Source organism: Desmodus rotundus, chromosome 7, assembly GCF_022682495.2.
Source record: "Desmodus rotundus isolate HL8 chromosome 7, HLdesRot8A.1, whole genome shotgun sequence".
Lineage (NCBI taxonomy): Eukaryota > Metazoa > Chordata > Mammalia > Chiroptera > Phyllostomidae > Desmodus > Desmodus rotundus.
In genome coordinates, this window is record NC_071393.1 from 48,851,440 (window position 1) to 48,995,618 (window position 144,179).

The 144,179-nt window shown below is 38.5% G+C and overlaps 1 protein-coding gene, 1 non-coding gene and 1 pseudogene across 2 annotated transcripts; 2 read left to right on the top strand and 1 right to left on the bottom strand.

The window, feature by feature from the left end:
* Positions 1-4,278: 4,278 nt before the first annotated feature.
* SEC23A (SEC23 homolog A, COPII coat complex component) lies at positions 4,279-66,188 on the top strand. Its single transcript, XM_024551294.3, has 20 exons — positions 4,279-4,437; positions 9,273-9,513; positions 12,970-13,027; positions 13,244-13,330; positions 14,218-14,454; positions 17,348-17,427; positions 18,221-18,365; positions 20,357-20,515; positions 20,984-21,099; positions 26,775-26,898; positions 28,601-28,681; positions 29,664-29,753; positions 31,055-31,161; positions 41,469-41,622; positions 50,560-50,637; positions 52,744-52,905; positions 55,175-55,261; positions 57,093-57,248; positions 60,419-60,484; positions 64,810-66,188. The coding sequence occupies exons 2-20, from the start codon at positions 9,293-9,295 to the stop codon at positions 64,897-64,899; spliced, it is 2,298 nt and encodes a 765-aa protein (XP_024407062.1). The 5' UTR covers positions 4,279-4,437; positions 9,273-9,292; the 3' UTR covers positions 64,900-66,188.
* LOC112296614 (U6 spliceosomal RNA) lies at positions 30,142-30,248 on the bottom strand. Its single transcript, XR_002973941.1, has one exon. It is a non-coding gene; the product is annotated as a U6 spliceosomal RNA (small nuclear RNA).
* Positions 66,189-67,304: 1,116 nt separating the features above from the next.
* Positions 67,305-69,024, top strand: LOC112296560 (elongation factor 1-alpha 1 pseudogene; annotated as a pseudogene).
* Positions 69,025-144,179: the final 75,155 nt, after the last annotated feature.

Below are 144,179 nucleotides of genomic sequence, written 5' to 3' on the forward strand. Positions count from 1 at the left end.
ATGCAAGAGAAGATTGCTTTTGGAGATTCTCCCTTCTCCAATTCCTAGTTTGGCTGTCCTTTCTCAGGAGCTCAAGAAATTTTCCATTCCTCTCCACTCCTCCTCAGATCAAAACCTCTTAACTTTCAGTATACCAGAAAAAATAGTCTTCGCTATTTACCATCTGGGTCCAAAGGGCCCTTCTAACTTTTAATATTTTTATGTTATTTTGTGAGTAATTTATATAAATTAGAGTAAAGGGATATTCAATAAAGCTGTTAAAAAGAGTAAAGGAATAATGAAAACAACTTTATTGGAAATTTTAATAAGTAAACGAACATGGCAAACCCCTACTTTTATTACATATTTTCTTGGTTTAGAAGATATATCCCAAATGGGCAGTGCCTTCTAAATGCAGCTAGACCTGCTCAGTGTCTGTGTGTTGTGTGAGTCTGGAGCGTACCCATCTTGTAAACAGTAATCGCAGATTTCAAATACATCACTACTATATCCTAGTTATTGTTTCTTTTAGTTTTTCTTGCAACTGCATCATCAAAACACAAGACTTTTTAAGAATTTTTTGAAACATTTAAAGACAAAATATGTTGAAGAGAGGATAGCCATCCTCTATGCTCCCTAACTGCAAAATACTTGTATTTTTAGTTTTATAAATGACCAATTCAAATAATTTTTAATTTCTAGATTATCTATTTCGTTCCTATTGTCTTTGTATACACAATTACCACTAGTATTTGTCCACTTAAGAATCAGATCAACTAAAACGATCCATATAAACATCATAAAGGATGAAAGAATACTGTAATATGCACATTAGCAAAATGAGATTGGTCGAGATTCTTATTGCAAAATATTGTGTAATGAAGTTATTCTCTTTGAATGAATGACTGGATGAGAATACTGAATTTTCTTCTTGTCACTAGAAATATATCATTAACTCATTGATTCCTGAGTTTGAGAAGTTCATCTAAGAGATGGTCATCTAAAGATTCATAGTTTAAGATTTTGCTATCATTATTGGGGTCTAGAGTGATGTTCTTTGTCTCTGCATTCATCTTCTGAATTCTGAAGTCTTAGCTATACTTCCTGAAAGCTAACAGGACAGTACAAAGATCTTGAAAGATGCTATAGTACTTCGAGCACTGCGAAAAGAAAACAAGTATAATGCAATAGAGATGATTTATTTCACTATTTTACCATCTTAGGTAACTCTACCATTCTTCCATTTTCTTATTCTTTTTAAAGCATAGTTTGGAATGATTTTAGTGAGTAATGATGAAGTAATGCTATGGGTAATGAAGTAGCAGAATGTTTCAAGTTTTAGGAAAAATAAGGTCACTAATATTTCATGATGTATCTTAGATTTACAAGAGTTCAATGGACCCATGTGGTAATGACAAATAGAATAAACTGTATCCTATTTTTTTTAAAAGATTTTATTTATTTGTTTTTAAAGAGAGGGGAAGGGAGGGAGAAAGAGAGGGAGAGAAGCATTGTTGTGAGAGAGAAACATTGGTTGGTTGCCTCTCTTATGTGCCCCACTTGGGACTGAACCCACAACCTGGGCATGTGTCCTGACCAGGAATCAAACCAGTGACTTTTGCCTTGAAGAACAACAACCAACCAACTGAGCCACACTGGTCAGGGCTGTATTTTTTTTAAAAGATAAATTTTATCTTTGTTCTTGGAAAACATCTAAGAATGAATGTCATGAAATATCATTTGTAAGAAACAGAAGTCCTTAAAAAAAAAAAAAAAAACTCCAGAAAACTAAAGTTGGGTCCTGTAGATCCTAATTACTAAGGTTTAAACTTTTAAACTCATTTACCTTAAAGCACAGAGAGACATATAAATGATTTTTTTTACCCATCTTAATGTCTATTTCATCAAAATAGGAAACAAAAACCTATGTTCAGCTGAAAACAAAGACATTATGACTTCTTAGACTTTACTGAGCTGGGTGGTAAAGATGCCCTTCTGGAGACCACGAAATGAATAAAATTACCAAAGGTGCTATACTTTATTCCTTACTGAATTCCAGGATCCTCGAGGATCCTCTCATTTTTACCTGTTTACTGTATTCCTTCTTGGATCCTGTTTTGTTTTGTGAATCTCCTTATTCCACCTTTATACCATTGTCCACAGCTATCTACTTGCTGTGCTTTTGGTCAAGAATTCTCATTAAGGTAGAGCCCACTTTATTTGCAGCCCTTCACTGAATTTTGGCTTTTGATTCTTATTTCCTCTTCAGGATTGTATTAAAATTTGATATGCAAACTTATTCTCAATCTTATATGTACATTATAGAAAGAAAAATGGTGCATATCTTATTTCTCATGAATATAAATTTTGAAGAACAAGAATTTGATCTTGTCTCCTATTTTGTAAAATGCTTATAGGGCTAAACTTTGCAGGATTTTACGTATTGTCATATAGGGAACTAATTCCCTGAGCAACCCCTCACTGAAGGATTGGGTTGGTCTGAAACTGCCAAGCTTGAATGTATTTCCAAAATGATTCTATCTGTCTCGTTTTGCTCAGCTCTTTTCTTGGAAAGAGAAGCAGAAAATGTGCCATGATTAATCAGCCAAAGATTGTAGAGTGTGTGTGGTGAGCCCAGGGCAGTGGTGTAAAAGCAGTACAGAGGGAACAAGGTAAACTAACTAGGAATGTCTAAATAGTACATCATTTCTTCCAGGCCTGGGAAATTGGCTGGTTTTGCCTACATCATATCACCAGCATCACAACTGTGCCTGGCACACAGTAGATGTTCAGAAAATATTTGTTGCACAACATAAAAGTGTTACCAGTGATGTGGGCTCTCGGTTCTTGAGTTCGGCAAAGAAAGAATTCAGAGCGAAGAACTGTAGCACAAGAGGAAGTTTATTTAGAATGCAAAGCAAAATACACTCAAAGAGATTTGAGCAGGTTGCTCAAAGAACTGCCTTGGCCTTTTAGAAAAAGTCACAGAGGAAGAAAGTTATAGAGGCGAAAGAAGATACCGTGGAGACAGGTTCAGAGGGTTAGCTCTGCACGGGCTGCTGAATCCTGCTGCTCCCCTGGTTGCAAGTCTTGTGGTGACCCTTAAAACTTAGGAGAAAGAAAGCAAAGATACATACCTGAAGAAAGGCATCTGTGTGTGTGTGTGTGTGTGTGTGTGTGAGCAAGTGCGAGTGAGCTTGAGTATGCACAAGCGCATTGGGTCCTTTGTCTTAAGCGTTTTTGTTTTCTAAAGGCAGGAATTTTAGGGGAGGTCTCAGGGGAGAGCCTAACAGACTATTCATCATCTTTCCAGGTGTGTCCTTTTATATGTCGATTTATCAAAATGAACGACAGGGTCAGGGTCAGAGTCTCTACTGATTGATCAGCACTAGGGTGACGGGGGTCATTGGTCATTGGTCATTGCATCTGATCCTCATACCAGCCGTGGCCATAGCTTCGACTTTTCTGGACCTGGAGCTGAAGCACAAATGAGGCCTAAATATAAGTCTAGATTGACCAAAATTTTCTCTCTGTGGTCAATGAACCCAAGGCTATTATTCCAACTATTATTTAGTGCTGATAAGACCCTCAGGTCCAGAGGGCTGAAGGCTTAAGGGAGTGGTCCTGAAAGGGAGAAGGAGGCCAGTTTGAATGAGCTGTCTCAGTTTCCCCATTTCACGTGCCAAGGGATTTTCCTGGCTTCTTACTGCCCTGCTCAAAACAACAACTTGTCACTTTGTTTTTTTAAGGGGAAATGTCTGTGGTCTAGGAATCGACCAGGACCCTAGTGGGCAGGATGTCCTAGACGAGGATGTCTCCGTTTCTCTTTCAGGAGCTGAGGAGTCTGAGTGGTTGGCAAGGGAAGAAGTTCCCACCCTTCCTGCGGCTCCTAAGGAGTCAGATCCCCTGTGGCTCCTGGGAGAGGGGAAAGGCGTTCCTCCGCGCAGCCGGGTCCGTCGGGTCCGCGCTCCACCGACTGGCCTCGGTTTCGGAGAGTCTGGGTCACCCTGCCCCACCGGCTCCGTCCTCGCCCCTTCTCCGACTCTCTCCTTCCGGTCCCCTGCCCCACGTCCGCTCAGCCCGGGTCCCGCACCTTTCCCTGGAGCTCCCTGGCACCTGCGGCTGGGTCCCCAGCCCTGCCTCTCCCTGTTCGGTCCCTTTCCAGTCGCTCGCTCCCGGTCGATTCCAACCCGCCCGCCACCACGCCCTCAGTTTTCCGGCCGGTCGCCCCGCCCCTCGGCTCCGTCCGCGCCCCCGCCCCCGGCCCCTCCCTTTGACGTGGCAGAAGCGGCACCAGCCATGTTGGCCCAGCCGTGTTCTGCGCAGAGGCCGGGGGCGGGGCGGCGCGGGTCCTGATTGCACTGCCGCGGCTCCAGCGCTGCTTCTGCTCGGCGGAGAGATCTAAATTTGCAAGGCTGGGGCTGCAGCTGCCGTGGATCTTACTGGGAAGGCACTGTGGTAAGGGACTACCTCGGAGCTGCCTCCTCCCGGTTCCTCCGGGGACCGCCGGCGCTCCGCGGGACGCGGGGGAGGGGCGGCTGTGCGGCTCCAGGGCTGGCTGGCGGTCCGGGGTCTCGGGGGTGGTGCCTGCTCTGCCTCTTGGTGCCCCGGGGCAGGGGGGCACGCTTGGCCCGGCGGGGCAGCCTTGAGACCTGAACCTGTCACCCTCTCGCCCATCACCCTCTTCATTCTTCCTGGGCCTGGAGCCCCCTCACCCAGTTTCCCTGGCTCAGGTGTTGGGAGTAGAGTGAGGAATGGCAGCTAGAGCATCTGGCCCAGCACCCCACCTCTGCCTCCGGGGTGATGTGCCTTCCTCACCCCAAGCCATTACTGCTTTTGGGGACTTGGACTTCTTGTTTCATTCTTTGCCACATCTGAACTGCCCTAGACTTTGAACCGAGGTGACTCGTCACCCGTAGTTTGGCCTTGGGAGTTGAAAGGGTAGAGCCTGCGCCTTGGGCCTTGATTACAGAGGTCACTTTTCAGATCGGACCAATCTTAACTGGCCCTAGGGTTTTCCGTTTTTGGTGGGAAAGGAAAAGCCATAGGAAACTTACGTGCAGCCACTGGCGTGTGTTTATTGAATTAACGTTTCCACGTGAACTTCCTTACTCTCCACCCCTCAAAGCCAAATTAACTCGGTTAAAAAAGGTTTTATATTTAAATACAGATATAAATATACATACATGTTAGGTTTCTTTCTCGTTCTTCCCACCAGACTTTTAATTGATGTAGAATTTTAAAGTTACAAAGGGCCTTGTAGTTTTCTAGCCCAAACCCCTCATCTTACCGATTAAGGATCCGAGAGGTTCAGCTGCTTGTCTGATACAAAGCTGGTCATTGGAAGTAGTTGAGGACACTTCATTGAGGAACTTGCAACCGAAAAGTAGGAGGTACATTTTATTTTCTGTTAAATACATCTGATTGGAGGAAATACATCTGATTTAGGATATTTTTCACTTGGTTATCTATAAAAGGGCTAAAATGGGAATATCGAAAAATTGTATCATAAGTAGTCTTTTAGAGTACTGTGAGCATGTGTTTGCTGCGCTGGGTTAAAGTCGTATACTATACCCTGTTTCTTTCCTTTTAGTTGTACCATGAGAAATTTAAAGTAACTCCCACTGATACTAAGTTGTGCTGAAAAATGAGACATTTGTTTAGAGTGGTCTTTTGTGTTTTGTACTACTTAAAAATGTATAGTGACTGATATGGTAAGTCCGCATGCTATTATAGTGCCTGAGTCATTCATTTGGGTTTATGGTTTTATGCAAACATAATATTAGGGGAGAGTGTGCTATCAAATAACGCGATTTTGTAAAAAGCTGGTTTGTAGAAAGGACTTCAGTGCAGATATGCCATTGTTGGATATGGGACCAACCGTGGCAAATTTTGCACTAGAATTAGTGATTTTAAGATTGAGCAGTTGCATGACTATATAATTGAACTAGTTAAGATGAAACAGATGGGATGTTTTTCAAAATACTTCTGGAAAATGCGAATGTAAGAAACAAAATAGATGTGATTTAATGAGCAAATACGATTTTAAAGCAGAAGATAAGGGAGCAAGAGGGGGGAAATTATGCTCAAATATCACTGAGGTGATATTTAGTGTGTCTTAAGAAAAAGTAAGGAGCAGAATTACAATCCAGTTTTGTTACCTGTTGTAGAAACTTAAGCCTGGCCATTGCCTGTGTGTCAATGTCTTCATGTTAAGTCTCCTAGGGCCTTTCTCTGCTAGGATCCCCAATTGAATTAAGCCCTGATGTCCTAAGGCAATGGTTATCAGGACTCCTTTACTCTCAAACATAATTGAGGATTCCCCCCCACCCTGCCAAACTGACCTGGTTTACTAGAAGACAGGTGTATTTTCTTTTCTTTCTTTCTTTTTCTTTCTTTTAAAAAAGATATTATTTATTTCTTAGAGGGGAAGGGAGGGAGAAAAAGTGGGAAAGCAACATCGAAGTGCGAGAGAAACACGCAATGGTTGCCTCTTGTACACCTGCAATGGGGACCTGGCCTGCAACCCAGGCGTGTGCTCTGACTGGGAATCGAACCTTTTGGTTGGCAGGCCAGTGCTCAGTCCTCTGAGCCACACTGGCCAGAGTGGACAGGTGTATTTTCATATCTACTGCTGCGTTCAATCTGTTGTGATACGTTGTTTTGGATGAATGGTGTGAAGGAAATCTGGGTTGTAGATATGTAGCTGGAAAAGGGAGAGATCTTTTCATAGTTTTTTCAGATAATTTGAAATTACAAATTATCTGAAAATCTTTACAGATAAATTACAAATTCTTTATGGATACTACACCAAAAATGAATAGTTTTAAGAAAGAAATCGAGGGTTAGTTACAGTTTGGAATCTGAAACCTTAGAAGTGAACTTTTTGTACTCTGCTGCATTAAAACCCATAGATCTGTCGAATGGATCATTTATTAATGTATGATTTTGTAACATCTTGAATTGATCATTTTGTTACTGGCCCTGGGATTCTTGGGTTTCTCAAGATAGAAATCAAGAGGAAATTTCCAGACAGATTTTGTTAAGTTTGTGCTTGAGCACAGGGAGGCAGCACAGAGGAAAGGAAGGTCCTCTTGAACTGGCTCAGAGGAGGGCTCTGCTTGGCTGCTTTGTAAGTGGGGGGAAAAGAGGGCTTGAGTGAAAAGAGGGGCTTGTGAAGGTTCCAGAGAGGAAATTTCTATGTCAGGTTACTTGGCAACTTTCTCCCCAAATGTGAAACAGGGCAAAATGGTGGTGGTTGCTCATTACCGTCACCCCAGGAAGGTTGTGTAGCTGCCAGAACTTACCAAGTGCATGTGTGGAACAGTGATTTAGACATTTTTTAGCTACTTGGTCTTGATTTGGTTACTTGGCCACCTGCTTTTTTTTCTATTGCTGGGGCCCAAGTCTTCTTACTGTATCAACTTAGAGATACTGCTTCATTGAATGATGTTTATCTTCCAGATGTTGACATGTTTTGTTATGCAGTGTTTTCAAAAACTCACATTGATATCACCACTGATACCAATAGAAAATCTTTACCTGTTAGGAACTTGTGAAGGTCACGGTAGTGGATACAAGTTTTCAAAAATTTTACTATTTGTTTGAAAGCTCATTTTGTCACAGGCAACAAACAATATCAGTTGTTCTCCAGGTGACAGGCTCCCTTCATCCATTTTGAGAAAATGTATGACAAATACGTAAGTACTAGTAATGTATCATTCTTTGAGAATTGAGAAAAATAGTAACTCAAAACATTTTTTCTTTTTGGTAGTTCAAATGAACAACCCTGATTGGTCTGGTATATTTTAATGCTTTTTTGGTGCTGCATTTTAGATGCATCTTAGATTATAGATTTAATTAATGAACAGGAAACTTCATTTTTGTAGAAATAATGGGAGGAATTACATAGTCCTGGGATTTATATTCGCATCTGTAGCATGGAAGCTGTTGCTAAACACTGGATTTCTCTCCCAGAGGAGGTTTGTTTCTCCTGCTGTTGCCTGTTTAGAATTGAGGTTGGCATCTTATAACTTCCCCTCTGACTATCTCAGGCCTTGTTTCACTATTATGTTTCAACAGCCACTTCTTTCTTGAGAGCTCATACCATCTTTCTCAAAACTGTCCCATATATTTTCCTTCAAGATAATCTTTTCTAAATGAATGTAGTTATCTTAGAATTTCTTTTTATTCTCTGTCAGCCTTTGGAAAATTCATGGTTGTTCTTGGTTAGCATAAGATTACCTACTTGCTTCTCAGATTCTGATAGGAGGAAATAGTGTTTAATTTTTATTTTATTATTAATTGAGGTATAATTGGCATCTTCTTTTTAAAGTTTTTATTTATTTATTTTTATACAGAGGGGAACGGAGGGAGAAAGATAGGGAGAGAAACTTCAGTATGTGAGGGGAATATCAATCGGTTGCCTTCCACATGTCCCCAACCAGGGACCCAGGCTGCAACCTAGGCATGTGCCCCGATCAGGAACTGAACCAGCAACCTTTGATTTGCAGGATGACACCCAACCCACGGAGCCACTTCAGTCAGGGCAGCATCTTATTTCTTTTGAGGAAGAGGAAGCTCTTAGCTACTTAAGATACTTAGAAAGTGAAGCTTTATAAAGCTTCACTTTCTATAATTTGTATTATCAAAATTTTTTTGTAAATTTTTCTAAAGTTAAAATTATTTTATATAATATGCTTTTATCAAATTACACTTTTTCTTATTCTCACTTATATTTGAGGATCAGGTCCTCATCCTATAGTTGTTCTTAGCAACTTCAGCATGTATGTTGGCTTTTTGGGCACCTTATCTTCATAATTCTTCAGTTCTTAATGTCTTTTATTTCTTCCACAAATCTTTCGGCCAGCCACATAGCACTTGAAACTCTCTATCTTTAATTTTTACAGCTTCTTTTCATTACTAACCACTGTTGCAGTTTGAGAGCATGAAATAGAATTGTTGCCTAGATAGGAAAGCTGGCATCCTTGGTAAGCTGTCATACAGTAACAAGATGGACATGTTGCTTGATACTTGCTCCTAATGAGAGTGGCATTCCCCTCCCCTGGTAGTATACTTACTACCTCTTCTTGGTTCCAGTGGGCTTTAGGTTTAGTAGATCGTTTATTATTTTGTCATAAGTGGGGTTATTGTTGCTTGCTAATTTTTTTCCAAGATAAATATTTTCATTTGGTCTTGAATTCTAATGAAGTAATATTGCTGAAAGTGGGAAACACATATTTATTTTGAATTGTCTTAGGAGAACTTGAAAATATCTTTTATTTTTTTTGCAGAATAAGAATCAAGCTCCACAATGACAACCTATTTGGAATTCATACAACAAAATGAAGAGCGAGATGGAGTCCGATTTAGTTGGAATGTTTGGCCATCAAGTCGACTAGAAGCTACAAGAATGGTCGTTCCAGTAGCAGCTCTATTTACACCACTGAAGGAGAGACCTGATTTGCCACCTATTCAATATGAACCTGTTTTGTGTAGTAGGACCACTTGCCGAGCAGTTTTGAATCCTTTATGGTAATTAAAATATATGGAAAAAACTAAGGAGGCATGATTTTAAACTGTAGTTTCTTTCTTGCTTATTTTTATTAAAAAGTCTTTCTTTTTGTTTACAGTTATTTTTTCTAATTAGGATAGACAAGTTTAAAGAGCTGTAAGATTTTAGGAGTAGTGAGATAATAAGAGACCAAATGTAAAATTGTCCTTATAAAAACCATTAGGTACTATCAGTATTCTCTAGATATTGGTGCTGACTGTATATCAGCCTAACTTGTGTCCAATTAGAAAGGTCATAATTGAGTAACATGGTGTTTGAAAATGTTATGATTTCTTGTTGCATAAGCAGAATCTCAGGAATCTTTTATTCTTCTTTCTACTCCTTCTTTCCCAACCCAACCCACCAGCAAATCTGGTTGAGTCTATCTCCAGAACATTGCTGATTCTGTTTCTTATACTCATCTCTGCTAATACACTCTACTTCAAGATATACTATCTTTTTCCTGGTAAATTTCATTATCTTCCTAACTGGCCTGTATGTTTTTGTTCTTGCCTTTCATCAGTCTATTCTCCACCCAGAAGCTAGAGTTTTACAAATGGATATTAGATTATTAAAATCCTCCAATAGTTTCTTATCATAGTTGTAATAAGAAATACAAACCCCTTAGGAAGTCCTCTAAAGCCCTTACATGATCTAGCCTCTATATATTTCTTCATTTTTTGTTTTGTTTTGTTTTGTTTTGTTTTAATATATTTATTGATTATGCTATTACAGTTGTCCCATTTCCCCCCCCACTCCACTCCATCCTGCCCACCCCCCTCCCTCCCACATTCCCCCCCTATAGTTCATGTCCATAGGTCATACTTATAAGTTCTTTGGCTTCTACATTTCCTACACTATTTTTACCCTCCCCCTGTCTATTTTCCACCTATCATCTATGCTACTTATTCTCTGTACCTTTCCCCCTCTCTCCCCCTCCCACTCCCTTAATGACAACCCTCATGTTCTAGTTGTTTGCCTAGTTTGCTCTCGTTTTTGTTTTATGTGTGGCCGTTAATAACTGTGAGTTTGCTGTCATTTTTACTGTTCCAATTTTTGATCTTCTTTTTCTTAGGTAACTCCCTTTAACATTTCATATAATAAGGGCTTGGTGATGATGAGCTTCTTTAACTTGACCTTATCTGAGAAGCACTTTATCTTCCCTTCCATTCTAAGTGATAGGTTTGCTGGATACAGTAATCTTGGATGTAGGTCCTTGCGTTTAATCTTGGGTAATGTAATTATGATGTGCCTTGGTGTGTTCCTCCTTGGGTCCAGCTTCTTTGGGACTCTCTGAGCTTCCTGGACTTCCCGGAAGTCTATTTCCTTTGCCAGATTAGGGAAGTTCTCCTTCATTATTTGTTCAAATAAGTTTTCAATTTTTTGTTCTTCCTCTTCTCCTTCTGGCACCCCTATAATTCGGATGTGGGAACGTTTCAAGGCATCCGGGAGGTTCCTAAGCCTCTCCTCATTTTTCCAAGTTCTTGTTTCTTCATTCTTTTCTGTTTGGATGTTTGTTTCTTCTTTCTGGTCCACACCATTGATTTGAGTCCCAGTTTCCTTCGCATCACTATTGGTTCCCTGTACATTTTCCTTTGTTTCTCTTAGCATAGGCTTCATTTTTTCATCTGTTTTTCGAATAGATTCAACCAAGTCTGTGAGCATATTGATAACCAGTGCTTTGAACTGTGCATCCGATAGGTTGGCTATCTCTTCCTCGCTTAGTTGTATTTTTTCTGGAGCTTTGAAGTGTTCTGTCATTTGGGCCATTTTTTTTTTTTGGTCTTGGCGCGTCTGTTACTTTAAGGGGCGGAGCCTTAGGTGTTCACCAGGGCGGGGTAACGCTGGTCGCTGAGCTGTGACGCTGTATGTGGGGGAGGGGCCGAGTGGGAGCAATGGTGCCCGCCTCACTCTCCTCCGGATTTCAATCCTTCACTCCGCTACCCACAATCAAACTGGGCCACTCTGGTGCTGGTTCCCGAGTAAGTGGGCCTGTGCACACTCTAGGCCCCTGTGGGTCTCTCCAACAACCTCTTCTGTGATGCTTGGAGTCTCTCCTGCTGCTGCCCCAACCCCCAGGGGCGCTTTCAATCAGAGGTTTGAGGCTTTATTTCCCGGAGCTGGAGCCCTGGGTTGCACGGTCTGCTTCTCTGCCCGCCGTTCGTCCGGTTTATCTGTGGGCGAATGTGGTGCCGCAAGGTGCTATCCGCCACTCTGCCTGCCCCACTCTCCGCCACTCTGAGTCCGGCCCTCTCGGTTTATCTGCGCAGATGTGGGGCCGCAGGGTCTGCTAGTGCTCGGACTGCCTGCGCCATCTGTCCCACACTCCTCCAGTCTCAGTCCCGCCACAGCCACGCGAGTCCTCTCCACCCCGGTGCCCGTCTCCGCCCCTCCTACCAGTCTGGATGAATGGCTATTTTCTATTTTCTTGGTGTTGGTCCCCCTTGCTGTTCGATTCTCTGTCAGTTCTGGTTGTGCAAGGAGGCGCAGTGTGTCTACCTACGCCGCCATCTTGGTTCTCTATTTCTTCATTTTTTAAATTTATTGATTTGAAGGGGGGAGGGAGACATTGATTTGTTGTCCCATTTATTTATGCATTCATTGGTTGCTTCTTGTGCATTCCTTGATGGTAGATTGAACTTGTAACTTTGGCATATTGGGATGACGCTCTAACCAACTGAGCTCCCTGGCCAGGTAGCCTCTATGTATTTCTGCCTTCATCTTGTATCATCAGTTTTCCTAATTCTCATCTGCTTTATACTTTACCCTCTTTCTGATTTTTGAATATACCACAATTATTTCTACCTTGGAACTTGTGCAGTAGCTATGTATTCTATCTGGCTTGCTCTGCCCCCAATTTTTCTGTGACTCGTTCTGTTTCATTTAGGTCATATTTCAACTGTTTAAGAAAGCCTTTCTTTAAAGTAGCCCTCCCAAACACAATCTCACATCTTGCTTTGCTTTTGTTAATCTTTATTATCACTATCTAAAAGTATCTTCTGTGTTTATGAAACTACTTTGTCTGTTGTCTTTCTCTTTTAGAATATAAGCTCAGTGAGACCAAGGACCTTTGCTGGCCTGTTGACTATTACCAGCACCTAGAATAATAGCTGGTACACATTAAGCACTCAATAATATATTTTTGAATTGAATAAATGTTTTCTAGACCTGAGTAGACATCATTAAGTCATTAGAGAAATAAATAGGATTATCTTAATTTTATTGACATTTGCTATATATTAAAAGTTAAAGTATACTTATTTAAGTGAAATATATATTAACAGATATTGGCAACATTTAAAAATACTTGGCTTTTAAAGATCACTTTTGCCATCTGTTTGAATGCATGTGTAATTTAGAAAGGAATTAATTTTATTGAGACTAGCATCCTTGTAAAATTGAACTGAAACATGATTTATTGTATCTTTTCTTAACAGTCAGGTGGATTATCGAGCAAAACTCTGGGCTTGCAACTTTTGTTATCAAAGGAATCAGGTAAGAAATCTCCCATTGCAGATGTTAATGCTGGAAATACTGGTCTAAATATGCATATTTAAAAAGAAAGATGAAATCATTTTCATGATTGATATTTTCAAATATTGATATTTTCATTATTAAATGATCAGGAAATAATTGATTTTCAGTTTAAAATTTCATTACTCTTTCTAGCAAATAATTTGTTAAGTTTTTAAAATTTGTTTTCTTTTGTAGTTTCCACCTACTTATGCTGGTATATCTGAACTGAATCAGCCTGCTGAACTTTTACCTCAGTTTTCTAGCATTGAATATGTAGTTCTGGTAAGAACATAAGAGTAAATCTTTAAGGAAGTTTTAAATATCCAGTAATTTATACCAAAGTAGTTGTTAAATTGAGATGACTTAGAAGGCATCATTCTTAATTTTCACATTGAATTGGTGGAGTGTTTCGAAGGTAAGAACTCTTAAGGTCATTTTAAACAAGGTAATATATCTGTTTTAGTTATTTGCTGGGCGGCCAGGATGTTGGATGGGATGGTGTGATTTACTACACTGAGTAGATGAATAAACAGTGAAGTATCACTGTTGCTTTATAGTTGGAAGGTCAGTTTACAAATACTTAGTCAGTATGGTGCTGGAGCCTGATGTTATAGACCCAAGTCTAGTTAATGAAATTATTCTTGCATTGGTCCTTCATAAGAAAATCATTTTTCTTCTCTTTCTGAACAGCTTTACAAAGTTGTTTCTATATTTAAGAGTGAAAATAATATCCTTGAAGAATGTTGTAAAGAAAGCAGAATATGGTTCACTTGAGCCAGTCATTAACTTGTTCAACACGGCTAATTTCTACTTCTCTTACAATCTAGTTCAGGCTAGACAATTTTATAAAATCACTACAAAAGTGTTTTTAAGCTTTCTAGTTACTATTTTTTTATTTCAAAAGAAATTAAGTACTTGTTATAAGAAATTAAATCTTACTCAGTTAAATAAAGTTGTGGGTGAATGTCTCCTCTATATAACTATAAATAATTTTTTTTAACTTAATTTTTTACTTGATGATATGTCTTAGTTGTCTCTCCATGCATATATAACCTGTTTCATTTCTGAAATGGCTTATTAGGATTCCATTGTATGAATATATTATTGATTACCCTTGTATATTGTTCTGAAGTCTTTTTTTTCTTCTAATGGCAACATTTTTTTAACAGCGTGGTCCCCAGATGCCTTTGATATTCCTCTATGTGGTTGATACTTGCATGGAAGATGAAGATTTACAAGCCTTGAAAGAATCTATGCAGATGTCATTAAGTCTTTTACCGCCTACAGCTTTGGTTGGACTTATTACTTTTGGGAGAATGGTGCAGGTTCATGAACTTGGATGTGAGGGCATTTCAAAAAGCTATGTCTTCAGAGGAACAAAAGATCTGTCTGCCAAACAACTGCAGGTAAACAACCTATCTGTGAGCATCCCTCTGTATATGTCAAGAGAAGCTTCTGGATATAAATTTCTAGAAAGTAGTTTTATTGTAATTGACTAATATAATTGTTTTATTTCATTTGCCTTAAATTTTTATCGTGTAGATTGAAGATCTTTTGCTTTTAACGGTATCTTTAACATTTAGAGTGAAACTAAGGATTTTACCGGAGACTTGAAGGTCTTTTAGAAGAGTCGTGCTGAAGACTGAGAGGAAGCAACCACAGAATAATTAGTTTTTGTTTCCTGACATCTCACTTAGGAACTAAACACTTTTAATATGTTTGGCAAACGGAGATATTTTAAGGCTTAAGAGGTTTTGATATAAGAACTGTGGGTATATATTTTTTTCATATATCAGCACAACATTTTTATCTTTGGGGCAAATTGAAGCCTTATGTATAGCATAATAGGGTCATCTGGGGAGATTTAAAAAATTGTTTTTTCTCCCCATAGATTTTCATAGACCACGAGGGAGTGAGTGAGTATGTGCTTGAATCAGAGGTGGCTGGAAGGGTAGGATTGCTCATGCAAGTATTCAAAAACTTTCTAAGAGCTTCTGATACAACTCCCAGTGAGAACAGTGGTTACCCGAGAAGATGATAGATAAGCCTGGAGACAGTACACGGAAATGAAATCAGACTTTGGAAGTATCCAGGTAGCCCAAAATGAAAAAGAAAAAGACTTTGAGGATTACTCTTACTTGGAGCTTGGCATACTGGGGTAGTGGTGCTACATTAATGAAGGTAGCAAATACTGGGGGAATTCAGTTCACAGGTTTGGATGGTGAGGGTAATGACAGGTGAATACGATAGTGAATGAATAGTGAGTATGATTTGAGGAAATGGAGAAAATTAGAGTGTGTTCTTCCCTGAGGTTTGTTATTGAAGGTAAGGAAGGTGAAAGTGTGGAGGTTTGAGAGAGAACTGAGTGAAAGAGGTTTCATTTAGGAGGGACACTGAGTGTGTTATACACAGAAGGGAAAGAGACCGAAGAAGGTGAGTGAAAGCAAGAGTGAGATGAGGAGAGCGAGGTTACAGAAGACATGGTAGGGACTCCTTCAGGATTGCAGGAAGCAGAGTACCTTCCATGAGACGAGAGAGAAAGTGGGCAAGTTACCTCTCTGCCTGAAGTTTTTCAACTGTAAAAGGGAGATAAGAATAATATTTACCTTACAGGGTGGTTATGAGAATTAAATAGGTTGTGCATTTATGTTTGCTATTTTTTAAAAGAAGATTATTTATTTATTTATTTTTAGAGGGAGGGAAGAGGGAGAGAAACATCAATATGTGAGAGAAACATCAGTGTGTGAGCGAAACACAGATTGGTTGCCTCTTGCATTCCCCTAACTGGGAAACTGTTGCATCATCCCACAACCCAGGCATGTGCCCCGACTGACCAGGAATCAAACTGAGGCCCCTTTGGTTTGCGGGATGATGCCAACCCACTGAGCCACACGAGTCAGGGCTATTGTTATTTTTAAATTGTTGATTTGTTTAAAGTGGCTTAATGTTAGCTGTGATTATAGAGCACAGTTTACTTAAACTATATAATATGTCTATAATACATAAAGCATCTGCCTTTTTTGCAACAGGCAATGAATGCCTTCAGACTAAAGCTTTTTTTCCCTCCACTAAAATGTTTTTATCTTCTGTCTCTTAACTCTCTGGTTGAAAAGAGTCTGGTCTTTTCTCCCCATAGAGTCCTGGGTTCAAATGTTAAACTCTTCCAAGTTGTGTGATCTTGGATTGATTTTTTTGCTTGTTTTCTCATCCTGTATGGAAAGGGATAAACAATAGCTACTTAGAAGGGTTATTATTAGTACTAAATGAAATAAATTGAGAACACTCAGTATAATGCAAACTGTTTTAGGAATTTTTAGCAAAACCTAGATTAAAATCTTGCTTTGTCATTTACTAGTAGTGGAAACTTAGGCAAGTTACTTACTTAGCCTCTCAGTGTTACTTTTCATTTGTAAAGCAGGGACTAAGGAATCTATTTCGTTATTGTTTTGTGAGGAAAGAGTATATGTAAAGAGTTTAGCACATCAGTCTTCAGTAAAAAGTTGCTGTTCCTGTTAGGAGTATAGGAAACATTGCAGGATTAGTTTAATAATCTTTTTCTTTGCAGATCTGTAGACGTTCTGATTTTCTGTCATATACTTTCACTCTCTTACTTCATGATGAGCATTTCTAGATTCAAGAAAACTTTAGTGAAATAACGTTATTTTCATATGTTTAGAGAGGAATTGTGTATACTTCTAAAGTTCAAAGCAAAACCAGCAGTTAGGTTATGTATTAAGTCAGAAAATTAACAAGTACAGATACACAGAGTATGAGTACCTTATAACCCCTTTATACAATGCCATGTACTTCTATATAACACTTATTAAACTTGCAATTTTACACTCAGTGATTTGATTTGATTTAACTCCTGTCTCACCAGATTTTAATTTTTTATATATTTTCTCTATATAGAAAATTTTCATTTTCTGTATATTTTTTCATCATTAGATGCCTGGTACATAACAGGGATGAATGAGTACAAATTGAGAAATATAGTCATTCAAGCTACACAGTAACTTAATTTGACTATTAATTATAGAAATAAAATATTTCTGAGCTATAGCCCTCCTCTTGCTCACATAGCACCTTGTACTTTGCTCTATTTGATGATTATTTTACTGTGCTGTTTTTGGTTACCTGATAGACTCTCCAGCTAGACCTTTTGCTTTCTGAGGAAAGCGACTTGGTTCTTTATTTTAGTGTTCCTGATACCTAGCACAGCACCTTGCACATGGTGAATAGTTGATACATCTTTGTAGGAGTAATGAAATGAATATCACAGAAATAATCTCTTTACAGGAAATGCTGGGGCTCTCTAAAGTACCCGTTACTCAAGCAACACGTGGTCCTCAGGTACAGCAGCCACCTCCTTCCAATAGGTAATAATTAAATATGGCAAATAAGAGTTTGCCAATTCATGTAGCCGTGTTAAGCGTCTTATGCCATTAACTTGGATATAGACATTCAGTGATACTATTGTATATTGTTAAATATTTTTAGGAATATAAATAGATTACATTAGTACACTTTTTAAAGAGTTGAGACAGAATCACATCATTTAAACAGTTGATTTCTCATCATTATAATTTAAGGAATTACTAGTTTTACTTTATTTCTCATTTTCTGTTTTTTAGTTCAGAAAAACTTAATTTTTGTGATCGAGGGCAAGCTAGCAAAAATAGGGCCTCAAAAGCTTTTCATTTTGCCTTCTTAGCCTTAGAGATAGCTTTTCCCCCTAAATCTCAAATCAGAGGGGGTATTACTAAAATTAAGCTGATGTATCTTTTCATAATTATTTCAATAACCTTAAAACTTAGTAGGTTGGTAAATGGAAGGTGCAGTCCTGGAGTAATGCTTGGTTTGACCGTTTCATTTATAGCAGTTGTAATTGAAGTGTGGTTCCTGGCCCAGTAGTGTCAGCATCACCTGGGACCTGTTTGGAATGCAGATTCCTGGGGCTAGCCCCAGACCTTCCGAAACAACACTCCAGAACCAGCAATCTGTGTTAAAACAAGCCCTTCCAGAACCAATTCTGACATATACAGTAGTTGTGAGAACCTCTGGTCTGCTGTGTATTGAAATTACTTTTCTCTGTTTTTAAGTAAGTGGATAGTTTGTTTCTTAAACCCTCACCCACACATAAATGGCTTTTTATTTAATTTTGTTTTGCAGATTTTTACAGCCAGTACAGAAAATAGACATGAATCTCACAGATCTTCTGGGGGAACTGCAGCGAGACCCTTGGCCTGTACCACAGGGAAAGAGACCACTGCGTTCCTCTGGGGTGGCACTTTCCATAGCTGTGGGACTACTTGAGGTAGCGATAATAGCTTCACTTGGGAATGGAAATGTGTTTGTGTGTGTGTGGGATGGTATGTGCAAGATAATGTTGAGTGAAAAAAATGAGGTCATAGGAGAGCAAGTGTATGATTTTATTTATTTAAAGTTTGATCTGCAGTATGTCCTTTTCTGTAGAGAGAGGCTTTTGGAAGGACGTCACTGAAACGTTAGCAGTGGTAGAGTAAGGGCAGTTTTACTTGTAAGTAGAATTTGAAAATCTTACACTATACCCATCTTAGCATTATAATTTGGAAAGTGTTATTTTGAAATGTTTTTTAAAAATCTGAAATGCTTTCAAATTTGCAGAAAAGTTGCAAAGAACTTTTCCCCTGAATTATTTGAGATTAAGTTGCTGATGTAATACTCCTGACCCCTTGGTTGTATTTCCTCTAAGCTTATTATATTCTCCTATATAATCACAATGTAACTATTAATATCAGAATATTAACACTGATATGTTACTACATGTAATTCTCAGACCTCACACCTCATTCAAGTTTTCTGATTATTCCAATAATTTCTTTTACTAAAGGAATTTAGCTCAGAGGTATGCATTTAGTGGTTATGTCTGTTTAGTGTCCTTCAGTCTGGAACAGTTCCTTAGCTTTTCTGTGACTTGCATGACTTTCACACTTCGGAGGATTCAGGCCAGTTATTCTGTAGAATGTCTCTCAACTTAGGTTTGTCTTGATGTACGCTCACAATTAGATTCAGGTCCCGCGTGTATCTCAGAAGTAATGCTTTGTTCTCGTTGCATCCTGTCAGGTGGCACGTGATGTTTATTTGTCCCATCACTGGTGATAATCATTTAATCACTCATTAAGATCATATCTCCTAGGTTTCTGCACTGTCAAATTATTCCTATTTCCCCTCTAAACATTAGATGGAGGATCTTTGAAACCATGCAAATATTCCCTTACTCATCAAACTTTCTATCTATCTATCTATCTATCTATCTATCTATCTATCTATCTATCTATGTCAATATGGACTCATGGGTTTCCTATTTTATTCAGTGAGTTGTAATCTGTTACTATTGTTGTTCTTCTCACTTTCTACTTCGACAACATAGTTACGAACATATGGAAAAGTTATGAGAAAGGTTTAAAGATTAATTGAACTTTACCCAGATTCCTCAAATGCTAATATTTTATTATATTTAATTTCTCATTCTCTCTTGATATTTATATAAATCTTTCTTTCTCTACATATCTATTTATATTGCACACACACAAATTTTAGGAAAACCATATGAAAGTCAGTTATAAACATGAGGCCCCTTCCAAATACTTCAGTGTGTATTTTCTAAATACAGAAACAGTTTTTTGCATAACTACAGTTCAGTTAAGAAAATCAGGAAATTAACATTGACATAATACAATTTTCTAGTCTGTAAATTTTATTTAGATTTTACCAGTTAACCCAATAATACCCTTTATAGCAAAAAAAATCCTGGGTCATGCATTACTTTCAGTTGTTATGTCTCTTTAGTGTCCTTAATCTATAATAGTGGCTTAGTTTTTCCTGTGTTTCAGCATAGAGTAGTTATTTGGTAGAACAAGTCTCAATTTGGGTTTACCTGACCTTTCCTCATGGGTAGATTTATGTTATACACTTTGCAGGAATATTGCAGAATTGATCTGTGATCTGCTTTGAGCAATACATCAGGAAGCTCATGATGTTGATTTGTTCTATTACTGCTGATACTAACTTTGATCAGCTGGTTGAGTTATGTTCTGACAGGATTTATTTTAAAATTAGGAAGGCACTATTATTTAGAAGAGGATTTTAAAAGACAGGTATTCAAACATATTGTTTTTAGATTCTATTTTAAACATTCGATTATTTTATCTTTGAAAACGTACGATAACCTGTTTCTTAGAAGGGGTATATCACAGTTGATTATCAGAAATGCACGTCCATATGTTTTTCTTTAAACTCTTCTGACGAGTTCCTCTCATCTGATAGTGTATTTTTCCCAACACTGGTGCCCGCATCATGGTGTTCATTGGCGGGCCAGCCACTCAGGGGCCGGGAATGGTGGTTGGCGATGAGTTGAAGACACCTATAAGATCATGGCATGACATTGAAAAAGACAATGCCAAATACGTTAAAAAGGGAACTAAGGTAATTTTGTTTTTTAAGTACTTTTGTCTTATTAGAAAAATTCATTTGATAAAAGAGGAAGAATACAAATATTTTATGATAAATCTGATACTGTGAAGTCTGATGTATCTGCTGTTCAGATTTGGAGAAATACTATCTTTCTTGATATCTTATGTTATAATTTTTCTGGTTTTAAGTGTTTAAAAACTTAATAGTATGCACCAATAGGTGTCTCTAAAGATTATTCCTGAGAGAAAACCATTCTTATTTAGGAAGAATGGCTTTTCATAATGTGAAAATAGCCAGCTTACAGAAGTTACTGTATTATTTTATTAGACATTATAGAAAATTAAATTATAACAAATCACTTTTAGATTATGGATTATTCTTTTAATGTTTCTTAGATAATTTTAATCTATTAATGGGAAAAAAGAATTATAGGATGATTAGTTTGTACAGTAATTTTATTGATTAAAAAATCTTTTGTAGCATTTTGAAGCGTTGGCTAATCGAGCTGCTACGACTGGTCATGTTATTGATATTTACGCATGTGCATTGGATCAGACAGGTCTCCTGGAGATGAAATGCTGTCCCAACCTTACTGGGTACGTATTTAAATTTTTATAATTTTTGCAGTTATAAACTAATAATGGCAGTTTACGAATATGAGCCAGTAATGAGAGTTTAGGGGGAGAAAAAGCTGGTCATCATCTTCCTACTTCATGGCAACAACTGTCGACAGTTTTTGATATTTCTTTCATGTTAATTTTTAAAAAAATATATAGTTGTAAAGGCACAGTTCTGTTTGAAAAGCTCATCTTGGTATCCTAAAGTCATTGTATTATTTTATCAACTTTTTTAGGATATGATTCACATAACATTTACCCATTTAAATATACAATGTAATGTGTTTTTTTTTTTTTTTTTTTACTATATTCACAGGTAGAGCAACCATTGCCATAATTTAATTTTATAATATTTACATTACTCTTGAGAGAAGCTCTGTGCCCATTAGCAGTTACTCCCCATTCTTCCTTCCTTCCTTTCCTCCGTCCCCCTCCCCTTTCAGCCTAGACAACCACTAATTTACTTTCTCTGTGGATTTGCCTACAGATCTTATTGGGAAACCATGTCATTTTTCACCATTGAGTATGCTGTTAGCTATGGGTTTTGTAAATGACTGTATCAGGTTGAAGACTTTTCCATCTATACCTAGTTTGTTGAATTTTTTTTTTTTCATGAAAGGATGTTAGATTTTGTTAAATACATTTTCTACATCTATTGAGATGGTCACCTGATTTTTGTTCTTTATTCTATTAATATGGTGTATTACAGTGATTTTCCTTTTTTGTATATTAAACCAACCTGGCATTCCTAGGGTAAATCTAACTTATGAATAATTGTTTTTATATATTGCCAGATTTGATTTGCTAGTATTTTGTTGTGGATTTTGCATCTGTTTTCATAAGGGATCTTGATCTGCAGTTTCTTTTCTTATGATGATATCTTTGTTTTGATATTAGGGTAATACTGGCCTTAATAGAATGAGTTGGGAAGTGTTTCTCTTTCATTGGCAGGTAGTTTTTACGTAGTTTTAGAATAATTTAATTAGGCTTTAAAAAACCCAGGTATGTCAACTCATTTCTTAGGTTTATTCATTTGAAACATTCATCTAGTAAATATTGATGAAATCCTACTGTGTGTCAAACTGTTTAAAGTACTGGAGATACAGCAGTGAGTACAGACATGAAAATCTGCACTCAGGGAGCTTATCTTCTATTGCAGGGCTGTTCCGTGTAATGTTTACTGGACATGTCCTCTCCATTGTCTCAGTGAAATGTGGCAAATGTGACCGAGGAATTGCGTTTTTAATTTGAGTTAATTTACACTGTAATTTAATTAGTCACATGTGGGATGCACACAGTTCTAGTGAAAGGAGAAGAGATTAGTAAAACAGACAGTATGTCAAGTGGTAATCAACGTTAGGGAGGGTAGTAAGTCAGGAAATGAGGATAGGGGTTTGCAGTTCTAAAAAGGGTGAGAAGGAATGACCTCATAAAGGGGTCAGTTTAGCACAGACTTAAGAAGTAGAGTGAGCCATGTGCATATATGAAGGAAGAGTGTTCCAAGCAGAGGAAATAGCAAGTGCAAAGTTGAGAACATACCTAGGGTGTTTGAGAGATAGCAAGGAGGCCAAAGGGTGAGTGAGAGGGACAGATTGTGAGGGTCTTGACTGTGGTTAGGGCTTTGGACTTTACTTTGAGTGAGATGGGAAGTCCTTGGAGAGTTTTCAGCAGAGAATGATGCAATCTGACATTGTTTTGAAAGGATCATCTGACTTCAGCTGTATTGTTGAGCATTGTTTCATTATAACATCAGTGAGGAAACTGATTTCTGCCTGGAGCCATTCTCTGTGTGGAGTTTGCACATCCTCCTTATGCCTGGGTGGGTTTCTCCAGGAACTCTGGTGTCCTCCCATATCCCAGAGAGGTGCAGTGAGGTGAATTGGCATGTCTAAAATGTGCCAGTCTGAGTGAGCGTGGGTGTGAGTGTACTCTGCAGTAGGAGGGCATCCTGTCTGGGGTGGGTGCCTGTCTGAGTGAGCGTGGGTGTGAGTGTACTCTGCAGTAGGAGGGCATCCTGTCTGGGGTGGGTGCCTGTCTGAGTGAGTGTGGGTGTGTGTGAGTGTACTCCGCAGTGGGAGGGCGTCCTGTCCCGGGTGGGTGCCTGTCTGAGTGAGTGTGGGTGTGTGTGAGTGTACTCCGCAGTGGGAGGGCATCCTGTCCCGGGTGGGTGCCTGCCTTGAACCTGAGCTGCTGGGATAAGCTCCAGTTGCTCTTGACCCTGAACTAGGATAAACAGGGTGGTAAAGAATTATCTGTCTTGTTTTTACTGATCTTCCTTAAATGTATGTATAGCTCATGTTTATTTCAGTGTTTAATATTAGAAGTGTTTTGGGTCTTTATTTAGAAGTTTGGTAATTTTGGGGACCAGAAATGTGCCATAGGAACTTAACTTGTGTTCATATCAATTAGCCTGTGATTAAAATTGGTCTTGTTATATGTCATTTTGCTTCAAGTTGCAGTTTCCAAGAACCTATTGATGTTAAATGAGGACTTACTGTGTTGGGATACACGAATACCAAATGATTGGATATTGGATATATTTAGAAGATAGAGGATTTGATGATTGTATTTGGGGTTTGAGAAAACTAAGGAGCTTCCTGGAAGGGTTGAGTTGCCCTTATTGAAAGGGGTAAGACTGTGGAAGGAAGAGTATTTGGGAAAGAGTTTGGTAGTTCATTTCTGAACATGTTGGGTTTAAGGTGCCAGTAGACACCCATGAGAAGATACTGGGTAGGCAGTTCGATATTACATGCATCATAGAAAGCAGGAGATAGGTTTGGGCTGGATGTATAAGTATGGGAGTTGTCAGAATATTGGTGGTTTTTTTAAAGCAATAAAAGTGGTTGCGATTGTAAGGTTATGGGATAGAATACTGTGACAATCACTGGTAACCTTCCTAAGGGCAGTGAAAGTTGACCTAGAGTGAATTACAAAAGGAACAGGCAAAGGCGATTGGAAGCAGCTGATACAGATGAGAACTTTCCAAACTCACATGTGCAAATAGTTGGTTATCTTGTTAAAATACAAATTCTGGGTTACTCTGCATAAGACAGGACTTGAAATACTGTTTTTTGAAACAGATCCTTGGTGATGCTAATGCTGACTAAGGGCCACAAGGAGTGGTAAGGGTACAGAGAGGTTTGCTGTAAAAGGAACATAAAGGGGAGGTATAAGTTGTCATTCATCTAGGATGCATTATCGGTTTTAGTGATAACACAGATCATCATAGATGACATGTAGGTAAAAGTAGAAAACATGAAAGAAATCTACATACAAACTCCATACAAGCTGTTAGAATTAATGTGTCAAATTGTCAAGACTTCTAGGTCAAGGTCAGTGTACAGAATTCAACTATATTTTTATATACCAATAATAAACAAAATAAAATTTATAAAGATGCAATCTATAATGGCATCAGAGATGACATAAAATCAAGACTTAACATTATCAAAATAAAATTACTGTTAATTGTAGCACATCAGTTTTATTCTTTTGCCTGTTTTAATTTTTGATTATATTGTTTAAAACTACTTAAAATGTTTTTAAAATATGAGTAAGTACATGTGAATATTTGTATGTATATGTGTTTTTGAGTGTTTATATACCTTTTTATATAAGTAGAAAATTTTACATACCTTCCCCCACTTTGCATTTTTCACTTGTATCCTGGAAATTTCTCTGGAGAAGTGTATGACTCCATTGTGTGAATGTGCCATATTTTATTCAACTAGTCTCTTGACAGATAGATATCTGGATCGTTTCTAGTATTCTGTTATTACAAAAAGTTCTTCAGTGAATAGCCTTATGCATATATTTTGCTTTTTATTTTTGTCATGCCAGAGTATTTGTGGGATCAATTCCTAATAGTGGGATAGCTGGATTAAAGAGAAGATACATGTGTAATTTTGTTAGATATTGTCAAATTCTCCTGCATGGGGTTGTACCGTTTTGTATTCCCATCAGCAATATATGAGAGTGCCTGTGTTTCCGCAACATTTCCAACAGAGTATGTTGTCAAACTGTGATTTTTTTTCTGATTAGAGAGGAAATAGTATCTCATAATAGTTTTTTATTTTCGGTTTAACTGTAAGAATCTGTTTATTTAATTAATTGATTTATTTTTGTTAAGTTCATTGGGGTGACATTGGTTAATAAGATCATATAGGTTTGGAGCATTCGTTCCTTTGATACTGGATCTGTATATCGCACTGTGTACCCGCCACCTAAAGTCAGACCATCTTCTATCACTGTATATTAGGCTCCTGTCCATCCTCCACCCGTCCTACTCCCTTTCCTCTGGCAACCTCCACATTGTTGTCTGTGTCTGTGACTTTCAGTTTTATATCCCACGCATGCGTGAAATCATATGGTTCGTAGCTTCTTCTGTCTGAGGTATTTCACTTAGCATAAAATTCTCAAGGTCCATCCATGTCACAAATGGCAGTACTTTGTCTTTTCTAATTGCTGACAACAAAACAAAGAGGCAGCTGAGTGAATGGAGATGATATTTGCAAACAACAGCTCCAACAAAGGTTTAATATCTAAAATATATAAAGAACTCATAAAATTCAACACCAAACAAACAATCCAATTGAAAAATGGGCTGAGGACCTGAACAGACACCTCTCCTGAGAAGACATACAAACGGTGAACACATACATGGGAGGATGTTCAGCTTCTCTAGCAGTTAGGGAAATGCAAATCCAAACTACAATGACATACCACCTCACACCTGTTAGAATGACTATTATCAAAAAGATGAGTGATAACAAGTGTTGCAGAGGTTGTGGAGAAAAGGGAACCCTTGTTCACTGATGGTGGGAATGTAGACTGGTACCAGTCACTATTGAAAACAGTCTGGTGGTTCCTCAAAAAATTAAGAATAGAGTTACCATAGGACACAGCAACCCCTTGGGTATCTGCCCGAAAAACTCGAAAACAGGTATTCACAAAGATATATATGCACCCCTATGTTCATTGCGGCAGTGTTCACCGTGGCTGAGACACAGTGACAACAAAATTGTCCTTTGATAGAGGATTAGATAAAAAGGATATGGTATATAGACACAATCAGAACAGTTTTTGACAATTAATTTTTTAAAACAAATTATAATAGGTATATGCTTACTGAAAAAGAATTACACAGTACATTAGCGCATAAAGTGAAAATGGTCCCTCAGTGTCCCTCTGCTCTCAGTCACTGGGTATAACCCTAACTGATATGACACACACAGAGACAATCTATGCATGTGTACATACACACATACACATTTTTAAGAATGAGAATGCGTGCCGTGAGTTGTCAGGTATCTTCACTGGTGGGGAGAACAGGGTGGGTTGAGTGGGCAAAACACATTTGCACATTTTGAAGTTTATAATGTGTGGATGTGTTACCTCTTTAAAAAAGAATTTTTTTAAATTACTGAGGACAAATGTAAATGTTAGGGGTACTCAGGTACCTTCAGAATTTAGATTATTTGTGCATTGAGGACATTCTCAAATATTTGAATTTAAAAATTAATGGTAATGTAGCACATTTTAGGAAATATCTTTAAAATTTGTTAGTAGTGCTGAGAGGTAATTTACTTTTCTGGTGTTAACACGTGAACTCATTATTTGTGTCACATACACTGTTTTTGGTTCTTTCCATGCAGAGGGTACATGGTAATGGGCGACTCTTTCAACACTTCCTTATTCAAGCAGACTTTTCAAAGAGTCTTTACCAAAGACATGCATGGACAGTTTAAAATGGGGTTTGGTGGTACATTAGAAATAAAGGTAAGAAACAAAATTGATGTGTGATATGTTATCAAAAGGAATTTGCAGGCTTGATCATAATTTTAAATTACATTAATCAAATTTAACATATGCTTTAAAAATAGTGATTATATTGCATTGAATCCAGAGTTAGAGATTTTGTTCATTAGAAAAATGTCATTATTAAGTGGACAGTGAAATATTACTTGAGCGTTTCTGTAAAATTGTTAGAAAAGAAGATATATAGGTAAAATTTGCTTTAACTTTGTGATTTTCTTTATATAGAGTTTAACTTTTTTCTGTGCTTGATCTCTTTTTAGTGCTGAATTTCCTTACGCTAGTGCTGGGTTTTTTTAAAGTGCAGTAATTGGTATCTAACTTAGGAGAAACCTGTGCTATTCTACTTGTATAGTCAATAATTATTTTATGGCTGGTAGTTTGTTGATAATATTTTGTCATTCATTTCAAATTTGAATTTTAAAAACCCAAAGGCTTAGTGTTAGTTACAATTGCATTGCAAGCACATTGATTTTGAATTTTCATTAAATATTTCTTATTAATCTTGTTATTTTTTGAAAGCTTGCTAAATCTCCCCCATATTAAGCTAAAAAATTATAGAGATTGCAAGGGATATCTAAAGAACAAGTCTTCTTATAAAGAAACTTAGTTTTGATAGAGAGACAAGGCTAATGCAATAGAATGAAATAATAGTAGATTATGAAAGTGCTGTAAAAGTTTAGGGACAAAAAATGAATGTATCTGGGACACAATTTATCCTAAAAAAAGATGATTTTATTATGATTACACTGGTTTTTGAAAGATGGCAGAGTTTAAGTGAGTTGAGTAGAATGCATTTTAGTCAGCCCAGCGTGAAGAGAGGCACAGAGGTGAGAATCAGCCCAGTATGTTTGGGGAAACTGCCCACCCAGTGAGAGTGAGTGGTTTGTATTGGAATGTAAGGGAAGTAGTTTAGTTCTCTGTGTTGGTTGTACGTTGGGTAGAATTTGTCTGACAGTTGCATTCAGCCTTTGTCAGGAAAAAGAATCTCAAACAAGAAACTTGAATTAGTCTTTCTAATTTTTTAAAAGATATTTAAGTGATAGTTTAAGTTTTGATGTCAGTGGAGACTGGAAAATAACCAGTCTTGGTGATGGGTTTTCTATGGTAGTGAAAACAGAAGATGGTGTCAAAAATTTTGGGTTAGGAGATAGAAATTTTGGGTATGGTAAGATACTGAGTTGAGGGTGAGTTACCAAATGGAGACCTCCTTCTGGGCAGCTGGGAGTAGAGGATTAAAGTTAGGTCAAGGCTAGATTTTAAATTTGGGGGTTAACATGGAAGTACTCACTGATTGATTATTTAAAAAAATATTTTTATTTATTGATTTTAGAGAGAGAGGAAGGAAGGGAGGGGGAGAAAGAGCAAGAATGAGAGAGAGAGAGAGAGCGAGAGAGAGCGAGAGAGCGGGCAAGAGATGCATTCATTGGTTGATTCTTGTGTGTGTCCTGACTGGGGATTGAACCTGCAACCTTGGCATAGCAGGACGATGCTCTGACCAACTGTACTGCCCTGCCAGGGCCACTAATTATTTTAATGTTAGTATTTTTTTTATTGACTTTTTAGTTTTAAATGTGGAAGAATATCTTTATTCTTACATACTTATGGTTTAATGTGTGAGCTTATCTTTGAGCATATCAAAATGTATTATGTTCTTATTTTGCAGACCTCAAGGGAAATAAAGATTTCAGGAGCTATTGGACCCTGTGTGTCTCTCAATTCTAAAGGACCCTGTGTGTCTGAAAATGTAAGTCACCTTTATTCTAAAAAGATAATATAGTTTAATTCTCATGACAGAGACCTGGGTTCAGCCTATAACATTCCTTTTAAAATTATTGTCTGGACTGAGTGTTTCCGTAGAATGTGGCTCAGCCTCCATTGGCATACCGCTGTTTGTGGCTGCTCTTTCTGAATACCCCTTCCCCTGTCCACCCCTAAATTAGAACTTCTGTACTGTCACTAGTCTTCTGTTTTTTATGTCTGAGTTACTCCTTGCCAGTGTACCTAAACAATAACAACAACAAATAAACTATGATTTGGAAATTTAGAGACTTCTGAAAATCAAAATTAATCCTGAAATTATTTTGTTGGTAGAATTTACAACAAAGTATCCAAATTAGACAGACTTGTTTTAATTCCTTTCTTCTTATTCCATCTATTGGCGGTATACTACACTTAAAATGGTAGGATTATGTTCTCTTGCTATAGAGCGGACGATGGGACCAATAACACAAAGTGGTTAATCATCTTAAAGTGACTGGGTTAAGAATTCATTTTAAGCAGTTTGCATGGTAGTTTTATATCTTAGAAATTTTCTTCAGTGTGAGACTGCCTAAATTATGTAACGCTGATCCAGAGAACCTGTATTCATATGTGCATATATTGTGTGTTAAGTCAATATCTCTGTACACATATCGAATAGTTGGATAGGATAATGTTGTAATTATTTCATTAAATGGTATATACTTTAAAGTCTACAATATGAAGAACTTGTTTCAATACTTATGCAGTTTACTTAGCAAAAATTTGAATCATTTTATAATTTCATTGTGTAAAAATTACTTTTCATGATATATTTTATGATTTAAAAAATTTTAAGTTTTAATATTCAATATATTTCTTAGAAAACCTCATAGTGGAGGTTTTCTTCTCTCCTTACACCTTGGTATATGTTATAGTACTAAATTATATCGTCTAGTTTTCAAACATACTGTGTTTTATTTTTACAGGAGATAGGAACGGGTGGCACTTGTCAATGGAAGATATGTGGACTTAGTCCCACTACAACCTTAGCTATATATTTTGAGGTTGTCAATCAGGTATGACTTTTTATATTTGAACATTGAAATGTGTGTTTGAACAAGTACTTAATTCAGACCATGAATATCTTGTATTTTCTCTTCCAGTAGTAAATATGACCCAAAGCTTAGTCTGTTTTGGAGTTTTTGTTTGTTATTTTCTATTTTTCAAAGCTAAAAACTTCTTGGTGAGAGGACATACTGTATTAGGAAGAAATGTCAGAGAAACCTACACATGCCCAGCTTAGTCTCAGGGTTTTTTTGAGTATAAAATTGAAGCATAAGGAAAATCCTAAATTTTGTTCCAGCTATGCATTTTTGTAATTTGGTATCTAGCTCCTGACTGTCACAAGGTATGTATAGGTAGTGATATAAATATCTGACAAGAGAGTTTTTTTTCTTTTGTTTAAAAAATATGGAACACTTCACAAATTTGCATGTCATCCTTGCAGATGGGCCATGCTAATGTTCTTTGTATCGTTCCAATTTTAGTATATGTGCTGCCGAATTGAGCACAAGAAAGCTTAATATGTCAAAATCCATAGAAAAAAATTGGAAGGTAAAGATTCCAATATTTGGAAAGATTTTTTTTCACTATAGGAGGAAATGATCACATTAATGATTTAATGTATAAATTACTGACTTACATACTAGTAGTTATTAAGCATAAAGTGAACTATAGACTGTTAATAATCAGTCTTCCTAAGACAGGTGCAGAAATTTTTTTTCTATCACTTAAAATTAGTGAAAAAGGTAATAGCTCTTAATTGACCAAAACAAACAAAACCAAAGGAAGAATACTGTCAAAAGGCACGAAGAAAGTTTTCCTGTTGACTACTTGCTACTTTTTTCTGAGGATCATTACTATAATCATTATCTCTTCTCATTAATAGTTTTCTGTTGGTCATCTGTTCATTATGTGATTATGTTCATAGAAGTTCTGTTTTCATTTTATATAGGACAGTAAGACTTAGCTTCTCTTTCCAATTACTATTAGGCAAAATTGCCTCATACTTTTCCTTATCTATTAATTTCTTTACACTTCTCCCTTCGTTTTATTTCACATCCTTCTGAATTATATACTACATGAAATTGATTTCCTAGTTGGACTCACTCCTCTTCTTATCCTATATCATTTATACCCTTTCCCAAATCCATTTTTTTTAATGTGGCATATTACAGTTGTTCTGTCTGTACTGTAAAAAACGTCATTCTAATTGACATTAGAATGCATTTTATTAGTGCTAGGATAGGCAGTCAATGACTGTATGACAAGAACATAATAGATTTTGCTTAGTTTTTACTCTTTTACTTCTACACAGCATAATGCTCCAATTCCTCAAGGAGGGCGTGGTGCAATTCAATTTGTGACTCAGTATCAGCATTCAAGTGGGCAGAGACGCATCCGAGTGACCACCATTGCAAGGAAGTAAGTTGTATTTGTTAGAGATTTAACTTACGTATCAAAACTATTCTGGGACTTGTGGCCAAGATGGAGGCGTAGCTAGACACACTGTGCCTCCTCGCACAACCAAAAGAAGGACAACAACAATTTAAAAACAAAAAACAACTGGAACTGACAGAAAATCGAACTGTATGGAAGTCCGACAACCAAGCAGATAAAGAAGAAACATTCATCCAGACCCATAGGAGAGGCAGAGACGGGCAGCAGGGCAGAGAGGACTCACAGCAAGGTGGTGGCTGGTGACCCAGAGCTCCAGTATGGGGGAAATAAAGCCTCAAACCACTGATTGAAAACACCTGTGGGGGTTGAGGCGTCAGCGGGAGAAACTCCCAGACTCACAGGAGAGTTCATTGGAGAGACCTGCAGGATCCTAGAACATACACAAACCCACCCACCTGGGAATCAGTACCAGAAGGGCCCAATTTGATTGTGGGTGGTGGGGGGAGTGACTGAAATCCGGCAGAGAGAGGAGCAAGCGCCATTGTTCCCCCACATACAGCACCACAATGCAGTGATGGGGGTTACCCCACCCTGGTGAACACCTAAGGCTCCTCCTCTTTACGTAACAGGCACACTAAGACACAAAAAATGGCCCAAATGGAAGAACAGATCAAAACTCCAGAAAAAACACAACTAATCAATGAAGAGATAGCCAACCTATCAGATGCACAGTTCAAAACACTGATAATCAGGATGCTCACAGAACTGGTTGAATTTGGTCGCAAATTAGATGAAAAAATGAAGGCTATGCTAAGTGAAACAAAGAAAGATGTACAGAGACCAATAGTGTTGGGAAGGAAACTGGAACTCAACAGTGTGGACCAGAAGGAAGAAAGAAACATCCAACCAGAAAAGAATGAAGAAACAAGAATTCAAAAAAATGAGGAGAGGCTTAGGAACCTCCAGGATATCTTGAAACATTCCAACATCTGAATTATTGGGGTACCAGAAGCAGAAGGGGAAGAGCAAAACATCGAATACTTATTTGAACAAATACTGAAGGAGAACTTGCCCAATCTCGCAAAGGAAATAGACTTTCCAGGAAGTCCAGGAAGCTCAGAGAGTTCCAAAGAAGCTGGACCCAAGGAGGAACACACCAAAGCACATCATAATTACATTAGCCAAGATTAAATAGAAGGAGAGAATCCTAGAAGCAGCAAGAGAAAAGGACACAGTTACCTACAAAGGGGTTCCCATAAGACTGTCAGCTGATTTCTCCAAAGAGACCTTACAGGCAAGAAGGGGCTGGAAAGAAGTATTCCAAGTCATGAAAGGCAACGACCTACATCCAAGATTGCTCTATCCAGCAAAGCTTTCATTTAGAATGGAAGGGCAGATAAAGTGCTTCTCAGAAAAGGTCAAGTTAAAGGAGTTCATCATCACCAAGCCCTTATTATATGACATGTTAAAGGGACTTAACTAAGAAAAAGAAGATAAAAAATATGAACAGTAAAAATGACAGCAAACTGACAGTTATTAACAAACACACCTAAAACCAAAACAAAAGCAAACTAAGCAAACAACTAGAACAGAAACAGAACCACAGAAATGGAGATCACATGGAGGGTTGTCAAGAGGGGAGTGGGAGGGGGAGAGGGGGGGAAAGGTACAGAGAATAAGTAGCATAGATGATAGGTGGAAAATAGACAGGGAGAGGGTAAGAATAGTGCAGGAAATGTAGAAGCCAAAGAACTTATAAGTATGACCCATGGACATGAACTATAGGGGGGGAAAGTGGGAGGGAGGGGGTGTGCAGGATGGAGTGGAGTGAAGGGGGGGAAATGGGACAACTGTAATAGCATAATCAATAAAATATATTTAAAACAAAGAAACAAAAAAATCTGGATTGTGCTCCTAAACTGGGTTCCTATTTGAATGACTAGAAAAATGCACATTTATGACTAATAGCGTTTTACTTCTTTCTAGCCAAGCTTAGTTGCTAAAATATTCATTATTAAGAACTGTAAAACAATTAAAAAATCTACTCCTAAGACACATTCTACAAAGTATTCTTTTATTTGCCTTATGCCCTGAAAGGAGAAAAGCTAACATTATCCCCTAATAGGCCATAATAATATATATGATGCATTATATAGATATGTAATAACAGCACAATAATTAATTGCATTACTTTTCAATTAAGGTTCTTAGCTACTTTTATCATTATATATTTTTTCAAGTGTTAAGTCATTTAATTCATTTATAAAACCTTTTTTTAGTATCTGCTTATAGATTGAGTACTTTGGGAGAGGTTGTGGAATGTAAAAGTCTTGAACATACTTGGTCTGCTGTATGATGATGTGGGACAGACCAGTCTTCAAAATATCTGCCGTGAAGGGCCAGTCCCCTCCCACCCCCACTCAATCCTTTGGAGACTACTACTTTTATTAAACAATACAGCGTATTAATAGAAAAATTAAAAAGCAATTCAAAATACAAGTGCCTGTTTTTTTATTAAATTCATCCGACATACAATTATTTTGTTAAATCACTCAAAAGTTTATAAACATTTACTCTTAGTTTCATTTCTTATTTCATTGTGAACTGTCAACTGGGTTCAAATGCCACACTTTGACTAGGACTGGTCAAGACTATGAAAGGGAAAGTGTCTTAACAGTTAATATTATAGGGTAGAGTTTTTGTGTATCATGGTTATGTCCTACCTTTGTTGAGATATTTACTGTTTCCAAAAGAGCATAATTAAGTACAGACTGAGATAATTCATAGTTGTCAGTTATTTGGAAAATATTAAAAAATTATTTGTTTATTTGAAACAAATTAAAAATAGAGGGAGAAGGATTTTGAAGATTTTAAAAATATTACTGTCTGCATTCCCTTGGGATCACTTCTTACAGCTTTGAATGATGTGAAAGTTGTCCGCCTTTGCAAGAAGTCTCTAAGTACTGCAGACTGACGTAGAGTCAAGTACTTTAGAACTGGGGTCGGCTGACGTATACAGAATGCTGCCAGTGAGACAGTAAACACTGTTGGTGGGTCTACCCAGGATCAGTTTGATGGGTTGGATTTATAGAAAATGTTAATTTAATAAATTACTGCTATTTTATACATAATATTAAATCAATCACTTAGAATAAAATTTTCACTTATCAACTTGTAATTTGTTTTAGTTGGTATATTAACATGGAGAAAAAAGAATACATAATGATTTTATTTATTTTTTATTTTTATTTTTTAAAAATAAAAAAAGATTTTATTTATTTATTTTCAGAGAAAGGTGAAGGGAAGGAGTAAGAGAGGCAGAGAAACATCAATGGGTTGCCTCTTGCATGTCCCCAATGGGGACCTGTCCCATAAGCTATGCACGTGACCTGACTGACCTTTTGGTTCCCAGGCTGGTTCTCAATCCACTGAGCCATACCAGCTGGGGTTACATAAAGATTTTAATTATGTAATTTTTATCAGTAGAAATTGAATTAAAGACCAATGAGGCTAAATAATGTTACTAAACAAGGAATGGGTTAACAGTGAGATCAAGGAAGAAATCAAAAGATATCTTGAAACAAATGAAAATGACAGCACAGCAAATGCCAAATCTGTGGGACATAGCAAAAGCAGTCCTAAGAGGGAAGTTTATAGCGTTATAGGCCTATCTCAAGAAATAAAAAACTTAAATATACAATCTAACCTTACACTTAACGGAACTTGAAAAAGAAAAACAAAGCCCAGAGTGAGCAGAAAAGAGGAAATAATAAAAATCAGAGCAGAAAAAAAGGAAATAGAATCTAAAAAAGCATTACAAAAGATCAATGAAACCAAGAACGGCTTCTTTGAAAAGATAAACAAGATTGACAAACCTTTAACCAGACTTAGTAAGAAAAAACAAGAGAGGACTGAAAGAAATAAAATCAGAAATGAAAGAAAAGTAACAACTGACACCAAAAATAAAGGATTGTAAGCTGATATTACAAACAACTATATGTACAAACTGGACAATCTGGATGAAATAGATAAATTGCTAGAAAACCGCACTCTTCCAAAACTGAATCAGGAAGAATCAGATAATCTGATAAGACAGATAACAACTACTGAAATTGAAGCAGCAATCAAAAAACCCGCTTCATAGGTGAATTTTACCAAAGATTTAAAGAAGAACTATAAAGGGACTAAATGGTAATGAAAAAAATTACAATAGAGATTAAATTAAAAGATAAAACAGCCTAGAGATGTGAAAAAAATATAAAGAAAAACTAACTCCTATCCTTCTCAAACTATTCCAAATATTCAAGAAGAGTGAAGACTCCAAACTCTCTTTACAAGGCCAGTATTGTCCTAATCTCAAAACCAGGTAAAGACACAGCAAAGAAAATTACAGGCCATATCTCTGGTGAACATACATGTTAAAATATCAGAAAGATTTTGGCGATTTAGATCCAGCGATATATTAAAAGATCATACACCACGATTAAGTGGGTTTCATCCCAGGGATGCAAGGATGGTACAATATTCTTAAATCAATAAACATAACACACCATGTAAAAATTGTAGGACAAAAGTCACAAGGTCATATCAATTGATGCTGAAAAAGCATTTGATAAAATCTAGCACCCAGTTATGATAAAACACACACAGCAAAGTGGGAATAGAGGGAGTATTCCTCAACATATTAAAGGCCATATATGAGAAACCTACAGCCAACATCACACTCAACAGGCAAAAACTAAAAGCTTTCCCTTTAAGATGAAACAAGACAAGGGTATCTGCTTTCACTTCTCTTATTCAACATAATACTGGAAGTTCCAGCCATAGTGATCAGAAAAGGAAAAGAAGTAAAAGGCATCCAAATTGGAAAGGAGGAAGTAAACTGTCATTATTGCAGACAACGTGATAGTGTGCTTTGATAGCAGGGGTGTCAAATCTTTTGCGGTTGCCTTCAAAGGGCCAAAAGTAATTTTAGGACTGTATAAATGTAACAACTCCTTAATTAGGGGCAAGGAGCTTGGTGCTGCCACTGTGTAGAAACAAAGTGCTGGGCCAGATAAGACAAGGTGGAGGGCTGGATTTGGCCCGTGGGCCTTGTGTTTGCCACCTGTGCCCTGTAGTCTCCACCAAAAAATTACTCAACCTAATAAGTGAATTTGACAAAACAGTGGGATACAAAGTCGATATTCAGAAATCAAAGGCATTTTTCTACACCAACAATGAAATAGCAGGAACAGAAATCAGGAAAAAAATCCCATTACTATAGCAAGAAGAAAAATAAAGTACCTAGGAATAAATTTAACCAAGGAAGTAAAAGATCTGTACTCAGAAAAGTACATAACACTGAAGAAAGAAATTGAGGAAGATACAAATAAACAGAAGCTTATACCTTGTTCATGCATTGGAATAATTAACATCATTAAAATCTCCATGTTACCCAAAGCAATCTACAGATTCAGTGCAATTCCTATTAAAACACCAATGGCATATTTCACAAAACTAGAACAAATACTTCAAAAATTTATATCGAACCAAAAAAGATCCCAAATAGCCTTAGCAATCTTGAGAAAGAACAGAGTAGGAGGGCTGACAATACCTGATACCAAACTATACTACAAGACCATTATAATCAAAATGTCTGGTACTGGCATAAGAACAGACATAGATCAATGGAACAGAATAGAGAGCCCAGAAATAAACCTATATCTCTGTGGTAAATTAATATTTGACAAAGGGGTCATAAACATACAATAGAGTAAAAATAGCCTCTTCAATAAATGACATTGGAATAACTGGACTGGTACATGCAAAAAGAAAAACAAAAACAACCCCCCCCAAAAAAAACCTCAACTACCAACTTACACCATACACCAGAATGAACTCAAAATGGATAAAAGACTTAAATATACATTGTGACACCATAAAAGTCCTAGAGGAAAACATAAGCAGTAAGATTTCAGATATCCCACACAGCAGTATTTTTGCTGATATATCTCATAGGGCAAGGGAAATAAAGGAAAAAAAATAAACAAATGGGACTACATAAAATTAAAAACTTTCTGCATGGCGAAAGAAAGCAAAAAGGGAACTGACTGTATGGTAGAACATATTTTCCAATGATAATTATATCAGACAAGGGTTTGATCTCCAAAATACATAAAGAGCTCATACAACTCCACACCAGGAAGACAGACAATCCAATTAAACAATGGGCAAAGGACCTGAATAGACACCTCTCCAAGGAGGACAGACAGATGGCCCATAGATATGTGAAAAGATGCTCAACATCACTAGAGATGCAAATTAAAACCACAATGACATATCACCACACAACTGTCAGAATGGCCATCATTAATAAATCAACAAATAAGTGCTGGCGAGGATGTGGAGAAAAGGGAACCCTAGCGCATTATTGGTGGGAATGTAGACTGGTACAGCCACTGTGGGAAACAGTATGGAATTTCCTCAAAAAAAACCAAAACAAAACCCAAAACTAAAAATGGAACTGCCTTTTGACCCCGCAGTTCTACTGCTGGGAATATTTGCTAGAATCCTGGATCACCAAGTCAAAAGAACTTATTCACCCCTGTATCATAGCAGTGCAATTTACAATAGCCAAGTGCTAGAAACAGCTTAAGTGCCCATCAGTAAATGAGGGGGTCAAAAGACTCTCTTACGTTTACACAGTGAAATTCTATGCAGCAGCAAAAAAAAAAGAAGGAATTCCTACCTTTTGCAACACAATGGGTGGACCTGGAGACTATTATGCTAAATTAAATAAGCCAGTCTGTGAAAGAGAAATACGATACGATCTCAACTATAAGAGGAATCTAATGAACAAAATCAACTAATGAGTGAAACAGAACCAGAGGCATGGAAATGTGGAATAGACTGACGGCGGACAGAAGGGAGGTGGGAGGGGCATTATGGTGAAAGAATGGGAAGGGACTAGTCAAAGAACATGTATGAATGACACATGGAGATGAACAACGGTATGGTGATTGACTGGGAGTGGGGACTGGGCTGGGCGGAGGAGGACAAAGGGGGAATAATTGGGACAATTGTAATAGAATAACAAAAATGAAAAAAAAAAGAAATTCAAGTAGTAATCAGAAAACATTCATAAAAGCCCTGAGCTGGATGGCTTCATAAGTGAATTTTACCTAACATTCAAAGAAGAACTAACATCCATCCTTCTCACACTATTCCAAAAAAGTCAAGAGGAGAGAAAACTCTCTAGCTCATTTTACCTGGCCAGCATTTTCCTAATCCTGAAAACAAAGACACCGAAGGAAAGGACAGTATCCTTGATGAACATAGATGCTAAAATTCTTCAGAAGGTAGTAGCAAATTGGAGCCAGCAATACATTGAAAAGGTCATACATACACCATTAGCAAGTGGAATTTACTCTGGTGATGCAAGTTTGGTAGAATATCCAAATAATAAATGTAAAACACTACATAAATAAAATGAAGGATAAAAACCGCTCGATTATATTAATAGATACAGAAAGAGCACTTGATAAAATCTAGCACCCATTTATGATAAAAGCTCTCAGCAAAGTGGGAAGATAGGGAACATATCTCAATGTAATAAAGGCCATAGATGACAAATCCACAGTCAACATCCTACTCAACAGGCAGAAACTTCAAGTGTTTCTCTTAGGATTAAGAACAAAACAGGAATATCCACTTTCACCTTTTCTTACTCAACATAGTACTGGAAGTCCTAGCTACAGCAGTCACACAAGAAGAAGAAATCAAAGGCATCCACATTGGAAAGGAAGAGGTAAAACTCATTATTTGCAGACCACACAATGCTGTATCCCTAAAGATTCCACCAAAAAAACTACTAGAACTGATAAATGAATATAGTAAAGTAGCAGGAAACAAAATAAACATCCAGAAATCAGTTGAATTTTTATACACCAACAATGAACTATCAAAAAGGGAAACTTTAAAAACAACTTCATTCACAATTTCTTGAAAAAGAATAAAATGCCTTGGAGTAAATTTAATTAAGAATGTAAAAAATCTGTTTTTGGAAAATTATAAGACATCGAAGAAAGAAATTGAAGAAGATAGTGTAAGTGGAAGCATCTTCATGGATATGGAGAATTAACATCATTAAAATCTCCATACTGCGTAAAGTAATTACTATAGAGTCAGTGCATTTCCTTTCAAGATACCAGCGGTGTATTTCACAGAACTAGAACAAATATTCCAAAAATTTATATGGAACCAAAAATTCCTTGAATAACCACAGCAATCTTGAGCAAGAAGAACAAAGTTGCAAAAATCATACTACCTGATATCAAACTATACTACAAGGCCATAGTAATTAAGACAGCATGATACTGGCATAAAAACAGACATATATGCAGTGGAACAGAATAGAGAGCTCAGAAGTAAACCCACACTTTTACGGTCTATTTGACAAAGCAGGCAAGAACATACAATGGAGTAAAGATAGTCTACTCAATAAATGGTGTTTGCAAAGTTGGACATATGCATGCAGAAAATTGAAATTAGATGATTTCCTTAAACCACACACAAGAATAAATTCAAAATGGATAAAAGATTTAAATGTAAGTTGTAAAAACATAAAAATCCTAGAAGAAAAGATAAACAGTAAAATCTCAGACATTTTTTCGCAGAATATTTTTTTCCTGATATATCTCCTCAGGCAAGAAAAACATAAGAGAAAATAAGCAAATGGGACTATATCAAACTAAAAAGTTCTCATGTAGCAAGGGAAACCATCAACAAAATGAAAAGACAACCCACTGAATGGGAGAACATATTTGCCAATGATACATCTGATAAGGGGTTAATATCCAAAATTTGTAAAGACCTTATAAAAACACCAAAAACAGAAACAATCAAGTTTAAAAAATGGGAGAAGAACCTGAATAGACACTTCTCCAAAGAGGACATACGCATGACCAATAGACATATGAAAAGATGCACAATATCACTAATCATTGGAGGAACACAAACTAAAACCACAATGAGATATCACCTCATTCCTGCCTGAATGGCTATCATTAATAAATCATTTAAAAACCAGTGTTGGTGAGGAAGGAGAGAAAAGGGGACTCTAGTGCACTGTTGGTGGGAATGCAGACTGGTGCAGTTGCTGGGGAAAGCAGTATGGATTTACTTTACTCAAAAAATTAAAAATGCAACACCTTATGACCCAGCAATCCCACTTCTGGGAATATATCCAGAGAAACCCAAAACACTAATTCAAAAGAATATATGCACCGTTATGTTCATAGCAGCATTATTTATAATAACCAAGATACGGATGCAGCCCAAGGGGCCACCAGTAGATGAGTGGATACAAAAGTGGTGGTACATCTACGCAATGGACTACTACTCGGCCGTAAAAAAGAAGGAACTCTTTTCATGACAGCATGGATGGACCTGGGGGTATTATGCTAAGTGAAATAAGCCAGTTAGAGAAAGACAAGTACAATATTATTTCACTTATATGTGGAATCTAAAGAACAAACAAAAGAAACAGATTTATAGACACAGAGAACAAGACTCGCAGCTTTCCGAGGGGATGGAGGTCTGGGGACAGGTAAAAAAGTTGAATGTATTAAGCAAACAAAACAAACAAACAAAAAACCCTTGTGGACACAGACAAGAGTGTGGTGATTACCTGAGGAAAATGGGGTGAGAGGAGGTAGAAGAGGGTAAAGGAAGGATAAATGGTGATGGAAGGAGACTTGATTTGGGCTTGTGAACACACAGTACAAGATATAGATGCTGTATTACAGAATTATACACCTGAACTCTATAATTTTATTAAGTACTGTTACCCCCAAAATAAAAAGAGACCAATGAGAAAAAAATTTTGATAATTTATTCATCTTCCAGTTCAGTGAATGAGTTACTTAGATTGGGAATAAACCTTTATTTTTGTATTCCCATATTTCTGCTTTTACAGAATTAAAGAAAGAAAAATTTAAAGTCCGAGATAGAGATTTGTATATCTATGTGCATAAGCACACACACAAAACCTCCTTTTATTTTAACTTGTAAAAATCTTAATGTTTTAAGGAATGTGTTTGGAGAGCTACCTTTACAATTACTTTAGAAGATTACACTAGGGTTGGACATATTTTTGAAAAACAATGAATGTTGCACCGAAACTGCTATTAGTAATTTTTTTAAATACCAATTTCTCTAGGTAATGATGGAATTTTGAAATATTGGAGTAATTATCTGTACCTTTTTAATTTAAATATGTGTGAAAGCCAACTGTGATATCATGAACCTAATAATTTGGGAGCATTTCTTTGCTTTCTTCTTGTTTTTAGCTGGGCAGATGCTCAAACGCAAATCCAAAACATTGCTGCATCTTTTGACCAGGAGGCAGCGGCCATTCTTATGGCCAGGCTGGCTATATACAGAGCAGAAACAGAGGAAGGGCCAGATGTGCTTAGGTGGCTGGACAGACAGCTCATTCGGCTGGTAAGAAATGGACATTGTGCTTTTCTAAACCTGTATGCCTTTATTTGTAGTAAATATTTGTTGCCGATGATCTCTTTGGAAGTTTTAACAGTGTAACTGAAAGACTGTATGAGGGACTCCTGTTCAACTTGCTGAAAAAGACATAATATTGAGTAGAAGAATTTATGTATCTCTTCCATTAACTAAAGTCCCTTTTATCCTGAAAATGAAAGTGACACTTATCCTGAAAACGAAAGTGACACTTATATAGCATCTTACTTTTCATTTGGCTGGTGTCACATTAGTTCCTAACATAATACTAAATTACTGTAACTGTTTTTACTGCGGTTTTTTTTTTTGTATTGCTTTTGCATTGCTGTTTGCATTGCATTTTTTTCATTACTGTTGTTTTAGTTTTCTATTTTCATTTTAATGGAAATTTTTAAGAGAAATTATTTGGCATATAAAAATATACATATTTAGTTAATTATAGAAACACATAGACAAGTCTTGTTTATCTGGATCTAGATTACCAAGTTTGTGTTAGTGAAGTTATGGGTGAAGATTGGTTTTTAACATGTCAGGAACCTATTACTTACACTGTGACCTAGAGTTTAATTATGTTTGTTTCCTAATGCTCCATTTTTACTCAACAACTTTTTCTTTTTGATTTAATATTTATTGTATTTTTTCCCCATTACCTTTTAGTCCCCTAATACCTCCCTCCTTCCAGCAATCTACACACCATTGTTTATGTCCGTGAGTCCTTTTTCCTTTTTGCTCAAACCCTCCGCCCCCTAAGCTCACCCCCCCCACCTCAGCTATCATCTGCTCTCCATCTGTGAGTCTGTCCCCGTTTTCCTGGTTAGTTCAGTTTGTTCATTAGATTACACATATGAGTGAAATCATATGGTATTTGTCTTTCCTTGACTGGCCTGTTATTTCTTTTGTTGAGCCATTGGCTCAGACACCCTGTTGAGAACTCTGCTAAGCTATTGGATTTCTATTTGTCAGGAGGTATCTGTGCTCCTTGTCTAGATTTTCATACAGTTTTAAAAACATTCTTGAATGAACTAATCTCAGTTTAAGAAAGTTAGCCATTTTTGTAGCATCATTCAGAACGTTTTGTTTCATTTCATCTCTAAGAGTGTTTTTACACTAGCCACTCTGTGAAGAAAGCAGTGTTAGTACAATGTTGGCACGTCTTTTTTTTTTTTTTTAGCAAGAGACATAAACCTCTCACAGGGTCAACCATTGATTATACACACACCATCACTACAAATACCAACACAGTCCCTTCAAGATAGATATTTTGTCCCCAGATAGGAAAATGACATGCCATGGGTGAAATCCATTGACTCATCAACTTGAATAGAGAGGCTGTTACTTTTCAACTAATTACACAAACCTCTCAGCATCATGTGACATGTTATCAATGCATTTACTTATTGTATTGTTTTAAGATAGAACCTTTTCAGTTTCTCAGATTGCATCTTGTCCCAGCATTTTACTTAACGGCAGTTTTACCTGTTGGCATTATTAGCATTATCAGGTTCTCACCAACGGTGTGACTTTTCCTTTTGTGGGTAATAGGTTGTGCTCTGAAATGGCTTGCTTCCTGAGCCTTTTCACTTTATTGTTTTGAGGTTATAAAAGCTGTTTGAAGGAATCAGTACCTATATTTGTCAAGTGGCTGTGATTCATAGTAAAGTGCTTTTTCCCTTTTGCTGGAGCTGTTACTGCCTTTGTAGATGATCACATATGACACAAAATTGAATAGTACGACTTGGGTTATCTGCCCATGTAAAAACCACTGATAAGCAGCTTTCATTGTAAAGATGGACTTTTTCTGTGTCCCTTCTTGCATGATTTAGTGAAATGACTCAGAGTGGTTATAATTCTTTAGAATTCTCTTAGGATTATGTCGGGAATCTTTCTCTTCTATATTACACTTCAGTTTCAAAAATTACTGTATTGTTTGATACGCTTGTAAAACACAAATGCATACACTAATAAAATATAAAACAGAATGGCTTTGTAAATAACTAAATGAGTCAGTTGCAAAAGAAATTCAAAATTATAAAAACCTGACAGTACAATTCACTCCTAATTCACACATCCTGTAGTTGGCAGCATTTACCACAGCAGCAAGGCTGCTGGGGCTAGAGGACAGCTGAGTCATGGTATAATGAAAATTTTACCCTGATCTTCTGTTGCAAGAGTATAGCTTGTCTGTTCTCATAAGTCAGTTGGCATCGGTGTGTAAGAGGAAGTTGGTGGAGGTAATTTGGGAGGGAGAGGCTGATGCTGTCAGACTACTCCCCTGCTTCCTGTGCAAAACAGCTGTCACCAATTATCTGTTTCCCTTGTGTCAAATGCTGAGAAAGGAGTTATCCAAATGAACGCTGTCCTACTGTGTGCTGCCACACGGGACTGAAAGATTTCTAAAGAAATTGCTAACAGGATAACTTGGAAACTGTCCATGACTATGGCAGGTATCCTATGTTATGCAAAGTTTAAAAAATATTTTTTAAAAAATCAGTCTCTTATAGAATCCCTAGTGACAAAGAACCCCTCACATATGGTAAAAGTGGTGAGAATATGATGATATTTAAATTTTTTTCTTTCTTAAATTATATTTTATTGATTATGCTGTTATAGTTATCTCAATTTTTCCCTCTTTGCCCCCCTCCTCTCAGCAGCCCTCACTCCCTCAGGCAATCACCACACCTTTGTTCATGTCCTTGAGTCACACATATAAGTTCTTTGGCTTCTCCATTTCCTATACTGTACGTTACGTTCCCATGACTGTTCTGTAATGACCAATTTGTGCTTCATCCCTTCACCTTTTCACCTATTCCCCCAACTCCCCCTCCCATCTGTAATCATCAAACCATTTCCCATATCTGTGATTCTGTTTCTGTTCTGCATGTTTGCTTAGTTTGTTTTTTAGATTCAATTGTTGATAGATATGTATTTATTGCCATTTTAATGTTCATAGTTTTAATCATCTTTTTCATAGGTAAGCCCCTTTAACATTTCATATAATGATGGTTTGGTGATTATGAACTCCTTTAGCTTTTTCTTGTCTAGGAAACTCTTTATCTGCCCTTTGATTCTAAATGATAGTTTTGCTGGATAGAGTAATCTAGGTTGTAGGTCTGCTTTTTATCACTTTGAATGTTTCTTGCCAATCCCTTCCAGCAGCCTGCAAAGTTTCTTTTGAGCAATTAGCCGACAGTCTTATGGGAACTCCCTTGTATGTAACTACCTGCTTTTCTCTTGCTGCTTTTAAGATTCTCTCTTTATCTTTCACCTTTGGCATTTTAATTATGATGTGTGTTGGAGCATGCTTCTTTGTGTCCATCTTGTTATGGACTCCTTGCTTCCTGGACTTGCATGTCTATTTCCTTCACCAAATTAGGGAAGTTTTCTTTCATTATTTTTTCAGATAGATTTCCAATTTCTTGCTCTTTCTCTTCTCCTTCTGGTAACCCTGTGATGTGAATGCTGGTGTGCTTGAAGTTGCCCCAGAAGCTCCTTATACTATCCTTGTATTTTTGGATTCTTTTCTTGTTTTTCTGATTGGTTGTTTTTTTCTTCCTTATGTTTCAAATCATTGATTTGATTCTCAGCTTCATCCACTCTACTGTTGCTTGCCTGTAAATTGGTCATTTCAATTAGAGTATCCTTTATTTCTGACTGATCTTTTTTTACGCTGTTGTGGTACTTGCCAAGTTCCTTGAGCATCCTATAACCAGTATTTTGAACTCTGCATCTGAAAAATTGCTTATCTACATTTTGTTTAGTTCTTTTTCTGAAATTTTGTTCTGTTCTTTTATTTGGGCCATGCTTTTTTGTCTCCTCTTTTTGGCAGCCTTTCCATGTTTGTTTCTATGTATTAGGTAGAGCTGCTTTGACTCCATGTCTTGGTAGTGTGGCCTAATGTAGTAAGTGCCCTGTAGGATCCAGTGGCACAGCCTCCCCTATCGCCCAAGCTGGGTACTCAGAGGTATGCCCTCCCTGTGGGCTGTGTAGTTGAGCCTTGATTACTCTTGCAGGCCAATGGGCAGCTGCAAGTACTGGCTGTGACCACTGACAGCCAACCTCTGTGCTCTGTGGAGGATCATCCATGCAGTGGCCCACTCTATAGAGCCAGTTTTACTTCATCACGGCTCAGGTGCTTGCTTGTGTTCCGTCTGGGGCTACTTGGTATAAGCTATATTGTGATCTATAGCTGGCTGCTTCTTGTGCTGGGCTTGGAGGTGCCCTAGCAAGGCTGGATTGTAAACCAAGGCCTGGTGCTGCTAGTGTTGGGCCTGGGGCCACTTAGTAAGGTACAGAAGCTGGCTGAAGCCAGCTGCTGCTTGTTTGAGAGGATTTAGGAAGATCAGAAGCATAAGCCAAGACAAGTCATCCATATGGAAAAGCCATGGTTAACTGCTTGGTAGGACTGTAAGTTGGGTGGGGCAGAGTGTCTGGGAATATCAGGGCAGGGGAAACAGTGTGAGCCAGGTTTTGGAGTCTCAGATATGGTGCCGTGCACTCTGTGGTTCTGTGCGGGGAGAGCTCAGAAGAAGAGCTTTGGCTTCTGCCAGTACTTCTGTCTGGGAGAAAGCTTTCCCCCAGCTCTTGCCCTGTTGCCTCTCCATAGGCCACTGGTGCTTTCAAGCTGCCACCAGGTGCTCAGCGGGAGTGAGTCTGAGTAAGTCCGTGTATGGGCCCTTTTAGAGGAACTGCCTGGGAATCTAGCAGTTTGTTCCACTGCCTCAATCTCCATTGGTTTTTACAGTCAGAAGCCATGGGGACTTACCTTTCTGGCACTGGAACCCTGGGCTGGAGGTTCTGGTATGAAACTGGGACCCCTCATTCTGGACATACCCCTCCTGATTTTTATCCACCACACATGGGTGTGGGACCAGCCTGTTCCACGTCTCTGCCCCTCTGCCCCTCCTACCAGTCTGGTTTCTTCTTTACTTCCATGGTTGCAGGACCTCTATTTACTCGATTTGTTGCAGTTCTGTGTGATGGTTGTTGTATAGTTTACTTGTAATTATGATGTGGTTGTCCGAGGAGGCAAGCTGTGTTTACCTAGGCTGCCATCTTGGAGATCTCTGCATTTTTTTTCCCTTGAATAGATTGAATCTAATTAGTGTACAATTGAATTGAAGCTTCAGGTGATGACAAATGAATCTTGGTTAGAGAAGCTATGCTAAGTAGTTACAATAATATAGTGTAGACTCATTTTTTTGTACTGATTCCATACTGCTGAATTTTTCATCTATAACAGCTACACAAATAGAGAGAGGCTTAATATCTTTTAGGTACTACACTTTTCTAAGTTGTTTTTCTAGTGAAAAATCTGTGAAATTATACTAACAAACGTCTTTGCCTTGATTTGGCATGGTGAATACACTTTTCCTTGATGATTCAGAGTAATGTTAATTAAAAATAAGCGTCTGTTTAAAAACAGTTTTTTTAGATAATGAGCATTATATGGCCAAATTGGTGCTGGTGCTACGCTTGCTTCCGACACCTTAATAAATGCTCTTGCTCCCCTTGGTCAGCATCACTTAAGGCACTAGTAGCAACATGCGATTGGACACCTCCATTCTCAGTGTGTTGTTGGTCACCTTCGTGTCCAGCTTCATGGATCTTTTCCTTACTTTTTTGACTCTTGACCTTTTTTGTTGAACGACATTCTCTTACAACTCAAAATTGGTAGTTGATTTTTTTTTTTCCATCTTTGTCCTTTGATTTACCACTAACCACTGATTGTGTTTTCCCTTTAGCTGTGCTGCTAGCCTAGTGGTTAAACACTTTATCGGATTAGTCTTGGCCTAGGAAGTTTCTCATAACACACTTGGGGCTTTCCTTGCCAATTTTACACAAGCCAGTTTTTCCTTCCTATACCAGTGGGACCAAGCCTTTTAGTTGTGCTGTTTCTAAGGTGACCACTTTTGTCATTATCATTTTCTTTATTTTTTTCTCTTTTGTTACTTTATTTAAACCCCACAATAATCTTTTGAGGTTGGTGCTAGAATTCCACAGTCGGTAATGGGAGTTAAGTGATCTGGCCATTAGTTTGTGCCTGAGCTGGGATTGGTTGGGGGATCTGAGAGCTCTTCCTCTGAGCCCAAGGCCGGCCCTTGGTAGAGAGCTGGTTCCCCTTTCACTCTGCAGCCTTAGCTGGGTCTCTTTCAGAGGTACCCAGTTTGAGGCACCAGGAAGGCCCTTCAGGTCCTAGATGCTTCCTTTCCCTTCCCAGTACTTGCTGCTCCACTGGGAATGCCTGTCAAGTCTCCAGTCTCCATCCTTTGATTTAAGGCAGAATTTTCCAAGCCACAGTTTGAAAGAATTCTCTATAGGAGATTATTGAGTAATATATAAGGAGGAATGGGGTCTACTTTCAACTATGTTTGGGAAAAGTAACACATGAGGATAAATGGATAAAGTTGACAAATATATTCTACGTTTTGAAGTATTTAAGGGCACTACGCTAAATCCTAACACAGCTCTCATAAGAGGATTTGACCTCAGTCATTTCCTTTAGAAATCATTACATCAACCTTTTTTTTTTTTATTGTGTTATGATTCCCAGGAGCACTCACTTTTAAAGATGGTAAAGGACAATTTCAGGTTAAATTACTTTAAGGATGTACAGGTATTTCAGGGAGGGAATTGGAGGGAAGGCACCTAAAAGCACATCTTGCAGGTACCTCCTAACTCACACAATTACTACCCCTCTTCTAGAGCCAACTCCACCCATCCTGCAGCTTCACCCACAGCCTGCCCATGCTGTTTTGTCTCCTCAACTCTGTTACAAGTTCTTCTGCACCTATGTGTTCAGCTGCTTGCAAGATTCCATCTCTTGGATGTTCAAATTCAACACACCCGGACAGAAATCCTCTTCTGCCTGTCCACCCACACTAAAACCTGTTCCTCCCGCAGTGTTCGTGTTCTCTAGATCATGGATGGCATCATTTCCTACCCAGTTGCCCAAGCCAGCGATTTATTTTTAAGTCAGATTTCTTATGATTTACATTCAGTGAAGTTCACCTTTTTAGCCATTGCTTTTATACCAGCTTATGCAGTGTAACTATTTCTATAATCAGAATTCAGAACTGTTCCACCACCTCTGAAACTTCCCTTATGCCCTTGGTCACATTGTGACGGAGCCTGGGTCCTGGAAACTACTGATTGGTTTACTCTGGCAATAATTTTGCCTTTCCCACCATGTCATATACATAGAATTATATACAACATAGCCATTTAAGCCTGGCATCTTTCACTTAACACTGTTAAGAGTCATCCATGTTGTTGTGGGTGGTGGTGGTTTATTCCGTTGTGTTCCTGAGTAGTATGCCATCTCAGCCAGAAATGTCGAGTCATGTAAAATTGTTCTTTCTCTTTCATTCCCGGCCACATCCCCAGTCCTGTCAGTTCTACTTCCTGCCTCTCTCTCAAACGTATTCTTTGCTATCCTAAGTTAGCAATGTCTCAATTAAGGGGGACCCATAAGGACATCGCTATTATATTCTCATAGAGCTCAGGCTTTGACCCTTAGGGTCCTTTTATGTTGCCACCTTGGTGCATAAATCATTACTGAGTTAAGGACAGAACTAGCCTTCAAGCAAGTGTTGTCACTTTCTTCCAGAAAACTCAAAAATTCCATCTCTCAGAATTTATCCTAAAGATATAACAGGACAAATTTAAATGCTAATAATGAGGGACTGGTTAAGATAGTTATGGTATATATGTGTACTATATACACATATATGTAATATATGTAATATGTAGTGTATTATATGTGTATGTATATATCTGCATGTGTTACAGATGATACATATGTAATATCAACATAGTGGAGCGCTAGTCAGCCATTAAAAATGAAGTACTAGAGTATTTAATGACCTGAAAAAAATGTTCATAATAAAAGCAAAATTTTCAGACATAAGTATCAGATATATCCTGCTCTGGAAATTAGGCTTTTGGACATCCCTAGTTACCCAAGCATGAAAGTCAACAATCTTTTTGTTACTCTTACTAGCCATAATATCAGATATGTCCAATGCTTTAGTTTAACAGAATCATAGGCACAATAGAAAATGTGTGTATTTAATATAATGTGATTGGTAGTTCTTAATGCATGATATATTGGCTTTTTCACAGCATCTTTTAAATGTATTTGATATTCTGGGTCAGCACTCTCCAGGAGAACTTCCTGCAGTGGTGGAAATGTCTATACTTTGCACTGTCTGCTCTGGAGCTGCTACCCACATGTGGCTATCGAGCATATCAAATATAAAGGGGTGGACAAAAGTAGGTTTACAGTTGTGAATGCGTGAAAAAGTTTATTATTATTTATTTATTAATGTATTATTTATTTGTTTTACAACTATAAACCTACCTTTGCCCACCACTCTGTGGCTGGTGCAACTGAGCAACTGGATTTTATTTCATTTTAATTACTTTAAATTTATACATATAGCTAGTGGCTATCATATTGGACAGTGAAGATTATTACCTTAATCTGTAAACTTCACCAGTGAGGTATAATTGGGAAACATTGAAGACAGCCAAGCTCTTATTCTCAAATACCAAGATCTGTTTTCCAAGGATTAGTTTTACAACTATAGCATTTTATCCTTTGGATAACTGGGTTCCAAAGTGATTTTTCCTGGAAGCCAAAAATGTGAACAACTCAATTATGCTTTTTATATGCTTTATAAGACATAGGTAAATATATAAATTATCTAGTACTTAGTTCTAAAATTCAGATGTATTCTTTTGATTGTAATTAATCTTTTAGTAAGTCTATAAGCAATATTCCAATTTTATCCTATATCAAGTATTTGCCTCCTAAAGGGTAATAACTTTTTAAAATAGAATATGTAGAGGCCACTGTTTTAACTCTATGCCAGGAGGTATATTACTAACATGTTTTATTTTATTTAGTGTCAGAAATTTGGAGAGTATCACAAAGATGATCCAAGTTCCTTCAGATTTTCAGAAACTTTCTCCCTGTATCCACAGGTGGGTAGATAAAAGGCCTATGTTCTCTTCTTTCTGTTGATGATAGCATTGAGTCTTACTTTTGTTGTTAACTTTTATTACTTAACTTACAGAACCTATTGTATTGGGTTGTTCTTTTGGTGTTAGGTAAGTTTTGGGATAGATAAGAAATTAGTATTGTGCTGTGAGTAGTCAGTAAAAAAGTATATAGTATTTTTCTGTTGGCCTTGCAAATAGAATTTATTTGTGGTAAGTAGACATTACACTGGAACCCTTCTGTGCAATAGAATTAAGGGTGGGGCAGATTAACATTCCCTCTGATATAAGGCATCGAATTACAGTGGAACTAAAAGAACTTAACTTGAAGTAATTTTACCAATCAACTGTTTTTACAGCATGGGATCAGCATCTGAGAACAGTTTTAGGGGCACATACCAGGTAAATAGAAGCTAGTTTGATTTATCTTACAGAACCTTTTCACTTGGGCAGCTGAACCTGTCCCTTAACTGTTGTTTTAGTGTAACAGATAACATTTATTCAACTCAGTACTATCTGCAAAAAACTCCAGGAGAATAAAGACTGATGTGGATTCCATTTTTAAGGAGCTTTCAGTCTGAAGGGTGAGATCACAGAACTGAACATGTGAAATGGTATGAGAGATATACAGAATTTAAAGGAAACTTAAAGGAATCCTTCCAAATAGTTGGTTAGATACATATTTATAGAAGAGGTGGCATTTAACTCAGTCTAGAAGGATGATTAATATTGATAAGTGGAAATTCAAATTTTTGCTCATGAAAACGTTGTTTAAAGCCTCAACTTCCTTTTCAGAACTCCTCTTACATTTTTTAGAAAATATTTTATTGACCTGTAACTCCATGTTTATAGAGGGAGACTTCCCTACACCTCTGGTGAAGTTTTGAAGAACTAGGAAAAGGCAGAGCCCACTTGTCTGAAGACAGGCAAAAAAACCTTGTTTTGGGAGTTCTTGGTCCTCATCTTCATAGCAGAAACTAATAGGAAAGGGAATAGGGGCATTAGCCTAAGCATTTGACTGAATTTTCCACACTTTTTTTTGCTTTCTCTTTTCTCCCTACTCTAAACCTTCTCTTTAGGCTTTTAGGTTCGGAGAAATCTGGGCATCCCATCCTTTCCCCTCTACAGGAAATAGAGACCAGAAGACCCAGAAAGACTTTTTTACTTTGGGTTTTCAAAAGCTAATGATCTTCTAAAAGGTGACATACTCTAAATTGAAGGGAGACCTTTGTCTTCAAAATATTTAACCCTGAATTTACCAGTGACACATTGCTGTGAATAAACAAGAATGGCTGAAGTGATAAAGCCTTAGGAAAAGGGATGAGAATTTCAGTGGCAGGTGTTGGGAGAGAACTGTGAAGGGAGTTTTTTCAGGAGCAACATGTAGGTACTTGGGACCTGAGGGCTGAAGGAAGGTGAGAGAAGTAACTGAAGAACAAATGGGTAGGAGTACTTTGGAGCTGATACTATTGATTGTATCAGAGACCCTTGATTGAGTCAGGGGCAGTGGAGCTATCTTTCATTCAGGTTTAAGTCTCCTTTCTGATCTTTTGTGTGAGGCGTGAGTGGAAAGGGAGAAAGTGAAAGGAGAAAGAATAAATGAAACAGTGCAAGGAATGTTGCTTAGAGATTAGGACGACCTTAAATATTAAGGAAGAAGTGGGTGTATGTAAGTCCCTTTTAAAAATCTATCTGTTAATCAACTTTTATGTTCTCATAGAGTATTTTGGTGGTGTTAATGAATAATAATTAAAATGAGATGTGGCCAGAGAGATGAGGAATAAAAAGAAAGAAGGCTGATAACATACCATCTGGCATCAGCCTCTGAATAACTTAAATCTGAGATGGGGTTTTTTTTTTGTCTCTATTTCTGTTTTTATTTTGAGTCATCTCTATTTAATTTTTTAATTGTTGAATTAAATTTTCAAGTCACTGATAAATAATAATATTCTGAGGAATGCAATTTAGAATGTTATTATAATTTGTTTTGTTGTGGTATTGGTAGTTGTAATCAAATGCTTTTTATAATAGTAAACTCCTATTGCAATATTAAAATCATTCAAAAGCTGTCTCACATGTTTTATCTTGTAGTTTATGTTTCACTTAAGAAGGTCTCCTTTCTTGCAAGTTTTTAACAATAGTCCTGATGAGAGTTCATATTATCGTCACCATTTTATGCGCCAAGATCTGACCCAGTCCCTAATCATGATTCAGCCTATTCTGTATGCGTATTCCTTTAGCGGACCACCAGAGGTAAGGGGGGCATAAAAGAAATGGGCTTTGTTATGGTCATGTGTACCATTAAAAAGCGAAATCAGCTAACTTCTTCTTGAACACAGTTACTAAATAAAAGAATTTAATTTAAGAATAATGATCTTAAGGTATTCATGTGTTCATTGACAATATTTGTGAGTGCTTTCTATGTGCTAGGCTTCATGCTAGGCCATATTAGGAAATTGTTAATAATGAAATAATGAGATGGAAGAGACTTTTAAAAAAATTATTTATTTTTAGAGAGAGGAGAAAGGAGGGATAAAGAGAGAAAGAGAAACATTGATGTGAGAAAGAAACATCAGTTGGTTGCTTCTTGTATGCGCCCTGACCTGGGACTGACCTGCAACCCAGGCGTGTTCCCCAACCAGGAATTGAACTGGTGGCCCTTTGGTTTGCGGAATGATGCCCAACCAACTGAGCCATACCAGTCAGGGCAAGATGGAACAGAATTTTAAAATCATTTTGCAGGCCCGTGCCTCTGGGTGTCTTGTAATGCCCCATGTCAAAGTGGACCGAGGCCTTGGAACCATTGCCTGGCCTCTGCCCATAGCTGCAGGCACTGAAGCGGGTTGCACAGTGGAAATAAAAAATTATTGTGTCCATTCATTTGGTTGATCAAATCCCCTAGGGCTTATGATTTTTATGTCTTTAACAATGTCTAGAGGTGATCATGATTCTAGAATCTGTATCCTCTTGTTTTAATATAATCTTTTATTTTCCTGTAGTCTTTTTTGACTATATACAGTTGATTATATATATAGACGTGTACATAGAAAGGGATAAAGTCATCCATTTAATCTTCTTAACAAACTGTTCCACTTATTTTAACATTATTAAATAAACAGTTTTTTCATTCTGTAGTTAAAATAGTCTGTTTTATTATTTAGAAGTATGTTATGACTATATTTGAAAATAATTCTTTAGGGAAAGTCATGAAAAAGAATACTTATAACTTATTGATTAATGATCCCTCATGAGGTCTTTATTTACTGTTTTGTAAAAAAAAAAGTGGGTAAAATGTTATGTTTTGTTACTGTAATTGTTTTAGTATTTTTTCATCGTTTCTACTTTTTTTTAGGAAAATATATACTTTTAATATGTTGATCTAGCTAAATATTTTGTCTTGTAGTTCCTTGAATTAGGAAGGGAAGTTTTAGAAATAACAATGAAAAAATTTCAGAGTAACATATGTAAATTGCAGACATTTGGAAGAAATGGAGTACTGTTCAGAAGAAAATTGGAATCCTATCACCTCTAGTGCCTGCCCCGTCAAGTTCCAGCCTTTCCATCTAGTCCATGAGCCCCATTGGCTTCATTTTCTTAAGGCTTTGCTTTTGGAGGCATCCGCTTTGTTTCCTGCATTATCTTCTTTTTCTCTCCATCTGGATCCTTCTTATTCATGTAGAATAATAAAAGCACTCATGTTAATACAAACAAGCAAGCAAACAAAAAACCCTTGACTTGACATTTTTTTCTAATTGCCACCCCATTTCCCTGGGTCTCATTCACAGCCAATCCCAGAATCTACTTGTTGTCTGTACTTTATCACCTCATATTCTCTTCTCAGCCTGTGTTAGTCAGACTCTTGTCCCTAATATATACTGAAACAACTCTTAACAATGCCTTACATCTCGCCAGAACTCAGCATTGTTTTCCTAATGATGTGAACTCCTTGCAAACCTTTCTGCTCTAGGCTTCTCTGACCCCTGCAGCACCTGCTGGGTTTCCTCCTGCGCATGGCCTGTTCCTTCTCAGGCCACATCCTTTTGCTGCTGGTGTGTCCCTTTCAGACCTCTAAGTGCTGTCATACTCCAGGGCTGTCTGGCTTCCTCTCTGTCTTCCCTCTTTGTACGATGCAGTCTAATGTTCAAGGTTTAATTACTGTCTTCATGCATGTGACACCCCAATTTATGTCATTAGTTCAGCCCACTCCCTTTCATATCATAGTCCCTATTTTTTCCAAATTTGCTCTGTCCCAGGCTTTTCCTCTCTTACTCAGTGGTGCCACCATCAAGGTTAGGAGTCATCCTTGGTTTCTTCTTGACTGTACTTTATTTTTCAATCGTTAACCTCAGTTTAGAGAAGGTAAGGTTAGAATATGTCATGAGAATTCATAATAGCAAGAGGTTTTAAGTAACAGATAAATTTAAAACTTATAAAATTTAAATTAATAGATTGTGGAAAGGTCTTTTGTGTCTTTACGTAATTTATGTTTCCTTCCTCCTCCTGTCCCATTTTCTCACATTAGCCGGTTCTCCTTGATAGCAGCAGCATTCTTGCTGATCGTATTCTCCTCATGGACACATTCTTCCAGATTTTGATTTATCATGGTGAGGTAAGATTCCTTGGCATTTAAAACTGTGCATGTATGTAAAGTCAAGTCTTTGTCTTTCCCTGGATGGCTAGCGTTTTCCACTATGATACATTTTTATTTACATTTCAGTGAAATATGTATAAAATGTGCTGCTTCCTACTACACGGTTTTAGATTTCATGTGCAGTTGACTCAGCGGTGGCTGTTTTATCTGTTTATCCACACATGATTAGATAAGTAGATTTTACATAAAGCAGAGCGTGTATCATACTTTAGGATTTTACCTGACAACATTGAGAGGAAGAGTCAACCTTTGTCAGTGGACAAGGTTTCCTTTTCATTATTTCATGTGTTCCATATGAATTTAAAATGTATTCCACAGGAATTTTTTTTGCATTTAAAGTGAAAGCGAGTTTATCAGTGGCCAGTGAGACAGAGAATGGGCTTTCCCACAGATGGGGCAGCCCGTCTTTAGCCTAAAGGGTTTTTAAAATGATGGGCATGTCTTGAAAATTCATTTAAAATCTAAGTGAATTAAAATTTATTTATAACTTCACTTAATTGGAATAGTAAATCATTGAAAAGGGCAGAATATTTGAGTAGCCATCAAGGTATTTAGCAGAACTCTATTTATTCTGCATTTATTCATTCAGCCAATATTTAAGTGCTTCCTCTGTATAAAAAAGCACTGTACTCCGGGTGCTTTGAAAGATAGAGATTCTTTAGTCACAGACCCAGACTCAAGCTTATAGTCTAATTTTCTAGTAACTTGTGCTATTTGTTTCTCAATTTTTTCAATTGTAAATGATTTTTTATTTTCACTGTAATAGTAAAGGCATTGCAGAAATATCTTTTTAAGTAATATTATTCAAGACTTTTATAAGATTTATTATTATTTTTAATTGATAAATTAAAATTACTTATTAAAATTACTTATGCCCTTTACTTTTTTTGTCTTTATGAATTAACAAAGAAACGGTTTATTCCCATTTTCTACTACCCGTGAATGTTTTACTGAATTCTGTTACAACCCTTATTCATGTTTTTAATAACCTCACAATAGTACTCAGTGCCTGCCTCGTGTCACTGGTTATTCTAACAGTTTACTCAGCAACATTATTACTTATTAATGCTCTTTACTTTCAAAGAATAATTCCTGTAATGTGACAGAGCTAGGTTTTTGCTTATTTTTTTATTTTATGATAATGTTTGTGTCTTTAAATAACTTGTTAATGTGCTTAAAGAAGAAAGCAAAAGTGTAGATGATTGCTCCTCTATTAAATACAGAGATATTGTAAGTATATTGACTGTTTCAGTTAACTTAGAAGCCAATCCAGATTTAAATTTTTGGGTAATTTAATTATGTGGTTTTGGAGCCATTCATCTTAATAAAATAATTGATTCAGATGCTCTACAGGTATATTTATCTTGATGAGAGAATTGCTGTTATTTTTTAATTTTTTATGTTTATTTTTCTTGCCAGAATGTAACTCTGTTGGTAAAGACTTCTTAATAGTAGGTCATTTAGACGTCTCTGGGAAATCTGTAACAAAAATTTCCCTCATTTATTGTAAGCTTAGGTAGATATCTTCTAGTAACATTAAGCGTAGTGTTTTAAAATTTTCTGGGTTAATTATTATTTCTCTTTATTTTTAAAGGAGAATAAATATCCTGTGTATCTGTTTACTCAAGAATCCTGGGAATTAGCATTCTTAACCTTAAAAATGGAGATGAATGGAATAATCCATAATTTTCTTATACTCTGAAGATTACTTCAGTTGAAAATAACTCATTAAGATTTTGGATAGACTAGAAATTAAAGCTAATAATTCCTTGAATTGTTTTAAAATTAGACCATAGCCCAGTGGCGCAAGTCAGGATACCAGGACATGCCAGAGTATGAAAATTTCCGCCACCTTCTGCAAGCCCCAGTGGACGACGCCCAGGAGATCCTTCACTCCAGATTTCCAATGCCCAGGTACATCGACACTGAACACGGGGGCAGCCAGGTGAGTACTGTTAATTTGTGTGTATGTTTGTTTGTTGCCACTTCTGTGATGAGTTGTTGCCTTCCTTCATTTTTCCCTTTTTTAAAAATTATATTTTACTGATTATTCTATTATACTTGTCCCAATTTTCCCCCTTCTTCCCCTCCACCCAGCAACCCCCACTCCCTCAGGCAAGCCCCACACCATTGTTCATGTCTGTGGGTCAGGCATATAAGTTCTTTGGCTGCTCCATTTCCTTTCCTGTACTCACATCCCCATGGCTGTTCTGTAACTGACAATTGTACTTCTTAATCCCCTCACCTCTTCACCCATTCCTCCACACCCCCTTCCATCTGGAACCATCAAAATGCTCTCCATATCCATGATTCTGTCTCCGTTCTTGTTTGTTCAGTTTGTGTTTTTTAGATTCAATTGTTGATTGATATGTATTTATTGCCATTTTATTGTTCATAGTTTTGGTCGTCTTCTTTTTCTTAAATAAGTCCCTGTAAAATTTCATATAATAAGGTGCCAAAATAGCTCAGTTGGGAGAGTGTTAGACTGAAGATCTAAAATTTCATATCATAATGGTTTGGTGATGATGAACTCCTTTAGTTTTTTCTTGTCTGGGAAGCTCTTTACCTGCCCTTCAGTTCTAAATGATAGTTTTGCTGGGTAGAGCAATCTTGGCTGTAAGTCCCTGCTCTTCATGACTTAAAATATTTCTTGCCAGTCCCTTCTAGCCTGCAAAATTTCTTTTGAGAAATCAGCTGGAAGTCTTATGGGAACTCCCTTGTAGGTAACCACATCCTTTTTCTTACTGTTTCTTAGATTCTCTCTTTATTTTCAAACTTTGGCATTTAATTATGATGAGTCTTGGAGTGGGCCTCTTTGCATCCATCTTGTTTGGGACTCTCTGTGCTTCCTGAACTTGCGTGTCCGTTTCCTTCACCAAATTAGGGAAGTTTTCTTTCATTATTTTTTTGAATAGATTTCCAATTTCTTGCTCTTTCTCTTCTTCTGGCACCTCCATGATGAAAATGTTGGAACACTTGACTAACAAGCTGCTTACACTGTCCTCGTTTTTTTGGATTCTTTTTTCTTCTTGTTTTTCTGATTGGTTGTTTTTTGCTTCCTCATGTTCCAAATCACTGATTTGCTTCTCAGCCTCATCCACTCTACTGTTGTTTCCCTGTAAATTGTTCTTTATTTCAATTCGTGTATGCTTTGTGTCTGACTGGATCATTTTTATGCTGCGGAGGTCCTCACTAAGTTCCTTGAGCATCCTTATAACCACTGTTTTGAACTCTGCATCTGAAAGATTGCTTATCTACGTTTTGTTTAGTTCTTTTTCTGGAGTTTTGTTTTGTTATTTCATTTGGGCCATGTTTCTTTGTCTCCATTTTTTAGCAACCTCCCTGTGTTTGTTTCTATGTGTTAGGTAGAGCTGCTTTGACTCCCTATCTTGGTAGTGTAGCCTAATGTTGTAGATGTCCTGTAGGGTCCAGTGGCACAGCCTCTCCTATCACCCAAGTTGGGTACTTGAGGTGTGATCCCTTAGTGTGGGCTGAGTACACCCTCTTCTTGTTGTTGAGCTGTGATACGGTTGGAAAGTCAGAGGAAGAATTTACCCAGGCCAGTCAGCTGCGAGTACTGGCTGTGACCACTGGCCACCAACCTCTACCCTCTGTGGAGGATCAGCTGTGCAGGGGCAGGGTGGTGGTGTTCTGAAGTGGTCTGTAGTTCTCCACTGGGTGCGTAGGCTCTGGGGTTTCCTGGGTGGTGCAGGCCTAGGATAGCCCCCACCTGTGTTTCACCTGGGGCCACCCTGCCTGAGCTATAAAGCAATCTGAGATGGCTGCTACTTGAGCTGAGCTTGGGGTTTCTCAGGTGAAGCCAAGCTGTGAACTTAGGCTGGTTGCTGCTATGCCAGGCCTGGGACCCATAGCTTGATGGGGGTTGAGAGGTCACTGTGGTCAGCTGTTGCTTGTTTGAGAGGATTTAGGTAGTTAGGAGGCATGAGCCAAGACCAGCCATTCATATGGAAAAGCAGCTTGGGTGGGCCCGTAAGTTGGGTGAGATGGAGTTTCTGGGGATCTCTGCGGCATCGTTAGTCAGGTTGAAGGAGCCTCAGATATGGCACTAGCATGCGGGCTCTGTGGCTCTGAGTGGGGTGGATTCAGAAAAAGGGACAATGGCCCACTTTTCTGTCTGGGAGAAGGCTGTCCCCCTGCTTTCATTTTGATACCAGATACTTCACTTTCTCCCGGTATGCCTCAGGTGCCTTTCAAGTTGCTACCCCAGTGCTGGACAACAGAGGGAATGTCTGATTAAGTCTGTGTGTGGGTTCTTTAAGGGGAATTGCTTAGGACTCCAGAATTTTTTCCACGGACTCAATCCCTGCTGGTATTTGCAGTCAGAAATTATGGGGGCTTATCTTCCTGGCACTGGAACCCTGGGCTGTGGGCCTGTGGCCCTGGTGTGGGGCTGGGAATCCTCACTCCCAAGACATCCCTCCAAAATTTCTTTTGAAGGTTTTATTTATGTATTTTTAGAGAGGGGGAAGGGAGGGAGAAAGAGAGGGAAAGAAACATCAATGTGTGGTTGCCTCTCATGTCCCCACTGGGGATCTGGCCCTCATGTGCCCTGGGGAATCGAACTGGCTACCCTTTGGTTCGCAGCATGTGCTCAATGCACTGAGCCACATCAGCCAGGGTGTTCCTCCCGAATTTTTATCCACCACATGTGGATGTGGGGCCAGCCTGTTCCCTTCCCTTCTACCAGTCGGGGTGGATGTGGTTTCTTTAATTCTGTAGTTGTCGTGCATTCATTCAACTCGGTTTCTCACAGTTTTGAGTGATGGTGGTTCTATATTGTAGTTGTAATTCTGATGTGGTTGTGCCAGGAGGTGAACTGTGCTTGCTTATGCCGCCATCTTGACTGGAGCCCTCTATTTGTTATTATTAATGTTTTGACTGCATGATTTAGGGAGAAGAGGGTACATTTATTATTTATTTGTGACATATGAAGTTTAGTGGCCTACATATTTCAAAATTTAGTTCATTTTTTAAAAAGTTATATTTTAATAAAATTAATTTTACCACAACATATAAAATAAAATTCATTTTAATTGGCCTAATGTATTTGTTTAGTATTGACTAAGTTTGTGTTATTTCTTCTTTGCTTTTAAGGCCCGTTTTCTGCTTTCAAAAGTCAACCCTTCACAGACTCATAATAATATGTATGCCTGGGGACAGGTAAGTGTAAATAGCAGATCTTGGAAGTTCTTTGTGTATTTATGGTGTGTTATTTTAGCGAGAGCTACATTTTCCCCTATATATTTGGTAATAATTTCTGTTGAAAAAAGTAATGGAGAAATGAGTAGAAAATAGAATTAGTATTTGGTGACACCATAGAAAATAAGAGAGTGATCATATCAAATAGATGGAACCCTTTCATATTCCAAATTTAGTACCACACCCTTGAGAAAAAGCAATAAAGTATGTGAGTTAATATAAAAGTGATGATTTAACTTAATGCTAGGCTATGAACCACAAAAGGCCACAGACAGTAAGCCAGGAGAGGTCAGGGATTATACTTGAGCAGGAGATGCTGGAGGCCTGGGGATCATTATTAATATACTTTGATTTGGTAGAAGTTTTACCACTTGATACATATATCAACATTTATCAGGTAGCCTATATGCAGGACTCTTACAGTTGTACTTTATGGTGCATAGCAATCATTGCTGCCTGTGAAGAGCTTGTAATCTATTATCAGAGATAAGATGCGTACCTAGGGAATTAAACTACAGTGCTGAATGGGATGTGTGCTTTTAGAAAGATGCATTGCAGAAGTTAGAGGAAGACAGGAGGAGGTCACATGTTGGCAGCAGGGATTAGAAAATCTCATGTGATTAGAAAAAGGGACATTCCTTTAGAATGGTTATTATTTTCAGTAGGTGGAAATTACGAGGAAGGGAACTCTAGGCAGAGGATAGCATGGGCTAAGGTACAGAGTACAAGTAGGGATGAATAGTATAGCATAAAACTGGAAAAGTATCATATAGCCAAATTGTGGAGGATCTTGAATGGCAGGTTTAGGACAGGAGTTAGTCTTTATTTGTTAAGAATGGAATGTTTTTGGAGGTTTTTGGACAGACGGGTGAATTTGAGTCTTAGATAATTTAGTTGGGTGGTGAGATTGATTGGGAGCAGTCTACAGATTGAAACTATATCTATTGAAGTAATGCAAGTGAGAGGAAATGAAGGCGAGATGATGAAAAATAATAGATTCGGGAGATAGTTGTAAAGCAGACACAATGGGACTTGTTTAGAAGTCACATGAAAGTAAGAGTTATTCCAAGGCAAGACAGCTATGCACAAAATCTGAATTCTGATTGGGTCCTGATTTAGAGGGAGAGATAGCTATCAAGAACATAGAATGATTTGTGAAATTTGAGTATGGATTACATGTCAGATACTAGTACAGTATTCTGAAATTTCTTGAGTGTGATGATGGTGTCATTTAGGGTGGAGAAACATCCTAAAGGGTTTTGGGGGTAAAATCATGATGTCTTCAACTTGTAGAAAAGATTCAAGAAGAAGAAGAAAGGGAAAAACCTACTTTAAATTCTGCAATTTAATTATTGCTGCCTGAAAGTAATGGCATTCGAGTCATAGATAAAAGCCTGAGGTCTTTCTTGACCTGTGATTTTTGTAAGATATTATGTAAATATTTTCATAGATAATAATCATTGTAGTAACTAGTAAGTTGAATATTATGTTCTGGTTACTATGCGCAGCTTTTTATGCATTCCTTTTTAATTATTAAAATACTCCTATGAGGTTGGTAGTATTAACTCTATTTTTCAGAAAAGGAAATTTAGGCTTTTATAGGTTAAGTAACTTACCCTAGATCACACAGCTAAATTGTGTCAGTGGCCCCCTCGTTCGAACCTAGGTCAGTCTGACTCCACAATCAGAATTTGTCACCATTAAACTAAACTGATGACTGCAATTTAGGAATTAACTTGGTAGCCAAGCATTTTACTAAAAATTATGGAATCTAATACCTTAGTTTTCTTTTTGTCAAAAATGAAATACCCAGTGGTTAAGTACTATCCGTGAATGGCCTGGAGAGGGCAGCACTGCACCACTGATCGGTGACTGGATGCTGGAGGCCTCTGCTGCTGCAGTGTTTCATACACTAAGTCACGTGAAGCTCGCACCTCTCTGCCTAACCTTGGCTGTATTTTAAAGAGAAAAGGGGTGCATCTGAAAGACTGAGATCAGCCAACAGCAATTTTTTAAAAAAGATTTTATTTACTTATTTTTAGAGAGAGGAGATGGGAGGGAGAAAGAGAAGGGAGAGAAACATCCATATATCAGACAAACGTGGGTCAGTTGTGTCTCATATGTCCCCAGCTGGGGACCTGGCCTGCAAACCCCGGCATGTGCCCTGACCGGGAATCAAACCAACGATCTTTCTGTTTGCAGGCTGATGTCCACCACACAGAGCCACACCCGTCGGGGCCTAACCGCAAATTTTTGATAAGATTGGGTTGAGCATTAGTACTTACAATTTCAAATAAGGTCTAGAATATAAATCAGAAAATCCATATATATACTTTTTGTCTTGACTAGGAAAAATAGATCTGGATTTGGGGGAATTGCGGTGGAAACTATGTATAAAACGGAAAAAAAAAGTCAGGTATGATTATAGGAAGAAAAAAACAAGAGTTGCCAGGTTATTATTAGTTTGTCGCATCACTGAGACCTTTGCTTCTGCGTTAACTATGAATGTAGACTAAGGAAAAGTATATATCGGTGTTATAAAATAGTAGAGTTTTCAAAATAATAATGGCTGAAACATGATGTATGGCTACTCTGTGCCAGGTAATGTTCTGTTTACTTTGTACAATTTAATTCATTTAATCTTTACAGCGTCATGTGAAGTAGGTCCTTATTTTACAGATGAGGAAACTACAGCAGAGAGGTTAAGTAACTTCCTCAAAGTCACATAGGCATTAGATGGCACAGTGAAGATGTGAGCCCAGGCAGTGTGGCTTGGTGCTCTGAGCTCAATCCTCTGCTGTTGCCTCCCTTCATTAGCAACGTTTTCAAGGTCTTACGAATTAACATATACAAACATGTACTGAAATTGAATTTCCTTTATTCAGGAGAGGTAGGGCATATCGGTTGCTATGTCAGATTAGACCCATGGGAGCTAAAAATTCTCATCTCACATCTGCCACTAATTTCTGGTCTCCCCTGAAAAGTACTTATTTTCCATTTTAGACTTTACATATTTACTGATAAATAATAAGTATCAAGTGAAAAAATCTAAAAATTCAGATATAAAGTCTTTTTCTTGCTGTAATAAAATCTCATTATTAATGGGTTGGATTACCAGGGTCATTCTATCAATATCGTTTTCATTAAAATGGAAGTTGGGAATTTTCCCTAATTCTTGTTAATTACTTAGAACCTGCAGAAATAAATTAAAATGTATTGAAAACTTGTAAGCATAGTTTAAAAAGTGATATGTTTATTTCCTTCCAGCTGGCATTTCTGTTAAAATATGTACATTTGGAGTTTTATTTTAGTAAACAGGCAGCAATAAGGAGATTTATTCTTTGGAAATGATAAAAGCACCAGTTTATTCAAGAAAATTAACACTACTTTAAGGATTAAGGTGCACATGGAGCTATTCTAACATCAGGTAAATTGCAGTACAGATTTGATGCTGACCATTTGGAGTTAGTTCAGACCCCACAATTTAAAGGACGTGGTCCATAACTACACTGCCTGCACTTCAGGTGACAGCTACAAGCAGGATTCCGGGCTACCCGCCCTTCCAACCAACTGGCTACAAATCCATGTGTGTGTTTTGGGGGTTCCCATGACTCCCCTCAGGTTCAGTAATTAGAGCAACTCATAGAACTCAGGAAAGCACCTCATTTATGATTACATTTTTATTATACAGGTTACAAATTAGGAATGAAGCCAAATGAAGAGACAGAGTGAGGTCTGGAAGGGTCCCAGATATAGAGCTCTGTGCCCTCTTTCCATGAAATTGGGGTACAACATCCTCCCAACACATTGGTGTTTGTCAAACAGGAAACTCTGCTGAGATTTGGTATCCAGAGGTTTTCTGGGGTGACTCCTTTCCATAGGCCTGACTGACTGAGTCGTTGGTGCCTGGCTGAACTCAGCCTCCAGCTCTCCCCTCCCTCCTGGACGTCCACCTGCCTTAAAGCTCAACACTCCCGTCACATGGGAGATCTTTCTGGTGACTGGCCTCCATCCGGAGTCACCTCATCTCATGGCATCAACTCAGGTGTGATCTGAGGGGCTCATGAATAACAGAGACACAACTGTTCAGAAAGTCCAGGGATATAAACTCCCTCTCAGGAGCCCGGGGGCAAAGGCCAGTCACATTCTTTATTATACAGCAGGAAAATAGGCATTATTTTGCTCAAAATTATTACCTTGTTTGTTTGAAACATTTGATTATACATTGCTTATAGATTTGAAGGTGTCACACTGTTTTAATCATAGCAAGTGTCTTTTTTTTCTAGGAGTCTGGAGCGCCTATTCTCACAGATGATGTTAGTTTACAAGTATTTATGGATCATTTGAAGAAACTAGCTGTGTCAAGTGCTGCTTGAAGTGCTAAACATGTTAAAGACATTTAAGAAGATGAAATAATCTTTCAATTTTATTTTTTTCTTGTTCAATTAATCTGTGGAAATCAACAGAGATATCTCTCTAGACTTTTTATTAGTATGGTTTGAGATATATGGAAAAATGTTCACGTTTGTAGATTAAACTGGAAGACAAGAGCACTATGAACAAACTTACTTTGCTTGCCACAGTATTATAACTGGTTTTGGAAATTTGAGGTCTTTGTAACTGAATTATGTTAAAGAGTAAAATAGTTTGTCTTATATTAGAGAGACATGACTCATTTGTATACTGCAGATGAATCCAAGTGGCACTGAATGTCCACACTGACTTTTGAAAACTCGTTTCTCAGTTTTAGCTAGAAAGTAAACAAAAATCATCAACAGTAATGGTAAAGGTGAGCATTTTTGCCTATTCATTGAATATTTTTCTGATTTTCATCACTTATGTATACACTTTTTCTGTACTTAATCTACTAAGGCAGATTTATTTTTATGATGATTTGTTTAGAAACTATTTGACTTTATAAATGGTAATTTTCATGATGATAATTTAATGTTTTTGGCCATTTGGAAGAGATGAAAAGTTTTTGGGGGTAATAATCTCCAAACTGACAGCAAATGTGAAATTCCCACATATACTCAGCTTACATGATTAAAAATGAGAATTTTTTTAAAAAGGAGATAGAAAATAAACCGTTTAGAAAGCCTTTGCAGTAAATAGGACTTCTCATTACTAACCCAAATTTGGTTTTCACTGCACGGCTTTGTTTTTCTCCTTGTTTTCCTGAGGTAAATTTCACCCTAAATCCTTCAGTATTTTAACACTATTTTGGGAGTTTACACATTAGTTTTTGTTTCTGCTTTCATTCTGTGAAATTTATTAAGTTGTGGTTCTTACTGAAACAGTATTATATAATATTTTATTGAATTATCTCATGTGATGCTCAGTTCTGTTTTGATTTATTCATTAGTATCATTCACATTTACCTTTTGAAGTTTACTTGTAGCAGATGTTTACATTGCTAAAGCCAGATGTATTTAACAGTGAAAGTTACATCAGTACTGCAAATAGAAGGTGGTGCTGTGCTACGTGCTGAGAAGGGCAGTTTGATGATCGCGCTTGCATGAACGCAATTATATGATGGCAAAACAGAAACTTTAAAAACTGTTTATGTTATACTCTGTTAGATTAAATAAACTTCTCTGTTCCTTTTTATTTGGATGAACTGTGTCAAGCATAAATACCAATAAAATATACTTTTACTCTGTTATCCTGCTTATTTTGAAATCTAGCAAAGCCTGAGTAGCCTAGTGTAAAAACAGAGCATTTAAAATCTGCTATTTGTAGATTAAAAAGTCATTTACTTTTTAGAATAACAGCCGTATTGAGATGTAATTCACACACTGTGCAATTAGCCCATTTAAAGTGCACAGTGCAGTGGGTTCTAGAATATTCAGAGTGTGTTGCCACCACTACAGTCAATTCTAGAGCATTTTCGTCATCCCCAAAATCGTTACTCATTTCGCTCTAAGGCAGGGGTGTCAAACTCATTTTTGCTGGGGGCCACGTCAGCCTCGTGGTTGCCTTCAAAGGGCCGAATGTAATTTTGGGACTGTATACATGAAACTACTCCTTAACTAGGGGCAAGGAGCTTGGTGCTGCCGCCGGGTAGAAACAAGGTGCCGGGTGGATAAAACAAGGTGGAGGGCCGGATTCGGCCTGCAGGCCTGGTGTTTGCCCACCTGTGCTGTAAGGAATTGCGTTTTGAAGTTAAGATGTTTTGAATTGAAGACAGACCCCGTGATAATCATTGACATTTAATTTGCCTGGCCCCTTAACTTATGTCCATTAAGAATACATTATTTCTTCTCTTGAGTGATGTTGGTACCCTAAACTGCCTACTTCTCCTCAATTAAAGTTGAAGGTGGTAAAGTACTTCTGTATTTAAGGGATAAAGATGAACTAATACATCATCATACTCTTTTAGCCTACCATTTGAAAGAGATCACCCTGGATTATATTTGTGTATAAATTAGCTATTACTAAATTGCTAGCTATTTAAATAGACTGTTGAAAGAAGAAATGTTTAATCCTTAATATTTAAATGAGCAGAGTAGATAAGGCATATTTGCTAAATTACTAGAAGCAATAAGAAGCTACTGTGTGTCCAGAACTATTTTGGAATTCATTCTTGATCCTACCCCCCTTAGTGGCCTCCTCTCTATAAATGACCTTACACCTACGTCATTTGTGTACACATATCTTGGGGTAACAGGATAGATTTAATCTTTCATAGGCTGGTTCCAAAAGTCAGTTGACGTATTCTCTACCCAGTTCCCCACTTGATAAACTTCCCTCTCATCCCCTATCTCAGGGACTGTATATAATGGATGCGCTTACTGGCCAGTCTAGACCAGAAGTAAGGGAATTATTTTCACCTTACACTCTTTTCAACATCAACCAATTCCACCTTGGTAATATCTCCCTACTTACTTGTTCTTCATCTTAGTGCTATTCTGCCTTCATCGTATCTAACCCAGTTTGGTGAAACAGCCTCCTAACCAGTCTGCTTTCTCCTTTTCTCCATCTTGCTGTTCAATGCACTGAAATAAAGACCTGACCATGCTATTCCTATTGTTCTCAATAAATTCCAAACACTTTGGCCTGGTGACACACTGGACATCAAATTTAATCCCACTTTTTTGCAACAGGTTTGCCACCAGAACAGTGGTGTGAAAACACTGCTAAATCTAAGCCCAAGTGGGAAAGGAAAAGACTCGAATCAACGTCGTTATCATTGGACATGTTGAATTGGGCAAGTCTACTATTACTGGCCCTCTGATCTGCACATGTGGTGGGACTGACAAAAACCATTGAAAGTTTAAGAAGGAGGCTGCTGAGATGGGGAAGGGCTCCTTCAGGTACGCCTGGGTCTTGGATAAACTCAGAGCTGAACGTGAGTGCGGTATCACCATTGATTTCTCCCTGTGGATATTCAAGACCAGCAAGTATTCTGTGACGATCGTTAATTCTCCCAGGCACAGAATTTGTCAAAGCATGATGACAGGCACATCTCAGGCTGACTCTGTTGTCCTGATTGTTGTTGCTGGTGTTGGTGAATTTGAAGCAGGTATCTCCAAGGATCGGCAGACCCATGAGTGTGCCCGTCAAGCTTATACACTGGGTGTGGAACAACTAGGTGTTAACAAAATGGACTCCACGGAGCTGCCTTGCAGCCAGAAGAGAGACGACGAAATCATTAAGGAAGTCAACATATTAAGAAAATTGTCTACAACTCTGACACAAGTAGCATTTGTGCCAGTTTCTGGTTGGAATGGGGACAACACGTGGGAGTGAAGCGCTAACATGCCTTGGTTTAAGGAATGGGAAGTCACTTGTAAAGATGGCAGTGCCAGTGGAACCTGATACTTGAAGCTCCGGATTGGTTGGTCTTCATCCAGCTGACAAGCCCCTGTATCTGTCTGCCCAGGATGTCTACAAAATTGCTGTTTGTACTGTGTGTGTGGGCCGAGTGGAAACTGCTGTTTTCAAAGCCCGCACGATGGTTACCTTTGCTCCAGTCTGTTACAACTGAAGGAGTCTGTTGAAACACACCATGAAGCCTTGAGAGAAGCTCTTCTAGGACAATGTGGGCTTCACTGTCAAGAAAGTGTCTGTCAAAGGCACTTATTGTGCCATTGTGGCTGGCGATGCAAAAATGAGCCACCAGTGGAAGCTGCTGCCTTCACAGCTCAGGCTGTTATTCTGAACCTTCCAGGCCACATCAGTGCTGGACGCGCACCCGTGCTGGATTGTCACACAGCTCACAGTGCTCACAGATTTGCTGAGATGGAGACTGATCATCATTCTTGGAAAAAGCTGGAAGATGGCCCAAAGTTTCTGAAATCTGGTGATGTTGCCATCATCGATAATGGTTCCTGGCAAGTCCAGGTGTGTTAAGAGCTTCTGTGACTGTCCTCCTCTGGGCCATTTTGCTGTTCATGACGTGAGACAGTTGCTGTGGGTGTCGTCAGACAGTGGACAAGAAGGGAGCTGGAGCTGGCAGAGGCACCAAGTCTACCCAGAAAGCTCTGAAGGCTAAATGAATATTATCCCCAATATATGCCACCCCAGTTTTAAGTCAGTCTCAGGATGCTTTGTCTCTATTGGCCATTTAAGTTTAATAGTAAGACTGATTAATGATTACAGTGCATTGTAATCATTCCTTCAGAAGGAAAGGAGAATGTGTTGTGGACTATTTTTTTGTTTGCGTGCATGGCAGTTTTGAAGTTCATTAATTTGGGGGTGTAAAAACTACTGACAGACAAGGCCTACACATTTATTTCTTTTTGGACACACCCACAGTGTGGGCCTGGTAGCCTGTCCTCTTGGTGTGCTGGCCTCAAAAACAACGTCCCCAGAAGTGTCACAACCCTCTGTGAGCCTGAATTTTTTTCAGTCCCTGCTGGTCTTTACAGAGGTGGCTGTTGAGACCATTGTCCAGGACTGGCAGTATTTTCCATCCTTCATGTCCTGTCTGTCCAAGAACCAGTCTGGGACCCTACACTGGTGTGAGTTCTGCACAGTTGTGGGCACGCGTTCCATCTCGTCCTCAGTGAGTTCTCCCACCCTCTTGGCGAGGTCTACGTCTGCTTTCCTCAACACCACACAAGCATATCTTAGCCTCGCACCCTTAACTGCAGTGACAGCAAAGGCTGTTTGCTGCCGCTCATCCGTGTGGGTGTTGAGCACTTGCAGAATGTGCTGCAGCTTCTCAGGGATCTCCACAGACTCCGGAGGCACGGAGGCCTCCCGTGGAGGAGACCTAAGTTACTAGTGTTTAAAATCAGTACTTCTTAATGGAAACAACTTGACCAAAAAAATCTGTCTCAGAATTTTCCAACTTAGTAAAACATAATTTAAGCAGAAAAACAACTGAATCCCAGGTATCCCCTAGAAAAATAGTACAAAAGACACAGTTGAAAAGGTAGCATTGGAGATGGGTCTGTATTTCTACCTACACGTTAATCTTACGTGTGGTCTTTGAGACGAAAGCAAATAAATTCTTTATTGGCTGTTACAAATTAAATGCTGTGGCTTCATTGCACTTGGTTTTATTTTAAATGAACATGATGGTTTTTTTGGTTATTTTTCAAACAACACTGACAGGTTAGGATTATTTGCTTTCTGATGCCCATCTTTACATTTTTATTTTCATTTTCCGTGTCTCCAATATACATACACACATACTTTTTGTATTCTTATGTGCTTGATTTGTATTCATCTTGAGCATTTTATCAAGTACTTCCATAGATGTTTCTGTCTCTCTTGTTTGCTTTTTACCTAATGAAATTAAAACATTCTTTCTTATGTTGATTGTTCCTTTATTTAATCTGGTCTGGGTTTAATGTATTATTGTCTGGTGAATGTAATAAGAGGTAGGCAATATACCAGGTATAGAATAATGAAGTTACACTAGTAAGTCAGATTTTTTTCTTTCCCATCTATGGATTATATGGGCATAAAGCCCAATTATTTGGGTTGAGGATGAGATACTGGGAAATGGGATTTTTTCCCCGTAAGAAAACAGAAAAAAATAACTAAATGGTAATACTTCTAAAGCACTTGGAAGATGGATAGAAATATTAACTTTAGGCTTTTTTTTTCTATCAACATAAAGCTATGTATTTTTAAAAGTTAGGGATAAAAGACCAAACCAGGATATATAACTTTCAAACCAGACTATGTAACTTTCAACCAGTAGAGGAAAAGAAGCAATAAAAATAATTTGATTAAAGGGAAGACAAGAAAGGTTAAAAAGGTTAAAAAAGTAGTAAAAGGAAAGCATGGTAAATGAGAAACACAAAAAGGAAAAAATAACATTCATGTTTTTAGTATATTTTATGAAAATGGAATAATATTGACCGTTCACTGTAGTAAACAACATTACATGTACTACTTTTGAACCTTTTGTAAATTTGTCTTAAGACAATAAAAATTAGTCTTTTCACATACCCATATTCTCCACAGAATAGCCAGATTTCAATCTTTGTTCATAGTTAAGAACATTTTTTATTAATTTCAAAAATTTTCTTTTTCTTTAGTAAATTTTTAAGAATAGCTTAAAAATTTCAGTTACAGTTGATGCACAATATTATATTAGTTTCAGATGTACAACATAGTGATTAGACATTTATAACTTAAAGCGTGATCTTCCCCAATAAGTCTGGTACCCATTTAACACCATATAGAGTTATTACAATATTATTGACTATGTTACCTATGCTGTACTTTCCATTCCTGTGACTGTTTTCATAACTGACAATCTGTACATCTTAATCCCTTCCCTTTTTTTACTCACCCCCTTCCCATCTAGCAACCATCAATTTGTTCCTTTTATCTAGGAGTTTGTTTGTTTGTTTTTAAGGACTCCTTAGAGCTCTCTAGCTCTCTTTTCTTTTTAAAAGATTTTACTTATTTTTAGATAGGAGAAGGGAGGGAGAAAGAGAGGGAGAGAAACATCAATGTGTGGTTGCCCCTAGCATGCCCCCTACTGGGGACCTGGCCTGCAACCCAAGGATGTGCCTTGACTGGGAATCGAACTGACAACCCTGTGGTTTGCAGGCTGGTGTTCAATCCACTGAGCCACACCAGCCAGAGCTATTTCTGTTCTGTCCATTTATTTTGTTCTTTATATTCCACACATAAGAAATGTCATATGGTATTTGTCTTTCTCTGACTTATTTCACTTAGTATAATACCGTCCAGTCCATCCATGCTGTAGCAAATGGCTAGATTTTATTCTCTTTTTGGTTGAGTAATATTCCACTTTATATATCTACTACAAATTCTTTATCCATTTGTTTATCTATGGACACTTAGGCTGCTTCCATATCTTGGCACTGTAAATAATACCGCAATGAACATGAGGGATGCATATGTCTTTTCAAATTAGTGTTTTGTGTTTCTTTGAATAAATACCCAGAGTGGAATTGCTAGGTCCTTCTTTGTCTCTTGTTATAACCTTTGCTTTAAGATCTATTTTGTCTGCTATGAGTATTGATATGCACACTTTATTTTTTCATTTCCACTTGCACAAAATATCTTTTTCTATCCCTTTACTTTCAGACTATGTGTGTCTTTCTCTATGAACTGAGTCTCTTGGAGACAGCATATATATATGTCTTTTATATATATATTTTTTCTTATTAATTCAGCCACCTATGTCTTTTGATTGGAGAATTTAATCCATTTACATTTAAAGTAATTTTGATAAGTATGTAGTTATTGCTATTTTATTATTCATATTTTTAATCTTTTCTCCCCCTCTTCTTTTTAAAGAAGTCCCTGTAGCGTATCTTGTAATTCTAGTTTGGTGGTGATTAACCCTTTTAGCTTTTTCTTGTTTGGGATCAAAAGTTGTTTGTTTGGTTCTGTTCATTCATTTGAAGCAACAGACACACAAATAGGAAAACTCATAGAGATTCCACTTCACAACACATTCCTAAATTTTTAGAATTGCTTCTTCAGGGTTGATATTAGCAGCTTGCAGAAGCTTATTGGTGAAAAAAATTCCACTAAATGTATAGACAAGAAAACTTAAGACAAATTTCTGTTACACATGGTAAAATGCTCCAAAGTTGTTCGTTTTCACAAAGGAGATCAAATAGCTGAATATTGGTGAACAGTGACATTGTTTGATCCCGTGATCTAGAACAAATGTCCAGCGATGGCAGAAACAGTCTAGGCATTTGAACATTGCTCTTTTAAGTTGTTTTGGCCGTGTAAGACCAACCTCTTTTGTTGATTTTCTGCCGTTCTTTGAAATTTAATTCTTTCTTCAATATAAATATTTTCTTATGGTTTTTTTTCTGTTGCGTAGTTAAAGCCTTCTCTACAATTTGTGTGCCAATCTTAAAAAAAAAAAAAACCCAAAACAAACAAAAACAAAAAACGCCAAATTCCAAGCCTAGTGTTACATTGCACATTGTTCAAGCCTGATTTAGACTGCAATTGTTCCAAACTTTTTTATCCAGGCCAATTAAGAAGTTATTATCTTAATAACCAACCCATCCAAAATTTATCTCTAATGAATTTCAGAAAACACTTGATGTTACAATCATACACGTACCATTTAGGAACATAGAAGTAGTTAAAAGTTGAAATTCTGGAGTTTTGGAGTTAAAGGGTCCACTGAGGTCCGTAAGCCCCATCTTCTTCCTCAATTCAAGAATTCCCTCATAATAGCCCCGCTGGCTGGGCATCTGACCTCTGCCGAACACTTTCAGTGACAAGTGAAACCAGACAGCTGTAAGCTGCTGAATGTTGTGACGGACACTTTTAAAGATAACGTTAGTGAATTGGTAAGGTTTAATATGGGACACATGAAACTAAGCCTCGGGCAGAATTTGCTGGAGAACGTTTGAATCTGTTTTACACAACGCGTTCTGAGGGACTATGATCGTTGACCTACAAAGCCATCTGGCACCGTGATTAGAAGAGAGCGGGGAAGTCCATAATGCAGGAGGTGCTTGCCAGTTTAGAAATATACTTCCTAGCAGGACACGGTGTGCCCAGTTTTCAGCAGAGAGCTATACGTTTCCCAGCTGCAATGACTGGAGTATTTCAGCAGAGAAAGTGCATTGCAGAGCCTGGTGGTGAGAATCTGTTTACTATAGGACATGGGGTCTGCTGTGGTGGGGAGATGCTGTTTTCTGATGTGTTAACATTTTGCTCAGCTTTCTTAACAGGACTAAGCAACCAGAGAATGAGCCTATGTATATATTCCACCTGTTCTGAGGACTGCAACTGTTTGTTTTGGCCAAATAGAAAAAGTCTGCAAAATCAGCAATTTTTGTAGGGGTTAGAAAATTTAAAAATAACAGTTCTGGAGTTTACTTTTGAATTACAGTGAAAATGTCATTTTGAAGTGATAAGTATACTGGTAAAAGAACCTCCAATAAGGAAGGGTCACATTTCACTTTATACAAGGGTGAGCAAAAGTAGGTTTGCAGTTGTAATACAAATAAATAATACAAAAATTAGCAAAAATATAACAAGAATAAATTCTGTTTCTCATACTCACAACTGTAAACCTTATTTTTCCCACCCCTGTATAGTGGTTTTAAGCCTATCTTGCCTTCAAGGCAATTAAAAAATAACCCAATCTTAAGGGAGTAGCTAAAACACATATATGTATAACCCGTGGACATAGACAACAGTGCAGTGATGGCCAAAGGGAATGGGGAGCAGGGGCTGGGAGGAAGGGGTAAATGTGGGGAAATCGGGACATCTGCAATAGTGTCAACAATAAAAGGAAAGAAAATTAACCTAATCTTCAAAAACGGAAAAAATAACCTCTCCTGCAGGTTTAAAAATTAACTTCCATAAAATCCTTTGAGATGCTGATATGCCACATATTTTTCATGTTTGAAAATGTTTTTTTTATTGTTGTTCAATTACAGTTGTCTCCATTTCCTCACCACTACTTTTTCCTGCCCCACCTGCCCCCACCTCCCACCGTCAATCCTATTCCCCTTTGGCTTTGTCCATGAGCCCTTTATATATGTTCCTTGATGACCTTTCCCCTTATTTCCTCTGTTATCCCCCTCCCTCCCCTCTGGTTACTGTGAATTCATTCTTTATTTCAATGTCTCTGGTTCTATTTTGTTCATTTGTTTGTTTTGTTGATTAGGTTTCAATCATAGGTGAGATCATATGGTATTTGTCTTTCACCACCTGGCTTATTTCACTTAGCATAATGCTCTCAGTTGCATCCATGCTGTCACAAAGGGTATAAGCTCCTTCTTTCTTTCTGCTGCATAGAATTCCATTGTGTAAATGCACCATAGTTTTTTGATCCACTCACTCAGTGATGGGCACTTAGGTTGCTTCCAGCACTTGGCTATTGTAAATTGTGCTGCTATGAACATTGGGGTGCAGAGGTTCTTTGGAATTTGTGTTTCAGGATTCTTAGGGTATGATCCCAGCAGTGGAATTGCTGGGTCAAAAGGCAGTTCCATTTTTAGTTTTTTGAGGAAATTCCATACTGTTTTCCACAGTGGCTGCACCAGTCTGCATTCCCACTAACAGTGTACTAGGGTTCCCTTTTCTTCCACAACCTCACTAGCACTTGCTGTTTGTTGATTTGTTTATGATGGCCATTCTCACCAGTGTGAAGTGGTATCTCATTGTGCTTTTAATCTTCATCTCTCTGATGGCTAGTGATGCTGAGCATTCTTTCATATGTATCCCGGCCTCTGTATGTCTTCCTTGGAGAAGTGTCTGTTCAAGTTTCCATTTTTTAATTGGAATGTTTGTCTTCCTGGAGTGGAGTCATATAAGTTCTTTATATATTTTGGAGATGAAACCCTCATCATTTGCAAATATATTTGCCTTTACAGTTGGTTCCCTATTCATTTTGCTGATTTTTGTTTTTAGTTGTGCAGAAGCTTTTTATTTTGATGACATCGTATTTGTTTATTCTTTCCTTTATGTCCCTTACTCTAGGGGACATATCAGTGAAAATATTGCTGCATGGAATATCTGAGATTTTCCTGCCTATGTCTCCTCTAGGACTTCTATGGTGTCGTGACTTATATTTAGATCTTTTATCCATCTTGAGTTAATTTTTGTATGTGGTGTAAGTTGGTGCTCGAGTTTCATTATTTTGCATGTAGCTGTCCAGGTCTCTCAACACCATTTGTTGAACAGGCTACTTTTACTCCATTTTATGCTGCTGCCCCCTTAGTTGAATATTAATTGACCATAGAGACTTGGGTTTATTTCTGGGTTCTCTGTTTTGTTCCATTGATCTAGGTGTCTGTTCTTATGCCAGTACCAGACTGTTTTGATTATTGTGGCCTTGTAATATAGTTTGATGTCAGGTATTGCGATCCCTCCTACTTTGTTCTTCTTTCTCAAAATTACTGCAGCTATTCGAGGTCATTTATGGTTGCACATCAATTTTTGAAATGTTTGTTCTGTATCTGTGAAATATATGATTGGTATTTTAATAAGGATTGCATTGAATCTATAAATTGCTTTGGGAAGTATGGACATTTTGATGATGTTAATTCTTCCAATCCATGAGCACAGTGTATGCTTCCATTTATTTGTGTCTTCCTTAATTTCTTTATTTAGTGTTGTGTAGTTTTCTGAGTACAGGTCTTTTACTTCCTGGGTTAGGTTTATTCCTAGGTACTTTATTTTTCTTGTTGCTATAGCAAATGGGATTTTTTTTCTGATTTCTGTTTCTGATATTCATTGTTTGTGTGCAAGAATGCCTTTGATTTCTGAGCATTGACTTTGTATCCTGCTGTTTTGCCAAATTCACTTGTTAGGTTGAGTACTTTTTTTGTGGAGTCTCTAGGGTTTTCTACATATCCTATCATGTCATCTGCAAACAATGACTGTTTTACTTCCTCCTTTCTAATTTGGATGCCTTTTACTTCTTTTTCTTGCCTGATCATTGTGACTAGGACTTCCAATACTATGTTGAATAGAAGTGGTGGAAGTGGACATCCTTGTCTTGTTCCTGATCATAAGGGAAAAGCTTTTAGTTTTTACTCGTTGAGTATGATGTTGACTGTAGGTTTTTCATATATGGCCTTTGTTAGGATGAGGTATACTTCTTCCACTCCACCTGAGTGTTTTTATCATAAATGGGTGCTGTACCTTGTCAAATGCTTTTCTCACATCTATTGATATGATCATTGTAAAGAAGTAAAATTCAAAGAGATGAGAGAATCATGGGGCAGTGCCTCTTAAACTTGATCATGCATAGGAATCACCTGGAGATAATGATAAAATGCAGATTTTGAAGTAGGTTTGAGACTGAGTCTGAGATTTTTGCATTTCTAACAAGCTCCTGGTGATACTGGTGCTCATTTCTGGGCCAGGATTTACACAGGAAATTTAGCTAAAAGCAACATTTTCACCATGTTTTGGGACTTCCATAGGAAGAAGTTTAGCTGTCAGTTGGAAATGTGCATTTTGGAATAAGGAGAGTCGGGTTTGGGAACCATAAGCATAGAATTCATAGCAAAAGTTGTGAGATTAGGTGAGGCTGCTCTCATTTAATTATTTACTAAGTGCAAACAAGGTAAGGAGGGAGCTCTGAGTCAGACACCATCTTCCTCTGCTGAGTCCAGATTATGGCATCGCATATGGTCTCTTGCAATGTTCAGTTCTATAATTCTATTTTTAATGAGAACGTTAAGCCGACTAACTTATCAAATATATCTTTTTCAGCAAGGAAATATTTCTATTAAAAGGCTCTCCAGTTGCTGAAATATTAATGGTAGTACAATATGTCACTGAAGAGAATGTTTTTACTGTACCCTGGGTTTTGATAATACCTGGAATCTATATTTTAATAGAGGTGTTGAGAAAATAAGGTCTCGACTAATAAACTGTGAAATGGCTTAATTAACAATTGTCTTTAATTATTTGAGGGAGGATGTATACTGCATTTTTTTGGACCATGACATAGATTTTCAAGGCATGTTATGTTCTTAAGTAGCTATGTTTGTTTATTAATTGTTTAAACATCATGGACTAGATAGATATGGACTTTCCATGGGTTAGAAAAATAAACTTGACTGTCTGAGCAGACTCGAGACCAACAGGCTGCTGTGTTGTTTGTGTGTCTTGTATCCTCTCATCTTCTTATAGATTTACAGTGGGCCTTTTCAATATGTTTACTTATTGAGTACCATACACACTTCAAACAATGTATTGACTTTTAGGGGGAGAGAGAGGGAGAGAGAGAGAGAGAGAACACATGGATTTATTGTTCCACTTATTTATGCATTCATTGATTGATTCTTGTATGTGCCCGGACCAGGGACTGAACTCTCAACCTTGGCCTATCGGAACACACTCACCTTGCCAGGGCTACCATACAAACTTCTGATGTGGCTTGTTGTAAATGACTCTAATGATTAGTTTTCATTTGGAGTCTAGAGTTCAGCATGGTTTCAGGGAGCTAATGTTTTTTATTGCAGGTTCTGCTATGCTTACTCAGCCTACATGGTGACAGCTACATCTGCTTCCCCATCTGTACCTTTTGGTTTTATGTCGATATCATTAGCTGTCTTTAACACTTCAGAATCTGTCTGTAATGAAGGAAAATAACTGCAGTGAGAAAAAATTTCACTTTACTGTATGACCTTCCACAAAATAATAGTTCTATGGAGTGATGGGGGGTTTCTAACAAATAACAGATTATGAAGCTGTGATTGTCAAATAGAGATATATTTAAATATGTCCAGAACTTACTTTTATTAAGAAGAGTATAATCACAAAATATGTTGAATAATGATGTAACTATGCTGTTATATATGTTTATGTTCCTTTCATAGATAAAACCAAATATAAATAAAATCTAAAGTTACGTCTTCAGAGTAAGACAAATAAATCTTAACACAGTATACCACCCATGTCAATCGCCATGCCTGCTATGCCCCCGCCCGCAGTCCTCTGCTGAGCCAAGTAGCCAGCCCCCGTCTCTCCCTTCAGCAAATGGATGGGGTCAGGCTCCCTAAGCCATAGGTTGGCTGCTGATCTATGAAATGACTTGGTATGACAAAGTTTCTCCAGTTAATATAAGGTGATTGGCTAATTATACTCTCCTCTAAAAGTTGAATAGGAAAATTCAGAGATCAGTAGCTATCCTGTAATGAGAGGAAGAATGATAGCAAACAAACAGGATTGTAAGAGACACATCAGTGATGGAATATAAGGGGGAAGTTTCCCAAACTCCAGTTGGGGCATAGTTCCTAGGTGGCCTTGAAAACGGTGACATGGTGCAGTAGCTTTCTGCAAAGTGTTGTGTGGAGATGTCCTTCTCTGTCTGCTGGAGCTGCTCTGCAGGGTGGGGCTTCTTGGTGGGTGGTAGCCAGCGGAAGGGTGTTTGAGTAATGAGGGCTCTTCCTGCTTGGAGTCTGGGCTAAGAATGGACACTCGTCTGCACAACCCTGACACCTGGTGCAGTGTCAGTGGGTGTTTCTTGGCAGTTGAAGCTAAAAAATAACTCAGAGATATTATCATTCAATCCTTTACGTGCAACAGTATGTAGGTTACATAAGTGCTGATAGAGATAAAAAAATGATTTATAGAACAGTGCCTTGTGCTAAAAATATCAGTTGCTGATGAATCTAGAAACTTAGAAAAAAACCCTCCTAACCTATGGGTCACATATTTGCAGTGAGGGAGTCATGGATATTTATTTAGCCCCTTTAAAAAATAATAATTTCATTCCAAATAATCAATAAAAGATTTTCTACATGTTGGATGACTCCTACATTTGAGTATATTTGTTCTTTATTTCTGAATCCTGTGATTTAAGAAAATTAATATTACAATTTTATTTCTAGCCTACTCTTTTTTACTAATAAATTTTAGAAGCATTGTGAAACAAAACTTGTCAAGAGACAAAATTAGCTCTGTTATCTTTCTTTCTGTTAATAGATGTGTCATTACGTTTTTCTGTATTATTTTCACTTTCTACTTATTCGTAGCATTGCTGAAGTAGGTCTTGAATTGAGTAAACATTTTAATTGATTCTGGACTTTTATGTTGTAAGCCTCCAGTGAAGAATGAGAATGACTCACAGAAGAAAATAAAGAATGATGTAATAAAATAACAAGGAAAACATTTCAAATAAACATATTAGAAAATGCTAATATTAAAAAAATGAATTTCTAAGTATAAATTTCAATCAAAAGGTGAATATAGGATTTATGGTCAAGACTGAGGTGTAGGAAGACACACTTTGCCTCCTCACACAACCACAAAAAAGAATTATGACTAAATCTCAAAACAACACCCAGAACTGTTAGAAAATTGAACTGTGTGGAAGCCTGACAGCCAAGGATTTCAAGAAGCCACAAACATCCGGACAGGTAGGAGGGGCAGAGACGAGGACACAGGGTGGAGATGAGGGGAGATACGATGTGGCACGGAGAGGTGGTGGCGGTGGTGGAGTGGGCCCAGGCAATCCCACATTCACACATGGTGGAAAAAACAGGAGGGATACTTTGGGTGCAAATGATCCTTCCCCAGTCCAGACTGCACAACCCAGGATCCCAGCACTGGGAAGATATATCCCCATAACTTCTGACTGTAAAAACCAGTGGGGGCGGGGGGGGGGTGGGAGAAACTGCAGGATTTTCAGGAAACTCCCCTTAAAGGGCCTGAACAGTCTTAAAATGTACGCAAAACCACCCACTCTGGGATTTAACACCATGGCAACAGCTGGAAGCAACAGTCACATATGGGGAGTGGGTGAAGTGACTGGAAATGCAGCGAGTGCCAGGCAAACATCCAGAAGCCAGGCAGCGACACAGTACCCTCTTTGAGCTCCTCCTCACCATGCACAGCCACAAAGCGTTGAGGCGGATTGCCCCACCCTGGCAATTACCTAAGGCTCTGCCCCACACAATTTACAGGTGCCTTTTACAGAGAGTCAAAGCAGCTCTATGTAACACACAGAAACAAACACAGGGAGGATGCCAAGTTGGGGAGACAAAGAAATATGGCCCAAATGAAAGAATAGAACAAGATCCCAGAAAAAGAGCTAAATGAAATGGAGATAACCAACCTATCAGATGCAGAGTTCAAAACACTGGTGCTCAGGATGCTCAGAGAACTCACTGAGTACGGCAACAACATAAAGGAAGAAATGGAGGTTACACTAAGTGAAATACAGAAAAATACACAGGGAACCAACAGGGAAGGGAAGGAAGCTGGGATTCCAAACAATGATTTGGAACATAAGGAAGAAGTAAACATTCAGTCAGAACAGAATGAAGAAACAAGAATTCAGAAAAAACAAGGAGAGTGTAAGAAGACTCTGGGACATCTCCAAACATGCCAACATCTGAATCATAGGGGTGCCAGGAGGAGGAGAGGAAGAGCAAGAAATTGAAAACTTATTTGAACAAATAATTAAAGAAAACTTCTTTAATTTGGTGAAGGACATAGACAAACAAATCCAAGAAGCACAGAGTCCCAAACAAGTTGGACCCAAAGAGGAGCACACCAAGACACATCATAATTAAAATGCCAAAGGTTAAAGATAAGGAGAGAATCTTAAAAGCAGCAAGAGAAAGGCAGAGTGTTACTTACAAAGGAGTTCTCCTAAGACAGCTGATTTTTCAAAAGAAACTTTTCAGGCAAGAAGGGGCTGGCAAGCCATATTCAGAGTGATGAAAACCAAGGACCTATAACCTAGATTACTCTATCCAGGAAAGCTATCATTTAGAATGGAAGGACAGATAAAGTGCATCTCAGACAAGGTAAAGCTAAAGGAGTTCATCATCACAAATCCATTATAACATGAAATTCTAAAGGGACTTATTTAAGAAAAAGGAGATAAAACTATGAACATTGAAAAGGCAACAAATTCACAAGCATCAACAACTGAATCTGAAAACAAACAAACAAAACTAAGAAAACAACCAGAACAGGAACAGAATCATAGGTATGGAGATCATTTGGAGGGTTATCAGCTTGGAGGCAGAATGGGGAGAATGGGAGAAAAGGTGGAGACATTAAAATGCATAATTGGTAGGTACAAAATAGACAGGGGAATGTTAAGTATAGTACAGGAAATGGGGAAGCCAAAGAGCTTATATGCATGACCCATAGACATGAACTAAGCGGGGGATTACTAGAGGGAAGGGAGGTACCAGGCATAGGGGGTAAAGGGGGGCGGAAATTGGGACAACTTTAATAACATAATCAATAAAATATACTTAACAGAGAGCTGAATATCCATTGAAGTCAGTAACACATTTTCACCACAGGGGGGCAGTAGCTACCACATAACTGGAAATTCTAGTGCCATTTGACTATCTCCTCAGCTTCTGAACTTTTCTAATTCTTTGTGATTTTTTTCTATCAATGCCCTGCCTTAGTGTTTGATTTTTGAAAGCTAATCCCTACTCCTGTCTGAAACAATTGTACTCCCAGAGTAAAAAATAGTTTGTTGATAGGGTACAAATTGGAAAGTATACTTTAGCTCCACATCATGCATGAAAAGCTTTCAAAATCTGAGTTCTCACAAGAAAATTATAAGTACATGAGAGTTTTTATTTACTGCAAATCAATTCTTTTAAGAGCAGCAGCTGCGGACTCTACAGCACAACAAATGAGGCTGGGCTGGAATTTTCAGGTCACACATCATCGTAGCAGCTCCGGGTGTGATCTCATTTTTTTGATCTATAATTTCTTGTAAAATATTTAAGATTTTGGCCACATTTCTATTTTGGTCACAACCTAAATGTAGATTTGAGGTACGATGATGCTCCTTATTTGTCAAAAGCACTATAACCTTAATCAGAAAAATTTGTGTCAGAAAGTAATTCAAGCATGGAAACTGAACTAGAGAAAGAGAATTTTTAACATCTTAGAATGGTGGAGATCTTCTGTGGGGATAAAAAGCTTTGGTAAATGTTAGAAATAGTGGGTGTCTCAGCTATTTTTAAGCATCAAGGTTTGAGTCTTGTTCTTTCCAGTAGGGGTAATCCAACAGAGTTTAGCTTTAAAGATATAGTCTTCTTTCTTTCTTTCTTTCTTTTCTTTCTTTCTTTCTTTCTTTCTTTCTTTCTTTCTTTCTTTCTTTCTTTCTTTCTTTCTTTTTTTCTTTCTTTCTTTCCTTCCTTCCTTCCTTCCTTCCTTCCTTCCTTCCTTCCTTCCTTCCTTCCTTCCTTCTTTCTTTCTTTCTTTCTTTCTTTCTTTCTTTCTTTCTTTCTTTCTTTCTTTCTTTCTTTCTTTCTTTCTTCTCTCTCTCTCTCTCTCATAATCAAACGTATCTTAATCTAGCAAGGAGGGAAAGAAAGACATAGTCTGTATCTTTAAGGGAAAAAAAATCCACTTATGTTGACTTTAAGCACAACTGCAGACAGCAGATGGTGACAGAGTGAGGTGTTTAGGAGCAGGGACTCTGGGACACGGCATTGGTCTAAGTCCCAGCTTTGTTACTCCCCAGCTGACTCACTTTGGCCACACTTTCTAACCTTTCTGGGCCTGCTTCCTCAGCTGGAAGATGGGGCCAATCATAATACCTACCTTTTAGAGTTGGGTGAAGATGAAGCGATTGGGTGCCTGTGGTGTGTTAGAATACTGCCCGGCACTTACTGAAGGCCCTGCAAGTGCTGGCTGTCATCACTGTCACGGGAGGACTTCTTACTCTCCGATTCTTTGTTGTCTGTCAGGCGCCCCGCATCATCATCTGCCTTTTATGGAGGAAGAAACTAAAGCTTAAAGACCTTATGAAAGCTTGCACAGCTGGTAAGTAGTAAAGTCCACAGATTATACTGTACTGATCATACACAAGTGCACAATGAAACATAAATATGCTTGACCATAACTGATAACATGAATTGAGCACTCATCCTGTGCCAGGCACTGTTCTATGTGCTAAGCATAACCTCTAAGATAGGCATTATATATTTTTATTTATTAAAAACTGCGTACCTATTCTGATATGTTTAAACTCCAGTCACCTCCGAAGCACTCTACTTTTGCCGCGATGCACCTACCCATACATTTTTCCCACTGCTCAAAACAGGTTTGAACTCGTTGACTTTGATGCTGTGACTTTGATGAGTTTGAACGGAAGTGCTTCTGCCGTTTTTCGGTTTCACCTCTTCTACATCAGCAACACGTTTCCCTTTGAGGACTTTTTTCCTCCAGGAGAAACAAAAAAATAGTTACTTGAGGGGAGATAGGATGAATAGGGAGGGTGGGGCACGGTGGTCTTCCAGTTTTTGGTCAAAAACTGCTGAACACTCAGGTGTGCTCGTAAACCACCCATAAGATAAGCACTGTTATTATTCTCATTTCGCCATTGAGGGAGTCAGGGTGCAGAGTGGTTAAATAACCAACTCAAGGTCACACAGCTATCATAGTTTTCAGACTATAAGACGCACCCCCCAAATTTGGGAGGAAAAGGGGGGGTGCATCTTATAGTCCAAACGTAGCTTACCTGGCTCGCTTCAAACTTTTTTTCCCTATTTTCCTCCTCTAAAAACTAGGTGTGTCTTATGGTCCAGTGTGACATATAGTCTGAAAAATAGGGTACTTATTAGTAGACTTGAGGTGCATCATCTGGTGGTTGTTGGCGGTGAACTGGTGCCAGTTTGGGGGGTGGTGAAGAAGGAAACTACTTAGTGCAAAACAGAACAGCGATACTGCATGTCTGTGAAAACGGCACAACTGTGGAGCAGATGAATAGCAATACAGCAGGGCTGTAAAAACAGCATGGCTGGGAGGCAGCCCTGGGATCAGGGGCATCTCTGGCTAGACAGCTCTGCTCTGCCCTGTGCTGGTTTCCACTCTGTTCCAGTGAGACATCTTCAGGATTTTCGCTCCAGCTGCTGGGGAAACAGTCTACAGTGGAAAGGGAAAGTGCTCTCAGAGCCATTAGGGGACCTGACTTACACAGACAGAAGTCATTACCGCTGGTCCCTGATTGGTTTGTCCTCATACAAATGAGGACTCCAGATCCTCTCAGTCTGAATGGTCCAAATGCACTGTTCTAATTGGTCAGAATGGAGCCACTCATTGGTTGGTGAAGATGCTAGTGGGGATGTAGCTGCACAGATCAGGTTGGATGGGGAAAGTCTCAGTCCTATTGGCTGAAATAAGACTCCAGGAACTCCTTTATAAGGGCTGGCTCAGGTGGCAGACATACAGTGCAGGCAGGCACTTGAGTGCAGGCTTTTCGCAGGAGTGAAGTTTACATGAGAAGTCCTAGTATGGAAACAGACGCTAGGCTCTATTTTATTTATTTATTTTTTAATTTTAGCCCAGTTAGCCACTGGAAGCCCTTTTTAGTAGATATCTTCTTTCTCAGAGTTCACAGATGTATATCCAAGTAGCTTGATCCAGAATTCATGCTCTTTTTCTGTATCTTCCCTGAGGATGATCGAAATTCCTATGGAGCTTGTAAGAGGTCCTGAGTTCAGGGAAGGGTGTTGGACGAGGTCTTCCAGAGGAGGGACCTCTGGCTGGATCCAGGTAATTGGAAGCTCCCCACCCACTCCCCTGTCATGAAGTATACCATTCTGCCCACTGTTCCCACCACCTGGAGGAATATGTGACCCAACCAAATTAAGGCCCCTATATAAACTTTTGAGATTCTGGTGGGTGGGTGCAGAGGTAACTTGTCAGGTGGCCACTCAAGGCAAGCCTGGTACATAAGTTCTCTTGCTGATTAAACCTGCTACCTGTGAATCTGGAGAGGGTTTTTCTTTCTTTTGTCTCTGCTTACCCTCCATGTACAGCTGCTCTGCTTGGGTGTTTTTTCTATCTTGTTTTCTAAATTGCTGATTTGATCCTCTACTTCTTCTAACCTACAGTTTATTCCTTCCAGTGTATTATTTATTTCAGATACTGCATGCTTTATTTCTGACTGTCCTTTTTAATGATTTCTATGTCTTTTTTCATGCTGTTGAGTATCTTTATAATCATTATTCTAAACTCTATATCTGATAAATTGCTTGCCTCTGTTTCACTCAGTTTTTCTTCTGGAGAATTCTCTTATTCATTCAATTTAAGCCTGTTTCTTTTTCTCTCCATTTTGGCTGCCTCTTTCTGTTTGTTTGTACGTACTATGTAGATCTGCAAAGACTCTGGTGTAGGCCAAGGCCAGGTACTGCCTACGACTGGCCCTGGTCAACCTCTTTGGAGCTATCAGTGACTCATAGCTTATGGCTCCCTCTGCTGGGCCTGGGGGTGTGAAGAAAGAACCAGGCTACACACCAAGGGTATCTTTTATCAGCACCACATCTCGGGAGGGTCAGCTGAAGTCTCAAAGCTCCCAGAGATCTGCCTCCACCTGCAGGCTTTCTGTTATGTTTAATCACTGAAAGGGCCTCCAACTCTACTTCTTGGCAGTTTGGCTAAAGCTTCACAGAGTGGGGTGAGAGGAATTCCTGCAGTGGGACTGTTGCTTACCTCTAGTCTGGCTCTGCATGGAGGGGAGAGCTCTTCCCGAGAAAGATGTCCTCTGCAGTATGGGGAATGACTCAGCACAGGGATCCTGGTAGCTGACACTTCTGCTCTCTTTCCAGAGCCACCAACCCCAGACTCTCCTTAAGTGGCTCTAGTTTGCTCTGCCTTCCCTTTGCCAGAGCCCAGGGTGAGTGGCTGTAAATAAAATTTTGTGCCCTGGCCCTTTAAGAGGCTCTGTGCATCTCTAGCTATCTCTCTCTGGCAGGCAGAAGCCTTGCTGCTTTTCATAGCCAGATGTTATTTGGATTCCTTTCCTGGTCTTGGTGCTCTCGGCCTGGAGCCCAGCTTGGGGTTTAGACCCCATACTTCTCAGGGGAAACCCTCCAGTCACCGGAATATCCCTCTGGAACTTCAGCTTCTTCCTGTGGAGCCCAGCCAGCCCCCTATGCCTCCTCCATACTCCCTACTGGTCTTGATGTGGTTTCTTCCACAAGTCCTTAGTTATAAGGCTCCTCTCCAGCTAGTGTTCAGTTGGTTATTCAGGATGATTTCTCTACAATTTAGTTGTAATTCCAGTTTCGTCTTGTGAGGAGGTTCGTGTAGCTTTCACTTTGCTGCCATCTTTGGCATCTGCATACCTATTCTTAAACATACCTGCCCAGTGGAACCTTCCTTGACTTTCCCTGACTTGCTCTCATAGCTACCTGTACACAATTAAGATAGATTTTTTAATGTCTCTGTTTTTCCCACTAGAATGTGCTGTCCCTATTGAGGGCACATATTTTTGCCGAAATGTTTGTATTCCCAGGGCTTATTTCCATTGAAGGCTGTCAAATCTTTGTTGAATGGACGAATAAATGAACAAATGGACAGGTGAATAGACATTTCAGAGTAGTGGGTGTGCTTAATACAAGATTATGGCCAAGTCTTGGCCCAGAAATCTCCTGAGTGGACAAAAATGGAAAACACCTGGTTCCTGGAGGGTAGCCAACAGCAATGCCCAAGCATCAAATCCAAACACTGGGCAAAGGCAACTCGGCTTCCTGAGTTGCAGAAGTTGTTTCTGAGTTTTTAATGTGTGTGGGGTATTAAAAAAATTAGGGATCCCTTCATTCTATGCTTCTCTAACCTGGTGGGCTAAACATCTTGTGTGCTGCCATGAAGAGCAATGGAAGTATGGGGAGCTGCATTCATGCACCCACATCGTGGAGAGATACCCTTCACCTGACTGCCGTGTTGGGAGCAGACTAAATAAAAGCAACGTGACCTGCCTGCAGTCTCCAGTCTTGCCTAACCTCCAGACTAAAGCTGCCCTTGGTGGGCTAGCCTAGTACACCCACCACACATGTGCAGCATTTGCTGTTGTTTGATTTTCGTGATTTTTCCTAGACTAACTGGTGTGAAACTGTATTTTATTGTTTGATCCAGATTTTGAAGACTGTTAACCTTTTATTTCTAAAAGGTTCTTGTATCTGGATTTCTGATCCTCTGTCAGTACTTTCTGACTTTGCTTTCTGCTTAGATTCAGCAGAAATGTGTCCTTTTAGTTGGTTCTTTCAAAGAACCATCTTTGGCATTATTTACTAATTCTAATATTTTTCTGTTTTCTTACTGATTACTTTCTTCTTTTATTAATTACTTCTTTGTGCTTACCCTTGCTTTATTGCTTTTTTATAAGTGATCAGTTCATTTATTTTGTTGCTTTCTTGCTTAATATTTAAAGTGCTTACGGATATTTGCCTCTGAGTGCCTCACTGATGGTACTATATCCTTTTATGGGAGTGTTTCCATTTTGGTTATTTCTAAATTGATCATGCTGATACATTTTTTTCTTCTATTAGGAAATTTTTAGGAGGCAGTATTTGGCTTGTGGGATGCATAATTTGATGAACATATCCATTTTTTGATCTTATATGTATTTCTTGAAATATTGTCCTTGTTTAATTTTTTGTCTATGTGATTTGTCGAGCTGCAGACGGTGGCAAAGTCCCCTACTGAGTGGAGGAAAATGTATCCTTGTATTTCTAAGGACATATATCTTGTCTGTATTTCAATAGAATTCTGGTCAACAAATAAAGATTTGACTGTTATGCTGGTATTAAGGACCATATATCCTTTGTAATATAAGATGGTCCTATTTGTCCTATGTAATGCTTTGTTTGGCCTTAAATTCCCCTTAATTTGATATCAATATTTTCATTGGTGCTTCTCATTTGCTTTTATCTTTCATGTACTTTTATTTCCTTTTACTTTTATATCATTTATGTCACTTCACTTTGGATGGGGCTTTATAAACACAGCAGTTTTGGATTCAATCTGCAACCTTTTGACTTTAATACGTTTGGTTTTATTGTTATCTGTGTCATGTTTTGTTTTTCTGTTTCTATGCATTTCCATTGTTTTGAAATATGGTCTCATTTTCTTTGCTTTTATCTTCCTTTGGAGATAGTTACACACATATTTAAATTCTGCTGGTGCTACTGAGGTTTCAAAGTTCTTCAAAATCACTCTTTAACTTACATTTTTCTAACCATTAAAGGGTGAAACTGTATCTTTAATTTCCACAGCAGAGTGGTTTAACCTACCTTCCACCTTTGTTGCTTATTGTCCCTCATCCACCCAGCTGTTGCTAATGGAATCTGGGTTTTAAAAATTAGATTATTCTAAAACTTAGCTTATTTTACAAATTAAAAAAGGTTATTTCTATAAAGAATGCTTTGACATTGCTTTAGTTAATTTTTTCTTTTTAAACTATTCCTACAACATTTAAGTCCATCTTTGTTTCAGTCACGTTTGGAGCAGTGGAATGATCCCTTTCTGTTATCACACCCTTAGTTTTAACTCTCAGGCTTCTTATCTTGGTCAATTAAAGTTTGTGTAAAAATATAGATGTATAAAGAGTTATACACGATTGGATATGTTTTCTGAAACGTCTGAGTTTGTTATATCGCTTTCACAAGTGTGAGACAACTTGGCTGCATACAGAATTCTTGGATCAAAATTCTTTTTACTCATTAAAAATTTTTTGCACTCTCTTTTGGCTGTGAATGATGCCATACATTATTTTTTAATCCAGAACAGGAAAAAAGGGGGTTGTGTGGTAGAGTGGTTCGGAGGGCTACTTTAGTACCTCACAGACAAGGGTTCTAGGCTCTTATCTACCACTTTCCTGTTTACCACTTAGCAGTCATAAGACCCTTGGTAAATTAGGCCTCGGTTTTCCCACTACTGTAAGGGAGGAACCTGATGATGGGGTTTAACCTCCTGGAGATTTTGTAAGAATTCAGGGAACTAATTTATATAAAGTACTTAGCCTAGTATCTGTTATGTAACGTAAGACTTCCCCTCACTGATAACCCTCCATAAGATCTCCATTTCTGTGATTCTGTTCCTGTTCTAGTTGTTTGCTTAGTTAATTTTTGTTTCTGTTTAAGTTCAGCTGTTCATAGTTGTGAGTTTGTTGTCATTTTACTGTTCATAGTTTTTGGTCTTTTTCAATTTCTTAGATAAGTCCTTTTAACATTTCATATAATAAGGGCTTGGTGATGATGAACTCCTTTAACTTGACCTTATCTGGGAAGCACTTTATCTGCCCTTCCATTCTAAATGAAAGCTTTGCTGGATAGAACAATCTTGGATGTAGGTCCTTGCCTTTCATGACTTCAAATACTTCTTTCCAGCCCTTTCTTTCTTGTAAGGTTACTTTTGAGAAATCAGCTGATAGTCTTATGGGAACTCCTTTGTAGGTAACCCTCTCCTTTTCTCTTGCTGCTTTTAATATTCTCTCCTCTTTAATCTTGGGTAATGTAATTATGATGTGCCTTGGTGTGTTCCTCCTTGGGTCCAACTTCTTTGGAATACTCTGAGCTTCCTGGACTTCCTGGAAGTCTATTTCCTTTGCTAGATTGGGGAAGGTCTCCTTCATTGTTTTTTCAAATAAGTTTTCAGTTTCTTGCTCGTCCTCTTCTCCTTCTGGCACCTCTATGATTTGAATGTTGGAGTGTTTAAAGATGTCCTGGAGATTCCTAAGCCTCTCCTTATTTTTTTGAATTCTTGTTTCTTCATTCTGTTTTGGCTGAATGTTTCTTTTTTCCTTCTGCTCCAAACTGTTGATTGGAGTCCCTGTTTCCTTCCTGTCACTGTTAGTTTCCTGTATGTTTTGCTTTATTTCACTTTGGGTAGCCTTCATTTGTTCCTTCATTTTTCAACCAAGCTCACTCAGTTCTGTGAGCATCCTGATTACCAGTGTCTTGAGCTGTGCATCTGATAGGTTGGCTATCTCTTCATCACTTAGTTGTATTTTTCCGGGAGCTTTGATCTGTTCTTTCATTTGGGCCATATTTTTTTGTTTTGGCACTGCTATTACGTATAAGGGGTGGAGCCTTGGGTATTCAGCAGGGCGGGGCAACCTACAATGCTGCAATGTGATACTGTATGTGGGGGAGGGGTCCAAGAGGGAACAATGCCACTTGCTCAGCTCTCTGCCAGTTTTCAGTCACTTCCCCTGCTACCCACAAGAAAGTCTGGCCCTTCTGGTGTTGATTCCCAGGTGGGTGGGCTTGTGTACAGTCTAGGACCCTGTAGGTGTCTCCTACGAACTCTCCTGTGAGGCTGGGAGTTTCTCCCCCAGCCTCAACCCCCACAGGTGTTTTCAGTCAGGGGCTTAGAGGCTTTAATTCCCCATGCTGGAGCCCTGGGTTGTGCGGTCTGTCTTGCTCCCCAGTTGTTCCTCCCGGTTTATCTGCACAGGAATGTGGGACCCCCGGCTCTACCAGCTGCTGCTTAACCAGGTCTGCCAACTGCTGCCTTACCCTGCATCCTCTCCACCCCAGCTGCCTGTCCCAGCCCCTCCTACAGGTCTGGATTAATGTTTCTTCTTTAAATCCTTGGTTGTCGGACTTCCATACAGTTCGATTTTCTGTCAGTTCTGATTATTTTTTGTTTTTTAATTTATTGTCCTTCTTTTTGTTGTGCAAGGAGGCACAATATGTCTGCATCTTGGCCATAAATCTTGTAACTAAATTATTATTGATGTGATTTCCTCTTCTCTTTCATTTTGGACATTTTTCTGGAGATATCAGTTGTGTAAATTTCAATCTCTCCTTTCTTTTTTCTCCATGGTCATCATCTTACCTCTCATAGTTTTTATCTTTAGTCTTTATATTTTCTAAGAGCATACAAATTTTTCTTCTTTTTTTCTTTTGTCACCTGCCTTTTCCCCTCAATCTAGATTTTAATTCTATGTTTCCAAAACCTTTTTTTTGAATTTTTGAAAAATATTTCATGTTTGATTTTCAAGTTATGCACATAAACATGTTTATTACATCAAAGACATATAAGCCAAAATCACATATTCATTAATAATTACATTGCCTTAAGATAACTAATATTGAATTTTAATATACTTTCCAAATATATGTGTATGTTAGTACACAAAAAAGAGCACACATTCTGCATACTTAAAAAAAAATGAAGATAGGCTTGGAATTTAAGTTATTTGTATCCTTGTTTTTTTAATTATCAATATACCAAAATGTTTCCATAAGATAAAATATTATTTTATAAGCCTAATACTTGTATAATACAGAGAAATACATATAAATGTTTTTATTAAACTTTATATTTGGTTCTACTTTGATATTTACATTTTTAATCAAATACTAATACATGAAATATTTTTAGTTATATATACAGTCAAAGGACAAATTCATAAGGTCTAAATGATAGTTCTTTTCTATTTCTTTAAAAGTGTGTGACCAATCAATATAATGGTGTGTTTATTGTAATAAGTATAGTGTTTTTTTTGAATATTTTAAAATTTTATTGTTGTTCAAGTAGTTTTCTGCCTTTCTCCCCAACCTTTCCACCCCACCCCAGCCATCCGCACCTCCCTCCCCTGATTCCAACCCCCCCTTGGTTTTGTCCATGTGTCCTTTATAGTTGTTTCTGCAAACACTTCATCCTTTTCCCCCATTATCCCCTCCCATCTCCCCTGTGGTTACTGTCCATTTGTTCTTAATTTCAATGTCTCTGGTTATATTTTGCTTGCTTGTTTGTTTTGTTGATTAGATTCCAGTTAAAGGTGAGATCATATGGTATTTGTCCCTCACTGCCTGGCTTATTCCACTTAGCATAATGCTCTCCAGTTCCATCCATGCTGTCACAAAGGGTAGGAATTCCTTCTTTCTTTTTGCTGAGCAATATTCCATTGTGTAAATGTAACATAGTTTTTTGATCCATTCATTTACTGATGGGCACTCAGGTTGTCTCCAGCACTTGGATATTGTAAATTGTGCTGCTATGAACACTGAGGTGCATAGGTTCTTTTGGATTGATATTTCAGAGTTCTTAGGGTATAATCCCAGCAGTGGAATTGCTGGGTCAAAAGGCAGTTCCATTTTTAGTTTTTTGAGGAAATTCCATGCTGTTTTCCACAGTGGCTGCATGAGTCTGCATTCCCACCAACAGTGCACTAGGGTTCCCTTTTCTCCACAACCTTGCTAGCACTTGTTTGTTGCTTTGTTTATGACAGCCATTCTGACTGGTGTGAAGTGGTATCTCATTGTGGTTTTAATTTACATCTCTGTGATGGCTAGTGATGCTGAGCATCTTTTCATATGTCTCTGGGCCCTCTGTATGTCCTCCTTGGAGAAGTGTCTGTTTAATCCTTTGCTCGTTTTTTAATTGGAATGTTTGTCTTCCTGGAGTGGAGTCCTGAGTTCTTTATATATTTTGGAGCTCAAACCCTTGTCTGAGATATCATTGGCAAATATGTTTTCCCATAGAGTTGGTTCTCTTTTCATTTTAATGTTGTTTTCTTTAGCTGTGCAGAACCTTTTTATTTTGATGAGACCCATTGTTTATTCTTTCCTTTATGTCCCTTGCTCTAGGGGACATATCAGTGAAAATATTGCTGCATGGAATATCTGTGATTTTCCTGCCTATGTTCTCCTGAAGGACTTTTATGGTGTCACAACTTATATTTAAGTCTTTTATCCACCTTGAATTTATTTTTGTGTATCGTGTAAGTTGGTGATCAAGTTTCTTTGTTTTTGCATGTAGCTGTCCAGATCTCCCAACACCATTTGTTGAAGAGGCTATTTTTATTCCATTTTATGCTTCTACCCCCTTTGTCAAATATTAATTGACCATAGAGACTTGCATTTATTGTTTCCAAAACTTTTTAAAGTGGTGAAATATAGTGTGTATGCAGACAAGTGTACAAATCTTAAATACACAGCTTGAGAAACTCTACGATGATACACGGCATGTAGTAGCACGTTGAGAAACGGGGCACTGCAGCACCCGGAGCCTGCCGCATGCCCCTTCCAAACCCTGTGCTCCTTGCAAAGAGAATTCTCTCCCGACTTTGGTGATAATTATTTTCTCACTTTTTCTTTTCTAAAAGTTTCACTACCTATCTATGTATCCCTCGATATCATGTTTAGCTTTTTAGCTTTATACGGGTTGGGGCCAAAGTAGGTTTACAGTTGGTTGCATGGAAAATGATGCAATAATTCATAAGTAATAATGGAAGAATAAACTCTGTGTTTTTGTATTCACAACTGTAACTCTACTTTTGCCACACCCTGCCTACCTGAAACCAACCAATATGAAGTTTTTGTCTGGCTTCTCCCACGAGGCGTCGTGTTTGTGACGTGCGTCTCTGTTGTGGTGAGGAGCCGGAGGTGCTCATTTTCAGTTCTGTGTATCAGTCCCGCGTCTGTGTTACCACCATGTCGCCCCATCTACAGGTGGGCAGTTTGGCCAGTACACACAATACTGCTGTACACATTCTTAACATTTTTTTAAAAAGGAAAATTGTACATATTTAAAGTATATAACCTGATGATTTGATATACACGGTGAAATGATTACTGCAAACAGTTGTCAGTTTTTTTTATTACAGCTCCTGAAAACTACTCTCTTAGCAAATTTCCGGTATTCAATGCAATATTATTAACTTGAAGTTTGTATCCTGGTGTCCCTGTGACATTTCTTAGGGTAAATATTATACCTACAAGAGGGTTTGTTGGGTAACAGAGCAGACATATAATCAACCTAGTACATGTTGTCAAACCATTCAGCATTATGGTGTTGCATGTAATGGTTTTTAATTTCCTTAAAATTGTTCATCATTTTCCCATCTCTTTTCAGCCTGCTCCTTCCTTGTCCTGCTTCTCTTTGTTAGAGACTGTGTCTTTTTTGCACTGTACTTAGAAGACTAATCAGAGTTTGGAAATTTTCTTCTGGCCTACAAAAAGAGTTTATTATCAATATAGAAAAAGCTCTTTTTTCCCAAGTCTCTCAAATAGTGTTCTGTTTTTCTTTTCTGTCGTTTTCCCATAGACTCATGTTAATTTTTCTCCTTTTTTCCTTGAACAAGGTGTGATGAATCCAGACTCTGTATTTGTCATCAGGTAGGGAGAGTAGGCTTTTGCTTATTCCCTCCTCACTGTATATTCCACAAAGGTGTATTGATGTATTGATATGGTCCAAGGTATATCGACATGGTCTCTTTTTCAGAGGGGATGTGAAGGGCAGGCTAATGCACCGAGCCTTCAATCCAATTTCCCATTTCTAAGTAGGCATTTATTCAACTGGCGTGGCATCTATCTCTGACGTTTGATTCTGTGAAATGCAAACCACCATACTTTGCAAAAAACTAAAATCCCCAGCATTCAGTGTTCCTATGGCTGCCGCCAGCACCAGACACAGTCACTCTGGATCTCCCCCCATCTCTATACATGTACCTATCACTCCACTACTTGCTGCCATATGTAACCTCTGCCTGGATGCAGAGATTTGGAGGAGTGGGGGAGGAAGGGAATCTCGTGTGGTATTGTGTTTGACACAGAGCAGCACCCAAGGGCACCGCCTTGGTCTCTGTTTGCTACACTCCCCCGGACTCTGAGTCAGGGGACTGAAGGTGGAGGAATAGAAACATATTTTGTGAATTTTAAACGAAGCTTCTACCCTGTGGAGGGGGAGAAGGGAGGTGGGTGGTGGGATCAGGTAGTGGTTGGGATGGAGCCTGAGGGCACCCTTTGGGCAGCTGGTAACATTCTTTCTGTTGAGCTGGGTGCTGGTTACATAGATGGTTTGGTTTGTGAAAATTCAGTGAACTATACTCTTGCAATACATGAGCTTTTCTGTAGCCATATTATATTTTAATAAAAAAGTAACCCCCCTGCTATTTTTGATTGTGTGTTTTTCCCCAAGTGGCTTCTTTTTCATTACGCAAACCAGAGTATCTGGTGTGATGAACAACAAACAGGTTTTTCTCAATACATTTTCTTCTCTTTTTTATTTCAATACATTTTCAAATGCCGTGGGCTTTGTTTGATTCCATTAAGTCCTGGAATGAAGTTACCTATCAGTTAGTTATGTGTGGTGGTGTCTGTTTTATATTTTCATGGATACTTTAGTGCAAACATAGGAGCAGCCCTATGGAGGATGTTAACCCAATTCCACTCTCTGGAAATCATAACACATTGTATATAATTAGAAAAGTAGAGAAACATGAAGGAAAGGTATACTAAATTGTATCATCATTTTATACTAGCAATCGTACCAGTTTTAGCACAACTGATGAGATTTTATTTTTATTTTAGAGAGGGGGGAGGGCGGGAGAAATACAGGGAGAGAAACATTGGCTGGCTGACTCTCACATGCCTCCAACTGGGGACCCGACCAGGCATCAAACTGGTGGAGTTTCAGCTCGCAGGCCAGTGCTCAACCTGCTAACCACACCAGCCAGGCCACTACTGAGATTTTAAAAACTCACTTTTTGACATATTCAATTGGCTTTACATAAGTCAGCATTAAAGGAGATGGTTGATGGCATCTAGTGGATTGAAAATGTCAAGAGAGACAATCCACATGATTAAAAATGTATTGTCTTTTATATACCATTAGTATGACATGCTTTGATGAGTGAAAAAGAACAGATTTTCCTGAATTAGTTATATTTTTAAATGCAGCCAACTTGAGTGCATCAGAATCAATTGGGAAATTTGTCAATAATGCATCCTCTTCAGCACACACCCAGGCTTACTGAGCCTGCATATCCATGGATGTGCCAGGATGTTGGTATGCGTGAATGCATTGAACTGGGTCACATCGATTCTCCTCTGGCTTCTCCATGCTTCTGGGATACTGCTCTTACAGGGGGTATAGCTGGTCCAGAGGGGATCACTGAGCCTGGTCTCTGGTCTGGTCTCCCAATCCCAATGACCTCTTGTGCCCTGAAGGAATAAGCAATGGTCTTTCAAGAAGGAGCTGTTAGAATTTAACAACTATTCCGGGAGTTGGGATGGATTTAGGGAAGAGGGGGCAGTGTCAGCCTGGTGGTGTCATGCATAGGGAGCTGAAACATGGGTGTAAGGGGTCATGGAATAAGCTCAAAATCCCATGGAAAGCCAGTGGTGAAGCTGGGCTGATGGTTATGCCCACAGGCTGCAAGCATCTCTGAGGGCTGTGGGATGGAGTGGAACCAACACAGGCAGTGTAAGCACAGAGATTTGTATTTGCATCCAAGTTTCTACATTTTACAACTATTTGACCTTGAACAAGTTAATTAACTCATGAAAGTTTCAGTTTCTCATCAGTAAAAAAATGTAGGTTGGGTGGTTGTTAAGAAAATGAAATGTGAATGTGAAAATGCCTGAGATATAGAAGGCTCTCCATTAATGTTATTTTCTCTTTTTTCCATGCATTCTCCTTTTTTAAAAAATCTACCCTTCACGAGTTTTTGATGTCACATTTGTTTCTATGGTAGTTTTGTAGCAAAAGTAATAAAAAAATCAAGAACTGCATTCATTCATTTATTCAGTCAACAAATACTTTCCAAGTACCTGTTTCACTTATTTATTATTGCATAATAAACCCCCATATTTAGTGGCTTAAAACAATAAAAGTTTATTTTCTTATAGTTCTGCAGAATGGGTGCACTGGAGAGTTCTGCTGATCTTACTGATGGCCCCTCCTGTGGCTCATTCAATTGTACATCAGCTGGGGACTGGACTCTGCTGGGACACAGGGATGACCGGGCTCTGTCTATTGCAGAGGAGCCCAACTTCTTAGACAGTAGTCAGAACTCCCAAAGGCTCAAAAACAGAAGTTCTGAGTCATTAGAAGGCTTAGGCTAGCAACTGGCACCGTGTCACTTCTGCTGCATTTTATGATCACAGCTAGTTATACAATGTACCCTGATTAAATGGAGAGGGCAGCACATGGCGTGTGAATGGTGGGAGTTGTGGTTCACTGGAGGCCACGTTTTTATAGACTGTCTCAGTGACTACTGCGCTACTAGGTATTGACAAAGAGGTGAGACACAACAAAATTAAACTGATGAGAAAAGGTTACATTCTAGTTGGAGACACGGTGAACATACAAGTACTGTTAAGTAACCCTGAGTTGCCCTGGCTGGTGTAGCTCAGTGGATTGACTGCTGGCCTGTGAACCAAAAGGTCGCTGGTTGGATTCCCAGTCAGGATACATACCTGGGTTGCAGGCCAAGACAGGTCCCCAGTGGGGGGTGCGTGAGAGGCAACCCCACATTGAGTTTCTCTCCCTCTCTTTCTTCCTCCCTTCCCCTCTCCCTAAAATAAGTAAGTAAAATCTTTAAAAAAAAATAAATAACACTGAATAAGGCTATCCCGCCTTATATAAGCACCCAGTCCCCTTCTGAGCTGGGTAGGAGTTTCTCTAGGAGGAAGGGTTTGTGCTTTGCGCTTCAGCAGTCACTGAGCTCTGTAATAGTTCATACTCCACATGTGGGATGTTTTCATGTCCTGTCTGAATAGCTGTTTTGTGTTGGAATCTTTCTAGGTCACCACCATTCATCGGATGCCTTCTGGTTTCTTGGGCAGAGGCTAGCTCCGGAGGGAAAAAAATGTGGGCACATATATGGAAAGAACAAAGCAAGAGCAGGTTTAAAACCATCTGTTGTTTCAGGACGGGTGCACCTTTCGGGGGTGCATATTTGTATCTTCTGCGGGAATGATGCTTGAATTTCCATTGGAGTTTTCCAAAGGCACAGAAAAATAATGTTTCTGTTCTTAAAATTGTTTGCCTCGCAAGAGAGGATTTTTCATTTAAAATTCAGTTCTTGCAAAAAGGCTGATAGTCTCACTGTTCTGTGTCTGTCTTTGTGTATGGATTTAAAATTTGCAGGCATGCCATGGTTATTGGGTGCTCACAAAGGTCCTGACTTTACGCACAAACCCTCTATCTCTGTGTAAGTATCAGGGAAAGAAAAAAGCATTTAGAGCCAAAGGACTTAGGTTCAAGTTCTGATTCTTCAAGTCCCCTAACTTCTCTGGATTTTGATTTCCTTTTAGTAAAGTGGGTTTCTACAATAATACAACCTTTCCAGATAACTCACCAAGTTGGGAGGAGAATTAAATGACAGACGACACACAAAAGACCCAGTCATTCTTCAAGCAATTTAAGAATTTTAGGACACCATGCGATGTTATTTGGCTACTTCAATTCCTTTGTGGAACAGGTGAAATATTTATTGCTGTTGTTACCCAATGTCTAGAATATAGTAAGCACTCAAAAATTGACTGAAATAATATGTGAACTTAAAAAAGCCTCCCCTGGATTAACTAGACTTTTGATCCGTTTTGGGCAGAGTAAATGCTAATGAAACTGTGAGGGAAATTAACCTTCTGGTCTCTGGTAACCTGATGTCCAGTATGCTAGAAATATGGCTTTTAAATGTACAGATGTTTCCCTGCTACCAAGCCTCTATGGCTGCAGTTCCGGAATACCCCACTGATCATGTTTCAATGTTTCTGTAAGCCCTCAGCCTGAGAACAGATTTGCAAGACTTCGGTACACTTAAACGCCATCACATAGAAACCTCAACGGGTTATCTCCTCTCAAAACATTACATTTAAGTGAAAGTGCTAAACTTGCCAAATTTGCTTTTTGATTTTATCTTATCCCACTAAGGTCATAAGAAATCCTTCTAAAAACAACTGAAATACTGTAGGACAAGGGTTGGCAAACTAGGGCCGCTGAGCAGCTTCTGCCCCACCCTCACCTGTTTTTGTATGGCCTGAGAGCAAAAAATGTACTTCTTAGTTTTAAATTATTGAAAGAATATCAAAATATGGTAATATGACACGTGAAAATTATGTAAGATTCCTTTGAGTATAGTCCACAGCTGCTTTCCTGCTACAGCGGCCGCGTTGAATAGAGGCCATACGGGCCCCACACCCTCCCATTTGTCCTGTCTCGCTCGGTGCAGAAGTTTATTCAGTCTGGCTTTAGGCCCTTCAAAAAGGAAGCAGAGTATCTGGAATTTCCTCCACAATGCAAGGAATGGCCAACGTTTGGGATGTTCAGAGATGGAATCAGGAGCAGGTCGTTACCCTGGAAAACACTGTCTTTTGGCCCCAGTGATGGGGATTCCCCCCACCGTTTGTGGACGTCCAGCTCTGTAGAGACTGTGAGCTTTACACTGAGCTCTGCATTTTTTTTTGGCAAGAGGAATTTTCTTATCCAGTGAGTATATACGGAATATTCACTAATGATGTGTTTCATACTAGGCCAGATGCTGAGAACAGTGAAAGTCTCTGACCTTAGAACTTAGTTTCTAGTCAGGCACAGCAAGATGCACATAAATATGGGCAGTAATGCTGCTAGGGTAGGACCCTTTTTTGAGGGGGGGGGCTCTGTGTAGCATTGTTCTTTTTGGTTTCAGAGTCACTCTTTTCTTATTTGAATCCTCCCTCCCACCTTCTCAGTTTTAGGTGGAGCTGATCTTGACCTGTGTTCCCGAGATGAGCAATGTGACCCAGGACTGGGCCTCTTGCTGACAGCTGGAAGAACTTCGGCTAGAACTTTCGGAACAAGGCTGTTCTTTTCCTGGGGTGTCCAACTGCTGAGATTATAAAAGCCACCTTGAGTGGAGAGCTTGCCTAAGAAAGAAACTGCACAGAAAAAAAGGCAGAGCCAGAGAGATGGAGGAGGCAGAGATTATGATGATTCTGATTGAATCTCTAAATACAGATGGACCTCAATGTTTTTCCTCTCTGTTTTGGGAACAAATGCAGTCTATTTACTAGACTTTTTGCCAGTGAAAGATAAGACAATGTGGGCTTCCGTGGCAGGATGAGTGAGATAAACAAAGTTGCAGAAAACCAGAGAAGATCAAGGTCAGAGTGAGCTGATAGAACTGGGAAGTTTGCCATTGAAGTGGTAGACTTCGCGTGGCTGAGAGGACGTATAGACTGAGGGTAGGGGGAAAAGGACAGAGAGAAAATGTGTGATATGAAAAGTTTTTTCCATTACTGAAATGCAGACAACGAAGTGTAAGCAAGAGAAGATTAAAGGAATCTCAAAGTCAATTCTTGCAAAAGTGAGAGTCAACTAGACTTCCGCTTACCCCAGATCTCTGTGCTTTCAGACAGCTCTTTTTCCTAGTAAAGGCAGGCTAAACTTCTCTTCGGATACTGTTTGGAAAGGAAAATAAAATGCAGAGGAAGATAGACAATAATTACTAGCCAATTCTTCCACACAGTACTGTGGAGGATAACAAAAAGGGGAAAAATACTTTGTATTCGTCTGAGTTAGACAGGGAACCTCTTCTGGTTTCCGTCCAGCCGGTTTCACAGACGTGCGAATGTCAGATCTGGCCCTTAGCATTCAAAAAGGGACTTTGACCTTTAAGTTTTAAAGGAAATGAGAAATTAAGAGATTACATAACTAAAATCTGGTTCTGCCTCTTAAAGGCAATTCAATTTAGGTCAGGAGCCAACAGTCTCCCTTTCCCTCTAATTGTTTTACCTTGGCTCCTGGTACCCTGGTCTTTTTTCTCATTAGTGTTGGGCAGATGCTCCCACCGGGTGGGTGCACTGTGTTAATAGGGAAACAACAGAGGCAGCATTATGATCCAAGAGAAGTTAGCGTTGGATCCAAAATAGATCAATGAAAGAGAACATGTGTCTCCTACACACCTGTTAGCAGCAGTTCCTCAGCTGTGGTTCATTTTCTATTTGACCTTCTTGGCAAACCTGCTGTTAAGAACCATGGAATGAAAATATTTAGTCCCATTCAGCTATTAGGGTGCTGAGACTGTCCCCCTCCACCCAGGTCATCTTACCTTTAACCTTTGAAAAGAGACCAAGTAGCAAGTAAAAAAAAATCATGCAGATAGATATTTGAATATCATTAATGTTAAATCAAGACCAAACCACTAAACCAATCACTTAGGTACAATACTGGGGAAACATGATAAAAAGATAAGTCATAGAGAAGTATGAGAAACTAAAATGTTATGGTTTAGACTAGGTAATATATTCAGATTTCAGAGGCGTCAGGTGACTGGCACCAAGGACTCGGCACAGGTGGTTTGCATCCACACACTGAGAAGCAGAAGGCAGTGACAAACCACGGCTGCATTTTCCTGTATTTTTTCTTTCACTCTCACCATTTTTGCCCTCAGGGCCACACACAGGAGGCAGCCACGGATAGCGGGTGTGTTTGGTGAGGGGCATAACACCTGGAGGTACCCATGGGCCATCTGGGGGAATCAGCAGGAAGGCGTCTCTAGTGGCTCATGGGTTGGCTCCCTGGTGGAGTCTCCAAAGCAGTTAATGTGATCCAGGATTCGTTCCGTTCCCAGCCCTGGCTGCTGTTCTCTGTGCATTTTCTTATTCTCTCTTTCTCTCTCTCTCTCTCTCTCTCTCTCTCTCTCTTCAAAACCCTATGTGAGACAATCCTAAAAGAAAGATAAGCTAGTCTGAAAGATGAGACTCTCAGGTCAGAAAACGCTCAAACTGTTACCCGCAGGAGCAGAGGGTAAGTATGAATAGCACTGTTGCTAATGACACAACTAAAGCCAAAGAGGGAAGGACATCTGGTAGCCGACGTGCACGAAGGCAAACGAAAAGTACGGTGCTGCAGAGCACATGCATTTGGAATGTGGAACAGGAGCATGAACCAGGAAACTGGAAATTGTAAAGCAAGAAATGGAACATGTAGACATTGCCGTGCTTGGTGTTAGCGAACTAAAATGGCTGAAATGGTACATCTACAGGTTCTACTCTTGAAATGACAGCTGAGAAGATATGGAGTAGCTTTAATGCTGAGACAAGGTATAGCAGAGGCAAGGGCTACAATGCAAGGTTGGACCAATGAATACCAATAAGACTTCTAGGTAAACCTCTTTTTTAAAGTATATTTTATTGATTATGGTATTACAGTCGTCCCATGTTTTTCTCCCCTTTATCCCCCTCCACCCTGCATTCTCTCCCCTCCAGCATCCCCCCACCTTAGTTCATGCCCATGGGTCACACATATAAATTCTTTGGCTTCTCCATTTCCTATACTATTCTTAATGTCCCTCTCTCTATATTGTACCTACCATTTATGCTTCTTATTCCCTGTACTTTTTCCTCCATTCTTCCCCTCCTCCTCCCCACTGATAACCCTCCATGTGATCTCCATTTCTGTGATTCTGTTCCTGTTCCAGTTGTTTGCTTAGTTTATGTTATGTTTTTTAGGTTAAGTTTTTGATAGTTGTGAGTTTGTTGTCATTTTACTGTCCATAGTTTTGATCTTCATTTGTTTCTTAGATAAGTCCCATTAACAGTTCATATAATAAGGGCTTATTGATGATGAACTTCTTTAACTTTACCTTATCTGGGAAGCACTTTATCTGCCCTTCCATCCTAAATGACAGCTTTGCTGGATAGAGCAATCTTGGATGTAGGTCCTTGCTTTTCATGACTTCAAATATTTCTTTCCAGTCCCTTCTTGCCTGGAAGATTTCTTCTAGAAATCAGCTGATAGCCTTATGGGCACTCCTTTGTAGGTAACTCTTTCCTTTTCTCTTTCTGCTTTGAAGATTCTCTCTTCCTCTTTAATCTTGGCTAGTTTAATTATGATGTGCCTGCTGTGTGCTCCCTTGAGTCCAACTTCTTTGGGACTCTCTGGGCTTCCTGGACTTCTTGGAAGTATATTTCCTTCACCAGATTGGGGAAGTTCTCCTTCATTATTTGTTCAAATAAGTTTTCAATTTCTTGCTCTTCCTCTTCTCCTTCTGGCACCCCTATGATTCAGATGTTGGAATGTTTAAAGTTGTCCCAGAGGTTCCTAAGCCTCTCTTCATGTTTTGGATACTTATTTCTTTATTCTGTTTTGGCTGAATGTTTATTTTTTCCTTCTGTTCCAAATTGTTGATTTGAGTCCTGGTTTCCTTCCCTTCACTGTTGGTTTCCTGTATATTTTCCTTTATTTCACTCTGTATAGCCTTCACTGTTTCCTTTATTTTGCGACCATACTCAACCATTTCTGTGAGCATCCTGATTACCAGTGTTTTGAATTCTGCATCTGATAGGTTGGCTATCTCTTCTTCGCTCAGAAGATTACTGGAGTTTAGATGTGTTCTTTCATTTGGGCCATATTTCTTTGTCTGGGCACAACTGTTAAGTGTAAAGGGTGGAGCCTTAGGCATTTGTGAGGGTGGGGCAGCCCACATTGTTGTGTTGTGGTGCTGTATGTAGGAGAGGGGTCAGAGAGGGAACAATGCCATTTGCTCGACTCTTGCCCCACTTTCAGTCACGTTTCCTGCTATCCACAAACAAATCGTGCCCTTTTGGTGCCGATTCCCGGGTGGGTCGGTTGTGTACATCTAGGACCCCCTGAGTCTCTGCAATGAACTCTCCTGTTGCTGCAAGCCCACAGGATTTTACAGGCAGAGTTTTTGAGCATCTCTTTTGTTGTGCTAGAACCCTGGGTTGTGTGGTCAGTCTCATTCCCCAGTTGTTCCTCCCGGTTTATCCACATGCAAATGTAGGACCACCCAGTCTGCCAGCCACCACCTTGCTGCCAGTCCTCTCCACCCCACCTGTCAGTCTCCACCCTTCCTATTAGTCTGAGTGAATATTTCTCCTTTAACTCCTTGGTTGTCAGTCTTCCATACAGTTCTATTTTCTGGCAGTTCTGGTTATTTTTTTGGTTTTTAAATTGGTTGTTGTTTTTTTGGTTGTGCAAAGATGCAAGGTTTGTCTACATATGCCTCCATTTTGGCTAGAAGTCTGTATTCACACATTTTAAACATTATTGTCAGATCTGGCCCTTTGATGGCGATTCCAAGAAAGGATTTATGTACAGTGTTTTAAACAGTAGGAGAGATGCTGGGAGAACTGTGTGAGGTCCCAAGGTGCTTACTCTGAAGGGGACTGAGGCATCATTGTCCTATGTACAGTGTTTCTTGTATCTTGTATATCCTTCAATAAATGTCTCTTTTTCATATTACATGGCTGGATACTTTATGGACAGACCTCATAAGTCATATTTTTTGTAGAAAAATAAGAAAACAGAAATAAGCAAAAAATGTAATTTTTCCATAATTTCTGCCTCTCAAAAATATATATTCATTTATATCTTGGTGTTTAATGAGAATCTTTCTTTCTCCTTGTCTCTTCTTCTCTCTACACATACACACATATTCACAGATACCTACAAACAAACATATTTAAAAAGTGAGATCTCATTATACATTTAGGTTTTTAACTTGCTTTTCTCCCCTGAAAACTTTGTATGTCAATGAAAATAGGATTATTCAATAACTTTAAATTATTCCATTGCATACATGGTCTGTAAATTATTTAACCATTCTCCTGTGGTTGAACACTTCAACAATTTCAAATTTTTACTCTCATAACTTCATACTCTGCAACATTCTTCAGTGTTTAATGTCTTATCAACAGGAGATTTTTCAGATACTTTGTGAAAATACATTCTTATTGTATACCTCCTTTCCTCTCCTCTCTTCCCCTCCCCTCCACGCCCCTCCCTAACTTTCCCCTCTGTCCCTTCTCCTCTTCTCTCCTGTCCTGTCCTCCCCTCTCTTATCTTCTCCTCTCCTTCCCTTTCCCACCCCCCTCTTTCTTTTTTAGAAACATTTCTGTTTGTAATGCATTTCATTCTGTCCTGGTGTGATAATGGGCCTGAATCAGGGTGGGCCGTTGGCAGCAGGGTTCAGAGGAGGCTTTCACAGCTGGTAGTAAAGAAGAGGTTTTTGACTCTGCAAACTCTCCATGGTCATTAAGGCAACATACAGCCCTGCCTTTGCACATGCCACTCAAGCTGGTGTAGGTCATCCCTCTCTAATGCTGCCTCTTTTCTCTTTTAGAGTCTGTCTTGCATCTGTATTTTAACAAGAGTTCACTGGTATAAAAATGCAGCCATGTGGAGTAAATATTTAGCCTCCCAAGCTATTAGAAAGACAAGACTTATATGAATAAGAAGTTCTGATATTTTTGTTTGAAACAAGAAGCCTCACTGTCATATTGTAATGTCTGGCATTTCTCCAGGGCACACTCCCTGAGCTGCAAGAAGTAAGAAATAGAGTAGGTTGCTGGAAATTAAACAAAATAAGGGCCACTTACCCGAGCCTGTTGGGGAAGAAAATACATTTGAGCAGGGTGAGAGCAGCCATAATTATATTATGTCTTAATTTGCATCTTGTGTTGTAGGTAGGTCATACAGGATAGCAAAACAATTAGCATTTCATAACATAGTAATCCTGTGTTCTAGAAAAACAACCCATAGGTGAGCCACATTAATTGACAGAATGATGGTGCCAAGCTAGCAGTTACCATCTTTGGTTCAGTGAGCGTTTTGTGCATTTGAAAAGGGAGAAGCAGATGAAATTTTGGGTGATTAACGGCTTCCCTCCTTGGGAGAAGATACACACTGAAGTAGTTTTCCTTCTGCCTTTTCAGTGTGGTATTGTGCCTATGTGTGTGTTTGCTTCTGAGCTTTGGAGCTCAATTACTTAGTCTTTCTCAATTAATCCACAATTTCTGTGAACACCATGTCACAGAAGCATGAGACTTTTGTCATGGGCCATGAGAGATAAGTGCTGGTTTACTTCTGTTGTGGTAACTGACTTCTTCATCCCCCAAATCACGTGGCCTTAAGGTTCAAGAATAGGAATGTTATTTTCAAGCTACAGGTTGTTAAAGTAAAAAAAAAAGGTTTTCATTTTCAATTAAATCAGTAGATGTCTTTCTTATTAAGTAGTACAAATTCCTTCATATTTCTTCTTTATAAAAAATGAAACAGGTACTAGTTTACATGAGTAGGACTCATTGATGCGCAAGACCTTGTCTTTCTAACCATTTTATTGTGGCAAACATTCTAAATTGCATCTGAGTAAAATAATTTTGCAGGGCCTGTTTTTAAAGGTTTTCAGGGCCTTCTGGTTAGATATCTTCTTTGCCCCTGTGGACCCACTTTTGACTTTTGTTCATTTTGCTCTGTATCTCAGGAGAATGGCTTCCGGCTGGCTGTAGCCCAGGCAGGAGGTTGGAAGGAGGGAAGTTGGGATATATACCTCCCCAGCTCTCCCCTGCAGGCCACAGTGATTGGTGAGGGGAAATTGCTGTTGCCAGTCTGGAGGGCTGCATGGTCCTTGAGCTCTCCCTGCCCACATCTTTGTAAACAGCCCTGGTTATGGGTTGAATGGTGTCTTCCGAAGTTGCTGGAATCTTAACCCCAGAACCTGTGAATGTGACTTTTGGAAATTTGGGAGGTCTTTGGAAATAGGGTCTTTACAGATGATCAAGTTAAGATGGAGTCATTAGGATGGGCCTTCTCCCAATATTACTTGTGTCCTAACAAAAAGGGAAAAATTTGGACTCACACATGAACACGGAATGCTGTGTTAAGATGAAGGTGGAGATTCGAATGATTTATCTGTGTGCCAAGGAGTGCCAAACATTGTCAGCAAGCCCCAAAACCTTGGAGAGAGGCATAGAACAGATTCTCTCTCATAGTCCTCAGAAAGACCCCACCCCTCCTAATCTCCGGAACTGTGAGACAATACATTTCTGTTGTTTATGCTAGTCAGTTTGAGGTTCTTTGTTATGGTAGCCCCAGGAAACTAGTACAGATTCTTCACTAAACTCTCCTCAAATTACCCAGTTTGAATGTAGCATCTCTTTCCTTTCCCGTGTGGCTCTAACTGATCCTCATCCACATGGAATTCTGAAGTTTTGGGGTAAGGCCCAGGAATTTTTTCTTAAGTTCCTTAGTGATCAAAATTCTGGGGAGCCTGTTGGACTAGCTAGGAGTGCAGGCTTTGAGTCAAACTGATCTGGGTTCTGGAATTGACTCTGAGTTTCCAGCCGGGTAAGCTTGGCATGTTATTTAACCTCTTCGAGCTTCATTTTCCTCATTTGTAAAATACCTAGTCCTTCAACATAATTTTGTGCCCTGTCCCCTTTGTTTGTTCTAAACTGACCACCTGGCCTCTTATCCCTGGTCCTCACAGGTGGCAAGCCCTTTTCTGCTTCAGGTCTCTTGCACGTGCCATTCTCTCTGCGAATCTCTTTCTTCTGCTTTCATTCAAACTCACTCTTCAGTCTTTGAACGTCACTTACTCAGAAGGCCACTTGATTCTGACAATCTATATTATGTCCTCCACCTCATTTGAGTTATTCTCTTACATAATATCTTTTCCTTCATTACCTTCCCGTTTTCCTTTTCTTCAAATGTAATCTCTCTTCTAGACTACACTGTAAGCTCCATAAGGGTGGAGACCATGTGTCATTTTTCAGCACATTGTCAGCAGCAAGAAATGATTTGAGGAGGAGGCAGACTTTGAGTTACAAATAAATAACAAACTATTGATTCAATATTTTCACTTATACCTTCAGTATCAACTCAAGCTCAACATGTTTAAAAACAAACTCATCAACTTTCCAAATTGACTCACTTCCTGATTTCCCTGAGGTTCCCTTTTGTTTCTAGCATTGCTATTCTTTCAGTCAGACAAATGAATTGGGAATTCCTTCCCCTTCCCCATATTCCCTCCTAATGTTAGTTATTATAACTTCATTGCCATTAGTTCTGGCCCTCATCCCTTTTCACTTTCTTTAATCACATCCTAATAGTTTCTTTTTAAAAAAATTAAAAAAATATTTTATTTGTTTTATTTTTAGACGGAGGAGGAAGGAGAGAGAGAAACATCAGTGTATGGTTGCCTCTTGTGCCCCTCACTGGGGAGGCGGCCGGCAACCCAAGCATGTACCCTGACTGGGAATCAAACTGGCAACCCTTTGGTTTGCAGGCTGGTGCTCAATCCACTGAGCCACACTAGCTAGGGCACATCCTGATAGTTTCCTAAATTCCATCCCTCTATCTCTTTTTTCAGGTGCCCCTTTTTAGAATTTACTTTTATCTTTGACACTATTACAGACGTTCTCATTTTTCCCCCTTTGCCCACCTCCACCCCCTTCCCTCTGGCCATCACCACACTGTTGTCTGTATCTATGGGTTATGCGTGCATGTTCTTTGGCTAATCCCCTCACCTTCTTTCATCCACTCCTCTCTCTCACCTTCCCCCTCTGACAGCTGTTAGTCTGTTCCATGTCTCTGTTTCTATTTTGTTCTTCAGTTTATTTTGTTCATTCAATTCCACATATAAGTGAGATCATGTGTATTTGTCTTTCTCTGACTGGCTTATTTTACTTAGTGTAATAATCTCCAGGTCTGTCCATGCTGTTGCAAAAGGTAAGATTACCTTTTCTTTTATGGCCGTGTAGTAGTCCACTGCATTAATGTGCCACCGTGTTTTATCCACTCATATATTGACAGGCACTGGGGCTGTTTCCAGATCTTGGCTATTGTAAATAGTGCTGCAGTGAACACAAAGGTGCATATATACTTTTGAATTAGTGTTTCAGGCTTCTCAGGATATCTTTTCCCTCCAAGCTCCCTACAACCTCCTTCCAGCATAAGGAAGAGGAACGCATCTAGAATGCCTTTCCATGTCTTTTCATTTTCTTTAGAGGTCCAGCTTTCCGACCTGGCTTTCTGGGCCTTCCTCAGGCTGCCGCAATCCACCCACAATCCCAATCTCAGCTTTTCCACTTTCTCACGTGCATGTTTTTTTCAGTCATATTTACCTATTCACAGTTTCAAGATGCCAAATTCACCTTTAGGCAAATAACTCACTGAATCCTTTAATGTCTTCTGCTCTCTCAAGGGCACCTGGAGGGGCTCCCTTGGTGGAAAGCCCTGTCCTAGGCCTAATGAAGATTTACAGAATGAAGCAGGCTCGCTCTCTGACCTTGAGGAGCTGTTGGCAAAATGAGGAGAAATGGACAGAGTTGATCTCTTTACTTGATTCATGATCAATATCTGTCTCCGCTGAGTTGGTTTTATGGGGCCTGGAACTGGTGGTGAAAAACCAGGTTGAACACTGCAACCGCACTACATGTATTCATTTGTGTTTTCCATGTTGGCTGGGCCAGGGGCCATACATTCTGTGTGATACCATCACTGGGGTTAAGTGTATATGGAAGCCATCTACAAAATGGCTTATTATTTTTCATAACTTTTTCAATATGAAATAAACACTACGGCTTTTTTTAAATTTTAATTTTAGTTATTTATTTTCTCTAATTTTATTGTTATTCAAGTACAGTTCTCTGCCTTTCCCCCCCACCCCAGCCTAACCCCCAGCCCTCCACAGGGGGTGGGGAGGGATGGTGGAAATGGGAGGGGAGGTAGGGAGGGCTGGGGGTGAGACACTATGGCTTTTTTATAACTTAAGAAAAAAGGAGTCGGGAACTGGAGCCCAGAGACAGTGATTGTAAGAGTAGGTAAAGTTTCTTAAACTTTCATAATGTCATTTATTTGTGTTATGCTTCACAGTAATTGACAATAACAATACTAAAGCCAATAATAAAAGGCTCTGTGTATTTACTTGTGGGGACTGGTGGTGTGTGGGTCCTAATGGAAAGTAGGCACTTGGCTGTTTCATTGTGATTTGTAACGCTGTATATAGTCAATTCTCATCTGTCTCAGCGTGTAAATTCCATAACGGCAGGAGACATGTCTGTTTTGTTCCCGACCTAATCCCCAGAGCCCGCCACAGTGCCTGCACAGGGCGGGTCCCCTTTTCCTTTCAACTTTTCAGTTGTTTTAAAAAACTATAGTGAGTGAGAAACTCTGAATATATTTTTGTTTTTATCTAAATAAGGTAACAGTCTTCATTTTTCCACCAGGATGCTCAAAATCTTACTTGATGTTGACTTTATCTGGTTATATTTTTTCTTTTACTTACCTTAAGGAAATGTGTTTGAGATGTTTTTGCATTTAATTTTTATATTTTAATTTAATATTAATGATTGTGCTCATAATATCATTTTATGGCACAATAGACTCATTTTTAAAAAGGGAATAAATTAATTAACTTTGTTTAAAGCTTCAGACATTCCAGTTTTTCATTAATAATTCCTCATGAATACCTGTATGTATTAGTGTCTTGAGGTAGACTCCCAGAGAATTATTTTTGCAGTAAAACCCTCAGGGATACTGTGCATCAGAAATATAATTATACTTCTAAACTGCCAGCAAATATCTTCTTTCTCAGTCTTATCCAGTATGGCTCTCACCTTATATTTTGCATTTTGTTTCAAGTGTATTAGTTCAACAAAGAACTCAAGGAGTTATGCTACATAAAAACATATTTTTGTGTTATTAATAAAGCATCATAAGGCCAAAAATTACATGTATCTTAGAGATAATTTATCTATTTAGGCATTTTGGTCAGGGTTGCTAGTTTCTGAAAAAAAATCAAAATGATATAAAGCCTAATTTATCTTAAAAGCTGTAGACGTATTTTTAAAGATTTTATTTATCTATTTTTAGAGATAGGGGAAGGGATGGAGAAAGAGAGGGAGAGAAACATCAGTGTGTGATTGTCTCTCACTTGTGACCCCCACTGGGGACCTGACCTGCAACCCAGGCGTGTGCCCTGAGTAGGCATCGAACTGGTGACCCTTTGCTTTGCAGTCTGGCACTCAATCCACTGAGTCACACCATCCAGGGCCTTAAAAGCTATCTTGATACCACTATTCTTACTGTCATTTATACTTTATTTACCTGTCATTTACACTGTTAACACGACCGAAGCATGTATGCAAAAATGCATTTTCTTTTCTTTTTTAAATTGAGGTATAAATGGCATGTAACATTATGTTACAAAAATGCATTTTCCATACGACTTTCTGGTACTACTACTCTGATAATCACTTACCTAGTTACGACCATAATATGTGATTGTCACATTTTTTCTCGAAAATTAGCTCGAAGGATTACTTTTCAAGGGTTAGCAATTGGGCGGAATTACGAGTTACCAGTGAAATAAATCCTTATACAATGCAATCTATTTTTCTTGCTACAGAGTCTCTTCAATGGGTAGGAATTAATAGAGGTAAGATTGTCCAAGACCCAAGATCGATCAGTGTTGCTGAGAGGTCAGAGGTGACTGAACAGCCAAAGATGCTCTTGGCTGGCATGAGGAAAACTATGCGCACGCCTTCCTCTGCCTCAGTGCCCATCCCCTTCTTTGTCTAGTTCGGTCCTGCTTTTATATGCTGCCTGACACCTAGCAGGCACCCAAATATTTGTTTATTGAGTGAGTACATTTAATAACTAGTGAGAGAGAAGATTTCTAAGTTAACCTTAGGACAGTGACAAAAATAATTAGGTATGAATGTAGCCATTAATGTTGCACACCAGTTATATGCTGATAGGGTAAAATTGTCTGGAGGCTCACGGGAGCTGGCATTATGTATTTCCTTTAGGCTGTTGGGGATCAAGGCTAGTAAGATAATATGGTGAATATTTGTAGATTTAAAAAGAATTTATATTTTTTATTTAAGTGAAGGGAATAAGAAGTCCCAATACTTAGGTTTATTCTCCCTAAAAGCTAGGTTAGTCTTTGATACATTGGACATCTTGGCATTATTTGTTAAATTGCTATTTGGGCTGTTATTGATTAGCAGGAGTGCAGAAGGATATGGTGCATCATTTTAAAAGAAACCAGAGCAACTCTTGACCTTGGGTTACGAACAACGGGGTTCACTCTCTGTTCACTTGGCAACTGCTGTCATTAGCAACACATACTATTGTATCTTTTGAGTATAGAGAAATTATACTCATCTTGATGTATTTCGATTTGTCCAGAAGATGTTAACCCAGATATTGAGAGGAGAGAACAAACCAGTGGACGTAGAAGCATTATTTAAGTCATAATTTCTTAAATTCACTGATCTCAGTTTCTCATTCATATTGGAGATGATAAAAAGATACCCGAGGGATGAATGCACAATCTGACTAATGATTAAATCAGAAGGCAGCATGGGAAAGGGAGTTTGAAACTCATATCATTTTATTATTGTCAATAAAAGTCTCACAGACAGACAGGAACACCTGATAGATACTTCCTTCAATAAATTTATGAGCTAATCTGAATTAATCTTTGTAGAATCCTGTGAACCATCTACACCTGGACACAAAACCAAGCAAGCCATGAGAGGCCATATGACTTTATCATAATTAAAAAGAGAGCTGGAGCCTGGTGTATTGTATGCAATCATAAGAAAGCCTTGGTGCACTCTGCTGTGATTAGAACTCCAAGGTAATAAAGAGAAAGAACAAAAAGCTCTATATTAGAATTCTCCAGCATGTTTAAGGATAAATTGAGTGGCTCAGGCCTAAAGCTACCATACACAGCATTGATTAGTCAGAACACAACTGTGAACAGGCCCCAGGCTACTGTTAAATAGAATGTGACAGCACCAACACAGTGCTGAGGGGACTGAGTCCCTTGACTAAATTGTGAGGCAGGCAAAGTGTGAGACTCAGTTTCCTTGCCTCCAAAATAAGGGTTTCAGATTTAGATGATTTGGCAAATATCTTTTAGGTTTAAAGTGCCATGAAGCTACAATTCTAAAACTTAGGGATTCTCCATTTTGGGGGGCTCTAAGGTGTCTTTGGAGCACCCCCTTCATCTATTACATGTCAGCCTTTTCTCCCATCTCAGACCACACTGAAGGGCATCACCCACATGTGTCTCTCGCCCAGCTCTATGTGGTTTTGTCTCCTCTGTTCTCTCCTCTCTCAGGGATCTTTCTCCTTCAGGACTGTGTAGACCAGCAACCTAATTTGTTCACATGATGACTTAAATGTGTTAACCTTTCCACAATGTATTTGCACTCCACAAAGATGTTTTGAAATACTCATCTATGTATTTTCCCCTTTCTGGTGTAGCTGGGATCCCTTACTCCTCCCAGGAGACCCTGGAAGTCAAGATATCCCTCTTGATTTTTAAAATTAGAGAGTGAGATTGAATCTTATAGCCCTAGGGAAGAAACAATACAAAGAGGCTCAGAGAGGAGAAATTTCACTGTATTCTATCTAGAGTAAACAACAAGAACAACAGTACTAGAGACAATAGACAAAAAATTTCCAGATTGGCAAGTGCTAGTTTCTTCTCATAATGGCTTATTAGCTCCTATTAGAGTAGCCCTTCCACAAGTAACTATCAACTCTGAAAAAAAAATAGAAAACACAACCATCTGCAGGTGTTAGAGAGCAAACCAAAATATGGACATATGGAGGTATTTTATGTGGACATGCGGAGGAAGGGAGCAGCACTGAGTGGGCTTCTAATTTCTTACCGATTTCAGCCTGAAAATCAGTCCCAGTTGCCAGAGCAGGGAGCCAAAACATGGATTAAAAACCCATAGCCTTGCCAAGGGTAGAGTATGAGGCAGCCACAGCAGCTGAAAAGTAAGGGAGGAATCCCAGAAAAAAGAGAGAGACCCAAAGAGGGAGTCCAAACTTTTGTATCACCTGCCCAAATACCAGGATGAGCCCTGAAGGACACATACGCAGGAAGATAGCAGACTTCCCCGTCAAGGATAAAAGAACTGAACTGAGATTTCAGAGTGGGGAATTTGAGTTCAGCCTGGTTAACTTTTTGCCAAACAAGCAAAGAAAAATAAAACTCTTTAAAGAAACAACAGAATCAAGAATCTGTATCATTCATAACTTCTAGGCTGCAATCCAAAATTGCAGGACATGAAGAAGTAGGAAAATGTGACCCATACTGAAGAGACAAAGGTCAGTCCCAAATTGTTAAATCCCAATTGTGGGATTTAACAAATAAGGATTTTAAAGCTGTGATTATAACTATGCTAAAACATACAAAAATAATATTTCTATAATGAATAAGTAGCTAAGATATCTCAGCAAATAAATTGAAATTATAAAAAGAATCTAATGTCTATTTTAGAGATACAAAATATTATACCTGAAATAAAAATTTACTGAGTGGGTTTAACAGTAGATTAAAGATGGTAGAAATAAGAGTCAATACATTTTTATCAATAGAAATTATCCAATCTGAAGGCCAATGAGACAAAAATTGGAAAAAAGAACAGAGAGCTGCAGAGACCTCTAGGCCAATATCAAACTACATTGAAAATAAGTGGATAGAAAAAATATACCATGTTAAGCTATAAACATAAGAAAGTAACTGCATCAATATCAGATAAAATAGGCTTTAAGGCAAAAGTTATTACAAGAGAAAGAAGATTTCATAATATTAAAACGGTCAGAATATAAAGAAGATATAACAACCATAAATATGTGCCTAATAACAGAGATTTAAAGTACATGAAGCAAAACTGGACAGAATTAAATGTAATGGCAAACACTAGGCACTTGAGAATTTTCTAGGTCCCCAAAGCTTTTCTTAAATACTAAAAGTCAGACCTTGATGTACTAATAACAAAGCTTATAAAATGTACCTGAAAATAAAGAGGATGCAGAATGTGGATACTTGTGGGGGAATGGATTTGAAGGATATGAAATCAGAGGAGCATGCCAGTTTTGTGCCTTACTTTTCATGGTATGGTGCGGGAAGAGGGACAGCAAAGGCTGAAGAAGTGAGTAAGCCCGGGGTAGCCTCACTTAGTTGTCATGTTCATCAAGGAGGTATGGAGACAGCAGCTGAATTTTCTTGAGATTACAGGGCCATGCAAAGGTGCTGAGAGGGCTGGTAGGCTGAAGGAGGGCCCAGGTGTACCTTTGAGATTGTCATGGAGTTGGGGCTGGAATTGAGCACATATGTATTAGATGCCAGTGCATGATGTCCAGGTGGGGTGAGCTACACCTTAGTAGATGCTTAGTATAGGTACTTATCTGTACTCACTAGCATCTATTACTAGCATCTATATGGTGAACCATATAGCATCTAATAAGTGAACCATATGCCTTTGTCTAGCTGCCAAGATTTCTTGTAACCCCTTTGGGAAATTATATCATCTTCAGAGGAGAAGGAAGATGTAGGGGAGTGGGAGAATCTTGAATTGATATATTCACCCAATGAGACACTTCTAAATTGATGTGACTGTGTTAAGTTTAAGTGGCAAGACTAAGGAATTAAAACATTTTTTAGTGTTGAAATTGAGCAGTATATAAAAGTGCTTAAAACATACGTACACACTTTAAGAAATAATTCAGGTTAAGAAATAGCATATTGCTGGTATTTGAGAATCTTTCAGTATTTTCATTCATGATAACAGCCTCCTTCTTTCTACCTAATGGAACTCACTATCTTGCTGATTGTTATAGTTTCTTTTTTAAAAAATAATTTTACCAATAATTAAAAGCAATTATGCCATAATTATTCTTGTATAAGGGATCATGATCACATGTTCATGCATTTCTATAGGATATGAACATGGAAATGGCATTGCTGGGTCATAGGATATACACTTTTTTGCCTTTACTGAATAGTGTCACACTATTTTCTAAGTGGTCCTATCAATTTTCAGGCCTACCAGTAGTGTATGAAAGTTTCTGTTCTTTCACATCTGTGATAACTCAGTTTTTGGTGTAAGACTTTAATATTTTTGACAATAATGCTGCTAGTATTTTTCAGTCCTCATTCTCAGGTGATGACTTTTCTTCCCATTTCTCTGAGAAAATAGAATAATCAGAATAGACCTGCCAGAATTCTCATCACTACTTCTACCTGCCTACCTGCATCAGTCTCCCTGTAATCTGCCTTCTTCCTATCATCACGGAGGAATGGTCTGTGCTCTTACCTGTGGCAATCATACCACTTGTGCGCTAGCTTCCATCCTTTATTATCTACTCGAGGACACTGCTCCATCAATGGTCCTCTTCCTTCTGCATCCTGATTTTCCCTTTCTCTACTGAGTAGTTTCCATTGATATACAGACATGTACCTGTTACTTCCAACTTGCAACAAACAAACAAAAAATAGTAGCTAATTTAACCTAGCAACTGCTCCATTTTTCTGCTTTATTTTACAGCAAAAAACCTTTTGTTTTCTCTTCTCACTGTCTCTAAGTCTTCACTTCCCATTCTCTCTCTCTCTCTCTCTTTTTCAAAGCTACCTCCATGGTAGGTATATATTTTAATTTTTTTGGTCTGAGTTTGTTTAGTTATATTTTATTGTTTATGCTATTACAGGTGTCCCAACTTTCCCCCCTTTGCTCCCTGCCACCCAGCACTCCCTACTACCTTGTGCAATCCCTACACCATTGTTTATGTTCATGGGTCATGTGTACAAATTCTTTGACTACTCCATTTCCTATACTGTACTTTATATCCCCATGGCTATTCTGTAACTACCACTTTGTATTTCTTAATCCCCTCACTTTTTTCACTAATCCCCCTGAAACTCCTCCCCATTGGCAACCTTCAAAACATTCTCTGTATCTATGATTCTGTTCCTGTTATGCTTGTCTGTTTTTTAGATTCAATTATTGATAGATACATGTTTATTGTGATTTTATTGTTCATAGTTTTGTTGTTGGGGTTGTTGTTGTTGTTGTTCTTCTTCTTCATCTTCTTCTTATTCAAGGACCCTTTAACATTTCATGTAATACTGGTTTAATGGTGATGAACTTCTTTAGCTTTTTCTTGTTTGGGAAGGTCTTTATCTGTCCTTCCATTCTAAATGATAGCTTTGCTGGGTAGAGTAATCTTTGTTGTAGGTCCTTGCTTTTCATCACTTTGAATATTTCTGGCCACTTCCTTCTGGCCTGCAAATTTTCTGTTGAGAAATCAGCTGAGAGTCTTCTGGGAGCTCCCTTATAGGTAACTAACTTCTTTTCTCATCATGCTTTTAAGATTCTTTCTTTGTATTTAAACTTTGGCATATTAATTATGATGTGTCTTGGCATGGGCCTCTGTGGGTTTATCTTTTTTGGGACTCTCTCTGATTCCTGAACTTGCAAGTCTATTTCCTTCACCAAGTTAGGGAAGTTTTCTGTCATTACTTTTTCATGTAGCTTTCCAATTTCTTGCTCATTCTCTTCTCCCTCCAATATGCCATGATGTGAATGTTGGTATGATTAAAGTACCAGAGGCTCCTAACACTATCCTTATTTTTTCAATTATTTTTTCTTCTCGATGTTCTGATTGGTTGTTTTTTCCTCTTTATGTTCCAAATTACTGATTTGATTCTTTGCATCATCTCCTTTACTGTAGATTCCCTGTAAATTGTTCTTATTTCAATTAGGGTATTCTTCATTTCTGACCGGATTGTTTTTATGATGCTGTGATCCTCACTAAGTTCTTTGACCATCTCCATGCTTATCTCCATTTTGTTTAGTTCTTTTTCTGGAGTTGTTTTTCTGTTCTTTCATTTGGGCCATGTTTCTTTGTCTCCTCATTTTGGCAGCCTCCCTGTGTTTGTTTCTATGTGCTAGGTAGAGCTTCTATATCTCCCAGGGTTGGTATCGTGGCCTAATGTAGTAGGTGTCCCGTAGGGTTCAGTGGTACAGCCTCCCCTATTACCCAAGCTGGGTACTCAATGTTTGCCCACCTTGTGGCCTGTGTACACCCTACTATTATAGTTGAGCCTTGATTGCTGTTGGCATTCGAGATCAGCCACTGCCTATTTTCTGTCTGGGGTCACAAGGCATAAGCTGCAGTGTGATCTTCAGTATGCTGCTACTTTTTCTGGGCTTGGTGGTGCCCAGGAGAAGCTAAGCTGTGTACTAAGGCCAGCTGCTAATAGTGCCAGGCCTGGGGTCACTTAGCAAGAGGTGAGGGTCTTGCTGAAACTAGGTGCTGCTTGTTCAAGAGAATTTAAGAAAATCTAAAGCATGGACAAGACAAGCCATTTATCTGGAAAAGCTACTAGAAACAGCTTGGTTGGGCCTGAAAGTTGGGTGCAGCAGGGCTTCAGGGAATCACCAGGGTAGGAGAAACAGTGTAAGCCAGGTTGATGGAGTCTAATATGCAGCCTGCCTGCTGGCTCTGTGACTCTGTGAGAGGAAGGCTCAGAAAAGGAACAATGGGCTCTGCCAACACTTCTGCCTTGGAGAAAGCTGTCTCCCAGCTCTTGCCCTGATGCTGAACAATTCAGTTCCTCTCCATATGTCTCTGTTGCCTCCCAATATGCTGCCATACCTCTGGAGCTCAGAGGGAGTGGGTCAGAGTAAATCTGTTCATGAACCCTTTAAGAGGAATGGCCTTGGATTCTAGTAGTTTCTGTTTTCCACTGCCTCAATTTCTGCTGACTTTAAGGTCAGAAGTTGTGGACACTTATCTTTCTTGAACTGGAACCCTGGGCTGGGGTTCCTGCTGGAGCTGGGACCCCTCACTCCTGAGATACCTCTTTCAATTTTATTGATCACACATCAGTGTGCGACCAACCCATTCCACATCTTTGCCCCACCTACCAGCCTCAATGTGGTCTCCTCTTTACTTCCATAATTGTAGGTCTTCCTTTCATCTCAATATCTGACAGTTCTGAATGATGGTTGTTCTATAGTTGTAATTTTTATGTGGTTGTGTGAGGAGGTGAACCATGTTTACCTATGCTGCCATCTTGATCAGAAGTCCCTCATTCTCTCTTAAACTCAATCAAATCAAGTTTTCTTCTGTACTATTCTATCAAACTGCTCTTGTTAGAGTCACCAATGACTGCAATATTGCTCTTTACAGTGATCACTTCTAAGTTCTTATCTTACTTGATTTGTCAGCAGTATTTGACACCTGTCTCCCTTTGATTTTCCAGGATACCTCCTGAGTTTTATCCTGCTTCACTGTTTATTCTCTCTTGGTCTCCTTTGCTGATTTCTCTTTATGACTCTGATCTCTTAACAGTGGAAACTCCAGATCCCTGTCATTGGGTCTATCCTTTACATTTTCCTCTCCATTGATGAACTTATTTAGTCCCATGGTTTGAAATAGTATAATTAAGCTTGCAACTCCCAAATTATGTTTCCTTTCTGGACCTATTCAGGGAACTCTAGATTTGTTTATTCAACTGCTTACTTGACCATTTACTTAGATGTATAATAAATCCTTTAACATGCCTGAAACCAAACTATTGAATTTTCTTATGGCCATATCATTTGTTTTTATGCACATTAGAAATAGACTTATCTTCCTCCCAACAGATGCTGCCTATGTAGGATACACATCTTTGGATTTCCTTTTTCTTTTTTTCCCCATCTTCCCTTATTTTTGTCTTCAAAGTGTTCATGCCACTGTCTTCCATTTTAATTAAGAGAAGCTCCATCCTCCCAATCATTCTAGTGAAATATTTTTGAGTCATCCTTGGCTTTTTTCTTCTTTCTGACCATGTCTAATTAACCAATAAACCCTGATGAATACATTAGTTTAGATGAGGGAAGAGAATCCTAGCTAAAGAAGTATTACAATGCCAGAGAGGCCATGAGCATGTAACCCATTTGCAGAGGCAGCGTAGCTCTTCAGCATTGTCTACATTTTTCATGCTGTGAATTTTAACTGAAAGTGTCTTCCTTTCCACCTTTCACAACCCAGTTTGTATTTTACAGCTCAGCTCAAATATAATCTATTCTATTGACATTTCTTTAACACTGTCATAGCAACAAACTTATTTTAGTATTTATTACTCTTTGTGTTATTTTAGTCTTGCCTTAGTTTCCTTATCTTATAAAGGAAATATTAATATTACCCAACTCAAATTTGTATGAGATTAAATTGAGCTGACACTTCTGAAGTGCTGAGAACAGTGCCCGGCACTGTTCTACTATTTTAAACTACTTTTGAAAGTTAGCCCTCTTGATGGTACTGATATTATTGTCTTCCTAGTAGATTGTGTACTCCTGAGGGGTCAATGAAATTATCTAATTTATCTTTAAATGCCCAGCATTTTAAATAGTGCTAAGAATATAGAATGATCAATAAATACTTATTGAAGAAATAGATTCATAGGATCAGGCACACAGATTTTGTTGAATAGACATAGATATATGGAAGCAGCAGTGGTACACTGGAAAAAAAGCTGCAATTAGAATTAGATTTTATGGCAAATATCTGGCTCAGACTTTACCAGTTGCATGACAATGGGCAAGCCACTTAAACTTTCTGAACCTTGCTTTCTTCAGCTGAAATTAGAGATGATAATATCTCAGAGTAATTTCTAAGGATCAGTTAATATAATGTATATGAAAGTACTTGGTAATTTCTAGCTCATGTTCCAAATTAAGGTTATTAGGTATTAAGACTTGTAATTCATAATTACAAAGCAGTGAGACTTGCTATATATTGTATCAAAAAATCAGTCCTGTCAATTTATATTTATTTTTGTTATATAGGCATAAGGATTTTATTTTTTTGTGGGAATATGACAAATGTTTCTTGATCACTTTTTGCACACATAATAGGGGCTGCAAAAATATTTCCACACTTTGCTCCCAGGAGGGTATTTTTTGTCTTGCTTGAGTCATCACAATTGAAGTCTGTTGCTCTTAACAGCACAGTTTCTCAGTCTTCTTCTGCCTTAAAAAGTCAGTTTGTGAAAGTTCTTTTTTCAAAAGAAATTGCTAGGTGATTAAATCCAAATGAAAATGGCTTAAGTGAACCAATCAAAGACATAAGGTAACTGAATGGTTAAGGAAACAAGACCCATATACATCCTGTCTACAGGAGAACTACCTCAGAATGGAAAATACACACAGGCTAAAAGTAAAGGGATGGAAAAAGATATTTCATTGAAATGAAAAAGACAGAAAGCTGGATTAACAATGCTTGTATCTGACAAAATAGACTTTAAAACCAAGGTTATAGTAAGAGACTTAAAAGAACATTACAAAATGATAATGGGAACAATCCATTTACATCCAACACATGCACACCTAAATATATAAAGAAAATCTTGAAGGATAAAAAGGGGAGATTAATAGTAATACAATCATAGTAGGGGATTTTAACACCCCATTGACATCAATGTACACATCTTCCAGACAGAAAACCAACAAAAAAGAGAAGCCTTAAATGACACACTAGATCAGATAGATTTAATTGATTTCTTCAGAGTATTTCACCCCAAAGCAGCAGAATATAAATTCTTTCCAGGTGCATATGGAACACGTTCTAGGCTAGACCACATGTTAAGACACAAAACAAGTCTCAATAAATTTCAGAAGATTGATATTATATACCAAGCACCTTCTTTGACCATGATGGTATTGAAACTAGAAATCGGTCAGAAGAAAAAAAATCCTGAAAAACAAATGAAGACATAGAAGCTAAATAAAATATTACTAAACAATAAATAGGTGAACAATTACATCAAGGAAGAAATAAAAAAATAACCTGAATCAAATGAAAATGAGAACACAACAGCCCAAAATCTATGGGACACAGTGAAAACAATCCTAAGAGGGAAATTCATAACCTTACAGGCCTACATCAAGAAATAGGAAAAACCTCAAATAAACAATCTAACCTTACCCTTAGAGGAACTAGATGAAGAACAACAAACAAAGCCCCAGGTGAGTAGATGCCCAAAGCCCAAATTGCTTCAAAAAGAATAAAATACCTAGAAAAAATTAACCAAGGATGTAAAAGACCTGTACTTGAAAAATTACAAGACGCTGAAGAAAGACATTGAGAAGACACAAATAAGTGAAAGCATATACTGTGTTCATGGATAGGAATAATTAACATCATTAAAATGTCTGTACTACCCAAGGCAATATAAATTCAATGCAATTCCTATCAAGATGCCAATGATGTATTTCACAGAAGTAGAACAAATATTCCAAAAAATGTATATGGAAGCACAAAAGACCCCACATAATAACAGTGATCTTGAGAAAGAAAAACAAAGTTGGAGGAATCACACTACCTGGTAGCAAACTGTACTACAAGGCAACAGTAATCAAAACAGCCTGGTCCTGGCATAAAAACAGGCATGTAGATCAATAGAACAGAATAGAGAGCCCAGAAAGAAACTTTCAACTTTATGGTCAATTAATATTTGAAAAACAAGCATGAAATACAATGGGTTAAAGATAGTCTCTTCAATAAATAATATGGAAAATTTGGACTGATACAGGAAAAAAAAATTGACCACTTTCTTACACCATACACAAGAATAAATTCAAAACGGATTATAAAGACTTAAATGTTAGATTAAAAACCATAAAAATCCTAGGCAGTAAAATCTCAGACATTTCTTGTAGCCATTTTTTCTGATATATCTCCTCAGGCAAGGAAAACGAAAGTAAAAATAAATCAATGGGACTACATCAAACAAAAAGTTTTTTCACAGCAAAGGAAACGATCAAGAAAACAAAAAGCATCCTACAGAAAGGAAGAACATATTCACCAATGATACATCTGATAATGGGTTAATACCCAAAATTCATAAAGAACACATAAACTCAGCACATAAAACCCCACAATCAATCCAATTAAAAATGGGCAAAGTACCTGAGCAGACACTTTTCCAAAGAGGACATACAGATGGCCAATAGACATATGAAAAGGTGCTCAATGTCACTAATCATCAAAATGTAAATAAAAAACACAAAGAACTGTCACCTCACATCTGTCAGAATGGCTATCATCAGTAAATCAAAAAACAACAAGTGTTGAGTATGAGAGGAAAAAGGAACCTCGTGCACTGTTGGTGGGAATACAGATTGGTACGGCCATTGTGGAAAGCAATATGGAGTTATCTCAATAAATTAAACATAGATTTGCCTTATGACCTGGTGATTCCACTTCTGAGAGTATATCCAAAGAAACCTGAAACACTGATTCAAAAAAATATATTCACCTCTATGTTCATTGCAGAGTTATTTTCAATAGCTGAGATTTAGAAGCAGCTCAAGTATCCATCAGCAGGTGAGTGAAAAAAGAATGGTATATTTACACAATGGAATACTACTTGGTCATAAAAAAGAAAGAAGTCTTACTTTTTGTAATGGCATGGGTGGACCTGGAGATTATGTTACATGAAATAAGCCAGTGAGCAAAAATAATTAATATATTATCTTATGTATATGGAATCTAGTGAACAAAATAAACAAACAAAATAGAAACAGACTCAGATACACAGAACAGATCCACAGTTGTCAGAAGGGAGGGGAATTGGAGGTCTGGGTGAAAAGATGAAGGGATTAGACTTGCGGCCAAGATGGAGGCAGAGGTAGATATACTTTGCCTCCTCGCACAACCAAAAGAAGGACAACAACAAATTTAAAAACAAAAAATAACCAGAACTGCCTGGAAATCAAACTGTATAGAATTCTGACAACCAAGGAGTTAAAGGAGAAACATTCATCCATACTGGTAGGAGGGGAGGAGACAGGCAGCTGGGGTGGAGAGGATATGAAGCAAGGCAGTGGATGGTGGAATGGGAGGTCCCACATTTGTGTGCAGATAACCAGATAACTGGGAAGAACAACTGGGGAGCAAGACAGACTGCACAACCCAGAGTTCTGGCATGGGGAAATAGAGCCTCAAAACCTCTGGCAGTTAAAATCTATCAGAGTTGTGGTGGGAGAGAAACTCCCAGCCTCACAGCAGAGTTCCTTGGAGAGATCTGCAGGGTCCTAGAAACCCATCCACCCAGGAATTAGCACCAGGGGGGTACTGTTTGCTTATGGGCAGCAGAGGAAGTGACTGAACACCAGCAGAGGGCTGAGCAAACAGCACTGTTACCTCTAGGACCCCTCCTCCCCATACAGCACCACAGCACAGCAAGATAGGTTGTCCTGCCCTGGTGAATACTTAAAGCTCAGCCCTTTACATTGTAGCAGCTGTGCTGAGACAAAAAAAAATATATGGTTCTAATGAAAGAACAGATCAAAGCTCCAAAAATAGAACTAAATGATGAAGAGATAGCCAACCTATCAAATGCAGAGTTCAAAACACTGGTAATCAGGATGCTCACAGAAATGGTTGAGTATGGTTGCAAAATGGGGGGAAAAGGGAAGGCTATGCAAAGTGAAATAAAGAGAAATGTACAGAGAACCAAGTGACAGGAAGGAAACTGAGGCTCAAATCAATGATTTGGAACAGAAGGAAGAAATAAACATTCAACCAGAACAGTGAAGAAACAAGAATTCAAAAAAAAAAAAAAATGAGGAGAGGCTTAGGAACTTCAGGGACAACTTTGAACATTCCAACACCCAAATCTTAGGGTTACCAGAAGGAGAAGAGGAAGAGCAAGAGTTTGAAAACTTATTTGAACAAATAATGAAGGAGAACTTCCCCAATCTGGCAAAGGAAATAGACTTCCAGGAAGTCCAGGAAGCTCAGAGAGTCCCAAAGAAGTTGGACCCAAGGAAGCACACACCAAGGCTCATCATAATTACATTACCCAAGATTAAAGGTAAGGAGAGAATCTTAAAAGTTGCAAGAGAAAAGGAGACAGTTACGTACAAAGGAGTTCCCATAAGGCTGTCAGCTGATTTCTCAAAAGAAACGTTGCAGGCAAGAAGGCACTGGAAAGAAGTATTCAAAGTCATGAAAGGCAAGGACCTACATCCAAGATTACTCTATCCAGTAATGCTATCATTTAGAATGGAAGGGCAGATAAAGTGCTTCCCAGATAAAGTAAATTTAAAGGGTCCATCATCACCAAGCCCTTATTATATGAAATGTTAAAGGGACTTATCTAAGAAATTGAAAAAGATCAAAAACTATGAACAGTAAAATGACAGCAAACTCACAGTTATTAACAACCACACCTAAAACAAAAACAAAAATGAACTAAGCAAACAACTAGAACAGGAACAGAATCACAGAAATGGAGATCATATGGAGGGTTATCAGTGTGGAGAAGTTGGGGAGAGAATGGGGATAAAGGTACAGGGAATAAGAAGCATAAATGGTAGGTACAAAATAGACAGGGAGAGGTTAAGAATAGTATGGGAAGTGTAGAAGCTGAAGAACTTACATGTATGACCCATGGACATGAACTAAGGGGGAAGGGGTCTGGATGGGAGGTGGGGTACAGGGCAGAAGGGAATAAAGGGGGAAAATGGGACAACTGTAATAACATAATTAATAAAATATATTTTTAAAAAGAAAAGATGAAGGGATTAAGCAAAAAAAAATCTTCCAAAAAGAAATAAAACTCATAGGCAATAGTATGGTGATTGCCAGAGGAAAGTGGGGTGGGGTTAATAGAAGATGCTAAAGTGGGGATAAATGGTGAAGGAAGGAGACTTGACTTGGGTAGTAAACACACAATACAGATAATGTATTATTGAATTTTTCACCAAAACCTGTAAAATTCTATTTACCAATGTCACATCAATAAATTCAATAAAAATAAATAATAAAATAAATAAAAACCCAATTACTAGTCAGTAAATTTTTATTTTTCAAAATAAATTGCTAGGTGATGAAATCCCCACTAAAATCTCTGACAATTGAATAGCTGTCTGTTAGGTGCAATTTTACAAAAACCTCATCTGAGGATATAGAGAGAGAGGAAGGGAGAAAGAGAGAGAGTGAGAAACATTGCATGAGAGAAAAACATCGACTGGTTGCCTCTGGTGTGCACCTCAACCAGGGGTTGAACCCGTAACCTTGGTATGTACCCTGATAAAGGATCAAACCCACGACTTTGTGGTGTTTGGGACAATGCTCCAACCAACTGCCAGAGCTCTTGGGTACATTTCTATCAAGGAGTTTGTGTGCAGTGATGTGCGGTCAGCTTGAAATCATCAAATAGAACTCATATCTTCCATATTCCTCATTGCCTGATGTTTTCCAGCAAATCTCAGCTTCAAGCCTAGCATTTTCTTGAGCTGAGAGGTTGTTCTGTCAAAATTTGTTCTTCCTTCTGAAGCTGCATTTTATCTCATTTGTTAAGGGTTTTTCCTATGTCCCCTCATAAAAGTACTTGAGGTACTGTTATGTTCTGCTATTTTTCATTTAAACCCAGCCACATTGAAATCCTACTTTCTATGTTGTTGTATTGATTACATTTCAGGTCCTGAATATGGTGGTGATCTGTCTTATTATTTATTTATTTTTTAAAAAGACTTTATTTATTTATTTTTTGAGAGAGGGGAAAGGAGGGAGAAGGAGAAGGAGAGAAACATCAATATGGAGAGAAAGGTTGCCCCTCCCATACCCCCAAGGGGGGACAAGGCCCACAACCCAGGTGTGTGCCCTGACTGGGAATCAAACCAGTGACCTTTAGGTTCTCAGGCCAGAACTCAATCCACTGAGCCACAGCCAGGGGCTGTCTTATACTTAGTGTTTAGCAACATTGATGAAACTGTTCATGGAGCAATGTGCGTCATCAGTGGCATTTGCAGATCTCACAATCATGCAGCTTGTACAGACTGCAATTGCTTTGGTTTGAAGGATGTGACCCAAACCTGACTACCTTGCAACTCTATAAGATAACTTACTGCTTTTAAACTTATTTTGAGAACAACTGTAGCTATGATAGCCTCAAGAACATCTCAGTGTATTTAGAATGGCTTTCAGGTTAGGTTAATTTCTTCATTTTACCTATAAAGAGATATATAGAAGGGTCTCTGATCATTTTATATAAGTAACAAAATGACATCTAATATTACTGAATATGTAGTTTTATATTTTTAAAATTGAGCCTAAGTTTTCACATACCCTGAATAATTCAAATTTGTGATTGGAGAAAGAAACATGGTATCCAATTTCTTTTGTAGAGTCAAATGACTCTTTAGTTGTGTGTGCACCTGTGTTCCTTTTTCAATGAAGACCACTGCCTTGGTATAGAAAGTCAAGAGAGTCAGCAAGAAAACTTTTTATCTTTCCAAATTTTAACCCAATACCAATGTGATGATAGAGGCATGCTGGCAGTACCACTGGAGTCCAAAGGATATCTTGGAAATCTTCCTCCAGGAGATGGTGGCCTAACCCAAGTTTTGAAGGATTAGTGAGAATTAACTAGATGCAGACAGTGGAGGATGATCCTGCTGGCTGAGGGAGCAGTATATAGAAAGAAACATAGCAGGAAATATCACATGTAATTGGGGAATTGTATTTGGTCTGCTGGGATCAAAAAAAAGAATGTAGGGGGATAGTGACAATGAGCCTAGACCCACAATTGAGCAAAACAATCAAGTTCTTCCCATCACCATCATCATCACCATCAGCATCACTACAACCTCATCCTCATACCTACCCTCATTATTACCATCATCCTGACAAGTAACATTAGATTCAATTAAGAAAGTGGCAGAAAGAAAAATGTTGAAGCAGTCTAATTTGCAGGGTTTTGGAGACTTTTGTTGTGGAGTGCTTATGTTTAGATGAGTTGTTGTATTTGACTTGCTCATGGGATATTCAATATTGACATCAAGAAGGGTTCTGGGCATCCAGGACTGAAACTCAGCAGGGAGGTCTGGGCTGCAGACTCTGGGAGTTGTTAGGATATAAGTATTAACTTCATACTTGAAGACTTCAGTGTTTGCAAAGAATGTGGGGAAGGAAGTAAAGGAAAAGTGAGCAAACTATACCTTTAAGGGGGCTTGAAAAAATGTTAATTACTTTTGTGGGAAAGAAAAAAGGGAAAGGAAGAGAACAAAACAGATTGAAGGAGAATCAGAGAAAAATGTCAATAGCAGAAAGCAAAAAAATATTTATTCCTTTTTTCCTATTTATGGAGTACCTACTGTATAGTCAGTCATATGTTAGACACTGCAAATACAGAAAGAGTGAATGGCTATAACACACAACCTGTGTGTGTGTGTGTGTGGGGCTTTGTTCTGCAGAGCTCCCCCGGCCACCACAGATGAGAATAAATCTACCAAGACATGATCTGCTTGGGGAGGAAAGGCTGACCAGTCTCAGAGGAGAAAGGTGTCAAGCCTCTCTCTCAATGGGCTTTTATTGAGTCTAGCTTGCATAGGGATGCATATCAAAGAAAGGAGGTATGGTTTACAGATAACATTTTTGAGATCACGGGAGTCCTTTTTGAGTCAGGGTCTGGTAGACAGGGTCACACCAATTGGCTGTAAAAGCTTGGGAAACAAACTTATTTTGTGTTTGGACCCTTAACATTTAAATTGAGGGCATTCTTAGCAAAGAAAGTTTCACAGGACTTTATGCATTCTTTCTTAGGCCTGATCACCCCCTACTGGAAACCACTGGTTCCAGCACAGGGCTGCACCCCACTTTGGCATTGTTTTAGGCCTGCATCAGGTGGGGGAAGCAAGGCAGGCAAGAGATGAGGAGACTTTTTACAGATAGAATGAGGACTCAGGCTATGATAAAGCCAAGGGGGCGAGGGTCTTTTGTCCTTCCTCCACAATCCCATAAATTCTTCCCTGATGGCCCCCTTTTGACTGGGCCTGTCTTAGGTTGTTCCTCCCTTGAGTAATCTTACCCATCATTGACTATCCAGCCATCCTCCAGGGGCCAAGCTGGGTGCAGTAAAGGGGAAAGAGGCTGTGCCCCTGGTGGGAGGATAAGTTTTATGTCCCTAGTGGTTTATGGTCCCAAGGTCCCCTAGCCATGGGGCCTTTTCACCTGTCGGTGGGGTTACAGCTTCTGAAACCAGGCAGAACAGTTCCCAACAAGACTGTGGCAGGAATGCAAGATGAGTCTGCCAGAATCTTGTTTCCAAGGAACTCACAATATATCAGCAGAGAGAGACACATGAGCAACTAATAAAAAATAATGTGAAAGAGAATGAATAAGTGGCACCATTGGAAAAGACTATTCCTGACTGGAATTGGAGGTTTCTTGGAGAAGTTACCACTTAGGTGGAATCTGGAAGCTTGAATGGACTGTTTCTCTGAGAAGAGGGAGAAGAGCTTTCTGGGCTGGTGAGAGAGTACATTAATATTATCAACTGAATTGTGTTCCTCTTTAATTCACATATTAAAGCCCTAACCACCAATGTGAGTGTATTTAAAGATAGGGCCTTTAGGAGATAATCAAGGTTAAAGGAGGTCATAGTGTGTGGGGGTCTAATCTGATAGGTGTCCTTATAAGAATAGGGAGAGACACCTGAGCTCTCTTTCCCTCTGTGTGCATGTGGAAAACATTCATGTGAGGACAGAGTCTACCATGATGTGTTTAGGGAGAGATGATCAGCTCCATGAGGCTGGAGTGAGAAAATTAAGTGCATTCTTTGAGTAACTGGATAAACATGAGGGAAATGACCACTTGGTTTTATGCCTCTTGGTTTATAAATATTGATCCCATGAGCAAAAGGAGCAGAGACAGGAAAATCCTTAGACTCTTTCAGGCAGCTCAGAGCTACTGATCAAAATAGAATTGTGTCACAGAGGCAGTCAGGGTAGCCACCTCTTTACAATGAAGACCTGACAAATTAAGATTCAAGTAAAACATGAAGCATTTCCCACATTCCCTAATAGACAAGGTTTGTTGCTACATAAACATTAGATACCACATGTATCATTAAGTTATCACGTGTTTGATTATGTAATTTTTGGCTCCTTGGTTAGCTGTATTTGAAAATCAGTTTGAGGGTAACATTCAAAGCCCCACCAGATGGCTGCATTTATTAACTTTGTTTCTGTTAGTGAACGAAATGCTCACACAGGCAGCTTTGCTGAACCATTGTGGAAATGCTCCTTTTGTATCTTGTTGAAACTGCTGGCTTCGGCACTGATGCATTTGTTGATTAATGATAGTGTTGGAGAAGCCAAAGTCACATACAATTCATATTGTATGTGACTTTTTCTTGAATAATCAAATCTCATTGAGAAGGAAATGGAAAGGTTTTTTTTTTCAATTTTTATTGTTATTCAATTACAGTTGTATGCCTTTTCTCCCCTTCCCTCCCCCCCACCCCAGCTGAACCCACCTCCCTCCCCCACCCCCACCATCCCCCCCCAATTTTGTCCATGTGTCCTTTATAATAGTTCCTGCAATCCCCTCTTCCCACTGTCCCCACCCCACTCCCCCCTGGCCACTGCTAGACTGTTCCCAACCTCAATGTCTCTGGTTGTATTTTGTTTGCTTTTTTCTTTTGTTGATTATGTTCCAGTTAAAGGTGAGATCATATGGTATTTGTCCCTCACCGCCTGGCTTATTTCACTTAGCATAATGCTCTCCAGTTTCATCCATGCTGTTGCAAAGGGTATAAGCTCCTTCTTTCTCTCTGCTGCGTAGAATTCCATTGTGTAAATATACCATAGTTTTTGTATCCACTCATTTGCTGATGGGCACTTAGGTTGCTTCCAGTACTTGGCTATTGTAAATTGTGCTGCTATGAACATTGGGGTGCACAGGTTCTTTTGGATTGGTGTTTCAGGGTTCTTAGGGTATAATCCCAGCAGCAGAATTGCTGGGTCAAAGGGCAGTTCCATTTTTAGTTTTCTGAGGAAATTCCATACTGTTTTCCACAGTGGCCTCACCAGTCTGCATTCCCACCAACAGGAAATGGAAAGTTTTTTCAAATTAAAAACTAAAGGGACAAAACCAAATTTAAAACTAAAGGGTGGGTTCGAGGGTGTGGGATGGGGATTGGTGAGGCTGGGGTGGGGTGGCATTCTGGGGTGAAAATGGAGACAAATGTACTTGAAGAACAATAAAAAAAAGTGAAGATAAAAAATAAAAATAAATAAAAATAAATAAAAGGAGATCTATAGTTTATCTGGTTATGAAACTATTTCTGCTGTTTAAAAATTTGAGTTAATATCACTTTGACATGAAAAGCTGAACTTAGAATAAAACAGGGTTTGTTAAGAAATCTGTAAATGACAGTCAGAAATGTTGTAATAATTATGCACAGTGCCAGATGGGTACTAGTTATGAGCAGGATCACTTTGTGAGGTACTTAAATGTCTAATAACTATGTTGTGCACCTGAAACTATTGTATGGCAACTATAATTTAAAAATAAAAAATAAATTAATTTAAAAAACTGAAGGGAAAGTAGTGACAGATGTTTAATTGGTTGCTTTTTTTGTCCCTTATTAATGTGTGAGACGCCTTTGTGAAAATGGTTAGAGTAGACAAGTTGAATAAAAACTGCCACTTAACCATCCTCTGCTCTCAACCTGATCATGACATTCATTCCTCATTTTCTTTTCAATATGTTCTCTATTTGCTGTACTTTCTCAGTGTCTGATTATAGACCTGGAGTAACTTCCCCCATATCTTTTTCATTGGTTGGAAAGATAGTTATGAGTGAACTTTATCCCACTCATCACACAGGAAATGTGGAAAGCTAAGCTTGGCTCAGCCTTGAGAAGTTCAAAGGCTTGTCTCTTCTATCCTAGGTCCTCTAAATACTGTTCACTTGCTCAGGCCAGGGTCTATCGGGACTACACAAGCATTCCAGGCACCTGCCATACAGCTCAGTTCAGTAGTGTTCATGGAGACTGGCACAAGTTCCCTCCCTGTTTCTACTCTCCATTTCTGATCTATCCCAGTCTCTGAAACCCTATGATCTTTGGGATGTTTGAGGCTTGCCTTCTGGCTTTGTGCAACTGTGGCTGCTAGTAAAGGGACACACATTGATCTGCTCTAGCTCTGGAAGGCCACCAATGGAGGATTGCACATTATAAAGCAGGGGTGTCAAACTTATTTTCACTGGGGGCCACATCAGCCTCACGGTTGCCTTCAAAGGGCCGAATGTAATTTTAGGACTGTATAAGTGTAACTACTCCTTAACAGTTAAGTGAGAGCTCGGCACTTCTGCTGGGTAGAAATAAGGTGCTGGGCCAGATAAAACAAGGGGGAGAGCCAGCTTCGGCCCGCGGGCCTTGTGTTTGACACGTGTATTCTAAAGACACCTACTGAATGGGATCACATATGTAGAGTGTTTATTTTAATTTTTTTAAAGATTATTTATTTTTAGAGAGAGGGGAAAGGAGGAAGAGAGGGAGAAAGAAAGGGAGAGAAACATCATGGTGGGGTTGCCTCTCGCATACCCCCTACTGGGGACCTGGCCCGAAACCCAGGCATGTGCTCAGACTGGGAATCGAACTGGTGACCCTTTGGTGTGCGGGCCAGCACTCAATCCACTGAGCCACACCAGCCAGTGTCTGTACAGTGTTTATTATAGGATTTGGCACTAAGTAATTCCATAGACTTCAGTAAATGTAAATTCCTTGCCACCTTTCTACCCTTAGCATTTTCAGATGTGAGAAGAAGATGAAGTACAGGGAAGTTGAGAATTATAGGCTGTTTGCTAGATGGAATCACAATTAAGAAGGGAGATTTGGAGTATGGAGTGGAGTGAACAGTTTTTCTAGTGTCATGGTAATCCTTTCTCCTAGACACAGCTGCTGAGGTTGGAAAACATGGGTTCAAATCCAGAATCATTAGCCACGTGACCTCGAGAAAATTATTTAATGTCTCTGTGCCTCCTCTGTAAAATGGAGATAATAATATCACCTAACTAAAAATTGTTGAAAGGAATAAAAGACATGACATGTAAAGTACCTGGAAACATCATGGTGATTAATATCTGCTCAGTAAAATCAGCTATTGCTTCTCTTATGGTTATTTTCTTGTTATCCACAAAAAGGGCTTGGTATGTAGCAATGTTAGTTTTTCTTTTTACTATCATTATTATTGTTACTCACATTAGTCATTTTTGATAGACATAAATGAAACACATTCAGGGGTACAGTTTTGTGCATTATTAACTTTATTTAAATGGCACATGCATTTATTCTTATGCAGTTACTAGATTAATAAAAAATGCAAAAAGCATTTTATACAAGCTTATATTTTTGGTTTATGTTTGTTAGAAGCACCAGAAGCCATCTCCTAGACAGGTGTGTCTCTTTGCAGCTGTGTGCTGACGTTGGGCAGCCAGCGTCTAAGAGGCCCTTGAGTGAGACAAATCTTGTATCAGGGTCAGATTTACAATGTCATGCCCTGACTACTGAGGCATGAATTGACTCACTGTTCTCCTTAGGTTTTGGGTCTTTTACTTGGACCTCTACTACTTGCTTTCCCTACCTGTGGATTGTCTACTTGAATTACTGCTTTCCTGCCTTCTTCTCCCTGTGTGTTTGATTCCTGGGTCTTGACAGTTGGAATCCCATCATTTGTCCTGTTCCTGGTTTCAAGTAATTGCATGCTGCTTATCTTTCTGGACTGGAGACTGGCCTTTCTGTCTTGACTTCTGATTCTTACCTGCCCTCATATTACTGATGGCCTCTCAGTCTAAATATCTTCCTGGGCATAATGAACCTTCACAACTAATCCTGCCCACGTGACCAAAGCCTTTCCTGAAACATTGCTGTGGCTGACAGACTCTGTGTCAGGGTAAATTTGATAGTTTGTTTTAGAAGATTCTGAGAGAATTCCATGCCTCTTACGCTCACATGAAATGAGTCAGTGGGTGTATTGTTCAGCCACAAGTGAAAAGTAGATTTGAATTTCTATCCTTGAGATTGTATCCTTACATTGTGGGGGTGGGACAAAGAACAGTTCAGAGTGACAAGGCACATCCCTACCCATTCTTCCCTCCCAAATACTGGACATTTTTCATTTTGTTTTCTTCAACCACAAGTCTGTGTAGCACTGCATGATTTTCAGCTTCTTGAAAGAGTTGGTTTTACTTGTTACACAGACTTGAGTCCTTGATGACATGTTGACAGGTATTGGAAATGATGGGCTTGGAGAGCTGACAGGTGACTCATGCATATGGATGTCTTCTGTGATTATACATAGCAAACTCTCTGGGGTTATTTATGGTGGTAGCATTGTCATGGCGATCAATGAGCAGTAAACAAGGCTCACAAAGCCATAGGGAGAATTATTACAGCCTTTGTGACCAACTACGGTACCTCCATTTTAAAAAGCAAGTTTGATGATGAGCTTATTGAACTTCAGAGGCCCAATATAATGCTTTTTAAAAACAAACTTCAAAATCTTGATGAAGTACAAGAAGCCTTGTACTTCAAGACATGAAAAAGAACTGGGTATGTGGTTGATTAGGAGCCAGAACTCTAGGCTTTACTTATTGGTTGCATGACCTCAGACAAGTCATCCATTTTGACTTTCATTTTCCTTATTCTTCATGGGGGCTTAATAATATCTGCTCCAACATAATTCACGAGACCAAGTAAGGAAGAAAAGGAATGGTGACTCCGAGAAAGCAGTGCGGCATGCCCAGGAGAAATAAGCCTGCAGAGAGCATTCTGTGAGAGAGGTTATGTATCTGGATGTGTTCATTTTAGGTTCCAGAACCTTGACTTCATTTTCAGGGACACACATAAAATAATACTTTGAGGAGGAGGTTCTTAGCTTAAATTATAGGAAGATGACAACAGGGTGTGATGAGAATGATCGAATCAATATTTTCTAATGAAACTATGTACACTTGACTCCACATTGGCTAAACAATGATAAATACAACACTGTATAGGCTATACAGTGATCTTCTGGCAAACACATTTTTTCAAGCTGAACAGCTAATAAGAATATCTTCTCAGTGTGTTGAAGATGATATTCTCAAGTCTGTCCTGGTGTTGATTCCTCTGTTCAGCTGTCTGTTCAACTGACACCTTCTGTGTTCTATTCTTATAAGATTGATTGGGATTTTTTAGTTTACTTTTATCAGGAAATCACTTCTATTGTATACTTTTCAATCTCTGATGATGTATTTAATCAAACGTCACTTTGCTAGTTTTGTTGATTTAGAGCTCTGTAAAATGCTGCTTTTCCAAACTGTGGAAACCCAAGATTCCTGTAGCTTAGTGGAAGAAGGCTCTTGTTGGAGGAAGGCTCTTAACTAGAGAGGGCAAAGGTTATCTTGGTAGAGTGGGTGACCTACTATGTGCTTTTCTTATCCCACATGAAGTTACAGCCTGTGACCACTGGTTCATATGATCCACATGGATGGGTCTGCCAGGCATAGGAGCTATTGATACAGATATAGATATAAGAGGAAATTTATTATAGGAATTGGCTCACATGGTTCGAAAGCTGAGGAGTTCAACAATCTGTCATCTGCATTCGGGGAACCAGGAAAGCCAGAGGTATAATTCAATTTGAGTTGGAAGGCCTGAGAATTGGGGGGGACCACTGCTGTAAGTTCCAGTGTGAGCCCATAAGCACAGGAACCAGGAGTGCCAATGTCTGAGGATAGGAGGAGATGGGGTCTCAGCACAGGCAGAAAGTGAATTCACCCTTTTTCTGCCTTTTTGTCCTATCTAGGCCCCCAAACGATTAGTTGATACTCACCCACACTGGAGAGGGCCCTTGTATTAATATCACAATTGTCAAACACTGATTACCAGTCACTGATTACATTCCATATAGTGTTGTGATTTAATAGAAAGAGTTTATAAAACAAGATGAGTTGAATTCAAATACCTCTGACTTAATAGTTGAAGGACTTCTGGCAATTTATTTAGCTCTTTAAAACGTTGAATTTCCACCCTGGTTGGTGTGGCTCAGTGGACCAGCCTGCAAACCAAAGGGTCGCCAGTTTAATTCCCAGTCAGGGCACAGGCCTGGGGTGCGGGCCAGGTCTCCAGAAGGGGGTGTGTAAGAGGCAACCACACATTGATAGTTTTCTCCCTCCCTTCCCCCCTCTAAAAATAAATAAATAAAATCTTCAAAAAAAAAAGTGGCTGTCCTGATTGCCTGGCCAGTTTTCTAAAAAAAAAAAACCCAAACTTTGAATTTCTTAACTTTTAAGTGGAATTATACATGGAAGTGTGTAGCACAATGTTTGCTAAGTAATAATTTCTCAACAAATGTTAGCTATAATTTTTGTATCTATCAAACATAGGAAAAATGTTTTATTTTTTAAAAAAGAAAAGCTAAAATACTAAGTGGCAAATTAGTGTGCATAAAATTGGCATACTCTTTCTGGGGAAAAATTGACAATATAAATCAAAAGCATTAAGATGTGCATATGCTTTGATGAAGTATTTTCATTTTTAGGATTTATTATAACAAAACAATCAGGCATTTCTATAAATATGTATGTGAAGGAATTTCTGCAAACAGTATTTATAAGTGCATTATAAAAAGGAAACAAATACCCAGAAATAAGTGGATTTCTAGGTGGGTATTTAAGATCACAATATAGAAATACGTATTTTCTAAAGGGAAAATACCCTCAAAGGATCAAGTGGAGAAGCTGACAACAAATCACTGGAAACAATATGGTATCAGAGGCATGAATGCATGGAACAGACTGAGAGCTGTCAGAGAGGAGGGGGGAAGGGGAGTGGATGGAAAAAGGTGAGGGGATTAGCCAAAGAACATACATGCATAATCCACAGACACAGACCACAGTGTGGTGATGGACACAGGGAAGGGGGGTGGGGGTTAGGTAGAGGTGGACAAAGAGGGGAAAAATGAGGACATCTGTAATAGTGTCAATAAGAAAAATAAAGTTAAGAGAAGAAATAATATGATGTCATCACTACCCACATGACCTAATGGCCCTTGTAAAAAGAACATGTCTAGAACATTTCTCTCAATGTTTTCCTTTCTCAAGTGTTTTCATTTCTATAATTGACACTATGTAGCTGAAATTCTTTTTCTTGAGACTACTTACATTTCTCTATTATATACTTATTTGTTTTTTTATATTTTATTTTAATTATCTTTTTTAATTGTTGTTTAAGTAAAATTGTCTCTATTTTCCCACCACCACTTTCCTCCCCCTGTCCCACCCCCACCCCCACCCTCTGTCCTTCCCCACTTTGTTTTTTTAAATAATAAAATCAGTTATGTATTATGGATCCACAAAATATACAGCAAATATCATAAAAATAACATGGGCACACCCATACAATCTGGAGGTGCTACTATCACACTTACTTATTTATCTGTTTATTTACTTTTTACTTTTTATTGAATTTATTGGGGTGACTGGGTAATAAAATTATCTAGGTTTCAGGTGTACAATTTCATAACATAACTTATTTGTTTATTATTTATTTCCATTACCAATATGTTAGCTCCTCTGGAACAAGCACCTTAATAGTTCTATTTATAGTAGCATTGCCAAAACCTAGAACAATGAGTAGCACATAGCAGGCAATCAATAAATATTTGTTGATTAATTGCATGAATGGCTCCTTAAAATGCATTAAATAAAAGGATGCATGCAAATGTTATCAGTGATTAACTCCTGAAGGCAGAATAATGGTGTTATTTTAGAACTCTTCTATATTTTCCATTTTTTTCTAGTTAGAAGGAAGTAATTAAAATTGCTATAAAGATCTTAATTTGTAAACTTACTGAATTTTAGAAAATCATGTACACTGTTATTTTTAATGGTCACACAAAAAAGCAAAGAGTGAAAATGGGTTGTTTGCTAAAATAAAAGGTCTGTGTTTTTAACAGACCTTTCATATCAGCATATCAATCATAAAAATTGATAGCTCAGGGAATTATTAAATTCAACTGTATCCCAGAGAATTAACTCCCAAGATATCATGTGCTGTTCTTGGAGAAATCTTGCTTTATAAAAAATGGACCAGTATATATTTTTTAATCCTCACCCAAGTATGTGTTTATTGATTTTAGAGAGACAGGAAGGGGGGGAGAGAGAGACAGAGAGAGAGAGACAGAGAGACAGACAGAGACAGAGAGACAGAGAGACAGAGAAAGAGACAGAGAGACAGAAAGAGAGAGAGAGAGAAATGGAGAGAGAGAGAGATCAATGTGAAAGAGAAACCAATAGGTTGCCTCCCATTTGTGCCCTGACTGAGGATTGAACCCTCAACCTTTTAGTGTATGAGACGACCCTCCAACCAACTGAGCCACCTGGCCAGGGCTGGACAACTACTCTTAAAACAAAAATCACAGATTATTCAATTTTGGAAACTTCACTTCCAATTTTCTTTATTCAAGTTGCATTTATTTCCGTATTTAAATGCAATTTTTTTCTGATTTGAGAAAAATAGTTGATGAAGTTCTTTATGAGGCTGAAATTTATATTGTGGCAAATGAGGTCAAATTTGTACTTTGCAGAACTTGTGTACACCCCACAAGCTATATAATGTGATTTTACATTCCTTACCCAAAGGAGGTAAGCTCTCCTTTGCAGCTCTCTGGATATTATAGCAAAAAAAAAAAAAAAAAAGAAAGAAAGAGAGAAAAAAGTCCTCTCACCTCTTTTCTGTGTTTATAATGTTTTTATATTGTATTATGAATTCCTAGTGGCCTAACAAAGTATAATTTTTTAATTAACTCTGGTCAAGTACCATGCACATTTCTATGCTTAAAAATGATACAATAAAAAAAATCTCTTACCACATGGAGAACGGAAAAGAAAAATAATTTACCAGGAAGAGTGTAAAACAATTTTCCTTTGATAATACATTATTACTGCATGGTATACCCTGGTGTGCTAAATACGAAACAGCCTCGATGTTGCATTTTGTTAAATCCAACAGATAGTGGCATATGTCTTGATGTAATAAAGAGAAAGTATAATTCATTTTGAGTGTCACTGAGGTAACATTACCTCCAGCATTAGAAACAGGATGTTTCTCTGAGCATATGCAATTATTTTATAGGAATCAGACTACTGCATGTGGTTGTTAATAAGATAGTTTCTACCATGTACCTAGTCTTTTTAATATTCAGGTATGGCTTGTTAAAATGACTGAGAACCTACATATTTAGTTATTAGTTACCATTTGGTAGTACAGGCAGTAGTTATTTACGATAATGCTTTGGGGCTAATTTAGGTACAATTATGGAATTTTTATAACTATTCATTATTTTTCAAAACAGCACACTTAGTCAAATAGCTGTATAATAATCTTAATAGGGCAAATACTAACATAGACTTTGCTGCCTTTATTCCACAATGTGTGGCGGTGGTGTTATATGCTTCCAAAGGAAACTAAGAATTATAATGATGACAAGGACAATAACACGTCCTTAAAGCAAAACTCATGTAGCACATTTGGTATTTGTTTAATCTTTCCTCTCTACACCCCTTTTCTCTGCCTCCCATCCTTCCCTTCTTCAAGAACTCTTTGTGGACATTCACCATGTTTTTAGGTGTTAATGCTGACCTCTGGGAATAGAGGGGGGAATTAAACAACATAGTCTCCATTCTTGTGGAGGTACAGAGCAGAAGAAACAATTATTCATCGATTCAGCATGTATTATCGGACAGCTGCTACGTGCCAGGAATTCTCCGGCAGTAAAAACTGCAGTCAAGGGCAATGAAGGGAAGGGACTTGGTGTGCTCCAGGCCTGGAAAGTAGACCAGCAGAGGCAATGAACTGGGTTGGCCAAAGAGGAAGCAGGAACAAGGCTGTTGCAGGCAGTGGCAGGGCAGATGGAGAAGGGAGCAAATGTGAACTTCACTTTGCTGAATTCTGAAAGTCTAGTTTAAAATCTGATTTTCCACAAAAATACAGTAGTTAAGAAAGATCATGTTCATCAAACATGTGGTCAGCTTTATGTCCAGTGTAACATGTGTATACTAGCTTTTATTGTTTTGAAATATTTTCCTTATCGACCAGCTTCTTAGCTTTTGAAACTTTGTTGTGTATATAAATTTATTATAATAGTATTATATATTAATATAATAACTTATAAATAAGTAAAATATATTTAAATCCTTAAATATGATAAACATAGGTCAGTAAACAATAAAGGGGTACAGGTGCTCTTTATCGGGGAGATTTTTTCATAGGAAGTCAGTTCTACTACATGCTGGCACCACATTTAAAGAGACCATTTGTCAGGACAGAAATCCTAAGAGGGACAGAACTAGGGTCTCCATAGTAAATTATTCTGTTCTCTCTACCGCTTTCACCCTGTAAATCTTTTATTTGGAACTCAGATAAGCCATCACATATCCCTAATACAGTACATAGTCACAGCACCAAGGAGACTTAAGAGGCTTTATTAACTTGATTTTGCTTTCTCCTTTGTTTGTAGACCTTTATCATATTTTTTTGGCTTTGAAATTGCTTTTGGACACTATTCTATATTTTACAGAAAATAATGACGGAATTGTTCCTGAGAATTATTAGCATAAACTTAAGAGCGATCAGCCGGACAGTTTAATACTGAATTTTCTATCTCAGCAGCAAGATTTCATCTCCTGTTGAAACTTCATCTCTGTGACTTGCCATGGTAGTCATTAAATAACATGATGGAAAAAGGGCCGTGGCTGGCAATGAGGCCGAAGGGAGATGGGTCTTGACAGATTGGAACTACTTCAAAAGGAGGAGAAAATTGATTTTGCGTTCTGTCTATTTTCCAAGTGTGCTTGGAAATAGAAGATGTAGTCTTTATCCCATGAGTATATTATTCTTAATATATCACTAAGTCCCTTGGAAAAATCGTTGCTACTGCAGAAATACTTGTCATGTCAGATTTATCTAACGAGTTATTTGATGCAGAGCTTTATTCTTCTAGGACAGCGTGGCATATGAATTGATCTTTGTGTGTGTGTTTTAAAGCCTTACCTCAGTCAAAAAACTTTATTAAGGTCAAGAAGTCTTGAGAGCAAACCTTGGAGAAAGATGTGTATTGTTCCAGGTTTATTGTTACTAGAATGTAAATGCAAGACTTTCTATTGTGAGATTAATAAAGATAATCACCCTCCATTGCCCACATTGCTGGACAATTTATTCTTTCCATCATGGATAGAAGTGAAATTCAAAGAACAGCAAAGAATATTTGAAGGGACTCATTGGAAATGATAAAATAGAGGGACTTATAAATTACTTCATAAAAGTTAGATTTACAAGAAATCTTATATGCCATTTAGTCCTGCCTTTTCATTTTACTGAGAATCACAAATGGAGACAAAGATCACCTTTTGCCCAGAATCATTGCCCAGAATCACCAGTGTAGGAGCTGTCACTTGTTATTAGTTCAGAGCGGGGCTAAAACTCGGGGAGCTCAGGATTCCTCTCTCCTGTTCTTCCTGTCACGCTCATCCATCTTGAAGCTTGAGTTATTACTTATTGAAACGAACTATAAAGGGCCTCCTTGTGTGACCTATTTCCTATCACTTCTCATCACACCCTCTATGCTTTCCAGTGAGCCTAATAATTTCAAAAGACCATCAGTGCATCTGCTCATGTTGCCTTTGTCATATTACTGTTAATTCCTGAAGAACCTGAGCCCTTTCCCCGTCTGTCAGTCTGTAGTCTACCACAGTTGACATTCCGCTATGCTCAGTCAAATCCCACTTCTGCCGCAGAGCTTTCCTCGACTGCTTAGCCCTGACAGGTCTATGGTTACCGGATTTCTAAAGTGCCTATTGTTTATAACAGTGGCTCCTGAAACCAGTTAACTTTTAAAATCAACTGGGAAGGTTTCTTTAAAATTGTATTTTATTTTATTTTAAATACAGATTCTTTATTTATTTATTTATTTATTTATTTATTTATTTATTTATTATTATTTTTTTTTATTGTTATGCAATTACAGTTGTATGCCTTTTCTCCCCATCCCTCTACCCCACCCCAGGTGAACCCACCTCCCTCCCCCCTCTCCACCCTCCCCCTTGGTTTTGTCCATGTGTCCTTTATAGTAGTTCCTGTAATACCCTCTTCCCACTATCCCCGCCCCCACCCCCCACCCCCGCCCTGGCTATTGTTAGATTGTTCTTAACTTCAATGTCTCTGGTTATATTTTGTTTGCTTTTTTCTTCTATTGATTATGTTCCAGTTAAAGGTGAGATCATATGGTACTTGTCCCTCACTTCCTGGCTTATTTCACTTAGCATAATGCTCTCCAGTTTCATCCATGCTGTTGCAAAGGGTATAAGCTCCTTCTTTCTCTCTGCTGCGTAGAATTCCATTGTGTAAATATACCATAGTTTTTGGATCCACTCGTTTGCTGATGGGCACTTCGGTTGCTTCCAGTACTTGGCTATTGTAAATTGTGCTGCTATGAACATTGGGGTGCACAGATTCTTTTGGATTGGTGTTTCAGTGTTCTTAGGGTATAATCCCAGCAGCGGAATTACTGGGTCAAAGGGCAGTTCCATTTTTAGTTTTCTGAGGAAATTCCATATTATTTTCCACAGTGGCCTCACCAGTCTGCATTCCCACCAACAGTGCACAAGGGTTCCCTTTTCTCCACATCCTCTCCAACATTTGTTTGTGGATTTGCTTATGTTGGCCATTCTGACTGGTGTGAGATGATACCTCATTGTGGTTTTAATTTGCATCTCTCTGATGGCTAGTGATGCTGAGCATCTTTTCATATGTCTCTGGGCCCTCTGTATGTCTTCCTTGGAGAATTGTCTGTTCAAGTCCTTTGCCCATTTTTTAATTGGGTTGTTTGTCTTCCTGGAGTGGAGTCGAGTGAGTTCTTTATATATTTTGGAGATCAGGCCCTTGTCTGAGGTATCGTTGGCAAATATGTTTTCCCATACTGTTGGTACTCTTTGTAATTTGGTGCTGTTTTCTTTAGCCATGCAGAAGCTTTTTATTTTGATGAGGTCCCATTTGTTTATTCTTTCCTTTATGTCCCTTGCTTTAGGGGATGTGTCTGTGAGGATGTTGCTGCATGGAATGTCTGAGATTTTCCTGCCAATGTTTTCCTCAAGGACTTTTATGGTGTTACGGCTTATATTTAAGTCTTTTATCCATCTTGAGTTTATTTTCGTGTATGGCGTAAGTTGGTGATCGAGTTTCATTTTTTTGCACGTAGCTGTCCAGATCTCCCAACACCATCTGTTGAAGAGGCTGTTTTTGCTCCATTTTATGCTCCTGCCTCCTTTGTCAAATATTAATTGATCGTATAGACTTGAGTTTATTTCTGGGCTCTCTATTCTGTTCCATTGGTCTATGTGCCTGTTTTTATGCCAGTACCAGGCTGTTTTGATTACAGTGGCCTTGTAATACAGTTTGATATCAGGTATTGTGATCCCTCCTGCTTTGTTCTTCTTCCTCAAAATTGCTGCAGCTATTCGAGGTCGTTTATGGTTCCATATGAATTTCTGCAATGTTTGTTCTATATCTGTGAAATATGGCATGGGTACTCTAATAGGGATTGCATTGAATCTATAAATTGCTTTGGGTAGTATGGCCATTTTGATAATGTTGATTCTTCCAATCCATGAACATGGTACATGCTTCCATTTGTTTGTATCTTCCTTAATTTCTTTCTTCAGTGTTGTGTAGTTTTCTGAGTACAGGTCTTTTACCTCCTTGGTTAGGTTTATTCCTAGGTACTTTATTTTTCTTGTTGCTATATCGAATGGGATTTTTTTCCTGATTTCTGTTTCTGCAGTTTCGTTGCTGGTGTACAGGAATGCCTTTGATTTCTGGGTATTGACTCTGTATCCAGCTGTTTTGCCAAATTCATTTATTAGGTCGAGTAGTTTTTGAGTGGAGTCTATAGGGTTTTCCATGTACACTATCATGTCGTCTGCAAACAGTGACAGTTTCATTTCCTCCTTTCCAATTTGGATGCCTTTTATTGCTTTTTCTTGTCTGATTGCTGTGGCTAGGACTTCCAATACTATGTTGAATAGGAGTGGTGAGAGAGGGCATCCTTGTCTAGTTCCTGATCTTAGTGGGAAAGTTCTAAGTTTTTGTCCATTGAGTGTGATGTTGGCTGTAGGTCTCTCATATATGGCCTTAATTATGTTGAGGACTGCTCCCTTTATTCCCACTTTGCTGAGTGTTTTTATCAGAAATGGGTGCTGTATCTTATCAAATGCTTTTTCCGCATCTATTGATATGATCATGTGATTTTTGTCTTTGCTGTTGTTGATGTGATGTATTATGTTTATTGATTTGCGAATATTGTACCATCCTTGCATCCCTGGGATGAATCCCACTTGGTCATGGTGGATGATCTTTTTAATATATTGCTGGATGCGGTTTGCTAATATTTTGTTGAGAATTTTAGCGTCTATGTTCATCAGCGATATTGGCCTGAAGTTTTCTTTCTTCGTTGTGTCTTTATCTGGTTTTGGGATTAGGATGATGTTGGCTTCGTAAAAAGAGTTTGGGAGTCTTCCATCAGTTTGGATTTTTTCGAATAGTCTGTGAAGGATAGGGGTTAGTTCTTCCTTAAATGCTTTGTAGAAATCTCCTGTGAAACCATCTGGTCCAGGGCTTTTGTGTGATGGGAGTTTCTTGATGACTGCTTCAATTTCCTTTGCTGATATTGGTCTGTTCAGGTTTTCTGCTTCTTCTTCATTCAGTTTTGGAAGATTATATTTTTCTAGAAATGTGTCCATTTCATCTAGGTTTTCAAATTTCTTAGCATACAGGTCTTCATAGTAATTTCTT

Coding starts and splice junctions, on each gene's coding strand:
- SEC23A (XM_024551294.3), top strand. CDS start 9,293: ATGACAACCTATTTGGAATTCATACAACAAAATGAAGAGCGAGATGGA. Junction 20,516..20,983: donor ACGTTAAAAAGGGAACTAAG/GTAATTTTGTTT, acceptor AATCTTTTGTAG/CATTTTGAAGCGTTGGCTAA. Junction 50,638..52,743: donor CTTTCTCCCTGTATCCACAG/GTGGGTAGATAA, acceptor TTTATCTTGTAG/TTTATGTTTCACTTAAGAAG.